The 142,008-nt window shown below is 50.7% G+C and overlaps 2 protein-coding genes across 5 annotated transcripts; one reads left to right on the forward strand and one right to left on the reverse strand.

Annotated features, from left to right (window-relative positions):
• The first annotated feature begins 23,011 nt into the window (after positions 1-23,011).
• On the forward strand, positions 23,012-39,693 carry CTPS1 (CTP synthase 1). The gene is made up of 19 exons (XM_066564985.1): positions 23,012-23,095; positions 23,561-23,737; positions 24,072-24,242; positions 24,869-24,969; positions 26,134-26,250; positions 26,880-26,963; positions 27,219-27,299; positions 29,330-29,481; positions 31,283-31,415; positions 32,847-32,935; positions 33,715-33,809; positions 34,329-34,391; positions 35,190-35,233; positions 36,281-36,377; positions 36,602-36,657; positions 36,742-36,838; positions 37,104-37,248; positions 38,205-38,295; positions 39,553-39,693. Exons 2-18 carry the CDS (start codon positions 23,572-23,574, stop codon positions 38,287-38,289), a joined length of 1,776 nt encoding a protein of 591 aa, XP_066421082.1. The 5' UTR covers positions 23,012-23,095; positions 23,561-23,571; the 3' UTR covers positions 38,290-38,295; positions 39,553-39,693.
• Positions 39,694-41,740: 2,047 nt separating this feature from the next.
• Positions 41,741-105,669, reverse strand: SCMH1 (Scm polycomb group protein homolog 1). 4 transcript variants are annotated; one of them, XM_066564980.1, is made up of 16 exons: positions 105,588-105,669; positions 91,160-91,266; positions 87,335-87,419; positions 84,684-84,752; positions 79,886-79,956; positions 77,559-77,793; positions 75,043-75,131; positions 74,271-74,514; positions 63,536-63,768; positions 62,852-62,978; positions 61,650-61,850; positions 60,874-61,059; positions 53,241-53,372; positions 46,073-46,276; positions 44,927-45,069; positions 41,741-43,902 (listed from the first exon to the last, which is right to left on the reverse strand). In XM_066564980.1, exons 3-16 carry the CDS (start codon positions 87,357-87,359, stop codon positions 43,777-43,779), a joined length of 2,085 nt encoding a protein of 694 aa, XP_066421077.1. In that variant the 5' UTR covers positions 87,360-87,419; positions 91,160-91,266; positions 105,588-105,669; the 3' UTR covers positions 41,741-43,776. The 4 variants fall into 4 exon arrangements, with proteins under 4 accessions (XP_066421077.1, XP_066421080.1, XP_066421078.1 ...); XM_066564983.1 differs by lacking the exon at positions 53,241-53,372; XM_066564981.1 differs by lacking the exon at positions 91,160-91,266 and having other exon boundaries at positions 105,588-105,650.
• Between the last annotated feature and the right edge of the window lie 36,339 nt (positions 105,670-142,008).

Below are 142,008 nucleotides of genomic sequence, written 5' to 3' on the forward strand. Positions count from 1 at the left end.
TCTCTTTAATTGGAGGTGAATTTAATTTCAGTAATGAGCCTGGCACATTCCAGTTCCTGATTAGATTTGCACAGTGATTAACCCAGCAGATACTCACTTGGCAAACTGCCCAGTCCATTCCAGTTGCAGTGGACTGAAACCACTTCTGCTGCTCCTCTCACACTGGGAAGGAAGGTCATCTGAAGGTCATTTTGGCAAAAGAGATGTGGCAGGGCTCAAAGCTGGTTTTCTAACATTCTCCTTGGGAAGGGCCTGTCCAGATCCTCCTGTTGGATCCCACCTGGACTGTGATCTACAGTGGGCAGTTTCTGGTGCTCCATGGGACAGAAGCAGGTCCTTGGAGAAGGTTCCCAAAGAGAAAGTTGGGTTTGCCTGAGCTCCTGGGGATGCTGAGCACCTCTCAGAAAGTGCTGCCAAGCTCTTCCAGATCTGTGTCCTTAGGGTGTGCAAGAAGATTCCTCTGGTTTTCTGTCCTCACTGAGAAGAGATGGAGCTGTGGGTACCTCCAAGGACATCCACACCCCTGTGCTGACCTGGGCTCCTGGCCTTGGAGCAGAGCTGGATGGAGAAAAGGGATGAGTTATCCAACGTGTTTTGCATGCAAAGAATCCCACCCCCAGGACTTCCAGGAAAATGTTCTTTACCTTCACTAATTGACTCCCAGAAGGAGAATAAACCAGAAGCTACTTTAAGATGTACAAGTCACCTGTCAGTTGATCAGAGCTTCCAAGTGATTTCCACATTCTCCTGAAGAGCTCCCACCACTGCCCCAGAGCAGGACAAGGTCAGTGCCCTCTCTGTGATCACTGCCCAGTCCCTCTTGGACAGCAGGTCCAGCTCAGAGCAGGTGGGACCAACTGAGAAGCACACACAAAACATCAAAGCATTTCCTCTGTTGTGATTTAATTTACTGGTTATCGGGTGTCTTCACTATGATTATTAGCAGAGCAGAGAGTGAAAATGGCCAAACCTACTAAATTTATGACAAAAATCCATAGTTGGCTGAGGAGAGATGCTGGGTGATGGCTCCACCCTCCCTCACACGTGGTTTATAATTTTATTTTGCTGACAAAAGACATTTTTTTCCTTCTTCCATGGACTGCCTGAAAGGGAAATAAGCCAGAATCAAGAGATTAGCATGTGTGGTTCATGTTTATAATTTGGCACTGATAGGATATTATAATATAGTCCAGATGCCTGGGAAGATGTTTAATGTAAGCCAGAATGATTGACATGTCTCCATACAGGATCTGAAGGCTGTCAGATCTGAGGTTATTGAGTGCCCCACTTACTGACAAATATATACACCAGCTAAGTAGGGCACAGAGCACCAGCTCATCCTGCTGAGCTCAGGCCCTTCTCCTGGAGCTGCTCTCAGAGGAGCTGTGAGGTGCTCATGGCATCTTCAGAGGACATTGGCAATTCCTAAAACCATTAACAGCCCCAAACCTACAACTTCCTGTTGTGCAGAGGAGGTTTGGAAAGGGCATGAGTCAGGTAAATTCAGGAACTCCCATTAACCCCTGACCTTGGGCTGCAGGAGCAGCACAAGTATAGTGGATATTTTTGCCCCTGACAAAGGGTAGAGAATGATGAGGACTCCATCTTATCAGAAGGCTAATTAATTACTTTATTATACTGTATTATTCTATACCATATTCCACTATATTACATTACATCTAAACTGAATCTGCCAAGCACTCAGCTCTGCACAGAACTGCCCTGAATCTCGTGACTTCTCATGATTTTCACCCAACAGTCCTGACTCACATACTCACACCTGGCCCTGACAGGCCAAGGGAACAGAATCACAGAATGATGAGGTTGGAAGAGACCTCTAAGATCATGGAGTCCAACCTATGCCCTAACACCTCACCCAGACTATAGCACCAAGTGCCATGTCCAGGCTTTCTTCAAACACATCCAGAGATGGTGATTCTGCCACCTCCCTGGGAAGGGCATTCCAGTGCATTCCAGTACAAAACACAATCACTTTGGGTAAAACATCTCCATATTGCATTCTGCTTTTGCACAAACACAGGCACAGCAAATGACATAAGAATTGTTTTTCCTTTCTCTGAGCTTCAGAGAATGTGAAACTCAGAAATATTCTTGGGAAGTTCTCTGGGAAGAGAAATGTGGCTACACACAAGGACTTTGCCTCTCTGGCAGAGGTGTTGGCACAGCAGCCAAGCTCCTTGGGAAGGGGCAGCAGGGGTGACAGCAGGCACAGTCACACCAGGCTGCCTCCATCTCCCCTGGCCTGCAGGCAGGTTGTGTTGGCCGGGCTCTGCTCACATTTGGGGAGGCCCCTGGAGTGCACTGTCTGTGATTTCTGCCGTGGGGAGCTGCTCCAGGTGGCTCAGGAGAGCAGTGGAGCTGGCACAGAGGGAGGGAGCTGCAGCACCCACTGACCCTTGAATGGCAGGGGGGACCAGGAGGGGACAGTGACACCTCAGCCACCTAGGAGCTTCTCAGGTGCACCAAGACTGTGATGCTGTGGGAATATTTCTGCACCAGGAGAATGTGCTGCACCTGGGCATCAAAACATCTCTGTAAGTGATGCCTTATGAGGCTATCTAGAACAGAGGCTAGACAGTGTTAAAGGAATAAAGTGTTTATTAAAAGGCATCCAAAGGATACACCTTGGGCAGTGCAAGAGCACTGGGCTACACCCAAGATGCACCACAGGTCACGAGTTTTCACGCTTTTATAAGTTTTGGTCCATTTACATATTGGGGTTAATTGCCCATAATGACAGCTTCAGGTTATGAATTCCCATTTTCCCAGTTTGCTCTCCTCAATTTGCTGTTTCCACTTTTTGGGCCTGAAGCTGCAATGGTGTCCTGAGCTGGAAAAGGATTGTGTTGTCTAACTAAACTTTGAGGAGAACTTGCTAACACTTCATATGAAGTTCAGAGTTACACACTAATGCAGCACAGAATCTGGAAAATATGAAAGCTAAAACTTAAGGAATCATTAGCATTCACTCACTTTTCTTTGCACAATAAAGGCCAAACTCTGGGAGTTGCATTGCTCTAGGGATGCTTTTGCCTGCATCAGCAAAGCTTTTCCAGGCCCATCTGAGCAGCTGCATAGGAGGAGCAGTGAAGAGCCAGGTTGGATCCTGCTCCCTTTGAACCCAACCAGATATTTGGACAAGAGACATCAAAACAGATTTGAGAGCCATGTCCGGAGGTTGATGAATTGACCAGGGCCTGGTGGTTTTAACAATTATTTCCAGGTTGACTTTGCTTTGCTGCAGCTCCCACTCAGTGGGTTTGCCTTGGGCAGCATCTTTGCTGTCAGTCTCTTGGGTTTGCAAGACACACAACAGCACCCTGTGCTTTGGATCCAACTTAATGGGCTCAGGCAGCATTAACTGGGAATGGCATCCTGGGGATAATGAACAGGTGTCAGCCCAGACTCAGGGTCTCGTGTTGAGGGAGGATTATTTTATTATAATTAATATTCTTATTTCTTATATTGTTAATTACTGGCAGAAGCTTTGGGGAACCTGCAGTAATGCCTCCATCCGTGCTCCAGATGATCCTGCAGGCTTGGAGAGGACTTGTCAGAGCTCATCAGGTTTTGCACATGACTGGCTACTACATAGCAACCAGAGGTGAGTGGAAATATTACAGACACATAGGGAAATCTTCTTTCAGACTAATCCCCATGAATCATTTTGTTTGCATTCATGACCTCTTTTATATATGAGTATTTGGTAGGAAAACACTTCCTTCTAAATAAGGACTCACGAAAAACAAACATGTCCTAATTACTCGTGCAAATATTCTCATTTGAGTATTTATGTAAATATACTTGCCCATGTGAGCTGGTATATCAAACTACTATGAATATGTATTTTCTTGAGAAAACACATAAGCTGAAAAAACCTTTTTGTCCAAATTCCCTAAAATCCACTTCTTCGGTATGACAGGACTTTTGTTGTTAGCATTCAATAATGACTGAATTTGGTATTGATAAAACGCAGGGTAAATTATGATTATGTGAGTTTATATCTGTTTAAATGATTGTGCAACTGCAAAGGATTAACAGGGACATGCCAGGAAAAGAACACAGTGCACTTTAGCCATAATTTGGTGCAGATTGTGCAGCTAGAAACCTCTTCTGAAGAAAGAATTCTTTTTCTTGTACAGGCCTGTTGGCATAGCTGAAGTGCACTGTACCATGCTGATCCCAGCCCAATGGCCCTGTCTGCCCTGGAAATGAGATTTTTGCCCTGGGTTAGCTTAAAGAGTTTCCTGACCCACTTCAGATGAAACTCTCCAGGTCCAGTGGGCTTCATTGAATCATTTAGGTTGGAAAAGACTGTTAAGATCACCAAGTTCAACCCTGTACTTAAGACTGCCAAGTCCCACAAAACCACATCCCTGGGTTACACATCTACACATATTTTCAGCCTCTCCAGGGATGCTGTCTCCACCTGTGCCAGGGCTTGACCACCTTTTCCATGGAGAAATTTTCCTTAATATACAATCTAAACATCCCCTGGTGCAACTTTGGGTCATTTCTTCTTATTTTATTATTTTTCATCGGTGAGACCAACCCCCACTTGGGTACAACCTCTTTTCAGGGAATTGTAGGGAGGGAGAAGGTTCCTCCTTCCATCTCTCTCTGTAGATGGATGCCACATCTGAAAATCTAAAGTCAGCTGGGATCTCCACAATGAGTCAGGAAAATAATAATATAATAGCCATTTTTTGACTTCAGAATGAGTTTTCCTGGAAAATTCTGGAAATTTTCCTATTGGAAAACAGTAGAAAATGGTAAACTAATTGTTGTTTCAGTAATTTAAAGAGTTAATGAATGTATGTTTGATCTGTAGCCTTTACTGGAGGAACACTGGTGGATACTCACCTCCTGCAGGTACAAATTTTCATGGGGGAATTTCATATGTTTTGGACTTTGAGTAATGTGATCCATGTTAGCCAGATGTGTTTTTTGCCTCCAAAGAGCTGAGTTTTGGGTCTGAGTCAATGCAGCTGAGACATCACCAGCCCTGTTCTCTCCCCTCTGTGGCAGACAGGAGAATTTGAGGCACGAGGCCAGCCCATGGACAGTGCATAGCCCTGCCTTGTCTGCCTGCAGGAGTCAGTCCAAGGGGAATTTGGAGCTGAGGGAAGAAGTTCATCAGCCTTGGAGGGTCAGGTTATCCTGCACAGCACATCCCTGCCATGGATGCAGCTGAGGCACACCAAGTCCCCTGACCACACAAGCTCTGTGGTGCTGTGGGAGCCCACAGGGCCAGCACTGCCCACTCTGCAGCCCCCATATGGGACACTTTGTCTCCTGCTACACTTGGCACTGACCATGGCCACAGCTGGCACTGACCTGTGCAAGGAGAGCCTGCTACAGGCTCAGACACGAGCCTGGCTAAGCCAAGCTCAGGCTGACACCAGCCTGGCTAAGCCAAGCTCCTCTCCCCCAGTTGCTCCCTCCCCCACGAGTCTCTGAGAGCTCTCCCTCCTCTCCCTGCTCGAGGAGTGCGTTCCTGCAGATTGCTTTGTGGTAATTAGCACATCGGTGGGGCTGGGAAGTGGAACAGGAGGAGAAGCTAACGAGGTCAGAAGACAGCATGTGGCATCCCCATGAGGAGAGGGAAGAGGATTCAAAACCTGCTGCAATCAAAGATGCACCTGCCTGGGATGAATCCCCGGGGCCAGGAGAGCAAAAGGAGAGGGAGAGAGGATTTCATTCTGCAACATAAGGCAGCAAGTCTTTCTCTCCCATTTGTTTCAGAGACTAATTAGGTCAATGTTGCCCTTGTAGATTCAGCCTGGAAACCTGAGGTCTGCCTGCTCTGCAGATTGCAGGTCCTGGCAGGCAGGAAGGGATGGGGTAGGAGCATTGGGGGGTGGATGGTGGGGATGGACAGAGAGCAGAGATCTCTGCAGCCAGGGCTGGAACTTGGGGTTTATTGCAAAGGGCCTGGGTGCAGGGCCCTGCTGGGAGCTGCCAGCCACAGCTCAGAGCAGGCCTGAGAGAAGAGAGGGGGAGAGAGGATGAGAGAGAGAGAGGGTGAGAGCATAAGAGGGTAAGAGAGCGAGGTTCCCATTCCAATACCATAAATCTTCTTCTGTGCTGAATATTCTGATTCTCACTAACCAATCTAGTCCAAGATACAAATCCTACAGCATTTCCATACAGCCTATAAGAATCATTACATTACCACACTGGGTTACATTTTAAACCCTAAAACTCCTCTTTGGGCCCCTTCTGCCAAGCTGGCAGGGTCTGCTCTGAGCCTTGGGCCTGTCTGCAAGCAGAGGGGATTGTTTGATCAAAAGGGGATCACCTTCAGCTGGCCATGCCATTGTTTTCCAGTTGTTCAGGAACTGAGGGATCTCAAAGCTTGCTTTCATTTCAGTCTCACTTATAGTTTCCATATTCTCAAAATCTTTTTGCCAGGCAATCATATTGATAAGGCTTTCCTGGTTCATCCTCCCAACAGATGGGCTGGACCACAGGATGGGGGCAGCTGATTCTGGGTGTGGATGGGACTCTTGGTCCCTTTGTGCTTGGTTGGTTTCAGATGCTTTCCACCCCCAATAACATCCCTGCTTCCTCAGCCTCACACAGGGAGATTTACTGAGAGGTAGAACAGATCTGGCTTCAAACCCACATTGCCATTCACAAGGGTACCTAAGGCTGCTGTTCCCACCTTGCTGCCAGCCCTGAGGGAGCTCACAGCCTGCTTTAGCCACAGCCTCGTTCACCTGCTCCCTGCTTCTTTCACACCACAGACATTCTGGGAAAGTTCTTAGGGATTCAGAAACCTGGATTTTGGGAGCATTTTGCTTCTGTGTTTGCTGTTGGTGGTGGAATGCTGAGCTGCACAGTACAACAGTGGGTCAAGGAATGCAGAAAAACCAGGACAGGCCAGAAAGGATCAGCATGGAAGAGAGAGCAAAAAGATCCATCACCTCTCACCACATTGATCCCAGGATCTCTGAAGAAAGAGAAAGATAAAATCAAGACGTTACATATCCTGAACATGTTTCATAATTTTATTTGACAGCAATATACAAATATAAACCCTAAATCCCTGGGTATGAGGGTAGGAAGCAGCTGCAGAGGGAAGAAAATAGGAAATTCTTTCTTACAGGGGTTATTATTGCCCAGAGGAGTTGCTGATGCCCCATCCCTGGAAGTGTCCAAGGCCAGGTTGGATGGGGCTTGGAGCAACTTGGTCCAGTGGAAGGTGTCCCTGTCCATGGCAGGGGAGGGGAACAGAGCTCCTCCACAACTGTTGCCCACTGCCAGGGCAGCTGAGGTGGGATTTCCAGGGATCATTTGTATCTCCAGGTAAACAGACACACATGGAGGGGCAAACCACAGTAGCTGTTGAAATGAAGCTGTCACCAAGCTCCTTGGAGCAGTGCCTGGCACAGGGAGCCTGAGGGAGGGGGAGACTCTTTCCCATCCCTGTTGGCTTCAAGCTCATGTGCTCGCATGGGGCCCATCTCATGTACACCCTCCTGCCCAGTCCAGGACTCAGGCTGAGCTCCAAGCCTCCCAACCAACCACCTCTCCATTTCACAAGCCCTGAAACCCCTCCAGGGCACAGACTCAGGACTCCAATACAGTTGTTTCAAATCCCATCCACTCAGCCATGCAGCTTTTCTTCTGGTGATGGTTTGTTTAGCCTGTCCCTAGCAAGTGACCCATGAGGAGCCTGGCAGTGTTTATGCTACTGCTGATTAGCAAACAGCCCTGGGACCCGCTGGGAAAATCCCAGCCAAGTCCTTGTCTGGCTGCTGACCCATGTAAACACCAAGAATTACTCCTGTGGCTGCAGTGCTGCAGGTCTGGGGTCAGGGGATTAAGCTCCAGGGAGCGAGTGCTGCTTTGCTGCTCAGTGACAGCATCTGCACAGAGGTTTGGTGCCTCACACTGACAGGCACCACCTTCCCTGCTCTGCCTAACTCAGCTCCCCCAGCTTGGGAGGCAAGCCCAGAGCACCCATCTGTTTGATCTGCTCTCCTCATGGGTCTGGGAAACCAGCAAGGGGTGCAAAGAAAACAAAAAGAGGTCAGAGAAGAAGCAGAGAGAGAAAACACACACAAAGGAATGAGGGTCTCTGGATGTCAGGTGTGGGACATCAGTGCTTTGGGCATTTCCCACCCTCAGTGGCTGTCCTGCAGCAGCTCTAGTCACTAGATCAGGGTGAGCATGGTGGGGTCACTGGGGCAGAGAGACAGAGCAAAAGCAGCACAAGCTGGTGTGATGGGCTCTGTGTGACAGTCCTGCTGTCCCCACACAGATGAGGCCACAAATGCTGACTCCACTCAGGGTTTCTGCTCAGGTCTCTTGAACTTCCTACAAGTTTCCAGCCATGCCTCTGGCTGTGCCTTCCATCCTTTGCATGCTTGGGAGCAATTATTCCAGCCAAGTGGCATTTGTGGTTATTCACAGAGCCCAGGCAAAAACTGGAGCTGCACATGTGAACTGACAGCTCTCAGAGGGGCTGCTGCACCAGGGACACAAAAAGAAACAGTCTCTGCTCCTCCTGTGCCTGCTCCAGTTATTCCACATGAGAGGCACAGGAGGAGGGAGAGCAGTTCCTCTGATGTTTGCCAGCAGAAGGGTGAATGGGCACGTGAAGGGCCAGGGTGACCCAAACTCTGTGGGTACAGACCAGGAGGAAAGGGACAGCAGGTAAAGCCATGGCCATGGCTGATGGTAGGGGTACCCTCTCCAGGATCCACTGGGTCTTTGTTGGATCCAGTGAGTCTGTGGTGTCCCTGCTGAGCTGCATCCCTTTGTCCTGAGGGTGGTGGTGTTTGGTGCCCCACCCAGACACAGTTTGGTAACACTGAACTTTAACCTGCCCAAGAGAGGTGATGGTGTGGTTTATGCTCATCTGGATTTCTGTGGTTACATCAAATGGGAGAAAGGAACACAAACCATGGGCTTATCATCTGAAATTCATGTTTGCTGGAGAAATTTCCTCACTTCCACATGATGGTAGCAGGAATTGCAGGGGGAGCCAGCTGCTGAGACACAGCTGCTCCTGGCATGGTGCCTCAGACAAAGAGGATGGATTACTGGGACCTGGGGGACATTAATAAAAGATAGTTGTCCTGAAAGAGTTTTGTCTATCTCCAGGCTCCATACAAAGAGAACTCTCCCTTCCTAGGCAGTGTGTCTGTAACAGGGCTGGGAACAGCACACCCTGTCCTGTGCACCAGCCCCAGGCCCTGCTCGTGGTGGCTCTGTGCTGCCCTGGGTCCTTTTCCTTCTCACTTGAACTTCCAACCTCTCCCCATATCCAGGGGATAATTAACAAGACATGTTTCCTTCATCTTCACTGTAAACTGATAACCCACCAGTGTCTCTTACAGTGGAAAGCCATCCTTCACCTGCCCCAAGGCCTTATCTGATACCTGCTGCTCACCTTGGCTCAGCACAGGACCTGCCAGCAGGACTATTCAAGGACATGGTTTCCTGGTTTTTGCTGATCTGGGTCACTCATAAATTTAAATTCGAGTTAAAAGCTGTCAGCTGTTTTGCCTGATAAATACGTGCACATGGGATTTGCTTCAGTTCAAGAGAAAGTAGCAATTTCTTTGACTAAAAGTTGCTTGGAAAAACTGTGGCTTACAGAAATTAGTCTTGCAACCCTCCCAGCTCGGAGACCTGCTTTCTGCCCTGGTATCGCATCGCTTTGTTATTCACCTCAGCACTCCGGAGTTAATTGCAGAGCTCACACTTTCTCTTGGCTCGTTCGCTTCCTGCTGTTTCATGATTCATTACTTGTAAATGAGTCCCTGCGGTTCCCACAAAGCTGATTCCCAGCCTCACAAAACCCTCAGATCTGTCCTTTGGCTGAGCTTTCCCTGCTCACGCCTGTGCCTGCTGCTGGGGAAACTGTCGCCGAGTTACAGGTACTAGCTGCCATTTGAAGAATAGCTTCATCTTCTTGAAAAAAAAAGGACTTTTTCTTTTTTTTGGAGGTCCCAAAGTTTCTGTTGACTTCGGGGCTGTGAAGTGAGCTCCCCGCTGGGCAACAGCTCCAGGGCAGAGCCTCGAGTCAGCTCCAGACAGAGAGATGGGAATAAGAAATAAAGAGTGCAATTGCACCTCACCATCATCCCTGTATCATTCCACTGGTGTCCAGTGGGGATCCTGGCCACAACTGCTCCCCCTAACCAAAACAGCACCAGTGCCCAGGCACAACCCAGTCCTGTCTCTGGGAAGAGGAATTTAAGCATCACCTCTGCACTAGAGCAGTGATTGCTGTCACCTGAGATGGACAGACAATAACCAACCCAGACCAGAAAAAAAGGGTTTTGTTGCAGATTGCAATAATCCCCCCAAATTTCAGGGTGTTTCTCCTGGAACAGATGAAGCACCTGCCCAGTGCATATGGTGAGTTCCTGTCACCCAGGGCAGCAGAGCAGGCTGGGATGGACAGGCATCCAAGAACTGGCTTCTTCTGGACCAGTCACCATGCTCTGAGTGGGAGAAGCCTCACAGGATTTGTGTGACTTATCCACAGCAGGACAGGCACAGCCTCCCCCATCTGCCCCAAAGTGAACTCCTCTCTTGGAGACCCCTGTGGGTGTGGGCAGGTCCCTGAACACTGCAGCTCCTGGTCTCTAGGGCTCAATCCATCCCTTGATCCAGTCCAGGACAACAGTGCAGGGTAGGAGTGACCTCAGTTTCCCAGCTGAGGGGTTAGGACTGCTCCTGACTAATCACCAGACACAGGTGAAGGTTAAGGATCAGTCAGAAGCTTGCAATGCAACCTGGCAGTCATTTGGGGCATCTTCCCTTTTCCTGAAGGGACATTTTAGAACAATCTGCCTAACAGAGGGGTATGCACAGCTTTGGCAGGGAGTGCCATGGATCATTGAATCCCTTCTCCTGGGCTGATGGTGGGTGATGCAGCCCTTAGCGCTCACAGCCATGTCCTGTTCATGGACAACTGTTTCCCCCTCTGTTATGAGTGTCAAGCAGCAGGCTGGCATGACAGGAATCTTCATCTCTGGACCCCTTCTCCTTTGTAGTCAGACAATGACAATGATTTCATTTTTGTTTCACTTTCTTCCTTGTCACCAACATTTCTTTTGTCCCTTTCTTTCTTTACAAATGTTAATTTCCGTCTTTGTCTCGGCCGTAGCTGTTTCAGTGCATTGTCTTCTGCCAACTGAAATGAAATCCTCCTCGATAGACAGATCTGAGAAAATTAACATCACGCTGCAATTTGGAACAAGCACAGCTGCAGCAGCTGCTCGGCTGAAGAGAAAGAGGCACAAGAACAACAGGAGTGAAAAGCACCTCCGACCTTTGTGGCCATACTCTGCCTGTGTTCATCAGAGTGGCATTCCTTTATGATTTGAAGCCAGTAAAAATGCCTAGGGACAATTTTGGGCAGGGTTTTACATTCCTGCTGAATTTGCATCAGCTGGGGCAAGAAGAGGACTGGGAACTCTGCGCCAGTCACCTGTTTATGCAAAGATAAGTCATGGAGCTCATCCTCTTGGAGTCCTTATCCAAATGTGTGCAGGATGGGGAAGTGACCACAAAGAGCTGGAATGGTTTTACTGAGGGCAAATTGGGGATTACAGAAAGGCTGGAGAGAGACTTTGGACAAGGGCCTGGAGGAACAGGATAAGGGGAAGTGGCTTCCCACTGCCAGAGGGCAGGTTTGGATGGGATAATGGAAAGGAATTGTTCCCTGGGAGGGTGGTGAGGACCTGGCACAGGCTGCCCAGAAAAGCAGTGGCTGCCCCATCCCTGGAAGTGTCCAAGACCAGGCTGGACAGGGCTTGGAGCAAGCTAGGACAGTGGAAGGTGTCCATGGAATGAGATAAACTTTAAGGTCCCTTTCAACCCAAGGTGCTCTGTGATTCTGTGATTCTATGAAAATGCAGAGCTGCCTCCTTGTCCCATGACATTCCCATTAGCTTATTCCCATTCACACCAATTTGAATAAGACCAGAATGGGCCCCAAAGGGTTAGAGATAATCACATCAAGTTTTGGTTTAAAATGTTATAGTTCAGGAACTCAAATTTAACAGAAGTGCTGCTATTACCAGATGCATTACATCCTACATTTCCAATGTGCACAAATGCACTGAACAGAGGTGGAAGTCTCTCTGGGTATTGTATGATTTTGAGAACAAAGGCTGAATATCTTCCTAGACCACCAAGACAAATGCCAGAATCAGAGCTAATGAACAGCACAACCAGCTGCAGCTGCAGAACCAGGACATGAAGGAAAAAAGACTTTTCAGCACTTCTGCTTCCAAAGTGAACTTTCTTCCTTGAGCTGAGCAAAACAGCACTCAAAGAAAGGCTGGCAAAAAGGATACTGATCCCTCAAGTTTCCAGCAGCCACCACTCCGGGGATTTTGGAGGAGGTTAATGGTATTTAGTTATTTACAGGACTGAGTCCAAACGAACTGGAAAGCTCCAACTCTGGGAAGCTGACTGATAATGTTGTGGTAACCAGCAGAATGCCTCAATTAATTCCTCAATTAAATCCTCAATTAACTTATCAGATGCAGGACAGGCTGAGCTGGACAAGGCAGTTGATGCCTCAGCAGAATCCTTTGCCAGGATTGAAGGAATGTGGAAATCATTCAGGATTAAAATTCCTCTGGCCCATCCAGTTGCCCCTGTGCAAGCACAGCAGGAGTGCAGCCCCAGGGTGATGGCAGGGACAAAAGCTTCCCTGATCTGCCCTCATGGCACATCCCCTCCTGCTGCTGGACTCTTGAGGACATGCTCAGCCTTATACTGAAGAGATCAAGAGGGAGACTGGGGTGGTGTTTGCAGGGTCCCAAGGACGAGGTGAGAGATGAGAATCTTGACTCCATGTTTCAGAAGGCTCATATTATATCATATTATATCATATTATAATGATATACTAAAACTATACCAAAGAAAAGAGAAAGGAGACATCAGAAGGCTAGAAAAGAAAGGAATGGAATGAATAATAAAATCTTGTGACTGAGCAGAGTCCCAAACAGCTGGACCTGTGATTGGTCATCAAGTAGAAACAATCCATATGGACCAATCAAAGATGCGCCTGTGGCATTCCACAGCAGCAGATAATTATTGTTTTTCTTTTCCTCTGAGGCTTCTCAGGAGAAAAAAACCTGGTAAAAGGATTTTGCAGAAAATATATCTGTGACAGGAGGCAACAAATAAAAATGGGAAATGCTTCCCTGTGGGGTGGGTATTGCTGATTTGACACTCCCAGGGTGATTTGACACTCCCAGGGCCGTTCACTGCTCCCTCTCTCAAACACAGGCAATGGATGGCACTTGTTATACCTGCAAACAACCCAGGTGTGCTTGTGCAGGGCTTCCCTCTCTCCCTGACCCAGCTCCTCCCACTCCTGACCGATGGAAATAAATCCTGTTGCCCCCCACGCTCAGCTCTGTCAGGGCTGTGTAATTTGCACTGCTCCTGCCTGATGTGGGAGCCCAGCGTGCAGGGACTGCCTCTCTCTTCGCACCTCCAGCCCCTTTGAGCTCTTCATGCTTTTGTGCCTTTCACAATGTTGGCCTCTTCTCGGCAAGGATTTGGGTTTACAACCTGCTCACACCTCCCAAGGTCCCGTCTGTGTGTGCAGGAATGTTCAAAAAAACGAGCTGGAAGCTGCAGCACAGCAGGAGAGAGCACTCAAGCCCTTTGACTTGAGGGTTTCTTCTGTAATGACTCTCTTTGTGCAAGGAAATGTTATAAATGGAGGCAGGAATTTGTAGCACAAGTGTGTGAGTATTTCTTTATTGTCAGTTAAGCAAATCCAGTATAAAAATTAGCAGTGAAGTGGCCTCTAAGTGAAAAACTCATCACATCTCCATCAGCCCAGCAGAAGTAGAGTGCAAATGGGTTTGTGTCAAGAATACAAATGGTTTTATTTCAGGAGTTTTGATTGAATTAAATAGAAGTTGAAATTATCCTGCAATTGAATTAACTGAATGTCACTGTATTTCTCACAGTTTTCATAAAGATTTTAAAGAGCACTCAGAGCAGGGTTTTGTGTCCTTAGGGTTGCATGAACAATGAGTGATTTGTCCTTTTCCATGAAGTGCCTTTTGAGACATCTCACACTGGTTGTGTGACACTCTCACTACCAATCAACAAAGCATGTATGCACTCAAAAAAGGGTTGAAATCCCTCAAGCTTTTGCCTCTTCAAAATTAGAAACTAAATGACACAGCTGGAGGAAGAGGCCATCTGCAGAATCAGGTTCAAAGTGCAGGACTCCAAGAAAATCAGGGAGTAAAAGACCTTTAGGACTGTTGTGAATCCCAGTGCATGTCCCTGCCCTGTGGAGCTGTTGTGTCCCTTCAGGGTGGATTCAGGGTGGTGACAGGCTGTTCTCAGGGGCTGTGCTGCTCAGTCATACCCTGTGTTGTGCTACACCTGCAGTGCACAGACCCAAATGTTTTACTCAGGGCTTTATGTTTTTGATCTGGTGGCTCAAAGCCCATCCAGCTCCAGAAACAACCACCCCAGTTCTGCTGGTACCCTGTTCCTGTCACCTGCTGCAGCCAGAGGCTGCTTGTTAGAGGCAAAGCTCTTTGTTGGGTTTCTTTGACTGTGGACAGTGACAAAACCCCCCCAGTGGATGCTGGGGTGCCCGTGGAACTGCCATCTCCCCGTGGCACAGCAGAGCTGCCCATGCTTGGGGCACAGCATGAGCTCAGCTGCACTGTGAGGTTTCCTTGCCAGCTTAGCTTCACCTCTGCAGGAGTCCATCTAGGAATCCCCCAGGGCATTCCTCCTCTCTCAGGGCTTTGTGTCAACCTGCATTTCCTTCATCCTCTCTCTGGAGCCTTTGTGTCTTTCCTCCTCTCACCCAGCTTGCCAGGAAGAGACTCACAGGAGTGACACTGTGGGACCTCATCTTTCTCAGCCAGCAATGCTGGCCTGGAAGCTCTTCTGCCTGCATGTTTGCTCCATACTTCTCCAACTCTCTGCTCATGCTGCTTTCCTCACCCCAGTTCCTCTGTTTGCTTAGCACTTTGTCAGTGGAGCTCCTTCTGCCTGTGCTGAGCTGTGCTTTGCTGCTCCCAGGCCAAGGCTGGGTCCCACAGCTCCCACACATCCCTGTGCTGGTGGCACACTCTCTCCTGCTGCTGGTCACATATGCTCTGCTCCTAAAATAGAAGGATTCCACCTTTTTTTTACAGACAAAAAGCCCCAAAAATGAGGGAAAGGGACACTGTGCATGAGAGTGATCTTGTCAGATTTGTGTTGCAGAGTGAAACATGGAGATCAGTTCTCACCCCTTAACACTCAGAAATCCTATGGGACCTCCAGCAAACACTGAGTGCCTTCATCCCTAGATAACAGAATTGCAGAGCCATGGAAGAGTTTGGATAGAAAGGGACCTGAAAGCTCATCCTGCTCCACCCCCTGCCACGGGCAGGGACACCTTCCACAGCCCCAGGGTGCTCCAAGCCCCATCCAACCTGGCCTTGGACACTTCCAGAGATGGGGCAGCCACAGCTTCTCTGGGTACCATGGGCCAGGGCCTCAGCACCCTCACAGGGAAGGATTTATTCCTGATATCTCATCTAACCCTTCCCTCTGTTGACTTAAAACCATTTCCCCTTTTCCTATCACTACCTGCCTGTATAAAAAAATCTTCCTCTCTCTTTTTTCAGAGACATCTACAAACCCATGGGAGAAGCTAACATTTTCTGAGAGCTTCCTGGCTGATCCTAGTCTCTAAAATCTACTTCTTGCACCCTGGTACCTGTTTGCAGCTCCAAACCTTCCTGTGTAGTATTGGGAAAAAGCAGCTCCCTTATGCCTTGAATAGAGCTGAGTCCCACACTGAGGTGAGACCATTCCCAGAAGAATGGGAAGACTCAGATGTTCTCTGCTTATGCAGAATTCACCTTTGCTACCAGGCAAACGTTGAGGTGAAAGCAGAGTTCAATCATTACAATGCAAATATTGTCAGTGCAGGTTTAAAGACAGAAAAATGAAGCATTTGAGCAGAACTTTAAATGAACTCTAGCTGGGCTGTTTTGTGTGGTCAGTGAGCTGATGGGACACACAGTAGTGGCAGGGAAACAGTATTTTAAAAAATTCCAGTCTTTGACACATCCACAAAAGCATCCTGGATTAGGGACAGGTACAATTTCACATCCCCAAAGCTCCTCTGGGATTCTGGTGCTCCCTCACAGTGGTTTGCTGTGACACACAGGTCTCCTATGCATGGTCCCACCTGATTTTCTAGCCATGGTGGCCTCTGTGTGTGATAATCTGGACTTGATCAGATGGTTCACAGTCCCTGTGTGGAGAGAGGGCTCAGCTCTGTCCTGGACTTTGTCATATGGTATCTGAAAATGTCCTTCATGGATCAAGGTTAAGATGTGCTGAGAGCCAAAAAGGTGCTGGGGGAACAATGGCCCTGGTGTGTGGGTGCACTTCTCTTCACAGAGAAAAGCAAGGCACAGCTTCCCAAGGATTTTCTGGGATTCACATTCTCTGAACCTCAGAGAAAGGAAAAACAATTTTTATCTCGTTTACTGCTCCTGTGTTTTAGAACAAGTAGAATACATTGTAAAAAATTGTCTACCTAAAAGAAATTAGTAATTAAATTCTAGTGTAAATGTTTTAATTCATTAACCAATTAAATCCATGTATGTGTGTCAGGACTGTCAGCTGACAGTCACAAAATTCTGTACAGTAAAGTTAAGTACTTAACAAATTCAGTGTAATATAGAATAGTATAGTATAATAAAGTAATTAATTAACCTTCTGATATCAGTGGAGTCAGATGCATCATTTCTCCCTTTCTCAGGGTTGCCCTGCTTTTACTATACTGGTGTATATTTTAATTCAAGGAAAAATGCTATAGAGAATCACCTTTATTCTTTTCCCTGATTTTTCTGTTGAGGATATGAACTCTGGGAGAGATGAGACCCCTCCCTGTGTGTCTGTGTATTGCCTCACCTCCTGCCCTGGGCCTGGCACACCTGGCTGGCATTAAACCTTGGCCACACTCTGTTTATGTGTGGTACGTGGCAAATAGTGAGGCCAAAACCTGTTTTGCCTCTTGGCACCTCAGTGCTTTGCTCAGTGTTCCTGCTCTGCAGAGCTCTTGAGGTTTCTGAACCTGACTCTCCCTGGGTGAGTGCATTGTTTTTCTAAGCACTGAGACCCTGTTCTGTGCCTGGCAGTGACATTCCTGCCCCCATGCAGGTCCCATCACAGCAATTCTGCCCATTTACCAAATGCCCAGACAAGCAATGTGTCCTGCACTTTATCACAACATCAAAACACGTCTGACTGACAAGGTCACAACCAGCAGGGATGGCTTGGGTTTGTTTGTGAACCTACAGGCACACCCTGACATCCCAGGGTGAGGTCACCTCAACAAATCTTCCTGCAGATCATTCACCCCATCCTTTCAGCTCTCTGGACCAAGCCTTTTCTTAAACACTTGGTTCATTACCACAACCATGACCAAAGAGCAGCTCTGTGAGATAATTTTATGATGGCTCCTTGTTGCTGCTAGAAAGACAGGGAACAATTAGTCTCCTTGGCCAATAAGAACAGAAGGTGTTACTTAACAGCAGATAAAATTTAAGACTTGAAAATACAAACTTAAGGCTTGAAAATACTTGAAAATACAAACTTAAGACTTGAAAATACTTGAAAATACAAACACAGCAGTCAGTGAATGAAGATTTGGGCACCAGAGAAAACCCACAGACAGTCAAGCTCACAGCATCAAAGAGGCAGGTGAAAATGGACCTATGGAAATATGACAGGCTAAAAACATTAAAGGCAGATGATTGAATGGAAAAGCCAACCAGCATGCTTCCTGTGGGTAGCAGATCTCTTTTCCCTACACCATTCTTTTTCTTGGATGACTCACTCCAGAGTCCTTGTCCCAGCTTTCCCTGGTCTCTACTAGAGGCACCCTACAGGCTGCAGGGCTCACAGACCTGTCACAGCACTGCAAATCGTTAGAAGCCTAAATCTCATGGTTCATGTACAAGGGCCAGGCAGCTCTCCTGAGAGCAGAGGTAATTAAATTTTGCTCAGTCATGCAGGTAGAGAGAAGCAGCTCTTGATAATCCTGCCTCTTGTCCTTGCATGTCTTTGTAACACACTCCGTGGCAGCTGGCTTGGCCTCTCCAGAATGCACGAGCTGGAAATGCACTCCTGCAGAGTGCTGGGGAAGCTGAGGACACTCCTTAGGCTTCACATGGTCTGTGGTTTCTGTCCTCAGAAAAAAGGTGTCATAGAATCACAGAATCACAGGATGGTTTGGGTAGGAAGGAACTTTAAAGGACATCTCGTTCCAAGCCTTTTGGGCAGGGACACTGGACCAGGTTATCTCCTGGCAAAACCACCACCAGCACAGTCCCCTCAGAGAAGGAAACTTCATTTGTTAAAGGAAAAGATCTCATTCTGTTTCTACAGCTTCTCCACTCATCAACTCTGCATGAATCTTTCTGCAGACATGGCCTGCAGCCTACACCCTCACCAGGCTGGCCAAACAGTGACAGCAGCTCAAGCAGCACCCATCAGCCCTTCAGCAGCAGCTGGCTCTGGCACATCTCCCTTTGCTGTGTGCAGGACACGCTGCTCTAACTGAATTGAGGGAACCAGGACAGTGCAGGATCAGCCCCCTGCTCTGGACAGTGCCATGAGTGGAGCTAAAGCCTCAACTCCCCAACTCCAGGTACAGAGGGCACAATCCCACCAGTCAGCAGCAGAGTCAGTAATGAAAACAGAGAGCTCTGACACCCAGTTCATTGTAGATAAAAAAGGTCAGAATCCTTGATTCCATCTTACACAGGAGAAACTGAGGCACAGAACTGTGACGTGACCTCTCAGGGCTGAGGATTGAGAGCTGGTTTCAGTTCAGCACTCTGTCCAAGGCCAGCACTGGCTCCATCACACAGACTTGAGAGCTTTAATTCCCATCACACACATCATCTGCACTGCAGAACTTTTCCTCCCCAACCCCCCCTCTTTGGTGGCATGCTGTCCCATTCTCATTCACAGTCCTCCAGCCAAAACATTCTCTTCCTGGCATGGATGAGCTCTGCAGCACATCAGACAGAGGGTTCACTCCTTGCCCCCTAGGAAAAAGGCAGCTCTTCTCCATGGAGAAAAGGAAGTGGAGAGGAAGAAGCCTGAAGGTGAAACCCCCTGCCTGAAAGAATCAAGACCTGTGGAAGGATCACAATTCTTCAGTTCCAGTGGGTTTGGGATGGCACCGCAGAGACTGACGCAGAGGGGTGCTCCCAAATGCCCCCCAACACGCAGGGCACGCGTGGTGCTCCAGGATCTGGTCCTGAGAGCAGCTCTGAGATCCCCATGGGTGCCACCACAGCCTGATGGCGTCCCTTTGTTACTGCACAAACTCTTTCAAACTCTTTTACTGGTGCATTCCACCATCTAGTGGAGATCTCGGAGAGGACAGAGTGCAGTGAGGTGAGAGGGCAAGAGACACAAAACCATAGGACAACTAAAAATGGAAACGACCTCCAAGATCATCAAGAGAAACCTCTGCCTGAATCCCACCCTGTTCACAAACCATATCATGAAGTGGCACGGTTACTCATTTTTTGAACACTTCCAAGGGATAGTGTCTCCACCACTGCCCTGGGCATCCTGTGCCAATGCCTGACCACTTTTTCAGTAAGAAATTTTCCCTAACATCCAACCTGAATCTCCTCTGGCACAACTTGAGGCCATTTTCCCCTTGTTCTGTCACTCATCCCCTCAGCTGCTCCTCATCAGATTTGTGCTTCAGAGCACTGTACAAGTAGTAACAGCTCTTGTTCCTACATCATTTTGTATCTTACTCAAGATCCTTTGGTTGCTCAGGGTAACAGATGTGTTTACTTTGCACTTAGATGAAAACTTGATCGAGTTCAGAGCACAAGTGTAGACTAGTGAAAGGATTTGAACACTTTACACAAACCCTGATTAATCCTGCAAATGGAGACCTCAAGGAGCCATACAGAAGGCTCACAGGGAGCATCCTGCTGTGTGGAAGAGGACGCTGGAGAGTGCTTGACACTTGTCAGTGACTCCACATCACCCCTGTGAAGTTTATATTAATAAATATAAAGGTGAAACCCAGTGATCAGCACTGGAAACCAGTGGAAATCAAGCACAGAGCAGCTTTCACAGTGTGTTCAAGCACTGGATCCTGGCTTTGAACCACGTGCTGATGGGAGTTGGTTAGGAGAACCTAAAAATGGAGATTTTTGCAGTCACCTCTAAAGAAGGAAGTCCAGCATCCTACCTGGTAGTACACACCAGCATTGTTAAGAAAGATCTTCCACCCTAAACCACTAAAGAAGCCTTTCAGAAGACATTTGGATCACAGCAGGAACTATTTCATCACCACTTCAACAGTCACAGAGTGTGAATATGGAGCAGGGCAGCTGAAAATCACCCTCATGCCTTGATTTTTAGCTGTCTGCACTATTCTGTACTTAAAAATCAGCCAAGATTTTGCAGCTTTTCACAGGTACTCAGAGACAGAAATGCCCAGGGCACTTCAGCAGCACATGAGATGCTCTACCTGGAGGTGTTCAAGACCAGGCTGGACAGAGCTTGGATCAACATGGGATAATGGAAGGTGTCCCTGCCCACAGCAGGGGGTGGAACAAATGGACCTTTAAGGTCTCTTCCCACGCAAACCATCCTGGGATTCTGTGATTCCAAGTGTCCTGTCTGTCCTTGGTTTAGGGTTCCAGAGTTCTCCTCTGCTGCTAACAAGGGATGGGGTCAGGGTGGATGGGGATGGTGACAGGGATGTCCTCACCCACACTGCTGCCACCTGGGGCATGTGCAGGGCATTTGGAGTAGGAATCAGTCAGAAGAGCATGAGCTGACACCCACTTAACATGATATGTTGATGATATATCAGACACCTGTGGTGATAAGCAGCACTGGTAACAGCAAAGACAAAGTGTTTCACTGGTAACAGCAAAGACAAAGTGTTTTCTCTGCAGTGCTGCCCAGTGGTGGGGTGGCAGCCAACCCACACTGCAGATCCCACAGGGGTCTGCATCTCCTGGATATTCTGTCAGGAACACTCCAGGGCAGGGCCATCTTTAGCCACTTCTTTCACAGGTCACAGAGGAAAGAGACACTCTCTGAAAATGGTATTTCAGTCTCAAAATCTTGTGCAACAGGTCATCCTGTCACCTTCATGTAAGAGGAGGCTGTGAATGTTCTGACTGGAATAACTGCAAGTATATATCATACATATTATATAATTTATTATTATTATTGTGATTAATACATGTAACATTACAATCAGCCTTTCCCTGTACAAATAGGCCCCTAAACTGCAAGGAAGTTCAAGTGTTTGAGGATTCCAGTCTATTCATTCCTTGCATAATCCCAGTAACACATTAACATTCCCCAGAGCTATGCCAGTCCTCCCAGCAATGTTTTCCAGTTAAACTGTTTTGCTGTGAATCAAATCCTGTTAAATAAACAGAGCAGATCCATTTCATCTCATTTCACATTTCTGAAAGGGAAATATTCAGTCTGTATTTTGCTGAGAGCTGAGAACAAGGCACTGCGAGGGCAAAACTTACTGAGGGCAAAATTAAGGGTGAAACACATGTACTCACATACACTTCCACCCACTTCTGCAAAAAGCAGATGTAATTTTGCATAACTTGAGATATTTGCGATCTGACTTTTCTGGGTCATTGTTATTCCACACCATTTAATGCTCACAATAGCTCCCAGTGAGTGCAGTTCTCTCCTGAGCACCACGGGATGTCCAACCCCTGAGGCCTTTAATGAGGCACTGAGAAAAGGATTTGTGTGTGCCGAAGTTAATGCTCACATCGAGGTTACACACATCTCCACAAGGATGGACTTCCCTTCAGCTACAAGACACTTGTCTGGTAGCTGAAGTGGAATGTCTTGTGCCCCACTCATGAAATGGGGAAAGCTGGGATGTCTAAAGGGAGAGCTCAGCCTCCCTGTGCCTTATCAGGATGTGCCACCAGGCAGTGACAGTGACAGCCCAAGCACACACAGCCCTTGCAGCTGTCACCCATCTCACTGCCACCAGAGCCATGGCCACTATTCTGCAGAAAAGGTGCTGGAAATGTTGTTTTTTTAATTTCCCACTCAGGAGCTATTGTAGGACAGCAGAAAACAGGAAGGGTCCTTTGTGGAGGAACAGATCAGCGTGGCCAGGTAATTCTGAAAGCAGATGCATCCTCCAAGGGGGCAGCAAGAACTGCATTCCTGTGCAGGGTCACCAAGTGCCAGCAGCGAGGGGACAGCCGCAGCCCATGGGAAGGCAAAGTGACATCTCTGCCCACAGAGCTATCAGCACGCAGGGGACATGTCCATGGGGAATTGTGCTGGCAGGACACACAGACACCAGAAAATGAGATCAACAGTGGCAGAATCCACCTCAGGCACAGCTGAGGGAGCTGGGAAGGGTCTGGAGCCCCAGGAGAGGCTGAGGGAGCTGGGCAGGGGCTCAGCCTGGAGCAAAGGAGGCTCAGGGGGCCCTTGTGGCTCTGTACAGCTCCTGCCAGGAGGGCACAGCCGGGGGGGCCGGGCTGTGCTCCAGGGAACAGGGACAGGAGCAGAGGGAACGGCCTCAGGCTGGGCCAGGGCAGGCTTAAGGTGGATTTTGGGAATTTCATCGCTGAAAGTTTGTCCTGGCCTAGACTGCTCAGGGCAGCGGTGGAGCCCCCACCCCTGGAAGCGTTCAAGAAAGCTGTGGATGTGGCACTTGCGGACATGATGAGGAGGTGTTCGTTCATAGGTTGGACTGGATGATAGTAAAGGTTTTTTCCACCCCAGTTAATTCCGCGATCCCACAGCCGCTCCCGCCCTCCATGAGGCGCTGAGGGGGCCGAGGCGGGACAGAGGGCGGGGCTATGCCGCTCCGGCCACGCCCCCGAGCTCAGGCTCTGGGCCCGTCCCCTCCCAGCCCCGCCCCGCGCATGCGCAGAGGCTCAGCAGGGCCTCATGCGGTTCCCAGCCGAGCCGGCCGGGAGCGGCGCCGCGCGCGCTCCGCACCTCCCGCCCGCTCCCCCCGCGCGCGCGCTGTCCGCGCGCCCGGCGGCCCCAGGTGAGAGCGGCGGGCGGGACCATCCGGGCAGCGCTGGGGGGGAGGCGGGTGGGCGGCAGAGCGGGACCACGCGGACCCCGCGGGCCTGGCGGCGGGGCCACGCGGGCGGCGGTGGCGGGAATTTATGGCGGGAGGAGCGGGCAGGGCACCGGCCCTTAGCGGAGAGTGGGACACGGCCCGGGGCTCGCTGTCAGCAGTGTCAGCGGGCAGGGCACCGGCCCTTAGCGGAGAGTGGGACACGGCCCGGGGCTCGCTGTCAGCAGTGTCAGCGGGCAGGGCACCGGCCCTTAGCGGAGGGTGGGACACGGCCCGGGGCTCGCTGTCAGCAGTGTCAGCGGGCAGGGCACCGGCCCTCAGCGGAGAGTGGGACGCGGCCCGGGGGTCGCTGTCAGCAATGTCAGCGCCCGGAGCGCGTTCCGCTGGCAGAGCCCGCGCTGAGGCGGTGCCGGTGTCTGTCGCGGCCAGGCGCGGGGCAGATGAAGTACATCCTGGTCACGGGCGGCGTGATCTCGGGCATCGGCAAGGGCATCATCGCCAGCAGCATCGGCACCATCCTCAAGTCCTGCGGGCTGCATGTCACCTCCATCAAGATCGACCCCTACATCAACATCGACGCCGGCACCTTCTCCCCGTACGAGCACGGTGGGTGCCCCGCGGGCTCGGTGTCGGGGGCTGCCGGGCGGCGCCGGGGCTGTCTTGGCTTGCCGTGAATCGTCTCTTTTGTAGGAGCCTTTGTGCCTGCTCCTGAGCCTGCCAGCACTGCGGCTGCTGTGCTCACAGCACAGATGTGCTCTGCCTGTTCCTGCTGCTGCCCGAAGGGGTTCGGTCCCCAGTGCGCTGCTCCTCCCGGTTATTAAGGCTTTTAGTTCTGTTCGCCGCTCCTGAACTTGCTGTGGCAATCGGGGAAGGAGTTTCCTTGTGTTGAATCGTTCCACGTGCCCGACACGTGTGCCCGTGCCTGTTTCTGTGCCCGCAGGGGAGGTGTTTGTGCTGGATGATGGAGGGGAAGTGGACCTGGACCTCGGGAACTACGAGCGCTTCCTCGATATCCGACTCACCAAAGACAACAACCTGACCACGGGGAAGATCTACCAGTATGTCATTAACAAGGAGAGGAAGGGAGATTATCTTGGCAAAACGGTCCAAGGTGATGCAAAACTTCTTTCCTGGTGCTTAGAAGTGCGTTCTGTATTTCAGCCCTGGCTGGATGTTTTTGCCTTTCATCTTCACTCGAGGCTCTGCACCATCTTGCTTGTGTTTGGACTGTGCTGGACTTGGGTCCAGCTGGCTAATGTACCCAGTGATAAATATGAATAGACTTCAGACCAATACACTTTGGGCTTGTTTGTTAGCTGGTTAAAATGGTAAATGCTTTTCTTAACTCATGCCATTAGAAAACCCAAAGTATTTGTGAGTATCAGATCAGTGCCTTTCCTTTTTAACCACTCTCCACAGCTGGTTGACATAAGGACCTTTACAGAGAGTTAAAAACAGTGTTACTTTCTCTATTTAGAGCAGAGAATGGTTTGTGCTTGAATCTTTCAGCTTAAAGGAAACGTTGCTTACATGTGTTTAAATTAAGGCAGGGTTCAATTTCCTGCCAAGGCCCTTGAAAATCACAGCCAAGAATAATCACTTCAAAAATGCACAGTTCTTTAAAGACAAAAATTCCTGCTCAAGCCCTGGCTAGCGATTGTCAGTAATTTGCTCTCTAATGAGTTAAGAGGGAGAAATGTGTGGGGGCTTTAACCTTTGCCTGGGTTTCTTTTCCAGTTGTTCCTCACATCACAGATGCCATACAGGAATGGGTAATGAGGCAGGCACGGATTCCTGTGGATGAAGATGGCATTGAACCCCAAGTTTGTGTGATTGAGGTTTGTAACTTTTTAAAAGTAGGTAGTTTTGTTTCTTGTATGCAGTAAACTGATCTATATGCATGTTTTTCTTTACAGAAATGTTCAACTTTGCATGTTATTGAATGGGTTAAAAATTGCCTTTGTTAATTTCACTTATTAATCTTTTGAGTTGCAGCTTGCAGCTGCCTCATGAGGGGCAGCCCCACAGGATGCCAGGGAACAGCTGGAGCTGTGTCAGGGGAGATTTAGGCTGGAGATCAGGGCAAGGTTCTTCCCCCAGAGTGTGCTGGGCACTGCCCAGGGAATGGGCACTGCCAGAGCTCCAGGAGTGTTGTCCAGGGTGGGATTGTTGGGGGGTCTGTGCAGGGTTTTAGACTGGACTCAGTGGGTCCCTTCCAGCTCAGGATATTCTATGAATTAAGCTACAGAATGAATTTTTCAGCTCTTGTAACTCAATATGCCAGTCTGAGTTAATTGTGCTGTACCCTCTTCTTTGGTGGATGGAGGGAGGGGAGGTGAATCCCCCTCTGGGTTCAGCTGTCTTTCCTCCTCCAAGTGACCAATTGAAGCACAGACATGCAGCAGGAAATGGCACGAGTTAGGGGTGGCACTTCCCAGGGTGCTTATGGAACATTCTGCTGCCAGGAGGAGACAGAGCAGGGTGAAGGCTCTGGCAGTGCTGAGCTGGCTGCTGGCACGTGCTAGCACAGGAGAGGGAGCTTGTCACAGAGCCCAGGTCAAGGTGACTTGGACTCTGCCTGCACCTTGGGTGCCAGTTTGTGTGCCAGGATCACAAGCCCAGATCTCAAGTACCAAGGAGGCACTGTCTGACAGCCTGGGAGGCTCCAGGTGTGGTCTTGCATCTGTTCCTGCATGTGCCCTCTCTATATAGTTCTAAAACTTAACAGAAATCTGCTTCTCAGTGCCACCTAATGTTCATAAATCATAATTTTCACATCTAAGTATTTTCCCTGACTATTCTAGAAAATAGAAGTCAAGCTGATGTCTCTGAGGTGCTGCCCATAGGGGAAGCTGTTTTTTTCTTGTGGCTTTTTGATATGTGGGGAAACGATGGCAGTAGAATAGCAGCTGGAGTAGATTGTTGTGTGGATTTCCATGTCTTTAGTGTACACCTGCAGCAGGTTTGGGCAGTATCTGTAACTCCCAGTGTGTGTTTGCCAGCTCGGGGGCACCGTGGGTGACATCGAGAGCATGCCTTTCATCGAGGCCTTCCGCCAGTTCCAGTTCAAGGCCAAAAGAGAGAATTTCTGCAACATTCATGTCAGCCTGGTTCCCCAGGTAAGGATCTGAAACATACTGGTGGGCAGAGGCCTCCTCAGTCCAAAATTTCCTAAATAGGTATTTCTGAAGTGCTTAAGTGCTGTTACTTCTGTATTTCTGTGTATGTATAAACTTCTGGCAGAAGTGCAGAGATTATATGCTTATGTATTTAAAAAGTCTTACAGGAATTGAAAAAGATCTTTTCAAATGGTGTAAATGTGTAATAAAGGTTTGGGAGTTGCAACAATGCAGCATGAGCATTCCTTGTGTCAGACTGAACTGGATTTGGCAGAGAAAATTGATAATTATGGAGTGCAGACCAGTGTTGGTTCTCTTCTCCCTTTTCCCCCTTCTGTCCAGGCCAGGTGATTTATAGAGAAAAATCAGAAATACAGAACATTAGGTATTTGGAGGGAGCAGTGGATAAACCTTAGGCTCTCTGTCCCTCTCCTTCCTGCACTCCAGTGGGCAGATTGGAGCTTGGGTCCCTGCTGTTGCTCTCAGTCCTGGGGATTAAAATGGGCTCCATGAGCTTCATGTCAATTGTCCAAGAACTGAATCAAAGTTTTGATGAGATGTCCTCATTAACCTGCTGACTCATTGCTGCTTATCACAACCTGATACACCCACTGCTCTTCTCTGGCCAGCCAAGCTCGACAGGGGAGCAGAAGACCAAACCCACCCAGAACAGTGTTCGTGAGCTCAGAGGTCTCGGGCTCTCTCCAGATCTGGTAAGGTTTGTGTAGCTTTCAAGTTTGTGGCTTTAAATGTAAAAATCTGGCATGTTGCAGCAGCAGTCTTGTCTAAGTAATGCTGAATTTGAGAGCTCTTGTATAGTTGTGATAAATAAGGAAAAGAAACTGAATTGTGGGGGTTTTTTTTCCTCAAATCAGAGACTGCACAAAGACAGCTCTTTTTGAGGTTTGTTTTATGAATGCCTGAGTGTTTCTGTTTGCATCACAACCCTGATGGTGCTGCTGTGTTAGATTGTTTGCAGGTGCTCCACTCCACTGGATACCTCAGTAAAAGAAAAGATTTCCATGTTCTGTCATGTTGAACCAGAACAGGTGAGGATTGCTGTCTGTGCTTCCTTGCAATAAATACTGGAGCTGCTTGTCAGATGCTGAGGGGGGTTTTGTCAAGTGCAGCAGTTCCAGCTCTGTGTTTTGGTAGCTGCATAATTCATTTGCTGCTTTGTCTTACCTCCCTTCCTGACACATGAACCTGTTGCTAAACCAATTCTTTTTGTGCCAGCACCCAGGTTTTCTTGTGAGGTGATTGGTGTAAGCTTAGAGAATTCTATGGAATCCAAGGTGATTTCTGAATCACTGTTTTGACCTTAATTATAGTTCCACATTCCTCCTGTGAACAAAGAATGAGATTTTTCCAGTATTTAGAGGTGAAAAGATTACCCAAAATTAGTTTTAAAGGCTATATTACTGTACTTCTGCTCTTTTCACAATATTATTCTGCTCAAGAATTCTTGAGGAGAGATTTCACAGAGGTTGAAATGGTGTTTGGGAGAAGCACTGCTTCACTTGAAGGTTGTGATATGCACAAATTCCATGCTTGCATGATTCTTTCTATACTGAGACTTGTAACACATTCTAAGGTGGACCTTGGAAAATAGTCAAAAGTGTAGGCTGAGTTTTAGCACTTTGCAATCCATGTGGAACTCGAAAAATGTTGTCTTTTTGTGAAAAACTGAGTATAACTTCACAATCCCATGTTCTGTCAAGTAATTTTTACTAATCTGCTCTATAGCAAGACCAAACTTGAGTCCTGCAATTTCAAGCACTGCACTGCTGGCACTAATGTTGATGTGTCATCAGTGAAATATCTACCTCTTGTTGGCCAGGAATTCAGAATAAGTTGGCTCTTGTCCCTTTCCAGGAAGTTTAATGCAGTTCTATGTAGTTGCTGCTCTGACTGCTGTTGCACTTGGATCGAGAAGTGAGCAGTAAAAGAGGAAAATGTGCAGCCAAGGAGGTTTGACTGGTGCAGAACTGAACTCTGCTCTCATTTGAGTCAGTAGAAATGAGGATTTAAAGAAGTTTTGCCAGTGTGTTTTGGATCCCTAAAGTACAGGTTCATTATTAATGGACAGGTGACATTTGTCCTGAGCCATCTTTTCCCATTTCAGTTAACTAGAACTGTAGATGCAGATTTTCCTCATTGACCTTAGAATTCTTTGCTCATAATTGTGCAATCCCAAATTGGACGAGGGGCACCCTGTAAAGTGTATTGCTGTCCTGGGGTGACAGCTTGCCCTGGGTTTCACTCAGACTGGGAGCCTGGTTAGGAAGCACAGTGGAGGGAAGGGGGAAGCTGTGCCTGTGGCAGTTTGACTGTAGCTTCACTTGTGGTTCTGTATCACAGGAGTCTCTCTGGAGTGTTCTTTGAACTTTGCTGAGTGCTGCTCACATGAAGTGCTGGACAGCTGACTCCTGCTGCTGGGTTACTGTGTTCCAGCCCTTCCCAAGGGGCTCCAGGGGCAGTAATGCCTTGGGAGTGCTGAAGAATGGCTTTTTCAAGTATAAGGAAACCAGTGTTAAACTACTGATATGTTATATTGTGACAGTGTTCACAGGGGCCTGAGGATGAGGGAAGAGATGAGGATCTGACTCCATGTTTCAGAAGGCTGATTTATTATTTTATGATATATATTATATTAAAACTATACTAAAAGAATAGAAGAAAGGATTTCATCAGAAGGCTGCCTAAGAATAGGAAAGGAAAGAATGATAACAAAGGCTTGTGTCTTGGACAGAGCCTGAGCCAGCTGACTGTGATTGGCCATTAATTAGAAACAACCACATGAGCCAATCCCAGATGCACCTGTTGCATTCCACAGCAGCAGATAACCATTGGTTACATTTTGTTCCTGAGGCCTCTCAGCTTCTCAGGGGGACAAATCCTAAGGAAAGGATTTTTCAGAAAATATCATGGCTACATTATATTATTCAAAATGTTATTGTCTGGAAGTTTAGGTGGTCATAGGGTTTTCTGCTAGAGGAACACTCAGAATATCTGAGTAAAAATGATTGTACAGGCACTGGATGGCTGTGTTTTAATGCTATCATTCTTTTATGAGCAGGTCATTTGTGTCCATGATGTCTCCTCCATCTACCGGGTTCCTCTGCTGCTGGAGGAGCAGGGAGTTGTGGACTACTTCAGGCACAGGCTGGACCTTCCCATCGAGAGGCAGCCCAGGAGGATGCTCATGAAGTGGAAGGAGATGGCTGACAGGTGAGCTGCACTGCTGGGCACACTGCAGCACACTGCAGCATTGCTTTCTGTTCTTGGTTCTTTGAGATGATGTGTAATTCCCTGTTCTTAAGTGTGTTCTTACATGCTCACGTTGTTTCTTTTTTCTTTTGCTCAGAGCCCCATCCAAACTTTGAATGTTTCCAGGGTGGGGAATCCACAGCTGCTGTGGGAGGTTCTTCCCAAAGCATTCATATTGAACTCACGAATTTTTATTAATGCTTTCAAATGGAAATGAAAATTATGTGTTATCTCAGGCTTGATGAAACCAAAAATCCTACAGCTACAACTTCTGTTCCTCCTGCTTGGTTTAGCTGAGCCTTAATGCAGTGATGATCCTGCAGTCCCCTTGGAGGTGAAGACAGAAACCCTGACTGGATCAGAATGTGGAACTGTTTATTCCAGCTGGGTTTCTTTTGCTTGCCAGAGCTGCTCTGAACTTCATTCATTCATCTGTTGCTAAAACAACTGCATGGGTTTCAGACAACCTGTGCCAGTGCCTCACCACTGTCACTGTACAAAACTTCATCCTTATATCTGCCTAAATCCCCCCTCTTTTAGATTAAAACCATCACCACTTGTCCAGGCACAACAGACCATACTAAAAAGTCTGTTCCCATGTTTCTCATAAATTCTCTTAATGGAAGGCTGCCATAAAATCTCCCTCTCCCTGGGGCTTTTTCTTCTTCAGGCTGAACCACCCCAATTCCCTCAGCCTTCTCTCCATAAAATCCTGTGAGATAAACTTAGTGAGATCCTTATCTTGTGTTGGAAGTTTACTGCCTGAGTCAACCCAGCTTGAAGTTATTAACAGCTGGACAGCTCTGCCCTCCCTTTTTATTAAAAAACAACTTCTCAGTAACATTACAAAGTGTTGAAATCCTTTTGTAGCTATATGGAGATGGCAGGAGTGTCAAAGAATATCTTTGAGAGTTCTTTCAGGTAAGTGGGACAAGTGTTTGGTACCTGTTCTGAGACTCCTTGGACACTGGGCTTTTTCTTGTGAGGCTCAGGCTCAATGTTCATGGGGAAATAGTGAATAGAGTCTTTTCAGAAAGGGCTTGAACGTCAGCTGAAGCCTTAAATATGTTTGTTCTTATAAGAAATTAATTTTCAAGATCTAGATGCTTTCCTTGATTTCTGTGCCTGACATAAGCCCTGTCAATAACATTTCCTTTGATGGTGAAAGCCCTTGGTCACCAGCTGGGCTGAGGGTATTTAGCAATTCTGGGAGAAACTTTAAACAAACTCTTGGCTGTGGCCAGGAATTCTGTGTGAATCCTGTGCTGCCAGGTGCTGGGGATTGAAAGTGGAGGCAGCACAGCCTTAGGGCTGCAGAAATGCAGAAATGCTTTCTGTGTTTGGGGCTGCTGGTAGGAGCTGAGCAGCAGCGTGGGAAGATGCTGTGCAGTACAAACATACACCAAGCTGTGCTTTGATCCTCTCCTAGGAGTTCACTGCAGCTTTTGGATCTAATACAGCTTCCTGAAGAGGCAGTTTGGATCTGCTCAGAATGGCTTTTCATCATCAGGAGAGATGAGTTAATTTATGTGTGGCTTTCTGCAACTGTTTTCCTCAGTCGTTGTTGTGGTTTTGATCTCGCTTTGATGTTTCTAAATCAAAATTATTGTAAAAGGTCACTCTTGCAAGGACGTCAGCTCTGTTGGACACACTTAGGAGAACAGGAAAAGTTTGTTTGTTCCTTGGAAAGCTGAACAGAATGGAAGATTCCATCCCTCCCCTGTTAGTGCTGGAATAACCTGTGTGCTCTGGTGTTCTGTAGGTACGACCGTCTGCTGGAAACGTGTTCCATTGCACTGGTGGGCAAATACACCAAATTTTCTGACTCCTATGCATCTGTCATCAAAGCCCTGGAGCACTCTGCCCTGGCCATCAACCACAAACTTGACATTAAGGTAGGGGTGGGTCTGTGTGTGGGGAAAGAACTCCACCCATGCTGCTTCCACCTACAGTGCTGCCCATCCTAATTCACATTGTCACAAATCTGAATTATCCTTGTATCCAAAGGATAATTTGATGCATAAAATTATCCTTGCATCAAAACAGCTGTTTTGATTATAACAGCACTAAAACAGCTGTTATCAGGCCTAAACCAGCTTCAGAGCAAAGCAGCCTCTCCTCCTGTGAGCTGGAGTGGGTGGAAATTGCTCAGTGCTGTGACAGTGGTTGATGGATTGGAGGGGGGCACTCTCTGCTCTCATTTCTCTCACACTTGTTGCAAGTGATTCTTTTTGTGGTTTTACCTTTTTTGTTGCTGTTAACCTTGTGCTACTCAGGTTTTATGATGCCCCTGCCTCAGGCTTTATTAAGGTTTTCATGCTGGTTTGGATGCACAGATGCTCAGGGGTCTTGGTCATAGCTGGATCCTCTGAAGAGGTGAAATATGAATTCTACCTGTTGCTAGAAATTTAATTTTCATTTCAATAGACTTTTAAATGCCCAGCAGTTCCATGATGTCAGTGAGTCATGGAAATAGGTGATTGCTTTTGAACAGTAGTGATCTAGGTCAGGGTTTCCTTTCAACTTCCAAAATCAGTAGAGGTGAAAATAAGCAAAACAAGACTGGTAAAGTGCAGACCCTGCATGTGCATCTGTGGGTATTCCCTGGCAAGGCTGTGTCTGAGTGGCTCAGGAGTGAAGTGAGCTCTGTGCAGGGACATCTTGTGCTGAAGAACTGAGTAGCTGTAGTTAGTTAAACAACTGATTGGTAGTTTTGCAACTTCCAAAAACCAAACGAAAAAAGAAGGACAAAATTGTTCTTTTAAAGGGTTAGCAGCCTGCCAGAACATCCAGAAGTTCAGAGGTACTGGAATGCTGTGGATGAGAAAATGGAAAAATTGCAGGGTTTTTTTCCATTGTCATAACACCCTTTAATTACAGCAGCCTGTGTTTCACCATAGCCTATTTCTTCTGCAATGCCTCTTGAAGGAGATGTTTATTTGATGAAAAAAGAATGGTTTTTTTCCTCTCTGTGTGGTGGTTTGTGTTTGCAGAGCCCCATGTTCCCACCTTGCTGTGCTGCATTCACACCTCACATTGAACATCACAGGCTGGGGCTCAGGGTCTTGGTGTAAGCAGGGCTGCAGAGAGGGGAGGACACAGAAATCACAGGTTCTGTTTGTGCACAAAGAGCAGGGGGATGAGGAAAGGAGTTTTGTTGGCTAACAGATGGGAAATCAGCCCAGAAAAAACTGAAGTATCCATTAGGAAACAAATCCAGAAGTGCCCAGGAGGAATTATGCTGTCTTAATTTAATGAGAATTCAGGGAGTCCTGTACACTCTGGTGGCAATATCTCATCATCTTTTTTTTTGGATTTCTTCCCAGTACATTGACTCTGCTGACTTGGAGCCAGACACTCTGCAGGAGGAGCCTGTCAGGTACCACGAGGCGTGGCAGAAGCTCTGTGGTGCTGAGTAAGTTCTGCTGTGACCCTTTTTGGAGAATGCCTGATAAACCTGTTTTCAGCACACTCTGACAAGGTCCCAAACACCTCTCAGGGGCATTTAGGTGGAGGTGTTAAATGGAGAATTGTTAAATAAGTGAGGGAGGTGGGGGAAATGGTCATGGTCATGAGGATATGCACACCTGCATGATCAGGTGGAAACAGAGGAAATCAGGAGGAAGGAAAGGTACTGGTGCAGCCAGACTGAGAATGGAAGGTGTGAATGGAGTACCAAGTTCTTCAGAAATAGTATGAGAGGGGGAAAAGCATTAGTGTGCAGAGGAGTGCCAAGAATTAGCACAAAACCAAGAACAAGTGGAGCCTGTTACCCCTCAGGGCAGCAGGATTGGAATGAGAAGAAAGAACTTCCTGCAGAGTTTGGTGTTAGGACAACCTGACACTGTAGCCAGGGGTTTGCTCAGCATGGGCCTGGCTGGGTGATGTGTTTGCAAACATGTTTGGGGCAGGGTGTGTGAGTCCCACAGCATGAACCATTCCAGCATGGTAACCTGTGAGATACTTGGGATCTCTCTTTTTGGGAGGCTAAAATTGGCATTTATGAAATATTTCCCCCTCTTTATGTGACAGCTCATGTGAAAACTGCTGCAGCCAGGCCTTGCCACGTGGCTATTTCAGAGCCCTTTTCAGAGGAGAGATCTTGCAAGGCCAAGATTTTATGGGAGGGAGGTGATTTGTGGGTGTGTGGTTTGGGGCAGCCATGCTGAATGGAATCTTTTCATCCCCATGCAGTGGAGTTCTGGTTCCTGGTGGATTTGGTGTTCGAGGGACAGAAGGCAAAATTCAAGCTATTTCCTGGGCAAGGAAACAGAAAAAACCCTTTTTAGGTGAGAAGCATGTTTCATCCATAAGAAGAAATAAAGCAAAGGAAAGGAAGTTGAAGGTGTCTGTGCTGGTCTGCAGCAGGAGCTGCCCTGGTTTTCACTGCTGTGTGGGATGAGCAGTTTTGCAGGCAGTGATTTGTGCTCAGCTGAGCAGGGAGTGCAGCCTCAGCCCTGCTTAGCTCTGAAGTGGTCAGAGTTGGCTGACAGGGAGTCAGCAATGAGGGGATTGCAGTCTGGGGATGTTTCACATCAGCCTGTGGTGATCTTGGCACCAGGAAATCCAAGACTGCATTTCAGTGAAGTGTCTGTGGCGAGAGACTCAGCTGGAGTATGAGCAGAGGGGATGGGAAAGGGAGGGAAGTGAAGCTTGTCAGGACTACAGAGCCCTAAATCCCAGTCCAAGATCTGCCTCATGCAGGTTTTCCTCTGACTCAGGATACTCTGGGAGGGTGTGTGTGCTTTGCAGCATGGGCTCAGAGGTCCTTGTCCTGAGCTGATCATGTCCTGCCTGTCCTTCCACAGGAGTCTGTCTGGGAATGCAGCTGGCAGTGGTGGAGTTTGCTCGCAGTGTCCTTGGTTGGAGAGGTAATGGCACAAAACCCTTCCTGCCTTTGGTAATTTCTTGGGTTGCTTGAGTAATGTGATCTATATAGAGTAATATCTAAAAAATTGTGATTTTTTTTTTAGATACCTGTGATTTTAAGTTTTTCATAGGTCAGTTTAATTTTTTACCTAGACCTGTAAAAACCCCTATCTCTTTTGCTAATTTAAAGTAAAAAGAGCAATTTCCTTACCCTATTTAAATAAAAATCAATAGAGTAAGAGAAGCTTATAATGACAGAAAGCTTCCTATTGCTCAACATGAGATTCTTAACTCCTGAATGAAACACCATGGCAGATTCCCACTGCAGCCAGTGGCAATGAAGCTCAAAAAGCAACTCAGCCAGCCAGCAGCTGCAGCTCCTTCAGTGAGTGGAGTTACCTCCTGAGCCCTCTGCTGGGATTGAGCAGGTTCCTGTTGATACAACTCCCATCAGAGTGCTAAATTGAATTCTCAGCCTGACTCTTTGATTCTCTCCAGTAATGAGGGGGAGGAAAAGGAGTTCCTCAAACCATTGTGCTCCTTTCTCCCTCCCTGCCTTTATTTCTGTATTTGAAGCTGTGTTTTTCCTGAATGAGGATGGGTTGTCCTCTGCCTGCAGCCTTTGAAATTGGTACTGAACAGTGCTGACAGCCCTGTTCCTGCTGCCTGGGGTGTTCTGTGCCTGAGGGGGGGCTCAGCACAGCTGGGGATGAGGAGAAGCTGTCCCTGGGGCAGCTCCTGGAGGTGATGCCATGCTTTGAGCCACTCTGTGCTCCTGACTGCAGAATCTTACATTGCAGATGCCAACTCAACAGAGTTTGACCCCAAAACTTCTCATCCAGTGGTGAGTTTATGGTGATTTACTTGTGATAGCCTTACCTGACTTTCCTGCCCATCCCTGGGCATGATTGCCAGAGCAGCTGTGGCTGCCCCTGGAGCCCTGGCAGTGCCCAAGGCCAGGCTGGACATTGGGGCTGGCAGCACCTGGCACAGTGGGAGGTGGCCCTGGGCTGCAATGAGCTGGCATTGAAGATCCCTTCCCACCCAAACCACTCTGGCATTCCCATTCCTCAATCCAGGATGGAAACCAGCACCAAAAACCATTGCAGCAAATGGAGAAAGGAAAGGAAAGAATGATTTCCTGGATGGTTCCAGGTGCCCCCAGTGCCATTTGCCACAGGGGTTTGTAGCCTGGCAAGGCCTGGTTCGAGAGGTTTGGGCTCTGCCAGGGTGCCCAGAGCAGCTGTGGCTGCCCCTGGAGCCCTGGCAGTGCCCAAGGCCAGGCTGGGCATTGGGGCTGGCAGCACCTGGCACAGTGGGAGGGGTCCCTGCCATGGCAGGGGTGGCACTGGGTGGGATTTAAGGTCCCTTCCAATTTGAAGTGTTGTATGATAGCTCCAGACAGACCTGAATTCCTGGGTACCATTGTGGAAGGCTCTGTGTTTCTAGTCCAGAGTCCACCATAATGATTGGCTTCTGCTGTAATTTAAAATGCTACTCAAAGTGAGGAAGTTATCAAAAACCAGCTTATGATGATTTATCAAAGAGTGAGCAAGTCTGATTTAATTTTTTTCCCCCATAAATTTGCTTATTTGTTTGACATGCAGTTCAGTAAACATCACAGTATTGGTGTGTGCAATCTGTGTAAACTCTGAGGCCATTTCCTCTGTGAAAGTTCCCTGAATATCCACAAACCTCCCATAGGTACTGAACAACTCAGCCAGCTAACCTAGTTCTGTTGGTCTGCCTTGTCAGGACAGTGTTCCTTGGGCTGGTTTCCTTGGTTTTTTGCATGAATGTTGATGGGATTTTTTTTCCTTTTATGTGTCAGAGTTTGCCTGTCATTGTTACTCCTCCCTGATTCCCACCTCCCTCTGAATTCTTTCCACAGGTCATAGACATGCCAGAACATAATCCTGGGCAAATGGGTGGGACAATGAGGCTTGGCAAGAGGAGGACACTCTTCCAAACCAAGAATTCAATCATGAGTAAGGCCTTTCTTGTCTCTTCTGGAAATGTTTCCTGGGGAAAGTGAGGCCTGGGGATGTTGCAGCATCCCTGAATGGCAGCTGTTCACAGACTGTTCTGGTGGGGAATGGGGATCAGGGAATTTAATTCCCTCCAGAAGTGGCAGATTCTGAAGGATGCTGATCAAGTGAATGTGTTAAAAGCTGTGATCACTGCTCTAAGGAACATTTCAATTCTGCTGCAGGGAAGCTCTATGGAGATCATGATTTCTTGGAAGAGAGACACAGACACAGATTTGAGGTAAAAATGCTCATGCAGGTATTGAGCTTTCCTGTGTAATCCAGACACAAGAGATCATGGCTTGCCTTGCTTCTGGTTTTCTAGGTCAATCCAGAACTGAAGAAGTGTTTTGAAGAGCAAGGTCTGAAGTTTGTGGGGCAGGATGAGGAGGGAGAGCGGATGGAAGTGGTTGAGCTGGAAGGTGAGTCCTTAAGTTTGTGGGTGTGGGATGGACAGGGGAAAGTGTTTGGAGGGTAATGGAGCAGCTTTTCATGTGGGACCCATTCAGACTGTCTTGACTGCATCCATAAAATGATGGTAAAAATAAAATCCCATGTCCCTCTCCATTTATGGACAAAAATGGAAATGATACTTCCCCATCATCAGGGCTTCAGCATAATGAGGATTTCACCTGCAGCTCAGCACCAGCTTGAGAGACTTGACATGAATGTTTTGTTTGTTTTCAGACCATCCTTTCTTCGTTGGTGTTCAGTATCACCCCGAGTTCCTCTCCAGGCCCATCAAGCCATCACCCCCATACTTTGGGCTCCTCCTGGCATCTGCAGGGAGACTCACCCACTACCTGCAGAAGGGCTGCAGGCTCTCCCCCAGGTGGGTTTCAGACAGAGCCCAGTCAGAGCTGTCACAGGACGCTGCTGCTTCCTGCAGGATAGCCCAGAGCATCCTCTTGGCACAGAGCTCCTGGGGATAACTTGGTATTGCACCCCTCTTCTTTCCACTCTTCTTTTGAAAGCTCACATCTGTGTGTTGAGGCTGATTGTGGGGCCACAGAGCTGTCCTGCAGAGAGGATCTGCAGCCTTGTGCTGTCAGTCAGCCTTTGGGGAAGCTGAGGTTGGGCCTGCTCTTTTACATGATTGAGACCTCATGGGCTTTCCCCTCCATTCCTCAGACAAGTCCCATGTACAGGCTGGTCCATGAGAAACTTGTTCCTGTTGCTGGTTTAAAGAACAGGCCCTGGTGGTTGCAGCCTCTTAATTTTGTTTTTTTCTGCTGACTTCAGTTTGCAAAGCAAGTGGTGTTTTGGGTGGATTTAATGGTGCAGTTACTTGGTGCTGCTGTTCCCCAGTGCCTGCAATTCCCTTTGGCTCTTGGGACTGTGCAGCAAATAACAACCATTTGGTACTGACCTGTTCTCCTCCTCACACTGAGGGGTTGCTGACAGGCACTAAACAAAAACCAGACCAAATGCAGAGGAGAATTAGCAGTGGCTGCATCAAACCCAGGCAAATGCAATGCCAAAAATAAAGTGTTGGCTTTGTGGGCTGAGCTGCAGAGCAGCTGCACCACAGGATTCCTGTGTTGGTTCAACATCACAGTGCTCAGGTGTGGTCCAGAGGAGTTTTGTGTGTGAGGCACTCTCATTTCAGTGCCTCCAAGGGTGGAGAGATATTTTAACTCTCTGCTTTTGCACATTTGACTTTGAAATGGCTCCTTGCAGCAGAGGAGCTGAAGTTTTCCCTGTGCTGCAGCATCCCACATTAATGAATGAATTAATCTGTCCTTAAAGCACTTGTGCTCCCTAACCCCAAATCCTTTACTCCTGCAGGGACACCTACAGTGACCGGAGTGGCAGCAGCTCTCCTGACCTGGAGATAACAGAGCTGAAGTTCCCTTCAGCAAACCACGACTGATTCCTGGTAATGTTTCATGATCTCTGCCTCTTCCTTTGGGAAAAAAAAAAATTCTTGGCCAATCTTTGCTTCTGGCAACTGATTCCTCACATTGTTTGGTAGAAAGCTGGGGCACCATGAGATGGGCTGGGGCTCACACATCTGTTCCAGCTGTGCTGAGGGCTGGGTGCTGCCTCTGTCTGTGTAACAGCTGGGGATGGGTGTCCCCTTAGCAAAGTGACACAATAAAATACAAATACAGAGGAATTTGGGGTTAGATTTGGATGAAAGCACCAGTGGAGCACACACTGCTGGGAATGGGGGCAGAGCTGCACGAGGGGTTCCTGGGTTTAGGAAATTCAGTATTTTGCAGTCCCTCACCATAGTAAAAGAACATCTTGGAAGTATCCATTGTGTCCATCTCCTGGGACAGCAGATCCTGTCAGACCTAGGACTCAAGCTCTGCTCTGTAAAGGCTGCAGGTGTTACAGGGATGTGAAAACTGGATGTAAACAGTCCTGGGAAGGAGAAGATACTAAAACCTGGCACTCAGACTGTACCAGCAAAACAGAGTTTACATTTGCATCCTCCCTCTGTTCAGTGGGTGATCATGGATGTGACACCTGGCCCTGCTCTGGCTGGTTTGTGAGGGGGTTTTGCAGGAGCTGAGCAGCATCTGCACACCCCTGTGGGTGTGTGGGCTCCACTGCTGAGTGGCAGGGCATGGAGAGCTCCAGCCCTTCCCTCCTCCCCTTCCAGAGTGCCTGCAGGGGGACAGCAGGGTCAGCCCCAGTCTGGCACAGGAGTGCTCCCCATCCCTGGGCACAGCACTGGGACCAGATGGGACTGCTGGGTGTTGGGCTGCTCCACAGCACCAAGAGCTGAAGAATTCCCCCTGTAAATGTTGATCCTAAAGATACTCTGAGCCTTGGTCTCACTGACAGTATCCCCTGTGTTCCCTAATGTGGCAGCTCTGGTGGCTTGGAGGCTGTCCCCGCATGGGGAGAGTGGCAGTCCCTGGGATTGGTGTCACCCAGCTCTCTTAGGGCTGCATGCAGCACAGTGCAAATGCTGCTTTGGTGCTGCCTGTGGGCAGGGCTCAGTGCTGGCTGAGCTGCGCTCACTCCCTGTGCTCTGTGTGGAAGGAGCCATGGCCAGGGGGGCAGTTCAGTGCCTTTGGGGGTGCCCCAGTGGAGCTGAGACAGCCCTGAGCTGGGCACAGGGCTCTGGCCAGGGCCCCTGTGTCAGACCTGTCAGTGATTCCTGCTCCTTTTCTCTCTCCAGGTGTGTCCTTGCTGCAGAGAGGAGTCTCCATTAGGTTTTCCAGGTGTTCTTACAGCAGCAGCTTCAACACCCTCAGCTTTGGGCTTTCCTAACTTACGGGTTTATAATTTTTGCTCTGAGATCCTGTCCCTTATTTCCTCAGCTCTTCTGTCCTTCCTTTATTCTCTCTATAGATCTTGGTTATTTGTGGAGGGGAGTTCAGAGAGGCCCCTCCAGACTCCCTTCAGTTGCTTGGAGGCCGGCTTGGAGGCCAAGGCGAGCTGGGTGTGGGATTTGCTGTGCTGAGGGGAATCCCATGGCACCAGCCCTTCCCAGTGCAGGCAGTGCTTGGCACCAGGGTGCCTTGGACACTGACAGTGCAGCTGCTCTCTCCAGTCCTTCTGCTCCCTCCTCAGTCTTTACTTACTGGTGAAATTATGGATGGCACAAGATTTTGGGAGCTGGCTTAGTGTCTGAGCTGGGCTGTGCTGCACAGAGGGCTCTGGGCAGCTTCATGCAGCCTTTTTGGTTTGTCTGGCTTTTTTTTCAGGGGATGATTTTTGTTTTGTTGGGTTTTTTTTCTTTTTTTTTTTTTTCAGTAGCATTTGCAAACCTTTGGCACTGGTGCTCTTGGTGCATTCATTGTCACAATGAATTTGTAACCAGGAAGATCTTCCTGGAATAGTGTTAGTTACTGTGGAATATGCTCAGCTCTGGCTGAGGTGTCACTGCAGGGATGTGATCAACTGGGATCAGGCTGGGGGCCAGGAGAACAAAGCTGCAGGGAAACCCTGACCTGAGGGGTCCCTGTGAGCCCTCCCTGTGCTCCTGGGGCTGGGAAACTTCGACCCCTTGCATCAAGGGGGAGGTGAGCACAGAGTGAACCCCTGAACCACTTCACTGCTGCCTTGAACTGTGTCCCTGGCCTGGGACACAGCAGCTCCTGGTGCTTTTTCATGGATTTGAAGTGGAGCCTTTTTGTTGCCTTTTTGTCCTCGCTGGAGTCACGTCCTGGGCTCCTGCAGTGGGTGCCCTTCTTCTCCAAGGGCTGTTCCTGAGGGAGGAGCTCACCAGCCCTGCCTTGGTGTTGCTGTCCAGCTCTGTGGGGCTGAGCTGCCTCCATTCCCTGCCCTGTGTGGCCCTTGATTGAGGAGAAAGGAACAAAGAAAAAGGAAGGAAAGTGTCTCCCTTGTCTGATGTTGCACACTCGGACTTCAGCAGCTCCGTGGAGTTTGGGAGAGCTGCACGGTCAGACCTGGCTGAGCCACAAAACCAAACCCTGTCCTGTCCCTCCCCAGTGATCTCCTCCCAGCCCCCCTTGCTTTTTTAGTCCTCATTTGTTTTAAATATTCCCTGTAAAGCTGCTGTGAGCCTGGAGAGCTTGGAGCACTCCTCGTGTGCCAGTTCCAGCTGTGGGGCAGGAATTCTCGAGTTGCAGTTGCTCTGCTGCTGCCCACTCCTGCCCTGGCCTGGCCATCCTGGGGCAGGCTGAGATCCTCCCTCAGCTGCAGCACAACTGTGGTTTTTTTTTTTTCTCCTGAAATGTTTGTTTTGGCCAAAACTCTGCAACTGACTGGGTCATTAAATGCTCATTTGTAACAAACTGAGTGAGGAGCCCTGAGCCTGCTCTGTTCTGCCTGCTCGGAGGGAGGGAAGGAAAGGACTGAAGCACAAAACTTCCCAATCTTGAATTAATCCCCTCTAAGCTAGCAAAAACTTGTGGGTTTAGATGTGGAGCTGCAAAGTGAAGTTACTGAGCTTCCTTCCAGCCCTGGAGAAACCTGGGGAGCGTGGGCTGAGCCTGCAGGCTCTGCAGGGCAGGAAAAGGTTTCCAGTGGCTTTGAGCTGCCCCAGGAGGGTTTGTCCACCCTGTCCTCCACAGCCAGGAGCGTTTCTTGCCTGCTGCAGGAGAAGCAGGGCTGTGCACAGGCCAGAGCTGTGTCCATGGGGTGATGTGGGGCTGTCCCCAGAGCAGCCTCAGCCCTGGCTCTGGCTTCGGGAACAAGGCTGGGACAAGTGCTGGGAGCACCCTCAGCCAAGGGCACCCCGTGGTTCAGGGAGGCCAGGCTGTGCTTCCCTGGCCTCCCCATCACCCCCAGCCCCACCCTGGCCCCGCTCTCCCTCCTTGCCTGGGGCAGCCGGGGCTCAGTCCTGGGGCTCAGTCCCAGGGCTCAGTCCCACGCTGCCATCAGTGCACAAACCACGGGGAGGAGCTTGGTATCCTTTTATTTATAAACAAATCAACGTAAAAGAAGTGCAGAGGAAAGCACAGGCTGGCCCTGGGGCCAGGTCACAGCGAGGGCCCCGTGAGCAGCACAGGCTGCTACAGGACAAAAGCCATTTTGCCTTTTTATTACTTTGGGGTTTGGGGTATTTTTTCTTTTTTTTTTTTTTTGCAACTTTGCCCCTTAGGGGTAAACCTGACTCAGTGCAAGAGCCTGGAGGGTTGGTCACCATAGGGGCCCATCCTGCTGCTGGCCAGGCCCTCGAGGCTGCAGGGGAGGCTGGGAGCTGTGGCTCCGATGCAGAGGCTGAGCTGGGACAGGAGAGGGAAGTGCTTGGAGTGGAGATTCTGTCCCAGCCCTTTGGTCACTGCAGGGGGAGCGTGCTGAGGTGTGTGTGGGCACACGGGGCTGTGCTGGCACCATCAGCCCTGTCCCAGCTCAGGCCACGCTGGTGCCTGTGATGCTCCAGGGTCTGGGCAGCCCCGGGTGGCAGCTGCTGTCCAGGGGACACTGCGGTGGCACAGCTGGTGGCTCCACTCTGACACTCCTCATGCAGCTGCAGAAACCTGTCTGGGACCATGGGAAGCACTCAAGTGCCATCAAAAATAAATACATTAAACTGCCTGAGACCAGTAGGTGCCTCGGGAAGGGCAAAGCCCTCACAGCCCTCACAAAGCCCTCACAGGAAGAGCAGTGCCAGGACAGGTCACCATCCTGGGATGCTCTGGCCAGACCCAAAACCCTCACACACGCTGAGCTGGGACAGACCAAAACTAGAGGAGCAGGAGTGCCCCTGGGAAGACAAACCTTAGCAGCTCTGGCTAAAAAACCACCAAGAGCTGTGAGTTCAACACAGGTAGAAAAATCATCTCATCGTTTGAAACAGACAACTCCTTAGTAAAAAAAAAAAAAATCCAAATTAAAACAAAAATTAAAAAAGGCGAGAAGGATCAGCTGAGTCCTGCAGCATCCAGGCAGCCTCCAACACCAGCCCAGGCCCATCCGTGCCAGGGGCATGCCAGGCCCAGCCCTGCTCAGCTCTCCCAGCTCTCTCCATGCTCCCACATGGCATCTCTCCAGTCTGGAATAAATATGAAAGCCTCCACCCCCCCAGCCCAGTGTGCCCAGCTGGAGCCAGGTCAGGAGCTGGGGGCAGGCAGAGATGGGTGGATGGGCTCCCCCAGTTTGGAGACAGGGCTGGCTGGCCAAGGCTCTGAGCTCACTGCGGTGCCACGGGGCTGAGGGCAGGCTGGGGGCACTGAGCCCCTTGAGGCTGGCCAGGCTCAGTGCCCAGGGGCTGCCCCCCAGGCCCAGGGAGGAGCTGAGGCAAACACCGGGGCCCCAGGGGCCCTGCTGGAGCTGCTCCATCCAGGGAAGCAGGACTGAGCTCATGGAGAGGCGCTGGCTGGGAAGCAGGGGAGACACCTCGGCTTCCAATGGCCCCAACCTGAGTCTGGTGAGAGCCCGGCTGTGCCAATGGCCCCAGCCCGAGCCTGGTGCAGGGCCCGGCTGTGCCAATGCCCCCAGCCCGAGTCTGGTGAGAGCCCGGCTGTGCCAATGGCCCCAGCCTGAGTCTGGTGAGAGCCCGGCTGTGCCAATGCCCCCAGCTCGAGTCTGGTGCAGGGCCCGGCTGTGCCAATGCCCCCAGCCCGAGTCTGGTGAGAGCCCGGCTGTGCCAATGCCCCCAGCTCGAGTCTGGTGAGAGCCCGGCTGTGCCAATGCCCCCAGCTCGAGTCTGGTGAGAGCCCGGCTGTGCCAATGCCCCCAGCCCGAGCCTGGTGCAGGGCCCGGCTGTGCCAATGCCCCCAGCCCGAGTCTGGTGCAGGGCCTGGCTGTGCCGGGCTCCTCCTGAGCGCTGTCGGGGGCGGGCGGGGCCCCGAGGGCCCGGCCGGCGTCGGGAGTGTCCGTCTGTCTGTCTGTCTGCTGCGGCGGAAGGGGTGTGTGCATGCGAACCTGTGGCAGGTGAGCGCGGGTGGGGCGGCCGGGAGCGCGGGTGGGATCCATCCTGCCAGGAGTCCTCTCAGAACTTGCCTTGCTTTAGCTTGTCGATGTGGTAGGTGAGCTTCAGGGCTGGCCCCAGCTTCAGCCCCATGTATTTCATCATCATGTCACTGCGCAGCAGCAGCAGGGCTTTCCCGTCGATCTCCTGCAAGGATCAACCACAGAGCTCGTGATGGCACCTGGGAGCCCCAGCCCTGCCTGAGCCAGGCTCAAAATGCAACAGCAGGGCTGGGTGAGAGAGCCCTGCTCAGCAGCATCCCAGTATGGACATCCCAGCATGGACTCCCCAGCACGGACATCCCAGTATGGACATCCCAGTGAGGACATCCCAGCATGGAGACTCTAGTATGGAGATCCCAGTATGGACACCCAAGTATGGACATCTCAGCAGGGACATCCCAGTAGGGACATCCCAATAAGGACGTCCCAGTGTGGATACTCCAGCAGGGACATCCCAGCATGGAGACCCCACTATGGAGACTCCAGTATGGAGACCCCCAGTATGGACATCCCAGCATCGACAGCACAGATAGCCCCACATCCACTCTGAAAAGTCTGCATTGTGGGCTCTGTGGGATCAGTTATTGGATTAAAAGGGAAAATAATCCAGGTGTCAGTTCTTAATTGGATAGTTTAGTCTTAAAAGACCTTGGAACAAGAGATTGTGGCCATTTTGTGCCTTCTAATGAAAAGCTGCTGAACTCACAGCAGTGAGACTGTTTTACTGATCAGAAATAATAAACACCTGAGTCCCAACATGAACTGCTGCCTCAAGTGCCTTCAATGCAGACCCAGAGAAACCCACAACTGGTAATCCCCACACATCTGGCCTGAAGTGCTGCTGTGTTCTGAGTCTCGTGGATTTTGTTGGTGTGATTTGCCCCTTCCAGATGTAGCACACCCCTAAACACACCCAGAGCTCTGCACATGAACCCCAAACACACAGAGAGCTCTGTAAATGAACCCCAAACACACAGAGAGCTCTGTAAATGAACCCCAAGCACACCCAGAGCTCTGCACATGAACCCAAGCACACCCAGCTCTGCACATGAACCCAAGCACACCCAGAGCTCTGTAAATGAACCCCAAGCACACCCAGCTCTGCACATGAACCCAAGCACACCCAGCTCGGCACATGAACCCAAGCACACCCAGCTCTGCACACTCACGTGCTTTCGGAAGAGGTCGGCGTGGGGGCCCAGCTGCGGGTCTGCCTCGCGGATGAACTGCATCACCTCCTCCACCGTCCAGGCCGAGGGGTCGCGGCTGCTGAGCCGGGAGCTGTCCCGGGAGCCCGGGTACCTGTCCGAGCCTGGGGAAGCCACAGCTCCGTTACTGGGGCTCCCTGGCACCGCCCCAGCCACTGGCCCTCAGCCCACCACCACTCAGCTCCTCTCCACAGCAGGGCAGAGACACAGCAAGGGCCAGGCCCAGACTCCTGTGGCACAGCTCTGGCACCCAAACCTTACTCCCCCTCTTTAGGTCTGACTTTTCAGGGCAGCCTTCTATACTGAGCTCTTGTCCCCTCTCTCAAGCCCCACTCCCCTTGTTTGGCCCCAGCTCCCACTCCTCCCTGTCCATGGGCAGACACTTCCCACCTCAGCAGAACATCCCCTGCCATTCCCAGGTGTCTCCACAAGCACGGCTCCTCCTCCCCTCCCAACACCTTTAGCACATCTAACACAGCAAAGCTGGTTTATGTTTCCATTGGCTGCATCTTCTGATGGACTGAACCCACAGGTGACCTCCCAGCCTGAGCTGGCACAAGTCCTGCTCCCAGCGTGCCCAGCCCCTTGTCTCAGCTCTGCCTGAAAATGTGTGGGGGAGGCAGCAGCAGCCTGAGCTTTTCAGAGGCTTTTACTGATGCCATGCACCTAAAATGACATTATTTGTGACCCCACATGCTGCAATGAGCAGTTCAGCTCTCCTGCCCCCATTCCCCCATACAGAGAGGTGCTATTCCTGCATCTGCCCATCCTCCCCGCCCCACCAGGCAACTTTTGACTCCCCAGCCATTCCCAATCCATCCTTGTGGACTCAGACACCCATTTATCACTTGGACACAGTTCAGCTCCTGCCTGTTCCTTTCTCCCCACCGACCTCCAGGTCCACCCAGTCACCAGGCAAAGCAGAAACGTCACCTGTCCACATCACCTGTCCACACTGCCACCTGCCAGGTGCCATCACACCTAACAGACTCAGCTGGCTGTGCAGAGCCCAGCCTCTGGCACTTGGTGCACTCAGAGAGGTGTGACTGGAGTTAGCCCAGCCCTTCACTGCCCCATGTACAGCTCAGGGCTGTTCTGAGCTCTTACCCCCAGAGCTCAGCCTGCGCAGGGCAGAGCTGCTGCCCTGGCTGAGGCTGCAGGGCTGCTGCAGGTGCCTGTATCCTGGCAGGCGAAAGTCTCTGGAGCTCCTGCTGTGGCTGGATGAACTGACAGAGTTCAAGGCAGAGTCCATGGGGTCCAGGCGAGGCTCTAAGGGCCCTGGGAGGCCATCTCCCAGGACAAAGGTTTCACCTGGAATGCACCAAGCTGCAGTTAGTGCACCCACCCGAACGCCACGGCCACGCTCCCGTGTGGGGCAGAGCCACAGCAGCATGGCTGGGTCCAAGCCCTGGCTGGGCTCAGGGATCAAACCAGGCCCTGCCACAGCCCTGGCATTCACCAGCTGCCAATGGTGTCACCATCTGCCAGTGCCAGTCCAACCAGTGTAGTGACAATGGTCCCAAACTGGAGCAGCAGCTCCTTTCTTCAGCTACTCTGCTCGTGCCACCACCAGCACTGAGGCCTGCCTGCCCTGGGCCCCTCTGTGGCCAAGGGGCACCTCTGGATGCCAAAGGACACAGGACTCACAGACAGCCCTGAAGAGAAGGGGAGGAGATGCTCCCTGAGGGGCCACACCCTGCACCTCACCAAGGGCTTGGCATTGGGTGGCAGACACATGCAGAGCAGGAGGGAGCTGTGCCATCAGGGCCAGGCAATGCTCCCACACCCTGCTGCTCCTCTGGCCCCAAAAGCAATGATGAGCTGCCCCAAAAGCAATGATGAGCTGCCCCAAAAGCTGGTGATGAGCTGCTCATCCCTCCTGGGCTCCTGCTGGGCTCTTTTCCAGCCTAACCATATCAGACGCCAATTCCCTGTACTGGAACACGCACAGGAGGGCCTGGGCCTCTAAAACCTCCCCAGGCAGGATGTCAGAGCAATGGTGGCTTCCTCATCTTCTCCAGAAATGCCCTGAATTTGCAGCTGCCATGGTACTATTGGGCTGGAGGGGCTGGGGAGGCTGTCCAGGGTGACAGGCTGCACTGGCTGAGGCAGCTAGATCTGTCTGTGCTCTTACACTGTGCCAGCTCCACTGCGGGGCCACCTTTGCAGGTTTTACTGTGGCACAGCTGAGTCTCAGCCCAGGTGGTTCTTGTGCCTCATGAGCCACCCTCAAGTGCTCTTTATGATGAACCACCTGCCAAAGAGGGCAGCAGCTCCACAGTGAGGGGCATTGCCTGAGCACTGCCAGCACACATGGCTGGGAGCTGCAGCTCCTCCACCACAACCTGAGGGGTCCTGAGGGCAGCTCACAGCCCTGAGCTGCTGCCACTCCAGCACCCTGGCAGCTGACAAGGCTGAGGAAGCCTGAGCACTTGCCAGGCCCTGGGATTCTTCCCTGGCACTTCCCAGACTCCAGGAGCAGCAGGTGAAAGCCAGCACAGCACTGCTGTGCTGAGCTGGGGGTCATGGTGAGGGTGCAGGATTTGCAGCCTGAGAGACCCAGAAGCTGCTGAGATTTTCCCCAGTTCCCTGCTGAGGTGATGCTGATGCTCCAGTGAAGGGAAGTGCAGCTTGCCAGAGCCTGAAGTGGTTCCCAAGTGCTGCAGATATTGGGTCCCACTGACTGGGGCAGCATCTCCTGGCTGGCTCCCCCTCACTTGCTCTGGTTTCTGTGAACTGTGGCACTGTTGTGACAGCTGGGATCTTCTGCTCCTGCTGCCTGTGTTTGAGCAGAGATCCAGAGGCCAGCTCAGCTGGTCCAGCCCTGACCTGCCCGGGCTTCACACTGTAAGGACATGAAATGGGAACACCCTTGTGTGGCTGCTGGCCAGTCCTGTGTGGGGCTATCACTGGGAAATTGCTGCTCTCACCCCAGCCCTGTGTGGGGCTATCACTGGGAAATTGCTGCTCTCACCCCAGCCCTGTGTGGGGCTATCACTGGGAAATTGCTGCTCCCACCCCAGCCCTGTGTGGGGCTATCACTGGGAAATTGCTGCTCCCACCCCAGCCCTGTGTGGGGCTATCACTGGGAAATTGCTGCTCTCACCCCAGCCCTGTGTGGGGCTATCACTGGGAAATTGCTGCTCCCACCCCAGCCCTGTGTGGGGCTATCACTGGGAAATTGCTGCTCCCACCCCAGCCCTGTGTGGGGCTATCACTGGGAAATTGCTGCTCCCACCCCAGGGCTTTGCCACTCTGCACTTGAGGCACTGCTGCCTTTGCTTGCTTTTAGGTCTCTGGGATGTGCAGAAACAGCAGCACAGCCTTAAAATCTCCTGTACAACCTGCTGGTGTGAACTGTTACCCCTGTGACCTGTGCTGGCCCTCTTGTCACTCTCCCCCATGCACAGGTGTGTTCTCACCTGCTCTGCATGCATAAAAAATGGTTTGCTGACTCATGGCTATTCCTGAATAACTCCAAACCCCTCCTGCACTGCCACCATTGCATTTCAGCCCCAGACTGGATGCAAAGCAGAGCTGGCTGCCCTGGTCTGGCCTGGGTGGAGATCCCTGCCCAGCCACAGCCACTTGTGGGTGTCACTTACACCAGTGGGGTTCCACTGCAGCTGCTTCAAACTACATTTGGTCTCCTCCTTGTGAAAAATGCATGTATTTTATGATTGGCTTTTCACAAATATTCAAATGAATATTAGATGTGTTGTGTTAGAAAGTGATGCTGTATTAATTCTCTTAAGTAGTGTGTTAAATATAGTTTTAGGTTATAAAAAATGTTAAAATAGAAATTATGCTATGTAGGATACTTTTTTAAAAGAAAGGACTAACAGCAAGATAGCAGCCACAGGACACCTGAATCTTTCAGAGGAGAAGAATTTATTGCCCCTCTTATCAGCAGAAACAAACTTCTTCCTGCCTCGAGGGCACTGTTAGGATACAGAGGAAGAAGCTGACACTGCCCAGACAGAATCCTGTGTTTGAATGGAATTTATGCATCATGTCTGAGGTGTATGAATATGCAACAGGTTATTGTTTTTAAGGGTTAATCCTTTGTTAACGTGGGTCCTTTTTCGGGCTTGTGCTGCCCAGAAAAGGTACCTGGACTGTCTGTAACTCTTTGTCTCTATTGTCTCATATTGTCCTAATTCAAATTGTCCTAATTATTATTACTCTAATTGTATTACTATTTTTATAACCATTTTATTACTATTAAGCTTTTAAAATTTTAAAAACAAGTGATTGACGTTTTTCACACTCCTCAACAGGACAGTTCTGTTTGAACCCCAAAACACTTCCCATGAAACATCTGGGGAAGGGTTCAGGAAACTGCCAGGGAAGGACAGGGCAGGAGAGGGTCAGTGAGCACAGCCCTCTGAGCTGTCACAGGACAGTGGCTGTGGGCATGGCAACAGGTCCAAGCTGTGCATCTCAGCACCTTCTGGGGTGACAGAGAGCTGCAGCTGGCCAGGAGGTCCTGGGACACTCACCCAGATGTGCTGGGTGACACAAACACGTGTCTGAGTGCTCCCAAAAACCCCAGAGCTCTCAGCAGGGATTGGTGGCAGCAGGAGTTTCAGGCCCAGTCTGGGAGAGCACATGCACAGGTTCTGTCAGTGCAAGGCTGAGGATCCAGAACTCACCCTCAGAAATGACTTCACTCAACAATGAACAGTGTCATGACAGGAATGTGCTGTGATGCATTCTGCAAACACAAATATGTGATCCTGTTCTCACAGCTGCTGATCACAGCCGAGGGCCACCTGGGGGCACGATGTGCTTCTGCCCAGGAGCTAAAACTGAAGGCACACAGTGATCCCCAGGTTCCCTAACCCTGCACAGGGCAGAGCCTGCCTGGGCTGGAACTCTGCAGCAGAACTGGGGGCTTTGTGGCTGGCTCAGTGCAAGAGGGAGTGAGGGTTTTCCTAAAAACACAAGTACACAGGGAACTGCTCAGTGAGTGATACCTGCAGGGAAGGGAGAAGGACATGAGGCAAGAGGGGAATGATTGCTGCCCCTGGGAATCATCTGTAGATGAGATACTCAGGCAACACCCAGGATCCTTCACCTTTGACAAACAGAGTGTGAGGAGGAGGTGGCTGATCCTTAGGCAGAGTTCCTTACACACACTGTTAGGTTTAACTAAAGGCTGGCAGTTGGCACATTGCAGGGAAACATGCCACAATTAGTGGTGGAGAGGCAGGGAGCAGATAATTAAAGTTTAATTAAACAAATAGTGCTATAGACTCAACAGTGTCACTTTACTGCTAAAACATGGGAGTTTGGCCACAAGCACAAATGTGATTTGCACTACTCCTGAACACCCACTGCTTCCAGCAAGTGATGGGCTGGGAAGGCAGTCCCCCACTGTGCTGGGACTGCAGTGTTTCAGCAAAAAGCCACACAAACTCCACTGGATGCAAGAGGAAAAACAATGTAATATGTGAGATCCCTTCCTCGTGTCTCTGCTTCTTGCCAAATGCAGAGTGAATGGAGATGTCCCACTGCTGCTCACAGCCTTCCACATGGCAAACAGGGATGTGCTCAGGAGCTGCTGTCTGAGACAGAGTTCATTCCCATGAGAATATGTGCCTTGCTCAAGAAATACTCAATATCTGAGTATTTCAGGTGCATATTCTTAAAATATATCCTCTGAAATGCAAATATTCCTGTCTGAACCTCAATTTCACGGTGGAGGAGAATGTATTCATTACAGCTTTTAGCTGTGGGATAAGAATGAATTTCTAGATGGAATTTGAACCTCATTGCTCCCTGCTTGGATGAAGAACAGAAGCAGACCAAGCTGCTGCAGGAAGGATCACCCCTCACATGCAGACACACTTCCTGCCCACTTGTCTGTGTTCTTCTGGAAGAGGCTGGAGAATTCTGGCATCCAGATGGCACAACCCACTCAAAGGCCAAGGGATAACTGAATAGACTTTGAAGCAGACAAAGAATCAATCTTGTAGGAACCTAGTGAAGGCTCCTCCTTGGAATTACCCATCATGGAAGCTTTCTCTCTTCACTGACAATACAGAGTGGGCAACATTCACCACCCAACCAAGGCATGTGAACCTTTGGAGCAATCTTCAAGAACAGGCTGAGCACTGCATGTCCCACCTGCTGGGGGAGGAGGAGGGGCTGGGCTGTGCCAACAGTTACCAAAGGCAGTGGCTGATGCATCAGAGAGGAATCAAGGAGACCAGCACCCATTTGGAGGTGAGGAACAGGAGGGGGCTCTGGGGACAGTTTCTGACCTGTCAAGATGCTGGAATAGATGAGGCAGTGCCACACACCAGCTCTGTGACAAATGTACAGTTTCAATCACTGCAGGTAATGAGGCCACTAGAAACTGTCCACCAGAGAAGCATGGAAGGGTTTGGGTTGGGAAGGACCTTAAAGCCCATCCAGTCCCACTCCCTGCCATGGCAGGGTCACCTCCCACTGTCCCAGGTTGCTCCAGGCCCCAATGTCCACCTGGCATTGGAAACTTCCAGAGATGGGGCAGCCACAGCTGCTCTGGGCAAGTTCAGTGTTAGAGGCAGGGTCAGAGATCCTGCAGGGCACAGGACACAGTGATGGACACAGACAAAAATCACCCACAGTGGTGCCAGGCTGGCACTCACACCCAGCAAAACCAGGGAAATGGGGATTCTAAAGGGACAGCAACAGAGCATGAAGCCACTGAACTGAGAGCCTGCCCAGGAGTCTCCAGCAATTTTTCAGGGATTTCAGTCACAAAGAATTGTGACTAACATGTAGGCAGATTTCACCATCCATTAATTAAAAGCCCCAGTAAGATTAAATCATCAGTCTGCATTATGAGGGTTTGCAGTTCAGTACAAAGTGGGAGTGTATTTATTGAAGATTCCTCAGTTCAAGGAGTCCTCCAGCTACCTGGATCTTCTGGAAATCTCCCACCTATGCATGCAAGAGTCACCTATGGATCCCACAGCTAAAATAACTGAGTTCATGATAAATGAACTGGGCAAACTTTGCCTCTTCCTGGGAAGATGAATTCTGCTGCTGACTTGCATCCCAGCTGTGAAGGGTTTTAAGTGTGCCTATGCTTAGTAAGGAATAAAGAGGTAATTCCTGCTTCTGCAGCAGTGGCATCCTGAGGAAGGAGCAGCAGTGTGGGATGGGAATGCAGTGGCTGAGCTGAGGGAGCCAGTGACACCCCCCAGCTGTTTCAGTGAGCAACAAGATGAGATCCTGGCAAAGGGCAGCAAGTTCCTGGGGTACAGCTGCACATCAGCATCTGTACAACAGGCTGCAGCAAACCCTCAGGGAAAAATCCACAAATCAGATTGAGGCAGCTGGGCAGTTTGAGCACTGTTAATGCCATGCACAGCGAGGGAAGCTAAACCAGATTATACAGTGTGAGATGATGCCTGTCAGGTTTAGGAGGAATTCCTGCTGCATTCCACATGCCTGACACATCTGTGGGGAACCTGGCCCACCACACAGCAGCTCATCTGTCAGGACCCAGGACATCCCTCTGGCTGTCCAGGACAGCCAGGACCCTGCCAGGGGGCTCAGAGACCCTGCACAGAGCCCAAAACACCTGTGGGTTTGATTATGACCCATGGAGCAAATTACCAACCTTAGATGAAGATCTGCAAGCCACAATAGTTTAGGTAGAATGATAGTGAAGTTATCATGGGGTGGAAAAGTAGATTTTAGGGTTTCTGGTATGGGGGTTCAGGGGGCAAGATGGAGGAATCTGGGTGTGTCCAGCCTTTCTCCTTCTTCTTCTTGGCCTCCATCTTCTGCTGTGATGGTGGCACTTTGGGATTGGTTTAGAGTAGAAGCTCACTGTCTAATATAGGTGATGGGTATTGGGAAGTAATTGTAAATATTGTACAGGTAGTTTTTAGTATAAAGACATAACCCTGCCCTGGGGCAGGCAGAGTGCCTGGAACTGTCCTGCTGGATGGACCTCGGCAGGGCGGGAGAAAATTTTTTACAGATAATCAACAATAAACAACCTTGAGACTGAGAAATGAAGAGCCCTGACTCCTTCTTCCAGTGCTGGGCTGGGAAAAGAGACTTTGGAACTCTTCTTGGGGACACTGTGAGCAGCTAAAGACCCCGACACTCATCCACTCCCCTCTGGAACACCAAGCACAACCCACGCCAGGGACAAGCCAAGCAGCTCCCTGCAGCCACAGCTGGGCTTGGCAGGGCAGATGTGAGCCTGCAGCAGCCAGGACAGGGCTCTGGGAACAGGCAGCTTTGGGAAGAGACACGCTGTGCTCACCTTCCAAAGGGTGACGGTCATTCTTTGGTAACTTGGGGGAGAGAGGAGCACTGTATGGAGGGGGATCTTGGGAAAAGCGCTTTGTACCCCGGCCTGGTCCCTGCAGAGAGCCGTCTAAGGAACTGCTTCTGTCTAGGAAAAGAGAACAAGCCCTCTTTAGTCACACTTCTGACTGTGGTTAGTTTTTCTTTAAGTGCTGCAAACACTCTGAATCAGAGTTCAGGATGGGCAGGTCTCAGCATCATATCAGATCTGGTGCTCTGCCTGAGTTTTCCCTGAATTCTGAGTTCTGCTTTTCCACTCTGCCCAGCAGAGCCCAACTCTTGGCACTGACCTCTCATGGAGGCTGGAAACTCTGTGTGAGAGCTGATCCATGCCCAGAGCTGGGTGCTTCCCCTCTCACTCAGGTTTTGCTCTCTCTCATGATGACAGGGTACTGAAACATGGGTGTAGCCATGATATTTTATGAAAAATCCTTTTGCTAAGATTTTTCTCCTGAGAAACTGAGAGGCCTCAGAAACAAAATGTAACCAATGGTTATCTGCTGCTGTGGAATGCAACAGGTAGATCTTTGATTGGTCTCATGTGGTTGTTTCTAATTAATGGCCAATCACAGTCAGCTGGCTTGGACTCTCTGAGAGTCACAAGCTTTTGTTATCATTGCTTGCTAGCCTTCTGATGAAATCCTTTCTTCTATTCTTTTAGTATAGTTTTAATATAATATATATCATAAAATAATAAATCAAGCCTTCTGAAACGTGGAGTCAGATCCTCATCTCTTCCCTCATCCTCAGACCCCTGTGAGCACCACAACAGATGGGGATTTCTTTAGGAGTGGAGACATCCTGGGAAATGCAGTCTTGCCAGAGTCCCCCGAGCCCTGTGTGCATTGCCAGGCTGGGCACCCTCCACCTGCTCAAGCTGCAATCCAGCACATCTGGCAGGGCTCAACAGAGCAGACTTTGCAGGTTTTACCAGAGAAAAAGAGTGGTGAGAAAACTAACAAAGAATCTTAGCCATGTTTTGCCATATTTCACCCAAACAGCACCTGTAATTGATTTAATTCCATTTCTCCTCATGGCTCATCCCACACAATTCCTGCTGATCCCACTGTCACCTTTCAGATGCACATAGCCCTTGGACAACTAGCAAACAAGCCTTGGATGATTTGCAACTCCTCTGTGTTGCTGGATTAAACCCTACTCCCATTTTCAATCTCCCCCCTCCATGGAGCCCCCAGGCACTGTCCCTGCTCCTCTCCAAACCCATCATCCCAAGGAGGGGACCCTGCACATCCTGCCCAGCAGACAGGACACTGCCATGGCACTGTCCCTGCTCCTCTCCAAAGCCATCATCCCAAGGAAGGGACTCTGCACATCCTGCAGAGCAGACAGGACACTGCCATGGCACTGTCCCTGCACTGTCCCTGCTCCTCTCCAAACCCATCCCAAGGAGGGGACTCTGCACATCCTGCAGAGCAGACAGGACACTGCCATGGCACTGCCCCTGCTCCTCTCCAAACCCATCATCCCAAGGAAGGGACTCTGCACATCCTGTCCAGCAGACAGGACACTGCCATGGCACTGCCCCTGCACTGTCACTGCTCCTCTCCAAACCCATCATCCCAAGGAAGGGACTCTGCACACCCTGCCCAGCAGACAGGACACTGCCATGGCACTGCCCCTGCTCCTCTCCAAACTCATCATCCCAAGGAAGGGACCCTGCACATCCTGCAGAGCAGACAGGACACTGCCATGGCACTGTCCCTGCACTGTCCCTGCTCCTCTCCAAAGCCATCATCCCAAGGAGGGGACTCTGCACATCCTGCCCAGCAGACAGGACACTGCCATGGCACTGTCCCTGCACTGTCCCTGCTCCTCTCCAAACCCATCATCCCAAGGAAGGGACTCTGCACATCCTGCCCAGCAGACAGGACACTGCCATGGCACTGCCCCTGCTCCTCTCCAAACCCATCATCCCAAGGAAGGGACTCTGCACATCCTGTCCAGCAGACAGGACACTGCCATGGCACTGCCCCTGCACTGTCACTGCTCCTCTCCAAACCCATCATCCCAAGGAAGGGACTCTGCACACCCTGCCCAGCAGACAGGACACTGCCATGGCACTGCCCCTGCTCCTCTCCAAACTCATCATCCCAAGGAAGGGACCCTGCACATCCTGCAGAGCAGACAGGACACTGCCATGGCACTGTCCCTGCACTGTCCCTGCTCCTCTCCAAAGCCATCATCCCAAGGAGGGGACTCTGCACATCCTGCCCAGCAGACAGGACACTGCCATGGCACTGTCCCTGCACTGTCCCTGCTCCTCTCCAAACCCATCATCCCAAGGAAGGGACTCTGCACATCCTGCCCAGCAGACAGGACACTGCCATGGCACTGTCCCTGCTCCTCTCCAAAGCCATCATCCCAAGGAAGGGACTCTGCACATCCTGCCCAGCAGACAGGACAGTGCCATGGGCTGGGACAGCTCTGCACACACGGGGTCAGTGGTGGATGGACAAGGAATGGAAGCAATGACACTGATGGGGACAGCAGCCAGGTGAGTGACACAGGGGTGGCAGAGCCTGTCCCAGCTCAGGTGAGCCCTCCTGCTGCCCCACACAGGCGCCAGCTGGGCCCTCCAGCCACCCTGAGAGCTCTGGGGTGGGCACAGAGGGGTGAAATGCTCTGCACAGATGCCAGGAGCCACCAGCAGCCCAGAGCAGCCCTGAGAGCTGGCACAGGGCAGCAGCAGGGGCAGGAGTGGTGACAGGTACGGCGGGGAATGACACCAGGGAGATGCACAATGCCCAACAAAGGGAGGTACAGGTGGGGCAAGCACCAGATGGGCACAGCTGAGGTGATTAAAGAGAAACACAAAGGTGGAGAAGGTACCTGTTCAATCAATATCCTTCAGGGAAATGAAAGAGCCGCTTGCACTGAGGCCCTGGGACTCCATATCACCCAAAATCACTGTGACATTGCCAGAAAAACAAATTCCCCCTCACTGCCCAGAGGGGAACACGTGCTCTTGGTAATGTCTCTGGACAGCCCTGTGTCAAACTGCACAACATTCTTCACCCAACAGCCACAGAACCACAACACAAAGTGATGCTTTACAAAGGTTTTTTCATCAGGTTTTGGTTTGGCCTTTTGGTTTTTTTTAAAGTGGTTGATGTTAAAAGTAATGCAAACACAACAGGTCAGGTTATAGAAGTTAATTCTAGGAATCAGAAGTGAGGTTGGTGTAAATTAATGAGAGGATAAACCAAAACCAGAATTTTGTTTTTAAAGGACAAGTTTGAAGAAAATAAAGAAATGGAGTAACAGACAGAGCTGTACTCAGATTATCATGAATAAAAGGAAAATGTCTTCAGTCCAAAAATGACATAAACCTCATGAATGTGATCATCAAAAAGGAAATAATCTGAGAGGGAAGGACCCCAAATCTCAGTGGATAAATGCTCACTTTGAGATGGATGCTGAGAACAAGCAGATCATTTCCTTGGATAAAAGGAGGCTGTGCACCTCAGGATGGGGAGTGCAGGGATGAAGGGAGGTTTTTAACTCATTCTGTGTTTTGAGACAGTGCAAAGGCAAAGATGGGCCTGTGTTTCAGCTACAGAGGAACAGAGTGAGGGGACACTGTGCAGAAAGGTGAGGATTGAGAGAAAAGGAAAAAGGGTTGTGTCCAAGTGACAGGACAGCTGGGAGGGATATTTCACCTCCCCTGCCTTGGGGGGAAGAGCAGCTCAGCTGCTGTGCCTGGATGGTGCTGTGGCCACCCCAGGGCCATCAGCATGGACACCTTTACGAGCAGTGACAGCCACCCACCTCATCTTGTCAGCCCACTCCTAATTAGGGCTTCTCATTTAGGACAATGCACCTTGCACTGAGTGCACTGGCACCTCCTCCCTGGCTGCAGAGCACACCCACACCTGGCTCAGGTGGACATCTGTGACATCCACCTGCACTCAGTGCACTTGTATGCTGAAAGATGGTAGATTTAGACTGGATTTATGGAAAAAAAGTCTTCCCTGAGGGTGGGCAGGCCCTGGCACAGGTGCCCAGAGCAGCTGGGGCTGCCCCTGGATCCTTGGCAGTGCCCAAGGCCAGGCTGGATGGGGCTTGGAGCCACCTGGGACAGTGGAAGGTGTCCCTGCCATGGCAGGGAGTGGAATGAGATGAGCTTTAAGGTCTCTTCCAACCCAGACCGTTCTGGGATTCACTTCCAGCTGCAGCCATGCTGAGCACTTGGGGCCAAGGCTCTAAGGATAAAAGAAACAGGACAGAAACTAAAATATCCACCACTGACTAGGTCAGACAACTGAATGTCCTCAAACTGGAGACTTAGGGGTGCAGAGGAAGCCAAGAATGCCAGTGCACCTGAAATTCTGGGTCTGCTGCAGTAAATTCTAACAGAATTCAGCACTGTGTTACTGGGAGTCACTTGAAATGTGCTGCCAATATTTGACAAAATAGGTGGAAAAAAGGATTTTTACAATAAAATGCTCATGTCTGACCTCAGCAGCACCATGGCAGGAAATACACAGGGCACATTCTATGGCAGGTGTTCATCAGAGGAGGCCAACCCAACAGCCTCCCTGTGATGGGAAATCCTGATCTGTGCCATGAGGGAAGAGACATCAACCTCATACACTGGAATTCAGCAAGATGTTACACTGAGAGCCAGCTGAGACAGAACATGAATTACCAGGAGCCTTGTTCTATGCACAGAAATCTGATTTGGGAGGTAAAGCTGTTGGCAGCAACTCAGAAGGAACATGAGACTGGGAGTGAATCTGCCTGAGGATCACCCTTGAGCCCAGGGTAATTTAATAACTGCAATAACTTTGGCAGAAATTTTAGAGATTTACCAATGAAATCTGCTGATGTCTTCCCAAGTCAGGTCAGACAAAGCAGCATTTAAAATCAGGAAGGAAAGATATATACATATATATATATATATATATAACCAAGAACCAGCAAGGAGGAAAATCCAGCAGCTAAATCCAGATGTGCACTTGCAGCACTGTCCCTTATGACCTGCAGGTGACACCAGTGATGAGAAGAATGGTGTATGTGACCAGGACAGGCTGATCACTACCTGCTGCAAGGACACAGTGACTCAAAGTGACTGCAGAGACGTTTCCTGTGACCATGGTGGTGTCAGTGCTGTGGCACCAGGTCCCCATGAGCTCCTCCCCAGAGTGCTGGGGGGCACTCTGGCCACCCCATGACATTTAAGTCAAACCAACACTTTCTGAGGAGAGCAAAAGCAGAGAATATGAACCCCTCTGAGGGCTACAACTGCTCTGCAACTACTTCCAGAAGAAAGAGAACCAAGTTAAGCCAAAAGACAATATTAAGACCAGGAGACACAGACACCAAGTTGCCCAAGAATAAATTGGGGCTGGAAATTACAACATAGTTTCTAAAATCTCAGCATAAAAACCTGGAGCAGTCTCCAGTGGAAAAGCAAAATCCACAACTCCAGAGTTAATCCAAGAAGCTCCACGTGCTGTGGTGCTGGAGCAGCAGGAACCTCTGTGGCCCAGAAGGTCCCTCCTGTCCTGTGCTTTCAGACAGCCCCAGGTCCCATCATGTCCATGGTGCTGTGGACAGCAATCAGCTCCCTGCAAAGGGCAGTTCCTGATGCACAACTCAGTCTGCTCCTCCTTATTTCCATTTATTCAGCCAGAATGGCAGCACACTGCTGAGCTAAGGGACACTGCAGACCTGCCCTCTGCCCCAGGCACACACCCCAACTCTCCATGGCACCCACAGGGTGCTCCTGCAAAGCCACTTTGGCCTGGGAACTCAGACCAGCTCCCAGTCCCAACCAGTGGCTGTCTGCTGGAAGAACCAGCCCCATACAACACATTCCTGTCCTGGAGAGGAAACAAAGCAAGCAGGACATGCAGGGCTCAAGGTGAGACCACAGCAGCCCTGACATCTGGTGTGATTGAAGGATGTACAACTCCACCCTCATTCCTCCATGACCAGCTCAAAGTTCCCAAAATCACCAGCACTGTTTCCCTGCCCTCACCAGAAGCACTACAGATTAGGTTATCACCTTCTTGCAGCTGCCTGAGAAAGGTTACATGAGCAGATGCCCAAGAAGCTCACGGATCAGGATGAACTGCAGGACTAGGTGCTGTCACACCTCTGACTGTGGTTAGTTTTTCTTTAAGTGCTGCAAACACTCTGAATCAGAGTTCAGGATGGGCAGGTCTCAGCATCATATCAGATCTGGCGCTCTGCCTGAGTTTCCCTGAATTCTGATTTCTGCTTTTCCACTCTGCCCAGCAGAGCCCAGCTCTTGGCACTGACCTCTCATGGAGGCTGGAAACTCTGTGTGAGAGCTGATCCATGCCCAGAGCTGGGTGCTTCCCCTCTCACTCAGGTTTTGCTCTCTCTCCTGATGACAGGGTACTGAAACATGGGGATTGCTTCTATTGAGGGTTCCTCAGGGGAAAGCCCCCAGTCCCCAGTAGCTAGTCATGCTGCTCCTGTCCTTGCATATCCTACAGCTCCTCTGCTCCTGGCCCTGCTGGCTCCAGCCAGGAGGAAGCAGAGGATGGGAAGATCCTTTTGCTCTCTAGACTCTGCCTAAGGTGCTTTGTGAGGTGCAATGAGTGGAAGCACTGTGGCATTTGGCTGTGGCTCCTACACCTCATGCTTAGCAACTTCTCTTTAAACAGTTCTTCCTAAGTGCCCATCCTTTTACATTCATACAACTTTTGCTTTTCTTGCCAGAACCATAATTATGCAAAGGATTAACTTTGGAAAGACCTCAAACAACACAACAGCTATTTGCTGACTAGAGGGGGAAGAAATCAAGACAGGAGAGGAAATCAGCACTTGTCAGGCACCAAAGAGAGTGCAGACAGCTTTGATCCTCTCCACAACTGACACTCCTGGAGCAGGAGCTCCCCCAGAACCCCCAGACAGCCTGAGGGGCAGCCATCACCCCAGGCCTGCTGCCACTGCCCAGCACTGTGTGGGAACTGCTGGGCTTGTTTTCCACTGCTTCTACTTCAGAGCAGTTTTGCAGCCTGCCAATCTGCACTGTGGCATGAGCTGTCTTGCTGGGGTGAGCTGGAGCTGCTTCAATGCTATGCCAAGGAAAACAAAACCACCTCTGCCTCAGATTGAGCATGAGCATCACCCCTGAACAGAAACCCCACGTTGTTACTAGGGCTGGATGCCCTGGCTGCTGCCAGCAGATCCACGGCCAGTGTGGAAACCACTCTGCTTCAATTCATTTCTAATTCCAGTTTACTTGCTGCATGTTATCACTCTCCCTTTTCCTGCAGTCTTTCACCTGAATTCCTAGCTGTATGAAGTCACCACAATCAGATCACAGGAAGTGGGAAGGACTGGAGGATGAGGAGGGGAGGAGGGAAGACAAGGAGACAGCACGGATGAGCGGAAACCTCCAGCAGAGATGGGAACCAAACTGACAGGCAGAAAATGCAACCGGAACCCTACACAACAAGAGCCCTGTGGGCACGTACAGGACACTGGGTGTGATGTAATGAACCCTGGGAGAGGGCTCTGGAACAGGAGCCTGCCTTCTGAGATAGAGCTCAAACCTGAGTCCCTACAGTGCCACCCCCCCCAGCTCCTACCTGGTAGATACCTGTCGTGGTCGTACTGGTGAGAGCGCTGCATGTGGCTGTTCTGAGTGAAAGGCTGGTTCCCAAAGAGGTTGTCACTGCGCAGATTGTGGCACAGCTTCTCCAGGAAGCGGAGGACGTAGGTGATACTGTTAACTGCTGGCAGGTTCAGAGTGTGCTGTTCCCGATCAAACACAGCTGGAGACAGAAACAAACAGAGCCCAACACGTGAACCCCCCGCCAGGGCGGGAGGCTACGCCCAGGGCCGCACAGGCAGCTCCTGGATCTCAGCATCCTGGGCTCTCAGAGCCAACAAAGCCTTCCTCTGCCAGGGCAGGCCAGGACCAGCCTGCTGCACCCAGCACGGGGCCGGGGGAGCCACGTCCGAGGGAACGGAAAAGATTCCAGGAGGGGCCTGCAGATCCAGCTAGGCACGGGCTTAAAGGAGAAATAAAACCCGGGCTATTTCTTGTCTTTCCATGAGGAGCTGTGGCATCCCCCCTGCTGTGGCTCTTCCCAGGGCTGGCAGGATTGCTGCCCAGGCTGGTGCCAGCGCTGAGCACTGCCTGCTCCAGCAGCTGTGCCCGCGGGCCATGGGAACTGCTCCGCTCTGAGTCAGCCGCCAGCTGTTGCTTCACTGACACACATGTGTGGCAAGAAAGAGAAGACAGAACTCTTGTGTCTGCCCCTGGCCTGTGGCTGCAGCGAGCTTCAGGACAGACATCTTCCAACGAGAGAATTCTTGCAACAACCTCTCTGGAGGCCAAGTGCTGCGGGCCCGTTCTCACCTGAGATGACCTCTCCCCCGTGGCCTTGTTTTAAGAAGGAGAAGACTGTTTTCTGATGGTAAGCACAATCAATGCAGGCCTGTACTGCTTGCTGCAGGACAACAGAAGCTCGAGCTGGTCCAAAATGGTCTGGCAGCTGCTGAATTTTCTTCTTGTCTAGGTGGGGCCCAGTGCTGCCGTTCTTGTTCAAGTAAATGCAAACTGCCAAGATGAGAAATGTGTTTGCTGTTAACCCACTCAAGAAAGCAAGAAACAGATGCCTAAAATCCAACCTGAGAGATGCTGAGATATTAAGACTGTCCAATCACTGACAAAGTGGAATCCACCACGACTGCCTGACTGCATCCTCGCAGTGGAGCCGCTTCTAGAGGGGAAGGAATCCCCTCCAAAATCTTCCTGCCTCATGCTCACCTTCCAAACTGCTGCTGTTTCTCCCATGCTCTCCCCTGCAGCCAGGCTGTAAAGTGGTTTCCATGCCAGCCAGGTAAGGTGGCTGTGATGTTCAGAGGGGAAGAAGGAATGCAGCCCCCACTTTCTAGAGGTTCCCACAGTGTTTCCTTTTTAGGGAAACTGGCTTCTTTAGGTTCCTCTGAAAACTGGCCAATTACATTCTGGGGAAACAGAGGGCTCAGCCCATATCCAGTGCTTGACTCAACATGTCAAAAACAGCTTTGCATTAGACTTTCCTGACCAGATTCATCCTCAGCTGTAGCAGTGCATAGACTCTTCACTGCTGCTCCTCCTCCTCCCCTATTCCCTCCTGTCCCTGTGTGCCTTGATATCCCGGCTGGAGCTGGGCAGATCAGTCCTTCAGCACCTCCTCTGCCCCTTGTGCAGTTCCAGCAGCTGTGCCTTGCATGGTGTGGGACTCACAAGGGGTGCTGCACACCTGACTGCCCCAGGGCACAACGGACCACAAATGTATCTGGAGAGCTGTGGAGTCACCAGCATGCAGGGGAAAGTGGTCCTTGCACTCAACAGGTGGGCTTGCAATCTTCCTACTTCATTATTTCCAATAGAAAGATAAATGAACAGCTGCTCTGGACTCATGTGCCTCTCTCAGGCCAGCCCTTCTGGAGTGGTAAGGATTGCTGCTTTACAGGCTTAGGCAGAAATGGGACTCTCTCAGGGTGTTGCTGCCTGCCTGCTGCAGCTCCTAACTGTGCAATCCTGTCAAGAATGTGGTCCAAGACCCTCCTTACCTGTGGGAGCCTGCATGGCAGAGCTGGGGATTGTAGCAGCGTCCTGGGGCACAGTGCTTGTGTCTGGCTCTGGGGTACTGGTTGTTGGAGAGGTGGGTGCTGGGTTCAGCAATGTCCTAGGTTTCCTCTGCAGAAAAAGAGGAGATATTTCTCCTTTTACCCCTGCTCTCCTTTACCACCCATGATCACTACACTCTCTCCTCTGCATCCAACAGACAAGGCACTGTGGAACATGACACATTTCTGATGGTGATGACGGGGTGTCTCAAGAACCTAGTAATCAATATGTGTGTATTTTACAAACCACAACCCTAAAAAATAACAAGCCTGGGATCTGCCACCTCTGTTTGACTCAGACTAGCCACACACAAAGGACAGGAGAGCTTACTCTACCCTTTGGCCATCCTGTCATGCTCCCAGCATCTGCCATGCTACTCCACAGCCAATGCACTTCCAAAGACACAGATTCTTGATGGAAATGATCTTTAGGACACAGACATTCTCTACAGCTCTGGGGCTGGGCTCTGAGGACGCTCCCAGCCCACACACCCCTCTGCTCTCCTACTTGCTGCAGTCACACAGCCAGAGGCTGAGCCAGACGTGCACAAACACACGCATGCACCAACCCATGGCAGGACCTGCAGCACCTGCTGTTCACCCGCCTGCATCAGCATCAGCTTTTACCTTACTGCCAGGCTTGGGGCCTCTCTTTCTGGGGAATTTCAAAGGCTCCACTGACTTGGAGGGTGTAGGCATGGGGTGGTGGATTAGTGTTTTGGTCGTTCGACCACGCTTCTTCCCTGTTTTGCGACGCCTTTGCCCTTGTTGATGCCCCAAACCAGTCTTTGTGCTACTGTGCATGCTAGGTTTCTCCGAGTTTACTTCGGAGGCAGGTAAAGGGCTCTTTGGAATCACAACTGAAATAAAAAGAGAAAAAGCAAATGTAATTAAATCAGGTGAGAATCAAAACAAGAGCAGCCTCCATCTTTATACACATGGAAAAACTTGGAGAACTCCCAGACCCCTGGGTGGGGGGGGACTGCTCTCCATGCCAGAGTCAAAACCAAACACATGGATCCCCAGCTCAGAACTCGAGCTGGGGGACACTGGGGCTTAACCTGGATGGGCTGAACTCCAGAAGGATCATGCTTGCAGCCATGCCTTCCTTCCTGAAAATAACTGGCACCTGCATCTCTTCCTTCTGCAAGCAGTGACCTGCCAATGGCCACGGAAAAGGCTCTGAGAGCATTCCTAGGGAGGGATCAGCCAAGACCTGTCTGACAGTCACAGAACCAGTGCTGCAAACACTGGAAATCCCCTCTCTCAAGGCTGATGTCAAATCTGTTCCTAAATTGCCAGCAAACTGCAGTGGAAGGGACCAGCTCCATCCTCCCTGCCTGCAGGGATTATTGCTCCTGGTCCTGAGCAATAGCTCATCTCTGCTGGACCAGCTGCCCTGCCCCTCCACAAACTACCAGGGGCAGGTGTGTTCCTTCTTATCTTATTCTTTCCATCACAAAATCAGGTTTCTGCTAGACTTGCCCACACATCCCCTAAATTTGTTCAATCATCTTTCCCAAGCATGCTAAAGGCCAGAGATATGCTGGCCCAGCCTAGCAGACCAGTATTTCCTTCTGTTTTAAATTTCTGCTAAAAAGAAACAAACCAAAATCCTGCTGCATTATGAAAACTGCAGAGTGGTCTTTAGGATGTCTTGTTTCTCATATCTGGAAACCTCAACATAGGGGCAAGGAATTAGGAAAAAACACAGGCAAACTTTTGAAATCAGAGGCTTTGTAGTTAAGGAAAAAAGTCTTAGCCAAGGAAACAAAGTACAATTAAAGACTGATACCAGGATGGCACAACTGTGGGCATATCCAGAGATTTTTAAGGTTTCTGTAATGAGGTTTTAGGAGCAGTTACTGTGAGCAGGGATTTATTCCCCTGGCACAATGAAGTTGTGGCTGCCCCTGGATCCCTGGCAGTGTCCAAGGCCAGGTTGGACAGGGCTTGGAGCACCCTGGGAAAGTGGAAGGTGTCCCTGCCATGGCAGGGGGTTGGAATGAGATGAGATTTAAGGTCCCTTCCAACCCAAATCACAGAGTGCATCCAGGATCCAGCCCCATTCTGCTTGCCATGTGGGCATGTTTAGTTTTAATTTTATTTCCTTGCTTTCGTGCATTAGCATTCTGTATTAGAAGCTGAGAAGAGCTACACAGTCATCAGGATCTATCTGACTTCCTGAATAAAGACTTTTTTGTGTCAGGCAGACACAGGGAATGTGGGAGAAACAGGGCTTTACTACTTTTTGTCTGAGCTGTTAGTGTTAAAAGCAAGATTATTTTGCTGTTAATAAAATGAGTGTGATAGCTCAGGTGCTCCTTAGAGCTGATGGTACTCCAGAAGTGTCACCTGCTCCAGGTGACACCTGGCACTGAGCTGCAGGGAGGAATGGCACAGGTAAGGCAGGCGCTGATCATGGAATCCTGGGCCCTCTGGCTTCAGGTGTGCAGTGACTGATCTCAGCAGAGAAATGTTTGTATCAAACCATTTATTAGAATCCCACAAGCTGTGGCTGCCCCTGAATCCTTGGCAGTGCCCAAGGACAGGGCTTGGAGCAAGCTGGGACAGTGGGAGGTGTCCCTGCCATGGCAGGGGTGGAATGGGATGGGATTTAAGGTCCCCTTCCAACCTACACCAATCCATGATTCTAAAACTCTCCATACTTCAAAGAAACTTAAATATCAAAAGGATGTGGAAGCCAGGGCAGGGAGCATTTCATTTGAGATCTGCACAACACTCAGTGTCTAAACCAAGCTGTGCCACAATGAGGTTTCTCTAATGGGGAGGAAAAATTGAGAATTCTACAGACAAGCTGTGAGGCAAACATGTTTTCTCAGTTTTACTAGTAACAAACCCAGAGAAATGGTGCATTTGGGAAGCTGGCATGCAGCAGGCAGAGCAGCTGGACTGCACCCTTTGCTCCCAGGCTGGGACCACACCACTGAGAACTCACTGCCAGGAAAAAGGAGACTGCTGTCAGATGAACTCCTGGTGCAAGCTTTCACTGTGTAATCTTATGTTAGTAAGTGATTATAATAAGTGATTTCATCTTTTGGTGAAATAAATGCAAGAAAAATCTGTTGCCCACTTCAGCTGTAAAGACAATACACATAACAGTAATTTGCCAGGCTTGAAGAATTGGCTTTGGGATTTGGACAATAAAAGCCCATAACTGGGTGCATGCAGATCCCCTGATGGGACACCTCATGTCATTCAGCCACCCAGAGGAGCTCCCACTGTGCCTGTGCCCCTGGCAGCACATCCCTGGTCCCTCTGCAGCCACAGCTCCTGCAGGGATGGAGGAGCTGCCACAGCAAGGGAGGCTGTTCACTGAAAGAGGCTAAATTACATCTAAATGTGCAGCCAGCTCAGGCCAGAGAGACACAGACTGTGACCTAGATTGGTGCTGTGTGCCCAGCAGTGCTGCTGAGCACAGCCCTGGGCACAGCCCTGGACAGGCACTGATGTTTTCCCTGGGGCTGATTCCATCAGACTGATGCAATGCACAGACATTTTTCTGACCTGCAGTGATTTAATGAAATGAGGTCTTATCCTCCCACGATTCAGCAGACTTGCCTGGCTTTTTTCTTGGATTTGAACCAGAATCTGAGCAAACACCAGGCTGTGCTAATACATTTCTCCTGCCCTAGCAGATGCACTGAGCAGAGTCCTCCCACCAGCTGAAGCTGCACATCAGTGGTGCAGCCCCCAAAGCACAGGGTTACAGCTGGCCACACTCTGCCTCACCCCCAAGGCACCACTTCCAGTGACTGGATGCTCCCTAAAGGAGCCTGTAGCTTCTTTTCAGGTACCTGTTATTTTCCTGCAGGACTTCAGCCCCTCCTGTCATGCAGATGTGGTCCAGAAACACAGGATTGCTATGCAGGGATCAGTGCCCAGCACTCAGCCCAGCACCCACAGAGCTCCAGAGGTGGAAACAGCTGTGCCCAGCAAGCAGGATTATCTCACGGCTCTGAGCACTGCCAAAGTCTCCTTTAACTGCCAAAAGCTTCAATTTACTGCATCTTATTCTTACTATTATTACATCTTAATTATTAAGGATCTAGAGCTATCAAAGAGTGTCCAAAGAGGGGCCACGAAGATGCTGAAGGGTCAGGAGGGGCCGCAGCAGGAGCAGCTGAGGGCTCTTGGTGTGTGCAGCTGGAGCAGGGCACAGTGAGGGCAGAGCTCAGGGATCTGCAGCTCCTCCCGAGGGGCAGCTCCCATCCCTGCTCTGGGCCAGGGACAGCAGCCAGGGCACGGCTGGAGCTGGGCCAGGGCAGCTCAATGCTTTGTGTAGGCTGAGCTAGAGCAGAGACTGGATGGAGTTAAAGAATAAAGCAGGGATTTATTAAAAGGCCTCAAAGGATCCACCTTGGGCAGCACAAGAGCCCAGCCAGGGCTGCACCCAAGATGAACCAAAACGGTCCCAAAATGAACCCAAGATGAACCAAAATGGTCCCAAAATGCACGGCCAGGCACGGGGTCTCTCCCTGGGATCAGTTCTGCCCCATTTGCATCTTGCAGTTCATTGTCCCATTCCAGCTTTAGCCCCTGCAGTCCCACCCTGCTTGTTTTTCTCTCTCCAGCCCACGGTATTTGTGCTCCTGGGCTGAGATTTGGATCATTTGTCCTTGGTGCCCAGCTGGAGCAGGAATTGTTTTGTCTCCCTGCTCTGTGCACAGAGCTCAGCATCCCATAATGTGAACCCAGACCCACACACTAAAGCAGCACAGAACCTGGAAAATAGAAAAACTAAACCTGAGGCATCAGGCTCAGGCTGGAGCTCAGGGCAAGGCTCTTCCCCCAGAGGGTGCTGGGCACTGCCCAGGCTGCCCAGGGAATGGGCACGGCCCCGAGGCTGCCAGAGCTCCAGGGATGCCCAGGCTGGGCTTGCTGGGGGCTCTGGGCAGGGCTTGGGGCTGGACTGGATGATCCTGTGGGTCCTTCCAGCTCAGGATATTCTGTCATTCTATGATTCAGCTGGTGACAGGGCCAGCCCAACAACGAGCAGCTGCCAGAGACATCCTCACTTTCTTTTTCCTTGTGCAAACCACTAAGAGGAGCCATATTTTCAGAAAATCAAGTGGAGCCTCTCTTACTCAAAAAATCAACTCTTCCTGAGTAAAGCAGCATCTCTGTGCCACAGCTTTGTTGCTCACCTGAGCTCTGAGCAATCTAACCATCCAAAGCTGGCCTTGCTTTGCAGGAGTTGAGCCATGCAACCCTGAGCTCCTTTCTGACCTGAATCTGAACTCATGGCTATTTCAGCTCATTAAGGGGACAAAAACTAATCACTGGGAATTTTCTGCTGGCTGAACTGTCTTGTTTTGGGTCACACAGGCATCCAGGACAATGGCAGACATGGAGGAGGAGGAGGAGGCTGGCTGGCATTGGATCCATTTGGCACAGTGAGAAACATCACCCTGAAAATGCAGCTCAAACACAGCTGAGCTCAGAGCCAAAGAGAAGCTGGGCACCACTGATGATGTTATTCACCACTGAAAGATTAGTTTAAACAAGAGTTTTGAGCTTTCTGCAGAAACAAAGAGACTTGACAGAGAATTCCTGATTTCAGGCTCTACTTCCTAATGCCAAAATATTCCATCAGCTGATACAAGGCACCTGCAGCTGCCCACCACACTGGGACTCAAACTATTGATTACAGGAGACTCTGCACAGTTGCCATCCACACTCTGAGGGTTAGTCAATGATTGGAAGCAACATTTGTCACCCATCAGCTTATTTGAGACTTGTCACAGCTTGAAGAAGACAAAATTATGTCCTTGGGACAAGAATTACAAAGTCAAAACATACAAAAATATGGAACAGAAAAGCTTGAAGTTGCAGAAAGGTTTCCTGCCTTTCTCTCTTGTATTTACAAGGTTCATTTACCAAGAGCAGCAGGAGCACAAATCCCAAATTCCCATTTTCTGTGCCAAGGGCTCTGTACTCTCAGATGCAGCTGTAGTTCATGTGCTTCTACCTGGAGATGTCCACAACGGCCCCTGCAGCGTCCTGAAGTGCAGGGGGAGATTTCTGAGCACACCACTCATGCCCACTCTGACAGGTGTCCTGCAGGCCACTCTCCTGTGCTTCTTTGGTGCTCACTGCCCCTTGTCCATCTTCAGCACTTCCCAGGCAGAAGCAGCACTCAAAGAGGTTAAACAGACCCATTTAAGATAAACAAATTTGCCAGAGAGCAGAAATCTTGTTGAGATCTGGCTGAATCTTCCCTGCGTGAGGCATTTCAATCCCAGACATGCTGAAGGTTGGAGCTGGACAGGAACTGGAGCTCGTTGCCTGTCCCAGAGTAAAATGTGAAAGCTTCAAAGCCCTGTGATTCTTCCCAAAGCAGAGACCATCATCACTGGCCACCATGAGCACAACTGGGACAGAAATAGAGGCCCTGGGAAGGCTCCAGGCTTGGACTGTCCTGAGCTCTCAGCAGACATGGCAGACACAACACAGAACCAAGGGTGGGAGACACAGGCTCCCTGCAAAGACAGGGATTAAGAACAAGACTCCAAATCCTGGAATTTAAAGGGTGACCAAGCTCCTGCCACCAAGGCTGGAATATGGTGACAAGCAGAAACAAGGTGTGTGGTGTTGCCTCCTGCCAAGGCTCAGTAACACCCTGAGACATTGAAACTCTCTTTTGGGCCAGGAAGCACAGTGGAAAAGGGAAGGAAACATCCTAAACAAAACCCAGATTCTCTGGGATATGAAATATTTCAAAATAAAACATGAGGAAAAGTCGAGAGGAAGGTGTAGACACTGAGAGTAAGGACAGGCTGGAGACCAGAGGAAACTGCTTCTGCCAGGTCAGTTCCTTTTCTCAGAGGCTCCTGTCAGGACATCACTCAGTACCCTCAGGTCTCTGATATGCCATGGTTCCCATCTGGTGTTTGCTGAGCCACAGGCACTGTCAGCACCCCAGAGCCTCTTGCAGTGCTGGGTTCCCTTACCAAGCTCCCAAACCTCCAAATCCCACATGTGTACTCCAGGACACCATCCAAGCTGAGCCAGGGTCACTGCTGAGAGCCTGGGCTCTGTGCTCGAAATAGCTCAAAAGATTTTCTTGGGATCTTCCAAGAGCAGCCTCAGAGGCAGCACATGCAGGCTCCAGGGCTGTGTGTTACCCTCATGGATAAACACCTGAACTGCTCTGTGTACCCTCCTTCCTCCTCCTGTTGGTGCATAAGCTCGACCTGTGTGGTCCCCAAACCAGCCATGCCAGTGCAAAGCAATGTCACCCAGCTTAATGTGTGAGCTCCAGATCCCAGCTCAGTCCTAAAGAGACAGTAATTCATTAATATTTTCCCATCTCCTCCAAGCAGGAATGCACAGGAGCTCACCCGAGCTGTTACCCTGCCAACTACTCCTGATGAGGCTCCTCTTCCCACCACTATGTTCTCACGCTGAAGAAGGAAGAGAAACCAAGCAATGTCCAAAATAAAATAATAAAATACACATTACCTTTGCCCCTGGGCAGGAAACCTAGCAGCTGATCATCATCTTCCTTTGAGGAGACAAAGCAGTTAAACAACAAATCACATGGCAGCAGTGGTGGTGGGAAATGAAGAACTCCATGAGCTTTCTGTCCAGGATCAGCATCTTGTAACCCTCTGGAGTCACTGCAGCAGCCCCAGCAGGCAGCTCTGGTCCCAGGGTAACACAGAGCTGTGAGCCCAGGGCGGATGGAGCTCCCCTTCAGCCTATGCCCTTGGTAACTGCTAAAACTACTCACATGTGCCTGCTCTGCAAGCAGAGGGAGCAGGGTCTGAGGGCACACACAGACCTGTGCAGGCACTGAGCAGTGCCCCCAGTGCCCTGGCATGGTGGCAGAGGATGAGCTCTGTGTTAGCTCTGCCCTGCCTGCCTGGGCTTGGGGCTCTCTGCCAGCTGGGCTGCTGCCAAGGCAGCAATTCCAGTCCTCCAAATTCCAGAGCTGGAGCAGCTTCCAGCTCTGCCTGCCAACCTTAACCCTTTCACTGCTGCCCCTCTCCCACAGCACAGTCACCCCTCTCTCTGTCCCAGAGCATCCAGAAGGGTGGAACAGGGGGCAGCAAACCCATCAGGAGTCCAGAGCAACTTGGCATCAGCCAGGATGGAGGAATAGCACAGGCACCTTCTGAGATGCAATGAGGGCTTTACCTGTGTCCCTGCTTCCCTGTGCTCAAGGGGACAGTATTCCCCTGCCCTCCCAGTCCCACATGAAACATGGGAGCAGCTTAAGGAACACTGGTGTCTGTATGTGTGTGTGGGCAAGAACCTTTCAGGCTGCTTTGATTGTGGCTGTCCTGTGCTGGGCCAGGAGCTGGCCTTGATGATCCTTGTGGATCCCTTCCAGCCCAGGATGTTCTCTGACTCTAAACCCTCTGAGCAGAGCTCCCAGCCAGCACTCAGCTGAACAGAAAGTCCACTTCCCCTTATATTCCTAAAAGGTATGTACAGATGTGTATTTAAGGTACAGATATGTATTTAAGGGTAAAAAAGTACACGTATAAGAGGCATGAAAAGACACGTAAGGTGCTGTACACCACATATGAAGAGTGGAGTAGGGATTCCTGGCCAATGGACATCCCTGGGAGCACCCCACTGGTGTGGGTGGTGTGCTGAGGAAAGTTTGCTGCACACACACAGAACTCCCCTCCTCTGGGACAGCCACTGGGACCTGCCTCCCCCAGCAGCTGCCAGGCTGAGCTGGAGAAGCTGTGGGTGCACAGGATGAACTCTCCCACATTCTGCCTTGCTCTGTAGCCCAGCAGAGCCAACATCCATCCCTGGCCCGTGGCCAGCGTGGAGAGAGGACCAGGACCCACCACAGGCACTCCCAGAGCTCCATTTCCCCCGTGTGGTGCTGTTGGCTTGGATCCCCCAGCCCCAAGGTGTGCAGCATCCAGACAGGAGCACCAGGAGATGCCCAGGAGCCCACAGCCACTGCACAGCCAGCAGGCAGCAGTGCAATTACCAAGCACAGGCATGCAGGCTGCTCCTCCTTGCTGTTTGACCTCCCTTTCCTTCTTTAACACACACACATGGCCTAATGAAAGCTCCATGGAGTGGCTGGCTGGGCTCCAGCTCCACCAGCTCCAGCTAAGCTAACACTGCTGGGAGGACTGGGAGGCCCTGGAGATGGAGAAGGACCATGGAGAAGCCCTGCACTCCTCCACTTCTGCTGGCAGCCAGCAGCAGAGACAGATTAGAGCTGACTGGAGTTACCAGCATTAAATAAACATGCCTGCCCTCTTTGAAGTTGTGCTTCCCTTGAACATGAGCTCATTCCACGAGGCCTCTTTTTGCTCAGCCCCAGGAAGCCACGGGGTTACTCATTCTCCATGGAGTTAACTCTTCACAGGACTCCCCGCCTTCCACACAGTCAGCCCAGTAAATGAGCACAGACCAGTTTACCACAGCAGCAGCTGACTGCCTGCATGTCTCTCCAGTCCTCTTTGAGAGGAATTCCCACCAGGAAAGGGAAACTGCCTGACTCCACCACATGGTCCTGCAGGCTGGCACATGGAGAAGGTTTAGTGCAGCTCAAGGAAAAGGCAATTCCTTTGTGGTGATGCATCCTCCCACCCTGCCAAGAGCAGCACTCTCAGGTCTGGGAGGACTTTGCTCAACCCTCCACCACAGCAGGGCTGAGGAAACACAGGAGGAATTTCATTAGAGAAAGCTCCCAGTACTCTGTTCTTTTGGTTTAATCCCACAAAGTGCAAGTCAGAAATTCTTGGTCAGGAGAGGGAGCAGACAGTCACAGAGGGAGAAGCAAAAGCACAAAGACAAGGCTGATCTCAACTCCCTGGCATTTTTACATGGCTCATGCAACCCTTGCCAACCCCTGCTCTTGTCCCAGGAGTTGAAAAAAAAGGAGAAAGAGAGTAGAAATCTGCCTGAGGGTGAGGGCTGCCTCTGCCTGTGCATGGAGAGATGTGACTTTTTGGGGGTCACTATTTTTGTACACGAGCAGGAAGTGCAGAGTGACTGCACATGGAGCCAATGGGAAAGGGAGAAGCCATCCCAGCCACTTGCCAAGGGATGGCACAATGGGATCTTGTTTCTGGATAACTGACTGGGCTCTGCTCACTCACAGCTTCAGCCCTGGCAGGAGGAGGCTGGGGAGGATCAGAGCTGCCTGTGCTGGGGCTGAGGGTCAGACAGGTTCCCACTTCTCCTGAGGGGGCTTCCACTGTTCTCCTGAAACCTTCCACCCCCTGATTACTGGCAGGAAAGCTCCCACCAAACACAAACATGTCTTGAGCCACTCATGCAGTACCTGAGAGGCACCCTGGAGATGCCTGGTGAGAGCACCAGGGCACCACTGGAGGACTCAGCCACTGCCCAAGAGGGCCCCAGTGCTCTGCAGAGCCTGCAGGGCAGCAGCAGCTGGGACACAACAACCAGCAAGAAGAGAGGGAGAGGCTGGGAACAGCAAGGCAAAATGTAGAAATCCAAGATAAAGAGGAATCATCGTCAGCCAAGGGGTGCTCACAGCTTGGCTTGCACACAGATCACCTCAGGCAATCCACTGAGGCCAGCCCTGCAGCCCTGAGCACAGACCTGGCCCATGCCAGGGACACAGGGCAGCACCAGCCTGACAGGGCAGCATGAGCTGACCCAGGACTTCCAAGAGGAACAGTCCTGTCAGAGAAATGCCTTTCCTAAGCAACCCTTCAGCTCTGGCAGAGAGGCTGTTCTCCTGCCCCTCATTTCATTGACCAGCCATGTGCAGGGCTGGCCAGCCAGTAAATGCCAGAGGGATGTGCTTGGGGACAGTGACAGCCCTCCTGAGCCCAAACACAACTGTGATGTGAGAGAGCTTGAGACAGGTCTTGAGAATCAAACCAGCCATTGCTCAGCCACTTGCAAGGCATCAAATTCCCCAGCACTGCTCCTACCCAACAATCACAGCCCTACGAACAAGGCAGGCACAACCTGCTCCACACCTGCTTTGTTCACAGCAAAGGCACACCAAGAAAACTGCCCCAAGTACAAAGAGGCGCAGTCCTGCAGCTTCACACTTCTCATTATTCCCCCTGAGAAAAACTGCACAGGAAAATGTGGTTCAAAGGCGCAGGAAAAACTTCAAGGGAATTCCTGGAGAGGAGCAGACCTCAGCAAAGTTGTACAGCACCATCCCTCCCCAGAGCCATCATCCTGCCCAGCTTTATGGACAGCCAGGCTGTTCCAGTGCTATGGGTCTGATCACCTGTACCTTTACCACGCACGAAGCTGCACAAAAACCAGACAGAGCACCCAGGTGTCCTTGCTGCCAGTCTCTGCCTGCTTTGCTGCTCTTTGAGAGCTGAGTGGAGGAGCCAAGACAGCTAAAAAACAACGTGGGCCTTACCTTTTGTACCAGGGGGCTGCAGATTATCTCCAGTCAGCGAACACCAGCCTACGGGAAAGATGTCCCGGGAATCATATCGGCACCAGTAATCGAAGGCACCTCTCCAGCCATCAAATGTTATCAGGACCTCAGAACCTCTCACCTCCCCAATGGTGGCCGGGCAGATGAAGTGAGGGTTCTTCCTGTCCACTGCCTCCAGCTTCATACCTGTCTTGAAGAAGTTTTGGGAAGGAGATGGTGGTTCCTACAAGAAGAAGTGGAATATATGCTCAAAGGGGATATGGCAGTGCCTCCCCACACCAGGGCTGTGCCCTCACCAGCAAACTCAACTCCACAAGGAGCTGAAGGGAATTAGTGGGTTGGATTTGAACCCCAAGAGGTGTGCACACACTGGCTGGGCTACACAGCCACTGCCCTTTAATCAAGAGGCAGCAAAGTCCACAGCTCACTGCTGGACGGAACCCAGGGAGTGGGACATTGCACAGAGATGCTGATGTTCCCACCTTGCATTCCCGACTTTGAGCAGCACCTGCAGCTCCAGTGAAAAACCAGCTCCCGCCTCAAGCCTGAGCCCTGAAGCCCAAACACTTCCTTGGCAGACCTCTGGCTACATCCTGACACTGCTATGACACAGCTGGAGAGGACACAGGTCTGTCCTGGAGCAGCCCTGAGCTGTGCAGTGTCACCTCCTATGGGACCAGCACATCTCTCATGAGACAGCAGCTCTGAGTCTGGTGCTCTGCCAGAAGGCTCTGCACAAACAGGGAAATACCTTGTGAAAAATCCGGACAGGAGCCATCTCTGCTCCATTCAGGGTCTTCAGAAGGAACATGGGCCAGGAGGAGGCATTGAGCCGGAAGCCTGAGGGGAGGGAAGAGGAGATGGACACTGTTAGACTGTGGGGGTTGGTGGATCTGGCAGCACATGCCTGCTCTGATGGGAACTCACACAATGGTGATCCCATACCACCCTCCTCCCATGCTGGAGTCAGGTGGGATTTTAGCCAGATATTCTGAATGTAAAGCATTTGTGTTATTGAAAAGAAACATCTGGAAACAGCTGTCTGACTGCAATATTCACTTATCACAACAATCCCATTGACCATCCAGACAGAGCACTTTGTGCAGCCTCAGTGCTGCCAGCTCCTGCTGCAGGGGAGACATGAATCAGCAAATGCACACTCAGGCTATGGAATTTCTTCCTCAACAGGGAATCACAGCTTCTGGGTGGCCTCCTCTACCTGTAGTGTGAGCTGCAGGCAAGCTAATCTGAAGAAATAGAGGCTGTGATTTGCCTGGAACACATTATAGGGAAGGATGGCAGGTTTGGGCTTGACACCTGCTGGGAAAAAAGTGGAGAAATAACAAGAGGGGGCTCATGGGAAGAAAAAAGCAATTTCACATACTCTGAGGTATGTGACACTGACTATGACTATACAACCACCAGAAGGCTCTGGATATCACAGATATCTTTGTTAAACGTGCATCCTCCTGCACAGGCAACTTCTGCTGCTCAGCTGTGTTAGGTCTGTGGTTGGAGGGGTTTTGAAGATAATCCTGGCACTGGACCTGGACCAAGAACATGGCAAAACTTTGCCAAGGTTGCAGTGCTCAGCACAGGTCACCCTGCCAGCCCTGAGCTCTGTCAGATCAGCTTGGAAACCAACCCAAGTAGCCACAACTGCAGGGGATGGGAGAGCTCAGCTCCCACAGTGGCAAAGAAAACATTTTATGTGAATCACAGAATATCCTGGGCTGGAGGGGACCACAAGGATCAGCCAGTCCAACTCCTGGCCCTGCCCAGACCCCCCAACAGCCCCAGCCTGGCCATCCCTGCAGCGCTGCCCAAATTTCTCCCCCATCCTTCATCTCCCCCATCCCTCCCTCTCACAGAATCATGGAATGTGCTGAGCTGGAAGGGACCCACAGGGATGATCAATGCCAAAGCCAAGCCCTGCCCAGAGCCCCCAGCAAGCCCAGCCTGGGCATCCCTGGAGCTCTGGCAGCCTCGGGGCCGTGCCCATTCCCTGGGCAGCCTGGGCAGTGCCCAGCACCCTCTGGGGGAAGAGCCTTGCCCTGAGCTCCAGCCTGAGCTGCCCTGGCCCAGCTCCAGCCGTGCCCTGGCTGCTGTCCCTGGAATTATCTGTGTAAAGAAAGAGCAGCAGCAGATGTGTGCACATGGAAAATACTACAGGAAAGAGAAAACTCTTATGGGGTTTTCTAGGCCCTTGAACTCTGCATGCAGAAGGACAACTGCAGCACTAGCTCAGTTACCTGTCTTCATGCTGGGTGCAAAATCATCCAGTTCCACTCCCCAGCTATGGGCAGGGACACCTTCCCTGATCCCACTATGCCAGAGCCTCACCACGCTCACAGGGAAGAATTTTATCCTAACATCCCAGCTGACCGTGGCCTCTCCCCTGGCACAAGGTTAAGCAGGTGGCACAGAGCAGAGCTGGGCACACGGGGCAGCCCTCCCGGACCTGCTCCCGAGCACAGCCAGGGCTGCTCCACCTGCGCCTCGTGCCCTCTGCTGGCCACACCAGGCACAGGAGGGGCCCAGCGGCCCACAGGGCTTTGGAAGAGATGGGCAGCACAATCACTGAACGGTTTGGGTTGCAAGGTCTCAGATGACCAATGACAGCAACCTGTGTTGAGGCTGTGAGCAGTCACAAGAATTTATTATCATTCCTTCCTTTCCTTGCTAGCCTTCTGATGAAATCCCTTCTTCTATTCTTTTTGTATAGTTTTAATATATAATTTTCTTTTAATATAATATATATCATAAAATAATAAATCAGCCTTCTGCAAGATGGAGTCAAGATTCTCATCTCTTCTGCCCATCTATGTCACCAGCTGATTAGTAGGAAGGACATGATTCCAACTCCTTCTCAGCCAATGAATAGGATAAATAGGTTGTTGGCAATGATTAGGATGAGTATGGCGATTAGGAAGAATAGTAGGTAGGTGAAAAATTTTGTAATGTAGGGATCTGAGGCCATATATCATGTGGCAAATTGTAGGATAGATCATGATACAAACAGTGCAATGGGGAAGAAGGTAAGGGAGTAGAAGTCTATTTTCAGGCTGATGGGGATTTTGAAGTTTATAATAAATTTTCATTCTCAGAAGGTGGTGATGCTTTCTGTTCCAGAGAGGATGCCCCCTCATCCTGGGGCCCCTGCAAACACCACCTCATTTGATGAGCCCCGAGTGAGGAACATTCCCACACCCCAAACTTTCCCCACCATCAACGTGACCCTTGCTGGACAGCTGAACTCCAGCTCACCCAGTGGAGGCTGCAGCATGCCTCCATTCTTCTCACAGTTGCCAATGGGCTGGATCTCAGCAGAGTCCACCAGCCTCCAGAAGTCGTTCTTGTTGTCGCTGCCGTCGAGGCGCAGGCGCAGGCGGGCGCCCGTCAGCCCCACCACGGTGGCGATGCACGTGGACGTGGTGTTCCGGGGGTCCTGGGCCTCCAGCTTCATACTGATCTTGAACTCGTTTGCAGGTGGAGTGTAGGACTGTAAAGAGTGGAACAGGGGCTGTGGTGTTATGTTTGAGTTCAATGGTTTGCTCTGTCTCACCCCTGGAAAATGTAGGGTTTGTTCCAAGCCTATGATCCTCCCCTGCAGTATCATGGATCTGTAATCCCATTGGCCCAAGGCTTATTCTGCATCCACTTTGAATCTCCCTGTTAAGCTGTGGGATGTAGACCAGGCTCTCTCTTGGCCCTTCTCTCCCCCTTCTCCCTCAGAAACCATGCTGCTCCCAGGGGTGGGACCCCCAATAAACCCTCATCTAATTAGCACCCTCAGAAGCCATGTGGAGTCTCTGAAGCAGGGTAGGAATTTTCCAGGGTAGAAATCCATTTTGATTTAGGTGAAATGTACATTTTTGAGTTGAGTCTGTGGTTAGAAAACATAGCTATGTAGCCTGACTGCAAAAGCCTAGGCTCAGAGAAACTGCTTCAGTGAAGGACAGAGATAATGGGGTGTAGACAGAGGGTGATAGAGAGACAGAGAGACTGCTGTGAGAGCAGCTCAACCTGACCTAAGAATTCTTTCTGATAAAGAAGAACTAGCGGCAAATGTCACGGGAAATTAGTAAAAATGGATATGAACCTATTGTGAAATTGTATGCATATGTATTTGAGAGGGGGTAAAAAGGGACCTGAAGTTCCCAGAAGTACCCATGTCATTTTAGGAGAACAATTCCCACATGTGTCCAGTGCTGTAACAAACACACGGGCTTTACAACTTTCCCAAAAGTTGTGGAGTTTTGATTATCTCTGCAACACATCTCCTTGCCTGCCTGCTGCCACCAGCGAGCACACAGCTTAGGGGGCCCCCTGGGGACCCTCCAAACCAACAGCAACAAGGGCCCAGTCAGTCCAGGTTTGCCAATACATGCATGCACCAGCTCGGGCACAAAGCCTCCAGCAGTAGGAGCACCCAGACGGGGTCTGCTGAAGGCTGACAGCCCCTCCAGGCACAGCAGAGGCACCACTGAGAACTCAGCAAGCCCAGGCACGTCTGTAACAGACCCCCATCCTTCCATCCTGTATCATCCAGGCAACTAAAGCCTGTTCTCTTGGAATCACAGAGTCATTAATGCTGCAAAACACCTCTAAGATCATCAGCTTCAGCTGTTCCCACAGTGCTGCCAAGCCCACCTCTAACCCATACCCCTAGGCATCACATGCTGTTGAACACTTCCAGGGATGGGGACTCCACTAGTGCCCTGGACAGACATTTCCTTGGCCTGATCACCCTTCCAGTGATGAAATTTTCCTGATATACAACCTGGCCCTCCCCTGGCACAAGTTGAAGCTGTTTCCTCTTATCCTGTATCTTGTTTCCTGGGAGCAGAGCCTGACCCCACCTGGCTCCATCCTCCTGGCAGGAGCTGTGCAGAGGCAGAAGGTCCCCCCTGAGCCTCCTTTTCTCCGGGCTGAGCCCCTGCCCAGCTCCCTCAGCCCCTCCTGGGGCTCCAGCTCCTTCCCCAGCTCCATTCCCTTCTCTGCACATGCTCCAGCCCCCTTGTTGTGAGGGGCCCAAAACTGATGTCAGGATCTGAGGTGCAGCCCCAGCAGTGCCCAGTGTAGGGGATTAACCCTCTCCTGGGAAGATCACCCAGCCAACCCCAGACCCACACATTCACTCTCCCCTCTGCCCAGACCCAGGTGTCCCACAATGATTCACTCCTGCACCCCCTGTTCTCAGCACAGCCACCTCTGGGTTCAATACCTGCCGCCCAGGGGCTGCTATTCTGTCAACAATTCACAACAACTGGGTGAATTCTGCTGAAAATCTCCTGATTGAGCAGGATCCACCAAAAGCTGGATGCCAGCCTACTCAGGACACTTTCTCCAAGGGGCTGTGCTTGGCAGAGTTAATAGCACACTTGTGTTCCCAACATGCACATCTGAGAGGAAAATCTTCTGTGCTACTCTAAATGCATATTTTTAATCTTTGCTTCAGCACTTGGATTTCTGTTAAGTCTCCAATATCCTTAAGTATCTTCCTTTCCAAGCCAGGGGTCTATCCCAGGCACAGAACTCCAGGGCTTCCACTGGACCATAGCCCTTGACCTTTCCTGTTTTTACCCTCTTACCTGCTTGAAACAATGGGCAGGAGCTGGGATGGCACATGTCTCTTTCAGGTACTTCTCCCAGGTGAAGTGACCTGAGAAGTAAAAACAAAAGGATTCAAATAAGAAAGGATGAGCAAAATTTTCAGTAAAAGAACTGGCCAGACTCCTGTGCTGGCAGTTCTGCACTTCTCACAGAGGAGGTGCTCACAGGCAACGTGTTTTCAGCAAGAACCTCTGATGTTTGTGAGCACAGAAGATTTACAACTGCAACTGACAGGCAGAACAAAGCCCAGCTCTGCCTTCGGCATCCTCCTGCCTCGGTGCTGCTGAGAAGGGGCTGCACAGAGCCAGGGTAACAACCTGCAACTTAATGGAAAACACCCAGCACAGATGGGAATCTGCTGAGTCCTCCAGACAACTGCCCCTTCAAAACCATTCATTAAACACATCACTCAGTCTGGGGATTGCAAACAGTCACTGTGGGCTGTGAGCAGCACAGCTTGGGGGCTGGAATGAGATTATCTTTAAGGTCATTTCCAACCCAAACCATTCTGTGATCCCATGATTGGAAATCGTGGATTTAAAACTGGAATCTGCTTTTTGGTGACTGGACCCCTGGTCCAGCACAGACACAGCCCACCCCATGGGCCAGGGAGCAGCCCAGCAGTAAGTGGACAGGACAACAATTAACTTCCTCAAGTGCCATGAAGTCCACAGGGTGGGAGCAGGGATCCTCCAAACAGGGATTTACTGAGCTCAATACCTCACACCCAACCTCAATCCCCCTTCCACCAAGTGCTGCTGCCAGGGGAAGTGCATTTCATCCCTTCCTGCACCTTCCTCCTGTACAGCAGGAAGGGTAAAAGCAATAAGCCACCCAGGGAAACCTGTTATTAAATGAGGAATTAAAAGCTCCTGTGATCTGAGCAAATCATGACTTTTGCCATTTAAACTGAGCAGCTGGGAGAGGAACCTTGCAGCATGACATTCACTTGTATTCATCCAAACAGCTCCCGGGAGACCACTGTTTTCAAGGCATTTCAAGAGCAATGGTGGCAGCACAATTAAAGTCAGCCACTGCTTCCCCGACTCAGGCAAGTTCTTAATCAGTCTATTTTCAAAACAAAAGCTACATTAAGAGCCATTTTAGCTACTGCAGCACACACCACACCTCTGAAAATTGAGGCAGTAAGGTCAGCACACATTGCTTCAGTGCTGCCTCATGCACAGAGGAGCCTTCATAATCTACAAGCTTCAAATAAATACAAGGAATGCTGCTTTCTCACCACCTCCCATGCAGATGACTAGTACACTGTTAAAAATGGGGAAAATGAACAGAAAAAATACAGTTTCATTGCCACACTGGCTGAATATTACTGTTTGCAGACTGACAGCACTCTCCACGCCACAGAGGACTCAGCTCCATCCACTGGCACATATTTTCATTTCAGCCACAGTCTCACACTGGGTGAATGAAGAAATTCAGTGAGTTACTGCAATGATGCTCTCACAAAACCAAAATTCTTCTGCTTTAGTTGAAGATATGATTTTATACTTGGTTCTGTCAATGAAACTCTTTGTATCAATAATGTGGAGTAAACACCCAGGCAAAGCAAAGCCGGGCACATCCCACCCCTTAACTCATCTCAGACTGGGGTGGCCCTTCAGAGGTCATTGTCCCCAGAGCACAGAGGACACCCAGGTGACAGTACTGGGTGAGCAGTGCCAGTGTCAGCCCAGGCCCTGAGCCAGCAGCCTGAACAGGATCAGCTGTGCTTGACAATTTTATTAAAAAAAAAAAAAACCAAACAAACTCCCCTCAGCTGGTTTCAATCCATCACTATTAAAAGTTGTCATGGTTTTAATCTTCCCACTTTCCATTCCCTCCACACCAAGCTAGGCCATCCTGCTCCCTGCAGCAGTTCACCCCACAGCCCAGATCCATGCTGCACAACCCCAGTGGGAGCAGAGAATTTCTGACACAGCTGCAGGCCTCTAAAAATAGTGTTTGGACATGGAACTTATTTGAGATTAATTCTAAAGCCTGCTGGGATTCAACCACTGTATGAAGACACACACAGCATTAGAACTGCAGCTTCTCTAGGACCTGAGGAACAGCATGAAGCTGGGCCAGGGCAGCTCAGGCTGGAGCTCAGGGCAAGGCTCTTCCCCCAGAGGGTGCTGGGCACTGCCCAGGCTGCCCAGGGAATGGGCACGGCCCCGAGGCTGCCAGAGCTCCAGGGATGCCCAGGCTGGGCTTGCTGGGGCCTCTGGGCAGGGCTTGGCTTTGGCATTGATCATCCCTGTGGGTCCCTTCCAGCTCAGCACATTCCATGATTCTGTGAGAGGGAGGGATGGGGGAGATGAAGGATGGGGGAGAAATTTGGGCAGCGCTGCAGGGATGGCCAGGCTGGGGCTGTTGGGGGCTCTGGGCAGGGCCAGGGGCTGCATTGGATGATCCTGTGGGTCCCTTCCAGCCCAGGGTGGGGTTGTTGGGGCTCTGGGCAGGGCCAGGGGCTGCATTGGATGATCCTGTGGGTCCCTTCCAGCCCAGAGTGTTCTGTGATTCTCTCATTCCTATCAATAATGGTTCTGGTGATTTATTTTGCAAAGAAAAGCAGGAGCAGCAGAAAGACTTCTAAGAAAAGACAGAGCTGATACAGCAGTGTTCAGTACCAGCCATTTCCTTACACACAGGTGGCAGGGCAAGCACAGGTAGGACCTGCACTTCTTTTTCAAGATTACCTTCAAACCAAGGTAAAAACTGCAGACTGCAGGTGGAAGTTGCCATTACAGCCTTAGCATGAGAGGAAACCCTGCACTTCAGGCCCTTGTCCCACGTCCCTCTCTGCCTCTCTCCAGCACACGGGATCTTCTTCACAGAAAGAAATGAGAGAAAGACCCTTAAATGAGAAACACCCTGTTTTTGCAACTCCATCTGTGAGCCAAGGATTGGGAAGGAGCTTTTGCAACTCCATCTGTGAGCCAAGGATTGGGAACCCGTGTGAGTCCCTGTGACTTGGCTGTGGAAATGCCACTGGGGTGACTGTCTGTCACTTGTGCTTGCCTTGGGAAAACTCCTTGTCGTGTGCTCGTGCCAAAGGCAGATATTACTTCCAGGCAGAGAGTCACATTTGGGCTCTGATGTCTTAACCTTCAAAAATATTCACTCCAAACAAAACACTCCACAAACCCAAGGGGTCAAACTGCAGTAGTTGTGAACAATGCAGCTCTGCACCCTCATGTTTTGATTTTCTTTATGTTGCATTTAACATTGATCCTTTGCCCAGAATTTAAATGAAGATGGAGTTTCTGTTTATATCTTTAACTGAAGTCTGCTTTGGGCTCCATTAGCATTTTGGCTCCCGAGGGGTCATCAATCCAACTGAAACAATACATGTGTGTTTCAGGTCACATCTGTGAAGGAGAACGTGCCCTAGCCAGATCAAGGCATCCCATTAAAGTCTGCAGCCCATATGTGTGGCTGCTAAGGAGCACCAAGGCAGCACATGAAAGCAGCTCTGTATGAAAAGGAGCAGAGCATGGTCTGGGCTGGCAGATCCCAGGTGGCAGTGGCTGTCCCTGATGTCTGAGCATGGCCTCCTGAGGGTCAGCTCTCCCACAGGCTGTCCCACCCTATAGGAGTGTGCCTTTTGCTGACAGAGTGACAAAACTCTCCTCTGTCCCCTCAAAAAGGAAAGAAGCCCACAAGTTTCTCTCCTCCATTAGGTAAAAAAAGACACCTGGGAGACTTCACCTCAAACTTAAGGAGAGCAAACTGGACAGAAGCCAAAAAGTCCCACCTGGGCAATTTACTAGAAAAATAAGTGAACAAAGAAAATAATCACTTTTGTAAGGTGTGTTACCAGGAGCAAGGACCTCCTGCACCTACCTCAGTTTTTCTCTGTTTGTTATTTTGCCTTTTATTAAACCTTTTTGTTTCTAACACTGCGACAGAAGCCATCCTGCTGATTTTTATGCCTCCAAAGGTAGCTGAGCTATCCTGAATATGAGAGTTATGAGACCTGGCTCGAGGAGGCTCCTATACCACAACCCTGCCCCATCCCAGGCACTTTGCTCAGCCATCAATCCAGCTGCACATGCTCCACTGGTAACATGAGCCCCATTGCTCTGTCCTGCTCAGTAAAATGTGACAATGTGCGAGTCAAAACTAACAGTTCTGAAATATCAGGGTGCTGTCTGCTCTGTCCTGCTCTCCTCAGAGGTGTCCCAATGCAGCTTTGACCTGGATTACAGGGTGCTCTGTGCCAGATGCTGCAGTTTTAGCCTCTCACTGTGCAGAATCACAGAATGGTTTGGGTTGGAAGGGACATTAAAGCCCATTCCTTTCCACCTTCCACTGTCCCAGGGTGCTCCAAACCCTGTCCAACCTGGCCTTGGACACTTCTAGGGATGGGACAGCCACAGCTTCTCTGGGCACCCCGTGCCAGGGCCTGCCCAGCCTAACAAGAATTTATTCTCAATATCCCATCTAACCCTGCTCTCTGACAGTATGATGCTGTTCCCATTGTCCTATCACTTCAGACCCTTGTCCAAAGTCCCTCTTCAGCTCTCCTGGAGCCCCTTGAGGCACTGGAAGGGGCTCTATGGTCTCCTCAGACCTTTCTCCTCTCCAGACCCAAACCCTCCAAGGATGTGCCCAAGCTTTGGGCAGTGATGAGCTGCTCAGAGTTCCTTGCAGATGATCACCAATATTCACTGCTGCACCATGCACTTGTCAAAAAAAAATCTTCAGAAATCACAAAAGGGAGAAGGGAGGGCAAAAAAAAAGAGGGGAGGAAGAAGGGAGCTCTCTTACCTTGGTACTGGGAGGGAGACTCTGAGGGGCGGCTGTACTTGTGCTTTTTACCATCTTTCCAGTCTATGGCTGAGACAAGAAACAGAGCATTTGTGTCAGGGAAAGGAGGCAGACAATGCACCCTTCTGCACTATCTGTGTTCCAGGCACTTCAGAGCAGAGCAGTGACCTCCCTGTCATGACCCCAGTGACGTGGATGATCTGCCTCTATCTCTGGGTGTGCTCCCTTCCTCTCCACAGCTCATGCAGGCACCTGACAGGAGGTATCCACATCTGCACCTCAGTCCCTGTTTAGTTCCACCAGCCACTGTTCTCCTTCAGTGACAAGCAATAACAAAGAACAGCAAACTCCATCACTTTAGCTGTGAGAAGAAGGGCTTGAGAGGAACAAACATAACAGCCACTAAAAATGGCTCATGTGGATCTTTGGTGCAGAATGGCTCCTTGTGTATCAACTCCAGGTTATTCCACACAAGCAACCTCAGCCCTTTGTGGTGACTTCTCTGAAAATCTGCACAAGTGCCCTCTCCACACAAAACACCAGGTTTCCTTGTGTCCCTTGCAGCTCAGAAGAGAGCACAACAGCAAAGCAGCACCAGCTGTGCAGAGCAGCTCACCTGAGCTGTCTTTGCTCATGATAGCTTTGGGTCTCAGAGCTCCAAAAAATTGAAGATCTCAAGACAGCTCTGGAAAATGATAGAGCAAAAAGTGGGGAATGCTCATCCTGGCCTCCAGCTCTGTGCCATGGCAGAGTTCACCCTGAGCCAGCTCCTCAACCTGCTGCTGCCAGGCTGGCACCCTGGGATTGCTGCTGCATTCCAGCTCCTTTATTTTACAGACCATTTTTAGGGCTGTTGTAGACAGCAGCTTAGTGCCCTGTGAAATGTGCCTTGCCCCCATGAAAAATAGCTCCTTGTGAAAGCAAAAGGTTTGAAATCTGAGCAGTAGCTGGAAGAGGCAGGCTAAGAGCTGCTTCTAAAGTGGCCTGGGGTGTCTTGATGTGTCTGGAATTGCTTTGGGACAATTATTTTTACAATCTTCTCTTCTTGACATGTTCTTTTCAGCACAATGGACAGGACAGCATGTAGGTTTTATTGCTCTGGAAAGTGATAGAGCAAGAAGTGGGGGATGCCCACCCTGCCTCCAACAGCCTCCAGCCCAACAGAGGGATGCCAGATCAGCATCCCTTAAATGAACACAAGGGACATATGGAGTGTGGCCACAGCATCCCTAGACATGGGCCAGACAAAGAGCCTCCTTGGAGAGACATAAATGAATGAAAAGCATTGAAGGACACCCTTCCTAATAAATGCATTACCACGAGGCACAGTATTGTGCCATGTCCCTAAGAAAGCAAGAATAAAGGACATAAAGTATTTAAGGCAGAAGCAAAAGAGCCCCCTGGGTGGGTAAGGCTCCCCTCAGTGCTGCAGGACAGCTCTGACAGCATCCATGCACTCAAAGGAGCTTCTCACCATACTCTGCAGGTGAAGGTACATTTTGTTCTTAACCTTTAACATGCAAAAATCCTCATTAAGCAGGATACAAAAGCAGCAGAAAGAGAGCGAAACAAGAATTTCCGCAGACAAATAAAGAAACAGAGCAAGTTCAATGCATTATTAAAAAAGCAGGTAAGTAGGACAGAAACCCACATGTGCACAGTGCAGGTGCTGCCTCTGCAACCCCCAGCCTGGCATTCTGAGCCCAGGTCACAGAGGCAGGCTGGCTGGAGGCTCCAGGAGCACAGAGAACAAGCTGTGAGTGAGGCTGAACCCAGCCAGCCTGGCCTGGGCCACGCTGCTGACTAATCAACCAGCCTCCTTTATTGCCAAGCCCTCCAGCTGCCTCCCAGCAGGGTCTCCCCATTCCCTGCTTTCCTTCATTTATTTTCACTTCATTAAAGGACAAGCAGTGTTAGGAAGAGGATAATGCCTCTGTAAGATGAACCACGACAGAAGCAAAGGAGACATTTAAAAAAAATAAAGGGAGCAGAGAAATCGAGCATAGAAATCTCCTGCAATAAACCTTGGGAGTGTGGAGCAGATGTGAACAAAGAGCTGTGGAGGATGCTCCATCCTCTCCCTTCTCCCTTCCCCCCTCCTCCCTGATGAGATCACTCCAGTCAGATGCACATGCATGGCACAGCACTAAAGGAAATCAATATTTCTGTTAAGCACAAGAAGCCAGAGCAGCTCAGCTGCAGGCAGCCTGCTTGGCTTCACCCTTTTTGTTGGGGATGCAGGACCCAGGAAGCACGTGCTGTGTGAGGGGCCAAGGGACTGGGTGGCAGGGGAACCTCCTGACAGATTTCCTCTCCACAAGGCAGGCTGGTTTCTGGTTTCATGCCTCATTAGAGGGGGAGTCTGTGCCAGCTCAGGCAGTTTGCCTCATGCTGGGAGCTCTGCCAGATGGTGCCCTGGGTTCTGCAGGGCACCCTCCATGAGCTGCAGGGATGCCCCTAAAAAGGACTCTCCTCTCCCTGTCACAGAGGGGATTGATGAACTGCTCTCTGCACATGGATTGAGAAACACAACTCAGTTTTTGGGCTTCCAGCCACATCCCTTCAGCTCCCACCCCACTGGCAGCCCCCTGAGGCACTCAGGCCATGCCAGCTCACTGCAGGCCCCTTGGCTGTGCCAAATCACTGCTCACCTTTCTGAGGGCCTGGTTTCCGCATTCTACCACCTGCTGCTGTCCTTATCCTGGGACTGGGCTGCTCTTACAGAACTGAAGATGTCTAGGACAAAAGAAATAAAGATGAGAAAATTCCCCATTCTGGAGCACACAGTCATCTGCAGCATTAACTCATCACACAGTGGAGGGAAAAACACATTCTGTCACCTGGGGTAGCACAGAACACACAAAACTCATTTTACCCCCTGAAACTACAAGACTTTCTCCAATTTGTGGACAACACCAAATTCATGGCAGCAGGAGCAGCATGAATAAGCACAAGGAGCACATGGCTGTCTCTGTGCTAACCCTACAGTAGGTCCAGAGCGTGTGTGTGGAAGGAGGGGCTGCCCCCACTCACTAACAAAGGGAGGCAGAGCTGGAATTTATGAAAGAAAACACATGGAAACATAACATTAACTCTGGCAAAGCACACAGCAATCCCCAGCTTGCCACTTACAATTCAAATTGCTCACAGCAGTTCTGGGGAATAAGGATGAGAAATTGGACAATGACCCAGGAAATACTTTTGCTGTTAGTACTGCCATGAGTGTCCAAGTTGTGCTGCATTTTTTGTTTTCCTGGTTGCAGAAAAACTGACTGGACTGTGCCCAACAAGCAAAAGCATTTGCACTATTGTTATAAAGAAATATTCCTGAAAAATCAGAGCTCCTGGGAGATGTGTGGTGGTCATGTAGAGGGACCCAGTGCTCCAGCACAAGCACTCCCACAGGGCAGGGCCTGCCACACCCAGAAAGCCCTGCCAAGCCCTGCCACAAAACATCCAAATGAATGGCTGAGCCACAGACCAGCCCTTGGGAAAGCCACGAATAGCATGTTTGACACTCCACTAACTAATGAAAGATTAATTGTATCAATATAATTCCATTTTGTTCACAGTGGGGCAGTCAGGAGAAGGAGGAAGCTGTCTCAGGACGCAGCGCTGAGTAGCTGCTTAAAGGTTATTTACAGATCCAACTTGGCAAGAATTTGGGGTTTTGAAAACCAGGCTTTTTCGAAATGTAAGAGAAACAGAGTTTAATTTTCTGTAACAGCTCTACTAACTACAGCCTCTTTACATGCAACACTGAGCAATACTCTGAGAAGAAAAATACTGCAGGAATATTAAATACTAAAGGAAAAAAAAATCCTGGTTGTTTTTTTTTAATCCAAATCAAAAGGTGCACAGTAGTCACTTATTGCCTCTCTCCTAAATAGTGTGTGTGTCTGTACACACTTGTGAAAGGAGTAAGGTTGGTTTCCCTTTCAATAGCAGAGGGTAACCTACATGTGAAAGGTTATTTACAACTTTTAAAGCTTCTTTTCATAATTTTCATTAAAGACTAGCAGTCCTGGCAGGAAAAGTCCCCTAGACATAAAAACCCAGGCTGAAAGGTGTTTATATATAAAGGCACCAGACAAGCATTCGCCATCTCTGGCTCTGCCCCTCTGCTGTCTGTGGGACTTTCTCAAGTACCCACACACATAAATCTCATGGCACAGGAGTTCCTGTGCCCCTCTGAGGGCTTCTGAAAAGCTTCTTCAGCCTGAGCACCTCAGAGCCCTGCTGGCAGGGATGTGTGAATCCTTCCCTTCCAAAGTATTGGAAGAAAAAACATTGTGACTGCGTTTGAGCTAATCAGACAGGGTTTGTGAAAGGTTATGGCCCAATAACCCTAATGAGGCTCAGGAGGACCTTGTCACCCTCCACAACTCCCTGACAGGAGGGGCAGACACGTGAGGGTCAGTCTCCTCTTCAAGGGAACAAGGGACAGTTCAAGAGGAAACAGCCTCAAGATGTGCCAGGGGAGGTTCAGGTTGGACATCAGGAAGAATTTCTTCACAGAAAGGGGTGTCAAGCATGGGAATGGGCTGCCCAGGGAGGTGGTGGTGTGCTGAGGAAGTGTCTGGATGTCTGGATGTGGCACTAGTGCTCTGGTGTGGTGGACATGGTGGTGCTCAGTCTTGATGATCTTGGAGGTATTTTCCAACCTTAATGATTCTGTAATTCTGTGATCCTGATAAAGCACAGAGCTGACTGCTGGTATCCCTCAGCCAACACTGCAGCAGGCTCTCAGCAAGATCTCATGTCATGGAAGAGAATCAAATGTTGTAAATGTCCAATTTAAATAAATAAATAAACAAATGGTGACTCTTCCCCAAAGGAGGAGACTTAAGTTGCATGGGGAGTCCCACTTTGCTGAGAGCCACATGAATGCCAGCTCAAGGACACTGCACTCTAAAATATGCTTCCAAGAAACTGCCCAAATGTGACAGCCCCAGCCTGACCCCTGCCAGCCTCCATGAGCCTCTGACACAGCTCTGCACCACCCAGATCCCCCCTACATCTCACAGCACAGGGCAGAAACATGTGGGTTAATCCTGCAAAATCATAACTCAAGGAAAAAAAAAAGCAAAATAATTTTGAGTGCTCAGAGTCATGTAATGCCTAGAGAAGAGGCAGAGCCAAACTCCATGATGCACAGCTTCAGCCTGCCTGCCCCAGAGGGCGGCTGGACCTACAGCCAGATGGGAGCCACCAGCCTTACAGCATCCCAGGGACAGTTCCTGCCCTAGGATGCAAGGATGCCCTTCTTCAGCCATGGAGACAGGCACTGTACAATCACAGCTGGGAGGGATCCCCAAGGATCACCAAACCCAGCTCCTGGCCTGTCACAGACACCCCAACAATCCCACCACCCTGGGGGTGTCTGAGAGCATTGTCCAAATGCTCCTGGAGTGCTGGCAGGCTTAGAGTCATGACCATTTCCTGGGGAAAGAACCTTTTCCTTACATCCAGCCTGACCCTCCCCTGCCACAGCTCCAGCCACTCCCTTGGGTCCTGTCCCTGGTCACAGGGAGCACAGACAGGAGCTGCCCCTGGGCTTTACTAACACAGGGCTTGGGAATTGATCGTTTCCACTGACTGTAATTTATGGTTGCCCAGAGGAGCTGTAAAATCTCCACCCTTGGAGATACTCCAAACATCAGCAGCTCCCTCCCCTGCCAGCCTGATCTCACCTTGTAGCTGACTCTGACTTCAAAGTCAGCCCATCTCTGCATGCAGCATTGGACCAGACAACCTCTGAAAGCTCCTTCCAGCCTGAAACACCCAGGGACTTCATCTCACTGGATGGCAAGAGGAATCACTCTACAGGTTTTGACAAGGCTGAAATGCCCCAGTGAGGAGAATTCAGTGTAGAGAGAAGTCAAAGGCAGAACAGACAAGTCCACAGGCACCTGTGGACAGGAGCACCATGGTACCAATGGATGCAACCTTTACTCCATTCAGGGACTGAAGATTGAAAAAATGTGAAAGTAATAAATAGCAGAAAGTACAGACTGGTACCCAAGGGGCAACACCAGGCTACCCACAGAGACAGATCTTCCAGAATCACCTCAGGCACAAACACACCCCTGATGAAGACCTCCTGGCTGGATCCATGGCACAAAGGACACAATCTTATTTTGCATCAAATAAAAAGCCTTTGAGATTTCCACAGCCCAGCACACGCTGCAATGCTCCATCTCCAGAGCCTGACACTTGCACAGAGCTGCACACCGGAGTTCAAACTCCCCTTGTTTTCAAAAGCTGTGTTTCTCCTGCTTGTGGAGATCAAGATAATCTCCCAAGCATGAACTACAGCATTACAGAGTGCTGGTTTCCAGAATTCATAACCTGAAAGGACAGATCAATGTGCAAATTCATTCCAGCAGGATGCTACCTTAAAAAGACCAACTAATTTGCTGCCTTTAGTAGCAGATGAAGTTCCTCTCCCAGAGTTTCAAACAACTTTCACTCACCGAGATATCAAAAGTGCCAAGGGCTCCACTGAACTGTCATGGGCTCTAGTTCCCCATCACTCCTACAAGACAGCAGAGTCAGTACAAACACTGCGGCATAGCAAAACCTGAAAGCACAGAGACAAAATGAAAAAGTTTGCATTTAATTGCAGAAAGGCTAAGTTACCAGCTGCATTATTCATGTTCATATTTAATTCATTTAAAACATCCAAATTTAAATTTAAAGACAGCTGTAACAAACATTCCCACTTGCACTCACAAAGCAGCACAGAACTTGACACAATTTAAGTTCAGCTTGCAGTGAGTACACGGGACTGCGGCTGTTAAACACCTTTGATATGAGTAAGATCACATCAACTGAGCTGATAGAAACTAGTTCAGCTTTTGTAAAATGAAACTATCACACAAAGGAGGATTGAAAAGACTAGACCTGATTAGTAATGAAAAGGAGAGAGACCACAGGAGAGGCATATAAAATAATGAGTAGCATGAAGAGAGAGAACTGGGGACTCCAAATTATCCCTTCCCAGTGCAGCAGAACAAACCTACAAAAGTCAAAAACCCCCAAGTATATAGCAGGGAGAAGGAGCAGTTCATTGGAAATTAATAGACATGCAACTTCCTTATGGAGGAAGTTATCAAGGGAAGTAAAGGAGTAACCTTAGAAGTGACAGACATTGAAAAGCAAAGCAGCATTTGTAAGGGTATCAAAGTATGAGACCCATGGGCCATCAGTACCCAGGCCCCAAGAGCTGAAGGCTGGGTGCCCAGCCAAACCCTGCCCACCCCATCACTGCCTCTGAGGCACGGAAAAGCTGAGCCCCTGCCCTCCTGCCAGGCTGCAGACCCCAGCTCACGGCCAGGGGCAGGACACCAGCTCAGGACATGGTTTGCTCACAGCCTGGGGAGCCCTGTGCTGGCTTACACTGAGATTCACACCTCTGATGCATTTTCCTTTTCCTCAGGCAGGCAGGCAGAGCATCCCAGGGCATCCCCAGCTCCTCCAGCACTGCACAGCCTGCAGCAACACTGTGGAAATGCACCTTAATCTAATTAAGTTCTCCCCCCACTGCTCTTGCCAACAGGCTTTTCCAAAAGCTCATCCCTAAGGGTAGTCAGATTCAATTTACCTGTGCCAGATTGGAAGGCAACTGCAGGGTTACAGGGAAGCCTACTCTGCAATATTCTTCCACAAAATGTGGCAACTGCAATATCAGTAAAACAAAAATGAGAAAATTTGGATGGAAGATGCTGTCCCATCTTTCCAGCCCTCATGAGATGCATGTAATCCCTTTATCTCCAAAGCCTCTGCTCCTTCAGAGTGCATAATTATCAAAGGAGTTAGAGCTGAGGCTCTTAATGTCTCTTCTAGGCACTTCTTTGTTCCACTCAAGGCACCAGTCACAACTGAATTATTTCCTGGGGTTGTTTGGACTTCCTATTATACAAGGGTGATTCTGGTGAACCTTGGGATGGAATCCAAGTCGGATCTCAGCACTCCCATGTTTGATTGAAAGGGAACCTGAAGGTTTGCTGACAGCGTGCCAAGCTTCAAACCTTGCTGGACAATGCCACTGCCAGCAGGCCAGAGGCTTTCAGAGACAAGAGGAAGAAAACCACCAGCAGTGAAGCTGGAAAATGGTTTTATTAGGTCAGATACATACCCACAGATTAGGACTGGGGGAAAAAAAAAAGGAAACTTTGCATATTGACAGAGGACTGTGAGAATGACGCTTCTTGGAAATCCCATGGGGCTGCCACAAGAGAATCCTGACAGTTTCTCATGATGCAAAGTGGCTGCAGGCATTGATTTGTTCCCCACAAAAGCACAGGTCTGGAGCACCACAACCACTGCAGCCACTAAAAATCCCTTCCATGTAACCTCTGCTTCAGCTGAGGTTTTCTTCACAGTGATGTTTCCATCAAACACCATCAATGCTTCCAGCAGTAAAGAGCTGTCCCTTACAAATTCCCTCAGGAAATGTGAGGGCAGCCCTGTAAGCTCCTGCCTGTCACGGGTGATGGCAGTGCTGCCATTCCAGCCTCCCTGCTGCAATGCTTCAGCTCCATTCTGGAAGCCCCTGTGTGACTACACAGGCACATCCAGTGGCATCCCAACCCAAGCAGAAAATCAGGCACATGATGAGCAGAATTACAGAATATCCTGAGCTGGGAGGGATTCATAAGGATTAATTCACGTGAAATACAGAATATCCTGAGCTGGGAGGGATCCATAAGGATCATCAATTCCAACTCCTGACCACACAGGACACCCCAACAATCCCACCCTGTCCCTGAGAGCATTTTCCAGATTGAGCTTTGGCAGCCTTGGAACCATGACCATTCCCTGGAAGCCTGTTCAGTGCCCCACAACCCTCTAGGGGAAGAACCTTTCCCAAACTCAGCCTGCTTGCTCACTTAACACCTTTTTTGCCATTTTTAATTTCTATGGTGCAGAAAGAAAAGCACTTTCAGCCTACATGAGAAATCAGAAGAATGTCAGCACACGATCTGACTCCTCCTTTAGTTTTCACACCAGCCTCGGCTCCTCTGATTTCTGCCTGACCTGTGGACACCAGAACTTTTGCTGGTCTAAAGCACAGTTCTTGCTCTCTCAAGGCATGCTTTGATGAGCCAGCTGACTGACCCCTTTCCTGGGCAGAAGCCAAAGACCAGCTCCCAGCACTGAGCATCAGCCTCCTCAGAGCCAGACATGCAGGCAAGGATCCTAAACCAAAATGCCAAATGGATGTTTATGTGGGACCTGGAGTAAACCCTCAGGAGTGATCAGCTTCCCAGTTTGAAAAGGTGAGTCAGAATTTATCTTAAACAATGATTTTAGCTCCTTCCACCTCCCTGCTACCATCCTCCTGAGCAAGACTGGAGTTTTATTTCTCCTGGTTAGTGCAAAGTCACATTTTTGGCAGCTCCAAACAAAGGCTGATAAAGATACAGCATCTCTGGAAGCACCTCCCCTCATCAGATCAGGAGAGCCCTTACATTCACACCAGGGAATATTTCTAAGTAACACTGTACAATGAATGCTGGTATTTCCATCTGCAGTACTGATCCCCTTGTGTGATCTGAAATACCTGACTGGCTGTAAACCATTATTCCTCTTTCTACCAGAAGGATTTTCTGTTATTTCCAACATCTCTCATTCTCTGGAATTAATTTTATCCTTCTATCATGTAAGAAGTGGACTGATGAACTCCAGACCTCATGACAGGCTCCTCACAAACACATTCTTGTGTTAACACACTGAGGTGTCTCGAAGATGTGATCACAAGGAACACACTTCCCTCAGCCCCTGAGCCAAGTCTCACGGGATTACATATTTTAAAAGACAAAAACATGTGAAAAAACTTGGATATACCATGTTTCTACAATGAAAATATTGATTTTATGACTTCCTTTTGAACACCTTCAGGTTGGTGGGGAGAGAAAATAAGTCAGCCCCCAGGAAATGGCAGCTGGACCACCAGACACTGCTGAGTCAGGCTCAAGAGATCACCCTCAGGGTGAGTACAAAAACCACAGACCAGTGAGAGGAACCACCACTGTGAGCAAAGCTACAATGGTTACCACTGCTCATGACTGTGGAAGAAATGAAATGAAACCTTGCAGGATTTCAGTAATGATTTCTTTCCTAGGCAAAAATAAACCCAAAAAACCAACCCACACACACACACAAAAAACCAACCATAACCAAAACCAAAAAACAAAACTAAAATAAACCCAACAAAACCAGCATGGGCCTTGGATCAAACCAAAAACATCCTGACATGTATCACTGTGAGCAGATCTTGCTCTCCACAAAGACTGAAGAGGCTGCAGTAAAGACAACATATTTGGCACACTCCAGGAACAGGATACCAGGCTGAGAGAAATGGAGAGATGAAAGGGCTTCAAATAAAAGACAAATAAGATAATCTGACTCGAGTCTGCTAAAGGAAGCCCCTTAACAGGATGAATTTTCTCAGTACAGACATGTTTACTGATGAGCTGGGAGTTTCAGCTCCGTGGCTGCCATTTCTGTAGTGAGGGGGGTGAGCACTCCAGCCCTGCAAATCCTCCTTGGAAAGATGGGGCTCGACTGCTGTAAGAAGTCCACACACTGCTGAAAAATCAGAGCTGCTTTTAAGACTGGCATTGGTTTCCAACCCACTCAAATAGAAAGAAACCAGTGCAAAACCTAATGCAGGGAACATGGAGTCATGGAGTGGTTTGGGTCAGATGGGAGCTCAAAGATCCTTTTGTTTCAACCCCCTCGACATGGGCAGGGATTCACAGCCCTCACAGCATCCTGTGCTGCTCCTCCCCAGACAGGACCATGTCCAAGGCTTGGAGCCAGTGCCTGGGCTGCCTCCCACTGGAGTGGCCCACCTTGAACTCGTGCTGATGTGGCACAGGCCTTATCTAATCACACAAATCCCCTGGGGGTAAGGAAGCTTCACTGTGCTCCAGAATTATTTCAGCAAGTCCTTCATGGCTGGTCCTACTGCTGAAGTCACTTTGAGGTTCTCCCTCTGAGCTGAGCAATGCCCATGTCCCACATCCCAGTGAGAAACATGCCATCAACATCACTGCTCTCCATGACTGCTCTGGAGGAGTTCTGGGAAAAGCTGCAGATCTCTGTTTCTTGGTGTTAAGCAGAGACATTTCTGACTGTACCTCCACAGAGCTCTCCCAAATGCACTGTAACAAAACCCAACACAGAGATCTGCTTTTTGGGCAGGTAAGGTGCCTGTTACATAGAGAAAAGCAAAGCACTGATGGACTTCAGTGCCAGTTGGGAAGAACATGCCAAAGCAAGGAACTGAATCTGTGTGCCCAAGGCTGCTGTTTCTAACACTGGACCATCTGTGTTACAGCTATTTTGTGTCAGCAGGACTCCCATAGCTAAAAGTTAAAGTCTCCAGACTTTAGAAGAGGAATGGCCTGGGTGTTAGACTGGCACAGCAGTGTACCCAATCCACTGAGGACAACTAGAAGGAGAGAAGATTTATCACACATGGGGCTCTGGCATATTCTGCCCATTCCCTGACACCCTGGGAATGGGAACCAGCCCACAGGCCAGGTTTGCAGGTACCTGAGTTTCCTCTCATGGCAATCCCAGAACATGGAGAGGTGCAGGACATGGCACACCCCACACTCCTGCGCTGGGTTATGCCCCCTTGCCTGGGGACAAGCTGGAGGGTGAAGCTGGTGCTGCAGGGCACCCTGAGGGTGCACCAGCCCGTGCAGGCATAGTGGGAAGGCCAAACTGATGCAGGCAGTACAGAAAGTTTTGCAGCAATGTGGCTATTTCAGCCTGCACTGAGCCACATGCCAAAGCTAAGAGCTATTACTGAAAGCAGATGGCTTACAGGAGACCTTGAAATGGGATTCTGCCCAGGGCACTTACAGAGTCACCCCTCACAAAAGCACACACAATAGGATGCTTCAAGGTCTTTAAATAAGAATTTAAACAGGAGTACATTAAAAACCAGTGCATGGTTTCCATATCACCCCCAGACAGGCTAGTACAGCCCCCCTTGCACAGCCAGCTGTGGCTGCTTTCCCAGACAGCAGTTACAGGGGTGATGGATGTGGCCCCAGAAAGGGCTCCAGTGTGAAAACTCTTCATGGTTGACACCCAGTAGATATATGTATGTATAACATGTTTAATCAACCTTATCCTTAATTCTCTACTGGACTCTATTAAAAAATGAACTCTTTATGGCATGGAAGATATGGAAGGACAATGTATTCCTATGGAAGGGGAAACAGGAGGCAATCCAGAAGGAAAGGACTGGCTTCCAGTTGTGTCTCTATTGGAAATGTCAAGACAGACTGTGCAGTGATGCTGCAAGCAGGATGTGAGAATTCCTCAAAGAAAATTTTGCATTAACTATTTCTAGTAATGTAAGTTTGATAAAGTTTCAGCAGAACATCCTCAGGAGACCATGAGCAGGGAAAGGCAGCTTGAGGGGGAATAAAAAACCAAAGGGATGGTAATTAGGGGACACAACAGAAATGTAAATGAGGAAAACTCTGCAAAGAGAGGGGAAGGAGATGACCCAATCCCTTAAAGTAAGTACCCTGTATCTCACAAGCACGAGGGAGGAGGGTGATCCCCAGGGAGAGACACACGGGGCAAGAGTTTCCACTGAAATGGCAGGGAGGGAGATGAGAGCTCAGGGAGCAGAGCAGAACAAACCAGCCCTGAAGAAAAGGTGAGGGACAAAATCACCACCCTCTAATGAGCTAAATACTGAGACATGGGGGATGATGATGGTTACATACACTTACAATTACATTTTCCTTCTCCTTTCCTTCTATAACCAACCTTAAAAATTAAATGGAATGCTTAGCAATATCCCCTGGGAAAATACAGGGATGAAACTCATCCTCGAACCTCACATGGCATCAAAGCAATCGCTGAGGATGTTACTGGAATGCCTGAAGTGCTCTCTTTCCTCATCCAGCACAAAGGAATGACCTTCCAAGGAGTTAAGCATTTCTTACCTTCCTGAGGTCCAGCACCAACACAAACATCTCCCTACTGACAAAGAGGAGGAGGGAGGGGGGCACAACTCCAGTCACACTCAAGGCTGAATCCTTCACAGATCCACATACAAATCCCTGTCCCTGACTCAACATCCACACAGCCAACCTTCCCAAACCTTCCAAACGCAACTCCCTCTGCCCTCCCTCAGAGGAGATCCCTTTAATGTGTGTGTGTGTGTGTATATACAAAAATCTACCCTTAGAGTGACACAACCCAGGGTCTCCCTGGCAGGAAGCACAGCCAGACTCCCCTCCAACCCTTCCAGCAGCTGATTCTTCTTATGCAAACAAAGGACAGATGAGGAATAGTTCCTACTGATCTGCCCCATCTGCTAAAGAAATGAAAAAGATAAAATCTCCAAACCCTCAGGGTATGGAGCAGAGCCACAAAACCTGGATTTACCCTTTTGGAGCGGAAGAGGAGTCAGTCTCTGCTGCTTGGAGCACTGAGACAGAGATAATCCAGCCCTGAGAGAGGATGTCTGGGGAGGGAAGGATGTGAAAGGATCATTCCAGCCCAATCAAGGCAAAGGGCTGCCCAGGAGAAGAGCTCCTCAAACTCACTGTACCCCAAGGGAATGGTGTGCCAGGGCAGGAAACAAGTATCATTGTTTTATTTTCTCACCCATGTAGAGAGATATTAATTCATCTATTTCTGAGGAAAAAGAAAGGAAATTGTTACACTGCAACATGTTAAGAGAAACCAGCAGAGCCAGGCTCACTGAGGATGGGTATTAATTACTGCTTGCTATTTTTAATCTGTGTATAACTCTGGTCTTATCTGTGACTTAAGATAAAATCCCAGTATTCAAAACCATGTATCTACTCAAAGAGAAATATCATCTACCGGGTACAATGTCTGGATACAGAAAAAGTATAACATGCCCATCAAAATTACACTCAATTTTAATAACAAAAGAAAGAACAATCTAGATGTAGACAGAAATATTAGCTCAGGAGAATTACTCCCAGAGAGGAAAAATCACTAGCCAGTTCCTGCAGGAAACCCTGAACAGATTGCTGTTAATTATGTAAAGAAAAAGTTCTTAGGCTGCTTTACATTCCTGAAGGGCCAAGAGTTTGGACAACTAAAAAATATCCTGTGAGGCCCTTCACTGTTTTCTGTGCAACACACAGTAGATGCCAATAAAAAACCCAAATCATAACCACAAGCAACCAAAAGTCCATCCTGCATCTCTGCAAGTATGTTCAGTGTCTGCCAAGGAGCTAATGAAAACAAGGCACTCTTACAGACTGTATCTGCTCGACATTCAAGTACCTGCTGGACATTTTGTACAGCTTATAAAGCCATAAAATATCACAGGGCATTTACAGATTTTCCAGCTGACAACAATATGAAATAAGTGAGCAGCCCCAGAACACACTGAGTCCTCTGGTCAGGCACAAGATAATGCTGAACAGATACCACTACACACACACACATATATATATATAACTGGAGACTCTGCCAGCAGTGTGCAAGACATGACCAAAGCTCATGGTGATGGAAAGGGAGTCAAGATTCAAACCCCCCCCCATAACGCTGGAACAACAGTGGCACTGCCCAGATCTCCAGTGCAGGGCTTGGATAATGCCCAAGGCAAACAAGTTCCTCCTGCCCTCTCCAGGCACAGCAATTCAAGTGAGCTGCTACCTCCTGCCATGCTGGAGGAGATGTGGCACTGCACAGCCAGGTAAAACCCTCCAGTGTGGGGCTGTGGCAATCACAAATGACCTCAGGAGTCAAGTGACAAGCCAGGTCAGCCAGCTGCCACGCTTTACCCCACTTGTGGGAAGAGTTAAGGGCTCCAGGTGAGCCCTTAGGTGGTGGAACTGATACCTGCTGCCCATCACTGGCCAATATCCTCTGCACATAACAAGCAGGACAGCATTTTTCTTCTCTTGGTAGCTCGCCAGAAGAGAAGGTGAAATATCAAAATGATAGGGTTAAAGTATAGCAATACCAGCCTGAAATCAAGCAAAGCTCCTTAATCTCAGAATAGTCAGGCACTGGAGTGAATTGCTGAGGAAGGAGGAACCACCATCACAGGAAATCTTAGAACACCCTAGAGAAACCTCCAGGAAACATTATGTATGGGTGATCCTTCAAGGTCACTTCTAGAAACACTGAAACCACAAGACTTTCTGCATAGGTACCTCCCTGATCACACAGCCACTGCACAATTTTAATGGCCTGCAGCACCTAAGATTTGCTGTAAAAAGACAAAAAAAAAAAAACAAAACCCAACCACAGTCAGCGTGCAGAGAGCAGCAGTCTCTGGGCTGTGTGAACAGCCACTCGACTTATTTTTAGAAAGTAGAATTGGTACAACTTCCTCCTCAGTCCACATCAGACTCCATCAGCTCTTCTGCTTGCTCTCTACTCCACTTAACTAATGGGTACAGAGCAGAAATTTCTCCTACCTTATGCATTGCAGCTGGGCAGGAAAGGCACGAGTGGGGAGCGAGGGGCCCTGCAGCAGTGAGTGCAGGGAGGCAGCACTGCTGGGAGATGCCCAGGACTCTGCAGAGCTCCCCCAGGGCATTCAGCCTGAGCTCAGGTAGCCACCCTCACCTTGAGCCATCACCTCTGCAGTCCAGCTGGTACCAGGGACATTCAAGTGCACTGTGGGGACATTTTGTGCCACCCAGAGCCAGAGCCCAGGTTCCTGCCCCAAAGTCCCTCCCCCCTGAGAAGAGCTATGGAGTAACCATCCACTACTGATTGTCTATGAAGAAGACAACTCCAGAAGTTAATTAATTCCTTCTAACTACCATAGGAGTGGCTAGAAGTGAAACACAAGTCCAGCATAACTCAGCAGAAATCCTGGCTTTTACTAAGGAGCCAAAATACTAGCTGTAGACAGGTGAGAATCCGGTGATTATATGTGAGTGTCTTCTGAAAAATCTCTGAATATTTAAGATAGATATACACATGTAAGGTTGTCAATGATAATGAGCCATGCTAAAGTTGCTGCTCATCCGTGTCCCCCACGGTGTGTGCAGCCCAGCCTGGCCCCTGGCCTGGCCTGGCTTGGCTTGGCTTGGCTTCCCCACAGCTGCAGGGACACAGGGAGGGTAGCAGGCCCTGGCAGCAGCCCAGGGAGGCTCCCCCAGCCAGGAGGGAGCGAGGGGGAGCAGGGAACACAGGCTGCCCTGCTGCTCACCGCAGACACAGCTGGACACGCATCCATCCCACCACCGAGGGCTCAGCATGGGGGGGAGGAGGAGGCAGGGGCTGCTCCAAACGGGAAAGGGAGGGAGGCCAGGAGCAGGGACACCCTGCAGCAGTGGCACAGGGGAGGCCAGAGCAGATGGAAGCTCGTCAGGCACTGGCAGCAGGTGTTCCAGCATGAGGTGACTGCAAGCAGCAGCCGATGGGACCGTGGCTCACTCAGTGGAGCACAGATGGGCTTCACCCTGTGCAGCCTCTGCCAACACTGGACTCAAACATTGTAAGTGTCCCCCATCTCCCCCCAAGCACAAACCCCATTTTTCCTGGCAGGATCTTTTCCTGTGGTCAAACATCAGCAGCACCCTGAGGAATCAGAAGGGTGCACCTACTCCTCTCCACCCCCAAGCAAACTGCAGCAGATGTCACTCCAGAAATGGGTGAACCAAACTTGTTCCCCTGCCACAATATCTACAAGAAAGGATCTGGATCGGTATCCAGTGAAACCTGGAAGGGCCAGGAGAGAGGAAGAATTGCAGGAAACTCAATGGGCAAAGATTGAACTTCACAGATTTCCACTACCATCTACTCCTACAGTTTCTGTTGCTGAAAACAAACCCCAGCCACAGGGAGATTTCTGGGCTGTTCCCACTGTGGCAGCCTGGAAAATGTACAAGCTAATTGGAGCTGGGTTACTCCAAGCACACTGGCTGGGAGGAGGCACCTCCAGCAGGAGTTTCTTTTCCTACTGGTGATAACACCATTCAATTTCTAATACAAACAGAAAAAAACTTCTGAGCAAGAAATGGAGAGCGGCAGAAGCACAAGCTTGTGCCAGGGAAAAACAGTCCTGCCTGAATTCCCACGTCAGCTCCCTTGTGCTGGCAATGACCACACTGACTGTGCTCTGTTTCCTCATCTCCAGTGACATATTACCAACCAGGCTGTGGAGCTGCAGGGGCCACTTCCCTCTGCTGATCAAGGCAGCTCTGAGGAAGCCAAGTGCTTTAGATTCATTCCCCAGACATCACCTGTCCATCTGGCCTGTTGGACGAGGCTGCCACGCAAACAGCAGAGGCAGCAAAACAGACATTCATCTCTTCCTTCAGTTCTCAGCCAAATTCTTGATTTTTTTGCTCAGGATGAGTCTGCATAAAAGTGTGAGATTCAGTCCAGTGAGAGCAGAGGCACACACAAACTCTGCTTAAATCCCTGCTAGAGAGGCAGAAACATTTGGTAGTGAAGACTGCAAACTTTGTATCACAGTGTCTAAATCTGCTAGAGGTGGTGTGTGTAAGAAACCTCAGTAAAAGAGCTAAGTATTACTCTGTTTTTTAAGGGAATTGAATGAAAATAGAGATCTCTGGGAATTAAGTGTTTTCAGCAGCAGCCAGGCTGCAGTGATGTCCCTGTACTGATCTCTCCTTCTGCTCACAATTGAAACCACCTCTGAAATGTCCTGCTAAGGGAAAATGCCACCCAGGACAGAGCACAGCTTTACAAAGAGGAGGAGGTGCTGATCTCTGGTGCTCAGGTGTCCCCACCACTCTGACACCACTAGTTCAAGTCACTGGATTTGTTCACTCCAAGCCCAGTGAGAGCTGGTGATACACAGGGAAGATCTCTTGTGCTTCCTGCTGCTCTCAGACTTGCACTATCGGGTTAAACACAGTGAAAATGTTTTATAACAGCTTCCACTGGTAGATATTTAAGCTGGGTAAGAAAGGGATTTTTTACAACTGTATTAAAGCCAGAAAAAGCATTTCCTTTAGGATTAGGCTGTGCTATCTTGTAAATGAAGTGGGATGAAACATTTATGTCCCAGCTTGGAGTGCAGGTGCTACACCCGGATGTAGTGCTGGGGTGAAGGAGGAGTCAGAGCCACAGCTCTGTTACACTGAGAGTTCAATTGTGGAGATAATTTTTACCTTGGCATGTCTCTGAATTATATATATGCAGGAGATTAACCACCTCACAGGAGAAGCTGGCAGCCAAAGTTGCTGCTCTGTCCTCAATGCATCTTCCCTCACTTGTCAGGGACCTCTCCTTGCCAGGAAACTTCTCAAACATAAATGGATGCATAAAATACTCAAAATGTTTTTCTCTCATTGCAAAAACTGAATTGCAGTAGCAGGCAAGGAAAAGAAGAAAAGACAGGGTGGAAGATGCAAACATTACAGCTCAAACAAGAGCCCCAGACACACCAAGGTTTAACTCAGCGCAGCTCTGAGCTCATGTTGCTATCATGCTACTCCAGATTTGCAAACAGGAGCTCACCAAGCACGCCAAGTCCTGCCACAAACACACAGTTAACAGCACAAACAGGCAAACATATGATCTGCATTCCTTGTCACGTAACAGTGCTGAGATGTACCAAAAAGGGGTCGTTTGGGCCCAGCTTATTACAACTGCTGGGCAGAGTCCTGTTCTGACTGACCACGGCACTTTAGGTGAAGTGTGAATGGGAGCAGAACCCAAGTCAGAGACAGAGGTCAGCTAGGCTGACATGCCCATGTGAGAAGAAGGGAGAAACTGATCTTGCTCAGCTCAGGGAGAGGGAAAAGAAGTCTTCAAACTTTTCTAACTGAGCTGCAGACACGTAGGAAGTGGAGTGATGTGTGGAGTAGGGTGCTCTCCATGAGCTCTGGACATCAGAAAAAGAACAGGTTTAAAGTGCAAGACAAAGACTTAGATTAAACACCCCAAAAAATATCTGTAATGATGGGGAGGCCTAAGTGTTGGCATACACCACCTGCACAGGACATGGAATTGCCAGCATGAAGAGCTTAAAAGAACTATTACTCAGGAAGAGTTTAGAAGCCCACCTGACCTTACCCAAGATTGGGAAACAACCAGGACATCTCTGGAGGTACCCGATGTCTGAGTCTACCAAACAAAGTTTCAGACATTCCTTTAAATCAGACGTAGGGCAGGGACAGAGCACTCCTGTCTAGACTGAAGCACAGCTACTTGATGAATAAGATCATCATTTAACACCTTAACAGGATCTTTTACTTATAGACACTATATTGTCTGGCAAAATTCATCAGATTTCCACAGAAGTGCCCCAAGAAAAGCAGTTAATCAAGATGCAGAATTGTCACTTGCTAAGATGTAAATACCAAACCAGGACCAAGACTCAGCATATCTCTTACAAACAGAACACACTCAAACTTTAAATTAAATGAATACTTTAAATAGCACAGAAATACCTGCATTTCCCTCGTGCCCATTGGAAGGGACTCCCTGATTTCCATCTGCATTTTCATACCATCTACTGGGCAGATCCTGAACTACCCACCAGCCCATGCAGGGCTGCATACCACGGCAGCTTGTCCCAAGCTGAGACCCCCATGAGCCGAGTTTTGTTCCCCATATTAACCCCAAACCACATGCCGGTGCCTGAGATGAAGCACAAGGAATGACACCACCATCCCATGCTCCCAATATTCCCAGCAAACACATATGGACAGCACAGCCTGGCCAGCAGAAGCTGAGAGTAAGAGAGGAAGGCGACAGGAGGAGGCCCAGCCCGCAGCGAACCGAGGTGGGAGAACATTTTCCCCCAATATTACTGGCTGCGAACTGCAGCGACCACATGGCTGTTCCCAGCCACTCAGTGCACGCTGTTTACTATAAACAACAACAGTAAACACAAACTCAGCCAAAAAATCAAAGCCGGAGACCCCAGAGCTGGGTCTCCACATCCCGCGTTCCCCATGGAAATAGTTTCAGCTGCTGAACCTAAACCACCCGAGGCCCAAGGGAGCCAAGCTGCTCAGTGCATCCCAAACTCAGGCTGCCTGCTCAGATTTACCAGCTCTACCTTCAGTCATCCACACTCCAAAGTGCTGCCACAGTTTTACACCGGAGCTTCAAAGAGCTTGCGGATTAAACCTGCGCGACAGGAGCCAGCCGTCACCGGGGTTATTTTTAAACATCTCACTGTGCACGAAACGCTCAAATCTTGTCTCGCTCCCAGCTCTATCCCAGCGCTCGGCTCGGGGCGGCTGCGAAGGAGGCGCAGCTTCTCCCCAGGCACGGTGGTGATGGGATTTCTCCGGCTGCTCCCCGGGGTCACCCCTGCCACCTCCAGCAGCAGGACCTGCTCGGAGCACCGGGCACCACCTCCACACACACACTGGGGTGACAGCACGGTGTCACCGAGCCCTGAAGGGCTCGTGGGGGAGGAAGGGCACAAACCCCTGCGGGCAGAGCTCCAGACAGGGCCACCTCCTGCAGCTCGGTCCCGCTTTCCCTATCCGGCCAGGAGCGCCCGGCCGGTACCGAAACGCGCCGGGGAGGGGGCGGCTCCGGCCGGCCCCAGAACCGCTCCGAGGCCTCGGGGCGAGGCGGTACCGCGGCTGCCCGAGGCCCTGCCCGGGGACAACCGGCACAACAACAAAGCCCTGGAAGAGGCTTCCCCGGGAGGCACAGCCCGGCCGGGCAGCCGCGGGGCCGGGGAGCCCCGGGGCGCTGCCCGGCCGCCGGGAGGGCCGGTCCCGGACGGGCACCAGCAGGTGCGGGCGGTGACAGCCTCCCTCGGCCCGGGCACCGCGCGGAAGCGGCGGCCGGGCCGCGCTGACAGGAGGGATGAGATCCGGGCCGGGCTGCGGGCCCGACCCCCGCCCGAGCCCCGCCGCGCTTCTCCGGCCGGGCCGGACCGAGCCCGGCCGAGCCGCCCGCCCTGGGCCGCCCGCTCACCTGCGCGGCCGCCGAGCGCTGGCGCTGCTCAGTCCCTCGCCGCCGCCGCCGCCGCCATGTTCGCGCTGCGCAGGGAGGCGGGGAGGGAACGGGAGGGAACGGGAAGGAGCGAAGGGGGAGCGGTGGGGGATCGGGGAGGAGGGACCGGCGGCCCGGCCCGGCCCGGCCCGGCCCCGCGCCGTCCCCGCCGCCGGGACGGCTCCGGCCAGCGCTGGCGCTTCGGCAGCTGATCGGCCGAGGCTCGGCTGGGTCGGTGCGGCTCCACTCGGCTCGGCTCGGTTGGGTTCGGCTGCGTTCGGCTCGGCTCGGCTTGTCTCGGCACAGCTCCTCTCTGGTTCGGCACAGCTCGGGCTCTGGCAAGGCTCGGCTCCGCTCGGTCTCGGCTGGGTTCGGCCCGTCCCGGCTCGACTCCAGTCGGCTCGGCTTGGCTCGGCTCGGCCCGGCTCAACCCGCTCGGCTTGACTCGGCTCCGCTCGGCCGGCTCGGCTGTTCGGCCCGACCTGGCCCGGCTCGGCTCCGCTCGGTCTCGGCTGGGTTCGGCTCGGCTCGGCTGGACTCAGCCGGCTCGGCTTGGCCCGGCTCCGCTCGCTCTCGGCTGGGTTCGGCCCGTCCCGGCTCGACTCCAGTCGGCCCGGCCTGGCTCGGCTCGGCTCCGCTCGGCCCGGCCCTCACAAACCCCTCCACCGTCGCTGCGCCCCGCGGGCTGCCCCGGCCATGCCCGCTCGGGGCCGTCCTCAGGCAGGGACAGACCCCGGTCCCCACCCGCACTCTGGGCACGGGGCAGACCCGCGGTGTCCTCACCGTGCCTGGGGAGGAACCCCTGTGCCCTCAAGGGACCCCCAGGCACAGGGCAGACCCCTACCATGATCTTCAGCCTGGGGACAGCCCTCTCCAGCCCTCCGCAGGACCCCTGGGACAGGACAGAGCCCACCATGAGCCCCAGCCTGGGGACAGACCCCCTGTGCCATCCCTGGACCCTTGGGACAGCACAGACCCCACTGTGAGCCCCGGCCTGGGGACAGACCCCCTGTGCCATCCCTGGACCCTTTGGGCATGGGGACAGACCCCACTGTGAGCCCCGGCCTGGGGACAGACCCCACTGTGAGCCCCGGCCTGGGGACAGACCCCCTGTGCCATCCCTGGACCCTTGGGACAGCACAGACTTGCTCTTCCCGTGAGCCTCAGCCTTGGGACAGACCTCCCCTGCCCACCCAGGACACATGGGCACAGGGCAGACGCCTACCATGATCTCCAGACCCAGGAGTGGGTGCCCCAGTGCCCAGCCAGGACCCTCTGGGCAGAGCAGAGCCCCACTGTCACCTGCTGGACCCCACCAGAGACCCCCTTGGTACTGCAGAGTGAGGTCCATCCTTGCCTGGCTCCCCACTGGAGGCAGCCAGGACTGACTGGGGTGGATCCATGCACCATGCAGATGCTGGGGACAGGCAATCCCCAGATATTCCCTTTCCTCCCAGCCTGGGCAGGACCTGTCCCTGCAGTGCCACCCCAGCCAGACACACCACAGATGTGTAGATGTGTTTGGGGACTCAGTGTCCCAAAATTCCCCCAGACTAAGACCCCTGTGACTCCCTAAAGGAGCCCTAAAGCTAAAAGGATCCCTTGTGCCTCTGTTGTACCTCATTACCCCCACGTACCACCTCCAGGTTCCATCTGGGGAGAAACCTGTGTGAGCTGACCCCATAAGCATCCTTGGTGCTGTCCCCTGACCAGAGATGGACCTCACTGGGGACCTTCTCTGTCCTGTAGAGCCACCAAAGCCTACACATGGTACCCCAAAACCATGCTCTGCCACCCCTTATCTTGGGAACTCCCAGTTAACAAGAGGAAAGAGCCTCAAGCTGTGCCAGGGGAGGTTTAGATTGGATATTGAGAAAAATTTCTCCATGGAAAGGGTTGTTCCAGCCCTGGCACAGGCTGCCCAGGGCAGTGGTGGGGTTGCTGGAGGGGTTTAAAACACATAGATGTGACACTTGGGGACATGGGTTAGTGGTGGCCTTGGCAGTGCCAGGGTAACTGGTGGATTTGGTCTTAGAGGGCTTTTCCAACCCAAGCAATCGGTGATTCTTGTGGTCTGGAGGTTCAGTTCACATCTGTTCAGATCCTCAAGTGAGTGGTCAGTGAGCCTCTGGGGGTAGGTAGACCTGGGTCTCAGGACTCAGGTATTTCAGTGGGACAGTGGATACACCACAGAATCTCGGAATGGTTTGGGTTGGAAGAGGAAAAAATGCCCCAGTGCCACCTCTGCCATTGCAGGGACACCTTCCACTGTCCCAGGTTGCTCCAAACCCTGTCCAGCCTGGCCTTGGATATTTCCAGGGGGTTGCCCTCTCTGGGCACCCTGTGTCAGGGCCTCACCACCCTCACAAGGAAGAGTTTTTCCTAATATATTTTCCTATATATTTTCCTACATACCTTTGGAGTGACACAGACATGTGTGACAAGTCTTCTCAGCGAGAAAGCACCTGAACAATTTCCAAAGCACGCCTAATGTAGGAGTCTCCCCTGAATGATTTATTGTTCTGGGAGATTCCATGGAGGCTTGAGTGCTTTAGGTCAAAAGAAGATCAGAAGAAAAACACCCCTGGTGTGGATAGGGCTTGATGGAGTCTGTTTCTGGAAAGTTCTGTGATATGTGTGGCTTCCTGCAGAGAGTGGTTTGTTATCTGTGACAGAGAGAAGGCCAAGCTGTGATTTATCTGCTCACTGCCCGCTGCCAAGCCTGGTGCCAGCCAGGGAGGCACAGGGTGGGCAAAGGCTCCAGGGTGGGACCTTCCCACCAGTCCCCAGCCTGTCAGGAAGGGCTGGGACCACCTCAGCCCATTCCTGTGTTCCTCCCTTTTCCTCTGGGGAAGTGAATGGCATTGCTCTGATGGGCTGAGGGCTGCAGTGCTCCCCAGGGACAGAGCTGCACCGAGGGCCAGGGACACCCTGTAGGTGCTCACGCTGTCCTAGTTCAGATGTTGGACTTGATTCAGTCTGTGCAAGGCTGAATGTTCCACCCAAGGCCAAAGGAGCTTCTGCCTGATCACCAGCTACCTTCTGGGGTCCCCCAATTTGTTCACCCCCTTCTCAAGGAGAGAAAAGAGGGATCAGTACTCTCAGAGCAAAATAAACTTGTATTTGCCTGTCTGTCACCACAAAAAAAAAAAATAAATAAAAGCATATACTTCATCAAACAGGGTGGGATTTCTAATATATATATATATATTTATATATATATATATATATTATATATATATATATAAAAAATAATAGTGTGTGAGGGGAAACTCTTTGAAACTGTTCCAGAGCTGCTGTTTGGAGGTTTCTCATGTCTTCTTCTGAATGGTGACACTGACCACTGCTGAGGGCTAGCACTGGCCTGAAAAATCTCTTGTTCTGAAATACATTGAGGGATGGACAGTTTGAAATGTTGGTGAGGACTTCTGTTTTAAGATGTGGAGTACTTGGTTGAGGTAGGACATTGGAAATGTGTTTGCTTCAGGCTTGCACCTGAGCATCTTCTCTATTAATTCATAAGTATTACCAATGCTTCTCATGGGTGTCATCTACTCTGGTATTCCCTCATGTCCACAGAAATCAGGATTTAATGAATGGAATAAATGCACAAGAGCTCAGAGCTGCAGGATGGGGACAGGAGTGAAATTTCTCCATTGGCTTTAATTTGGAATGAGCAGTGGGATTTACATATGACATCCATATGAGCACCACAGGAATTCAGTTTGATTAATACTACAATGGAAACGAGCTGCAGAAATGGTTTGCCATTTATTCTGAAGCGTTGCCAGAAAAGCTCAGCACATTTGCAGCCTGGTTTGGGCCAGCTCCTGGGGATGAGCAGCCAGGAGGAAACCCCTCAGAGGGGCACTGGTGGACAGGGTGTTGGACACACTGGAGCAGCACTGCAGGAGGAGAGGGTGCAGTGGGATATGAGGCAATGTGACTGGGAAGAAAACCTCCTGCTGTCTTCCCTTCTCCCCTCCCTCTTCCTCCCTCATTAGTGCCTTGCAGTGGTCTGGCACCGAATGTCCTCCTAAGCTGGTTCCCACTATTTGCAGTGCTGCCATTAATGAACTTTGTTTTCTGCCACAAATTGATCCTCAGTCTAGCATGGATGAAAATATAGAGCATGTTCTGCTTGAAAGAAAAAGCCCAATGTCCCCTGGTCCGTGACCTTTTTATCCTGAATCTGATACTTCATAAAAAGGTGAATAAGAGGGCACAGGGATGGATGTAGAGGAGGAAGATCTAAAGGAACATGTGTACCCAGTATTCCTGCTTCTCTCATAGATATATTCTTTGACCTGACATCTTTATTGGAGAGGGGAGATGGGAATCTTCTCCCCATGCCTCCAAAAGGCAGAGGAAAAGGTTATTTACTGAGATTAAAGCCCCAACAATCAGCAGATCACTTTGCAGGGCCTGCCATAAGTTTCCTTTCCCAAAGCAATCTCATATTGAGACCAGCTGTTGAATTTGCCCAAAAGAGTCCATTTCTGTTCTGAAGACTTCATGGTCTGGAAAATCACCTTTGTGAATACCAGAATGATCTCTTGGTAGTGGGAAATCTCTTGGCCTCGTGTCCCAGACACTTGCAGGCAGCTCTGCCTTTCCCTGTCCAATTGCACAGAGAGCCTCTGACAAAGGCTGCCCACTGCCAGCCCCTCTGAGCCCCCAGTATCCTCCTGAGGAAACAAACCACATTTTCTCATCACAACACTATTTATTTCTTCCATTTCTCATGGCTCTTTGCAACTATTTCTATCTTTTCCACATGCCAGGTGGATGCCAAGCCTGGGTCCAAAGTGCCAGGGTGTCACTGTGCCATGTCCAGGGCTTGCACCCCCTGTCCTGGTTAAATGTACCCATTCTGTCAGTATATACCCCCAAATTTAAGCTAAAAGCTCTCTGTTACAGAGGCACTCCTTGCAGTTCAGCTCTGCTTTGCTCACCCTGAATTTCTTCCCAGAGTTGCTGCTTTCTTGATCCTACCCCACCTTTGCTGTTTAACACCTCACCAAGCTTAGGTACATATTTATAATCCTTCTGTTATTCTAATATGAAATTATTATCTAATTATTACTTAATATCAATATACAACCTGTAATTATCTGATTTCAGGCTGTCACAATAGCTCAGTTCTAACTCAGCTGTTGTCTGGTATTTCCAAAGCCTGCTATACACCTCTGTCAACACTTCAAGGATGATAGTGTTTGGGTTATCTGGCTGTAGGTGTAAAATATCACTTTATTTTTAGGTATGTTGTTTAAATTTCTTGGCTAATAGCAGTCTTGCAAGTCCTTCATCAGCTTTATGAAAAGAGATCTGGTTTCTCTGCAAAAGCAGAATTTAGGAAGTTATTGAACACTTGATTTGTTGCCGCTGTTAATAAATTTCCTGTGTCTATTAATAGACTCATATGGGTTTGAATTCCCTTTGTTCCCAGCGCCTTCTAAACATTTCCTACTGGTGCTCTTTGATCCTTCCAGCCACGAATCCTTCTCCTAATAGCTCATTCCTTCTGTTCCTACCCTTCACAAATTACTGCACGTCTTAATCCCAGCCGACCCCTCATCCTCCCGCAGGGATTCGCGGCTCCAGAGCCCTCTTTGATCCCCATATCAGAAAGAGAAGCCATTCCCAGGCCACCACAAGCTGCTCTGCTGGGTCATTAGCAGGGGGCTGCAGGGAAGGGGCACTCACTGCTCCATGCCTTGCTGGGAAACTTCCCAAGGGATGTGGGACAGTGTAAACCACCTCCCCAAATCCTGTCCCCTGACACTCTGCAAGGCTGAGCTGGGTGAAAATTTTTATCAGTTTTTGACCTTTCCATTCCCACCCAAACTTTGAAACTCTTTGAGGTATTTAATTTAATTTAATTTAATTTAATTTAATTTAATTTAATTTAATTTAATTTTATTTTATTTTATTTTATTTTATTTTATTTACGAATTCTCATGTTCAATCGCCCTCATGCACTTTCTCCCTTCTTTCCTTTTTGCCATTTTCCCCAACACAGCACCTGCTCAGCTTCTTGAATTACTGTAAAAATTTTCAAGCAAGGGATTTTTCAGAATCATAATAAACTGTTGGACAAAGGAAGCAGCTCAAGGTATTGATTCAATTTGAGTCATCTTTTCTCAAACCTCCCATTGAATTTCTGGCATTGCTTAGATTCAGGGTCATCTTGTACTCACTGATCAATATAAAATGTTATTATTTATGTTGCTATTTGTTTGCCCTTACTGCTCTTTGACACATACATATCAATTTGGGATCATCAATTTACTATTTCTTCCCCTCCTTTTCCAGTGAAATAGGATGGACTCCAGCTGTTTCTCTCCTTTCAATGATGTGACCATTTTGAGTATCTGCAACAAAGTTTCACTGGGAAGTCTCTATCTTCATTTAATTTTTCTGGATAATTTTTCTCCCTAATACATACAGCTGATAGTTTGCAGTTCCTTCCTTGCCTGCTGGCTGGCTCACTCTCCAGAGGTGATATTCAGAACAGAATACCCCTTTAGAATGCAAAATCATATTAATTATTTTAGCTTATTGGAGGAATACATAATCAACAAATGAGGATGTAGAGTCCACCTGTGACTGAAGGTTGGATGTGTCTTTCTGTGACAGGACAAGGGAGAATGGCTCCCAATGCCAGAGGGCAGGGCTGGATGGGATCTTGGGAATTGGGAATTGTTCCCTGGCAGGGTGGGCAGGGCCTGGCACAGGTGCCCAGAGCAGCTGTGGCTGCCCCTGGAGCCCTGGCAGTGCCCAAGGCCAGGCTGGACATTGGGGCTGGCAGCACCTGGCACAGTGGGAGGTGGCCCTGGGCTGCAATGAGCTGGCATTGAAGATCCCTTCCCACCCAAACCACTCTGGCATTCCCATTCCTCAATCCAGGATGGAAACCAGCACCAAAAACCATTGCAGCAAATGGAGAAAAGAAAGGAAAGAATGATTTCCTGGATGGTTCCAGGTGCCCCCAGTGCCATTTGCCACAGGGGTTTGTAGCCTGGCAAGGCCTGGTTGGAGAGGTTTGGGCTCTGCCAGGGTGCCCAGAGCAGCTGTGGCTGCCCCTGGAGCCCTGGCAGTGCCCAAGGCCAGGCTGGAGCCCCTGGGACAGTGGAAATTGTCCCTGCCATGGCAGGGGGTGGAACCAGAGGGTGTTTAAGGTCTCTTCTAACCCAACTGATCTGTGGTTCTGTGGTTCTATGAAATATTGCTACAGCTCAGCTGGTTTTCCTTGGAAAATCTGGCATGTTGAACTAAGGAGGGTGCAAGCCCTGGGACATCCAACGTTTTCAGGTTGATGCCGTGGAAATCTAAACCTGGGATACACAAAGGTGTCAGCTGGGAAGTTTGAGTTGTGAACCAAGAGGTTTAGCAAGCCTTGAAAACTTGGAAAATCCGAAGAATGTGGGGATTTACAAAATTATGATGGTTTGAGAAAGGAAACCATGAACCCAGATCTGGTGTTAGGAGGGATAATTGAGTTCCTGCAGCTACACACTGGCAAAAAGAATGGCTTTTAGTATGAAAAGTGGCTCTGGCTGGACAGACTCATGGTGAAAACATCCATGCTGGTCCAGGCCATGTCCCAGCAGTTCTGAGCAGCCCCCTGGCAGCACTGAGGGGTAGGGAGGCTGGACACAAATCCCTGAGGAACCAGCACCAGCAAGGACATCATTAATGCTGTAAACTGGGCATGTCAAATGTCAGCTGTGCCCAGCTTTGTGACAGAGCCTCTGACCAATGCCTGAGATGAAGGAGAGGTGCTGCCCCTACTGGGACTGGAAATTAGAAAGACAGAGCTGTGAAGTAATTTTAGTAAAGATGATAACAATTGTAAAATTGACTGTAAGGTTTGCAGGTGACAAAAATCCTGAGCAGGGCAGGTTATGGCTGCCAAACCCTCAGGACAATTAAACAGCCCCAGTGCAGCTGCTGTATTTGAAGAGCCATCCACAAATCCACCCCTGAGAGCCTGGAAAATGCATTCTCCAAGATGAGAGACTCAGTCTCACAAAGCATCACTCAGGGCAGCTTCAGAGTCATTCTGTGTATCTGCCTGACACTGGGTTTATAAAAAGGGGAATAGCAAAGAGTCAGGAGTGACCTAAATCCTTCACACGGCGTTGGAACAGCTATTCCAGGAACAACACAGCAGCTCTGCTGTCAGCCTCTGACAGGGCCTGCAGAAGCACAAAGAGGGCTGGAAGAAAAGCTACAAAAGTCTTCTGGGGGCTAGAAAACCTCCTTGACTTGAGGTCAAAGAGCTCTTCATGCTTGGCACAGGAAGCTGAAGGATCTTTGCCATGGATGTGTGCCCTGCTGGTGTGCAAGTAGCTGCAAGATGCAATGAGATGGAGGGGCTGAAATGAAAATGGGGGTGATGCAGAGAGGGGAGAGATGTCAGTGCCAGGGGTGGCCTGGCCAGGGCCAGGGATGTTGAGCATCTCACTCTGAGGCTCTACCCCTTCACATTGATGCTGAAAAGAGAAATTCCTGCCCCAGAGCAGGGATTGCATTTAAATAGCACATACTGAGCTTCTGTTTGCATCTGCAGAAACATTTGTGTTGGGGAAGATGAAACAGGAAAGCCTTATCAATATGATTGCCTGGCAAAAGATTTTGAGAATATGGAAACTCTAAGTGAGATTGAAATGAAAGCAAGCTTTGAGATCCCTCAGTTGCTGAACAACTGGAAAACAATGGCATGGCCAGCTGAAGGTGATCCCCTTTTGATCAAACAATCCCCTCTGCTTGCAGACAGGCCCAAGGCTCAGAGCAGACCCTGCCAGCTTGGCAGAAGGGGCCCAAAGAGGAGTTTGTAGGGTTTAAAATGTAACCCAGTGTGGTAATGGAATGATTCTTATAGGCTGTATGGAAATGCTGTAGGATTTGTATTTTGGACTAGATTGGTGAGTGAGAATTAGAATATTCAACACAGAAGATTTATGGTGTTGTAATGGGAACCTCACTCTCTCATCCTCTTTACCACACTCTTGCCTGCTTTCTCTTTCCCTCTCTTTCCCTCTTTGGGCCTGCTCTGAGCTGTGGCTGGCAGCTCCCAGCAGGGCCCTGCACCCAGGCCCTTTGCAATAAACCCCAAGTTCCAGCCCTGGCTGCAGAGATCTCTGCTCTCCATCCATCTCCACTGTCCTACCCCTCAACGCTCCTAAAACTTGTCCTGCCTTTCTGGGCTTTCCTTTCTCCAGATTATTTCAGGCCTGTTCCACCTGGAGGTGGAGTGTGATGGACCATGCTTTCACCTCTCCACTGGCCCTGAATTGTCTATTATATCTTTTAATGGAGCATGAACATTGGGAGGAACCTGCTCCTCAGGCTGACAGAGACCTGAGGGTTTCCATCTCCCTCAAAGCAATGTGATTTACCATGTTCATCTTGGGGGGGTCATGGTGGATCCCACCCCTTCAGAGGCCCTGCTGGTCCCTTTCTTCTGGCAGCTGAGTTTTACACGATTGAAATATTCAGCTTCTCTACGCTCTTTGGGTTCAGACTTGTGCCACATAAAAGTTGCAGTAAGTGGTTACTAACAGTTACTTTTGGCTTTCTTTTTGCAGTCTTTCTGTGTTTTTTATAGAAATAGCCATACAGCCCATTCATATCTTCCAAATGAAGTAGAATTATTTCCCATTTGCATGTGATGAGCCTCTCTCAGGCCAAGAGACATCAGCCATTTTCTCTGGGGGGGTAAATCTTGTACCCAGTGATGGTGGGAAAGCAGGGCCAGCCCTCATTCCATCTCCCTCAAAGCATGTGGTTTACCATGTTCATCTTAGGGGGGTCATGGTGGATCCCACCCCTTCAGTGGCCCTGCTGGTCCCTTGTTGTATTGTGTTCTTATATGTTTCAGTTGCATTAAGTTTTTCTTCTGGCAGCTGAGTTTTACAGGATTGAAATACTCAGCTTCCCTACAGTCTTTGGGCTCAGCAGAGAGCATTTGGGTGAGACTTGTGACTCATAAAAGTTGCAGTAAGTGGTTTCTAACACTTAATTTGGCTTTAATTTTTGCAGTCCTTCTGTGTTTTTGTTTTTTTAACAGAAATAGCCATGCAGCCCATTCATATCTTCCAAATGAAATAGAATTATTTCCCATTTGCATGTGATGAGCCTCTCTCAGGTCAAGAGACATCAGCCATTTTCTCTGGGGGGGTAAATCCTGCACCCAGTGATGGTGGGAAAGCAGGGCCAGCCCTTGCTCATTCCTGTGGGGCTGGAAGTGCTTGGATTCCCCTGCAGGCTCCTTGCTCCAGCAGCACCACAGGGATGCTCCACCAAGCTTGCTCACTCCTTGGATCAACAGCTGGAACCATTTCCACCTTGTCTTTGCCTTTTCCTCATCACCACTTGCAGCAGACCCTTGACTGCATGCTCAGCTTGAAGCCTGTTGCAATAGGACATGAAATAAAATGACACAGACACTGGAACCCCAAGGTAAGAAGAAGATGAAGAATGGAAGTTTAATTTCTGACTCCAACATTTATAGATTTTCAAAAGTAACAGTGGATTGGAGGATGACAGTGCCACCTCTCCAATGACACTGGACAAACCAACAGTGCATCAAATTTCTCCTCCTCCAGAAAAGACTGTAAACCAATAATTATTTACATAAAAGTGCGTGAGAAACTCCATTACAAGAATGTAAACTTCAGAAGGCTTAGAAGAACTTAGAAGAACAGGGCAACAGAAGCCAGTTGGAAAATGATTTTGGTGAATTCATTTATGAGTTGTTCATTAGGATTATTCACGGGTGGCCAGGCTCTGTGGGGACACAGCTCCCACACACTGGGGCCATGGGCAGATCCTGGGCTTGGAGCATTTTCCAGGGCATCCTGTGTTTTCCTGCAGATGTGTCCTGGGTTATTCATTGCCCATCAATGCAGATAAAAACACAGAGGCTGTGCTGGAGAAAGGGGGGGGTTCCTGTGCAATCCTGCTGGGAAATGGCTCCCGGGGCTATTTCAGGACATGAACTCAGAGGGGCTGTTCAGGATGGAAGTGGAGCTGTTTGCCTGCACAAGTGCTTTTCCTAAGGAACTCTCTGCTCTCCTCGGGACGCTGCCAGCATGCTGAGGACTTACATGAGGAGTTTTTTAATTTCCAGGGCTTTGCCTCTGCCCAAAGCCCTGCCTGCAGTGGGCTGAGCTGTGCAGGGATTTTGAAGGGAAGTGGGGTTGTCCTGTTCCCTACACTTTGGCCTGTGGCACTGCCAGGGCTGCTACTAAAACACATCCCCAGATGCCACATCCACACATTTTTTGAACACTGACTCCACCAGTGCCCTGGGCAGCCTGTCCTAATGCCCAGCCACCCTTTCACTCTTTTCCCTATTATCCAATTTAAACCTCCCCTAGCACAACTTGAGCAGTGTCCTCAGAAGGCTCAGAACGGGCCCTGATTATTTTTTAAGAGCAGCTCCCTTGTTCCACTCAAATTAAAATTGCAGTATCCTGCTGCTTCCAGGAGCATAAAATCCACTGGATGCACACACAGTTGAGTGACATCATCTGATCTGATTCATGTTTTAAAATCTATAGACTTCAAACTTGATGCACTTATTAGCAGGCAGATTTACAGGTGGAGTGCCATGCACCCCTCTACCAATTTCAGGAGGGGTTAAGTGCTGCTGCATGACACAAAAGGTGTTTCAGGGCATGTCTGAAGCCACCCCCTGGTTATTTAGGGGATCTCTGTGTGTTTGGGGTCTTGCCCTGATTGACTTTGAGCCCCTGAGAGAGGCTGTGCCAGACTCCTCTCTCCATGGGAACTTGCTTTTCTGAGACAGGAGGGACCTGGGGATGCTAATTTGCCTCTCCCAGAACATTAATTGAATTGCAGATATAAATTGATATTAGGGTAGTCTGGAAATAAGATATAAAAAGATTTCCTGGCATGGTGCTGCAGATTTTTCTCTATTAACATTTTGCAGAGAACAAAACATGGCTCACAAATACCTGCTATTAGTTTCAGTGTTTATTACAGTGTCACCAACTGTGCCAGAGACACGAGATCTGCAGGATGCTGAATATGGAGCCTGTGCTGGCCTATGGGAGGGAGGAGAATGGGCATTGCCAGTGCCTTGAGTTCCTGCTCCTGCTTGCCAAAAATTAGGGAAATGAGCAGGAGGTGAGGGATGCTCGTGATTGAAGGAAACAAAAACTCTCCTGGTCCTCCCCTGGTCCTGTTTGACCCAAATTTTGTGGTGGAGAAGACGCTGGAGTAGAGTTCATACAGTGGCTGAAAATAAAAAAAAAATGCTCTTTTTTAAAGAGCTCTGCCTCCTCCTTAAGGAGCAGCTCTTATTTTAGGGGCAAAATAGTGCTGAGCTGAGCTTGTGTGTACTCATGGCATGGTGGAGTGTGTCCAGCAGTGATTTCCCACTGATAATTCAGAAGAATTTGATGTGGCTGTGCAGGAAGGGCAGAATGGGACAAGCTCCAGGAGGGGCTCAGAGATCAGACACTTTCCAAGGCACTGTCTGGGAGCAGCTGTGGCAGGGAAGAGAAGCACTGTGAGCAGTGTGGAGCTAAAAACCTGGGGGAATTTTGGTAAGGCAGTGGCAACAAGCCCATAAAAAAAGAAATTCCTAGACAGAGTGATCTGCTGATGTGTAAGTTCAGTCAGGATATGGGAAAAATGGAAGAGACAAAATAGGGCAAAATATGGGGCAAATCCAGTGGGACTTGTGGGTGTGAAAGGGGGAAAGGCAAAACATGGGGCAACTCCAGTGGGACTTGTAGGTGTGAAAGGGGGAATAAACACATGATGCTCATGGAAAAGAGAGAGAACAGATAGGAGATGAAAGCCTCACAGGTGCCATGGGCCTCCATCTGCTCCCACAGGTAGCAGACACTCTGAGCAGCCTGGAAGCACAGCTGCTCAGAGGGATGTTCCCCTGCCACAGAGCCTTCAGTTAAATGAGGGGGAAAAATGCCTGGAGAAGCTTGTCTTTTACCTTTCCAATTTGACAAAATTGGCAGTGAAGAAAAGGCAGTTTTGGGGTCTTGCTTTCATCCTTTCCACAATACAGTGTTTCATTGGATGGTGAAAGGGGGAGAAAATGCTTAAAAGAGAAAAGGGAAACAAAAATTCCAACCTATTCCAGCTTATTTTTTGGAACTGAAGGATTGTGATATCAGGATTTTAAACTGAAGTGCTGCTTTCCCTTCTGGGCTGCCCAGGAGGGGTGGGTGAGGCTGAGGCTGATTCTTGAAAGGCCTTGGGCCTGACCATATTAGAGAAAAGGAAAAGAGGATGGGTAGGAGAGCTTGGTCTGAGATGGGATACAGATGCTTATTAGGAAATTGTTTGACTATTTTTAGTGTCCAAGGGGGGAAACTGAGGCAGCAACTGAACCAGGCTCTCCATATGCACTCCAGGCTCTGTGTGGTGCTGTTATTTTCTTCCTGATGCACCTTTTTATTGCAGAAAAGCCTGTTGGGGACATCCAGGACAGACAGACACAAGGCAAAACCTCCAGTTCCTCTCTGTGGCTGAGCTGACAGTTCTGGCCCTACAATCCCCACAGCTGTGGGGTGGGTGGTGTCACTTTTAACACAAGTGGTTCATTTATTGCAATCCCTCACCTGGAAGGCAGAGAAGAGGTCCAGGGCTGGAATTTTTGTTTCCCTTTTCTCTTCTAAGCATTTTCTCCCCCTTTCACCACCCTGTGAAACACTGTATTGTGGAAAGGATGAAAGCAAGACCCCAAAACAGCCTTTTCTTCACTGCCAATTTTGTCAAATAGGAAATATGCTATTGCAGCTCTTCCAAGCCTTGAGCACTTGGCCCCTGTGTGCCTTCCAGGAGGATGGGCAGGCTGGAACAGAAGGACTCAGGTGTCCCACGGGGTTTGGCCATGTGGTCCCACCTGGTCAGCTCATGTCCAGGTGCTGAGCTGAGCTTGTGTGTGCTTGTGGCATGGTGGAGTGTGCCCAGCAGTGATTTCCCACTGATAACCCACAAGAATGTGATGTGGAAGGGCAGAATGGAACAGAAGGACTCAGGTGTCCGAAGGGGCTTTGGCTGTGTGGTCCCACCTGGTCAGCTCATGTCCCCCATGGTGCTCTGTGCTCCCTGAGAGGAGGGGGTGAGGCTGTGTCAGCCCAAACCCAGCTCTTCCCACCCCACAAGGCTCCAGCAAGCAATGGCAGCAGCAGCCTGCACAGGGAGTAAGTGCAGGCTGCTGAGGGAGAAAAATACAGCCCATAATAACAGCAAACATCCAACTCCTGTGTTGGGGAAGATGAAACTGGAAAGCCTTATCAATATGATTGCCTGGCAAAAGATTTTGAGAATATGGAAACCCTAAGTGAGATTGAAATGAAAGCAAGCTCTGAGATCCCTCAGTTCCTGAACAACTGGAAAACAATGGCATGGCCAGCTGAAGGTGATCCCCTTTTGATCAAACAATCCCCTCTGCTTGCAGACAGGCCCAAGGCTCAGAGCAGACCCTGCCAGCTTGGCAGAAGGGGCCCAAAGAGGAGTTTGTAGGGTTTAAAATGTACCACAGGATGGTAATGGAATGATTCTTATAGGCTGTATGGAAATGCTGCAGGATTTGTATCTTGTACTAGATTGGTTAGTGAGAATCAGAATATTCAGCACAGAAGAAGATTTATGGTATTGTAATGGGAACCTCGCTCTCCTAGCTTTCATCTCTTAGCTCTTGCCTTTTACTCTCTTACCCCATTTATTCTCTTACCCCTTTTACTTTCTTACCCTTTTACTCTCTCACCCTCTCATCCTCTCTCCCCCTCTCTTCTCTCAGGCCTGCTCTGAGCTGTGCCTGGCAGCTCCCAGCAGGGCCCTGCACCCAGGCCCTTTGCAATGAACCCCAAGTTCCAGCCCTGGCTGCAGAGATCTCTGCTCTCTGTCCATCCTGACCGTCCTGCCCCCTGATTCTCCTACACTCCTGCCTCTTTAGAGAGGCCATAAATCCTGACAGACCTTCTCCAGGTGACTCCTGCTTGGTGTAAGGGGAGGGCTGAGCTCTGGCTGCCCAGTCCAGCACATTCAGGAGGTGAAATATCTCCAAATTGCACAGCTGATCATGGCACGGATTAGCAGCAACTGCTGTTGGGGAGTGTGGCTCAGGCATGGCTCAGATGGTCTTCCCTCTCCTCATTACAGGCATCCTTGCAGCAGCTGAAGCCACCAGAAGCATGGGCAGGGATTCAGGCTGTTGGAGGTGGAAAGAGACACAGTTCCCAAGAATTGATGAAAAAAAAGCTCAAAAAAATAGCTTACAATGTGTGTTGTTTCAAAACCCAGTTGGAAGCAAAGGGATGGTTGTGCACCATGCCAGCGTTGTCCTTCACTGCTCAGCATGACTTTCCTGCTGGAAGACTTTAAATCTGATCACCTGGCCCCAGGGTTTGAGGGGGTTTCACTTCCCAGGGGGCCCTGAGGTGTTCAGGGCAGACAGAATTGTCTTTGGAGCAGAGGGAAAGGGCTGGAGAAAGGCTGAACCCTCTGAGGAGTGGGGCTCAGCTCTCCTCAGTGCACACAGGGCTCCTGCCTGTGCCCTGGGACACTCTGCTCACTGAAGGGGTTTGGGGTTTTGAACAAACTGGGGACAGGGATGGCCCAGGGCAGCTGAGTTATAGCAGCTGGGAGGGCTTGAGCCACAAGTTCCCAGCCCAAATCCCACCAATCTCCTGTGTGCTTCTGAAAGGTTTCTCTGAAGGAGAGCAGCAGAACCAGGGCTGGTTTGAGCCTAGGAGAGGAAGTGACAGTGACACCAGCACTGCCAGACCTGCTGGCTCAGGCTCCAACTTCACCTGCAAGAACTGCCCAGAGGTACCTGTGCACCCTGCCAGAGCCTCTGCTCCCAAAGGAGCACAGCACAACCTCAGGTTAATCACTTGTGCTACGTCTGCAGGGTCTGGGCTGTGACTGGTACCATCCTGGTGAGGATTTGTGAGCCACCAGAAGGTTAAGACACAGCAGAGACCACTTAGAGCCTTTTTTGTAGGTGTTCATACCTGTCTGAAACACCCACAGCTCCTCACATGCTGTCTGTGCTGTTTTGGGAAAAACCAAGGGAAAATGACCACGATACTCCTGAGGATATTGAAGAGACAGATATTATTTCCCCATTGTTTATTAACAATGTTTATTAACAACTCGTGCCTTCAGAAAGCTCAGCTCTGCAGCCGTAGGAGCCCACAGGAGGTGCTGGCTCCCCATCAAAGATGTGCTGACAGGGACATTGGAGTGGTGGCCTTGGGGCCAGCCAGGGGAAGGGGATGACCAGTGCCCAGGGTTGTGGAAGGTGTGGGCAGTGCCAGCAGTGCAGAGCCTCAGGAGATGCTGTACAGCAGAGCTGGAGTCACCTGGATGGGGAGGAGCTTCCAGGATTCTTGGGGAAGATGAACCAGGAAAGCCTCATAAATAGGATTGCCTGGCAAAAGATTTTGAGAATATGGAAACTCTAAGTGAGATTGAAATGAAAGCAAGCTCTGAGATCCCTCAGTTGCTGAACAACTGGAAAACAATGGCATGGCCAGCTGAAGGTGATCCCCTTTTGATCAAACAATCCCCTCTGCTTGCAGACAGGCCCAAGGCTCAGAGCAGACCCTGCCAGCTTGGCAGAAGGAGCCCAAAGAGGAGTTTTTAGGGTTTAAAATGTAACCCAGTGTGGTAATGGAATGATTCTTATAGGCTGTATGGAAATGCTGTAGGATTTGTGTCTTGTACTAGATTGCTTAGTGAGAATTAGAATATTCAGCACAGAAGAAGATTGATGGTATTTTAACAGGAACCTCGCTCTGTTAACCCCTTTTACTCTCTTACCCTTTTACTCTCTTCCCCTCTCACCCTCTCTCCCCCTCTCTTCTCTCAGGCCTGCTCTGAGCTGTGGCTGGCAGCTCCCAGCAGGGCCCTGCACCCAGGCCCTTTGCAATGAACCCCAAGTTCCAGCCCTGGCTGCAGAGATCTCTGCTCTCTGTCCATCCCCACCATCCTACCCCCCATGCTCCTGCACAGGATAACTTTGGAATTACAGCCTGGAGAATTATGATTTCCTGATGGGCAAGGGAGCTCCTTCCCTACATGGATTTCCTGAAATATGAGAGCGACTAAGAGTGGTGGGGGCTCTCCAGCCCCTGCCAAGCCTGCTGAGGCTCCTGGCAGTGGCCTGCAGGATGCTGTCCTGCCTCCCAGCTCCACCCTGCTGGTGCTGGGAGCTGGGGCTCCTCCACTGCCTGCCACTTGCCAGGCTGGCAGATGGGCACCGGTGCCTTCCAGGCTCGCTGAGTGCCCAGCAGCTTGCCAGGCAGGTTGCTGCAGAGTGGGGATTGCCAGCCTGCTCCACAGCGTGCCAGATGGACCACGGGGCTGGCAGGGATCCCCTGCTCCCTGCTGGCTCCCTGCAGGCTCTCAGCATCCCCAGGCTGGCCTGCTCCCCAGGGCTCCTGGCCCAGCTCTGTGGTAATGCTGTGGAGTGAGCTCAGCACCTGCAAGCATCAGCACCTGCAGGTGCTGCCTGGCCAGGTGTGGTGCAGCAGGAAAGCTGTGAGCTGGAGGAACCCCAAACTAAATCCCATTTTCTCGGGGTCTCTGCTGGTCAGAGATCCATACAGGTCTCTTTTCCAAGCCCAGCAGTGGAATAAGGAGTCAGGATTGTTCTGTTCTCATTCTCAAGGTTGTTTATTGTTTCTCATCTGTAACATTCTTTCTCTGACCTGCTGTCTGGCAGATCAGGTTGAGGCACACTGGTGTTATCTTTTATACTAAAAACTACGTGTACATTATCTACCATAACTTCCCAATACCTATCACCTATGTTAGACAGTGAGCTTCTACCTTAAACCAATCCAAAAGTGTCAACATCACCCAGAAGATGGAGGCCAAGAAGAAGAAAGAAGAAGGACAAGGCACGCCCAAATTCCTCCATCTTGGGACCCTGAGCCCCCATTCTAAAAACCCCAAAAATGTATTTTTTCACCCTGTGACAAACTATTATTCTACTTAAACTCTCTTGACTTGTAATTCTTGATATAAAGGTGGTAATTTGCTTCATGGGTCAGAATCAAACCCACAGGTGTGTCTTGGGCTCTGTGCCAAGGTCTCTGAGCCCCAGGCAGGGGCTGGAGCCATCCAGGACAGCCAGAGGGATGTCCTGGGTTCTGACACCATCTCTGGCAGCGCAGCACTTTGGGGTTTGCTGCTGCAGCCACTGGGGTGCCAGCGGGGCAGGGACACTGGTGTCCCCGTAATAGTACAGGGATAAAATCTTTATAAAATCATGGTATATTCAGGGGAGTTAGAAAGAAAGTCAGGCTTAATAGACCCTGGGAAAATGCTAAGGGTAGGCCCTGGGAAATGTTAGACCTTGTGTTTGCCAGATCATGTGAAACAGTATATGATAAATGATATAATGGTTAGATGTGATGATTGTTTAGTAATTAGAAATAATTATTGTTTAATTGTAAGAAGAATCACGAGAAACTATGTTCAAGTGTTTGAGGGGGATCACAAGAAACCCATGCTTGGATGAAATCAATGTATACAATAGAACAATGTCAGTTTATTAATTAATATGTAAGTGATATAATGATAGAGTATAAAACATGTTCAACCTGAACCTATGGCTGAGTCAGATTTGGGTCTGTGTACCCCTGACACTCAGAGATATAATATAATATAATGTAATGTAATGTAATATAATACAATATAATACAATACAATATAACACAATTAATATAAAATAACATGTGATATATAATATAATACATATAATTAGTATAATATAATATAATATAATATAATATAATATAATATAATATAATATAATATAATACATAATCATTCCATGATTATGTGTTCCTGAGTGCTAACACCCTTACCCACTGTCAGGCTGGGAGGCAGCTCAGGCCTCCTGGAGAGCTTCTGGAAGGATCTGGGCCTTATGGGGCTGTGTAAGGTGCTGAGCAGGGTGTGCTGGCTCCTCCAGAGCTCAGGGAGGATCCCCTCAGTGCCCTGCTGAGGGGTCACCCTGTGGGTGCTCACTCTGTGCCATCCCTCCTCTGCCTCTGATGGCTCAGCCAGCGTGGCCTGGGGGGCATTCAGCCCTGCTGAGGGGTCACCCTGTGGGTGCTCACTCTGTGCCATCCCTCCTCTGGCTCTGATGGCACAGCCAGCACATCCTGGGGGCTGCTGGGGGGGATTCTCAGGGCTTTCTTCACACTCTCCTCGCCCCCAGCAGTCTGCCAGGCACTTCCATCCAGGAACATAAGTGAGTTATTGAAAGCCTTGCTGGCAGAAACATCGGGATCTAATTTCAGCGTGTGAGTGAAAATATTATTCTCCAGTGTGAGGGGAGAAGTGATGAAAGAACAAGAGGCTTTTTGAGATGAGTCGGGAACACCAAGTTACACCAGGACAGAAACTGAGCAAAGAGATTTCCCAAACCCCAAACTTCCTGCAGAAAGGATTTGGTTGTGATTAAACCATTGTTAGGAGCTTCCCTTTGCTCCAGGGCGTGATTTCTGCTCCTGGGGAAATGCAGAGGAGTCTGGCCAAGGCTGTAGCAGGAGCTGCAGGGTAATTGCTGGTTTAGGCCTGGGGCAGTCACTGGGAGCTGGCCTGGGCTGCTGTGGGGTCAGCAGGAGGAGGATGCCCTGTGCCACGGGGCTGCTGGAGCATGGTCAGGGCACAGCTTGGGTTAGTGGCTCCATCAGAGCCTCAGGAGTGGGACTTGCACAGCCCCTGCCCTCATCTGCTCTGGTGCCACCCTGACACGGCAGAGGCTGTCCTGCTTTTGTCTGGGGTAGAGCTAATTTTCATCCCAGTAGCTGGTACAGTTCTGGGTTTTGGAATGAGAATAATGGTGATGAAGAGATGTTTTAGCTGCTGTTGAGTGCTTCCTCTAAATGAAGAACTTTTCAGTACCCAATTCGCTGCCAGTGATGGCCAGGGGAGCTGATCCAAACAGGTCAGAGGATATTCCACACCACAGAAATATTGGCCAGAGGATATTCCACACCACAGAAATATTCCACAGGACAGAAACCGGGGGGAGTCACCTGGGGGCTGTTGGTGGAAGCTGGGGGCCAGGCAGGGCAGTGGGTGGTGAACAATTCCATTGGGCATCACTTGTTTCTCTCAGGTTTTATTCCTCTCTCTCCTCTTGTTATCTCCCTTTCCATTTTCATTACTGTTATTATTATTATTACTATTATTATGATGTGTTGCTTCATTTCAGTTATTAACCTGTTCTTACCTCACCCCATGGGCGGTTCCTTCATTGCAGGCTGGGCTTGAATCCCATCAGAGGGACGGGACCAGCAACCAGGGAGCACAGGAGGAGCTGCTGCTGTCTCCAGCTGCTGGTCCCTGTGAACACCAGGACAGTGGTGGAGTGTTGGGACAATGCTGGAGGATCCCCTCTGGGCAGGGGACAGCTGTGCTGGCCATGGAGATGTCACTGGCTTGTACCCTGGTGCATGGAAGCACCAGCCCAGCCTGGGAGGATGACATGGGATGCCCAGGGGGTGTCTACAGCATGACAAGAACAAGGATTAGCTCAGTGCCCCTTGCTGCTGGAGGAAGGTGATTTTTGGCAGCAGGAAAAACACAGCACTGCCTTGGCAGTGACTGGAGGAACCCTGGGGCTGGTTCCTGGCTGCCACCAGGACTATCCAAAGGCTGTACATGCATGGGTGTTCCCAAAACAAGCAGGAACAGCTGAGGAGGACTGATGTCCTGAGGATCAGGGCTTTCCCCCCAAACTGAAGAGGCAAAAGTGCCCAGAGAAGCTGTAGCTGGCCCTGGATCTCTGGAAGTGCCCAAGGGCAGGTTGGACAGGGCTTGGAGCAGCCTGGGACAGTGTGAGGTGTCCCTGCCATGGCAGGGGGTGGCACTGGAAGAGCTTTGCGGTCCCTGCCAAGCCAAACCAAGCCCATTTCTGCTGCGGAGCCTGCGTGGCACTGGGGTTCACGGTGGGAAGGGCAGCCGTGCCCCCAGCCCCGGGGGCAGCCTCGCACCGCGCCCAGAGGAGCCGCGCGTGCCCCGGGCCCCTCCGGGCCCTCGCTGTCCCCGCGGGGCCACGGACGGAGCCAGTCCCGTTCCCATGGCAACCGCGGGGCCGCGGGTCCCCACCAGGGGGCAGTGCCCGCGCGCGGATCGGGGCTGGCCGGGAGGGGCCGCGACGGGACAGGGGACAGGGGACAGGGGACAGGGACACTGGGACAAGGGATGGGGACAGGGGATAGGGACAGGGACACCGGACAGGGGACAGGGACAGGGGATAGGGATAGGGGATAGGGGATAGGGGATAGGGACAGGGGACAGGGGATAGGGACAGGGACACCAGACAGGGGACAGGGGACAGGGGATAGGGGATAGGGGATAGGGGATAGGGGATAGGGGATAGGGACAGGGGATAGGGACAGGGACACCGGACAGGGGACAGGGACAGGGGATAGGGACAGGGACAGGGGATAGGGGATAGGGGATAGGGACAGGGGATGGGGACAGGTGATAGGGGATAGGTGATAGGGGATAGGTGATAGGGACAGGTGATAGGGACAGGGACAGGGGATAGGGGATAGGGGACAGGGACAGGGGACAGGGGACAGGGGATAGGGGACAGGGGATAGGGGATAGGGACAGGGACAGGGCATAAGGACAGGGGCACTGGGACAGGGGATAGGGACACCGGGACACCAGGACAGGGACAGGGGATAAGGACAGGGGGGCAGAAGTACCGGGACAGGGCATAGGGACAGGGGATAGGGACAGGGGAAGGGGACAGGGACAGGAACAGGGGATGGGGACAGGGGACTGGGACAGGGACAGGGGATGGGGGCAGGGACGGGGGATGGGGGCAGGGACACTAGGACAGGGGATAGGGACAGGGGCACTGGGACAGGGGTGCTGGGACAGGGGGTGTCACTGTGACCAGTCCAGACAGGGGCACTGGGACAGGGGATGGGGACAGGGGGTGTCCCTGCAGCCAACCCGGGACAGAGGGACCGGCCCCACAAGGAGCCCGGCCCTACAGCCACTCTGGCACGGACCCCGAGGTCAGCCCAGCACAGGGTGACCCTGCCCTGTGCACTCAGGGACAGGGATTCAGGCCCCGTGCCCTGGGGATGGGGAACTGTCCCTGCTCATCCTCAGGGCACCCAGAGCCATCCCCATGGTGACCCCACCAGGACACGAAGCTGCTGGGGGTGACTGACCCCGGTTCAGCCAGCTGCAGGCCCTGCTGGTGTCACCTCCAGGGCTGAGTGCCACATTCACCCACCCTCTGTGCCATGGGCTCCTTGGATCTCCCTTGGGCTCTTCCTGCTGCTCTGAGCCCCACTGCCTCCCCTGGACCTTCCCTGGAGCCCCTGATATCCAAGGTTATCAAACTGTTCTTTCAAGTGATACCAAAGCAGGCCAGAGTCTGGGCAGAGCCATGGAATTTTTCAGGTTGGGAGAGACCTTTAAGATTGAGATCAGCTGTTCTCCAGCAGTGCCATGTCCCATCACTAACCCAGGTTCGCTGCCACATCCAGACTTCTCAAATTCCTCCAGGGACGGGGACTCCACCACTGCCCTGGGCAGCTCTGCCTGAGCTTGAGCATCCTCTCAGTGAAGGAATTTTCTGTAATATTCAGTCTCACCCTCACCCAGTAGAACTGGAGGCCGTTCCCTCTGCTCCTGTCCCTGTTCCCCCCGGCTGTGCCCTCCTGGCAGGAGCTGTGCAGAGCCACAAGGGCCCCCTGAGCCTCCTTTGCTCCAGGCTCAGCCCCTGCCCAGCTCCCTCAGCCTCTCCTGGGGCTCCAGACCCTTCCCAGCTCCACTCCCTGCCCTGGACATGTTCCAGACCCTCAATGTCCTTCCTGTCATGATGAGCCCAGACTGATCCCAGGACTAGAGAGACCCCAGCACTGCCAGTACAGGGTCCCTGCCCTGGTCCTGCTGTCACACCGTGGCTGGCACAGGCCAGGTGTCACTGGCTTCTTGGCCACCTGGGCACACTTGGGCTCATGTTCACCCACTCCCAGCACCAGATCTCAGCTCTCAGCTCTCTCTCATTCAATTTTCTGCCAGGCAGCTTCGCCCCAAGCCTGCTGGGGGCTCCTGGTCCCGGTGGTCACAAACAGGATGGTGCCTCAAGGGCTGCCCAGGGAGCAGCTCAGGCCATCCCCAGCGAGCCAGGCCATGCTGGGGAGGGGCTGATTCCTCCCATGGAGGGACAAGACCCCTGCTCAGTTCCCTGAATGCATCTCTGGCTCCATCCTGCCTCAGCACCGGAGCCAGCTGAACCGGTGCCAGCAGCACATCACCACCATCAGTAACATCGCTAAGACAAGCCTCTATTTGCATATTTTATAGCATTAAACATGCACTGCAGCCCACAGAACACACCACAGGGGCTTTGTGTCCCCTCAACAGCCTCTCCTCAGCCTGCTGAGGACACCAGCTGGCTCTCCCCATGGGTGACCATCCTTTCTCAAGGAAAACATCAGCAGGATCCCCCATCCCAGCTCCTGCACCAGAGGATGGTGACTGGGAAGGTCCCCTGCTCTCAGAGAAAAGCTGTTTTGCTCTGACAGCAAAGTGACCAGGAGCTTTCCCTGACTTCAGTCCTGTACCTTTATAGTTGCTTGCTCATAATTTCAGCTCCCCACTGTGGGAACCCAGAACATCCCTCTGGCTGTCCAGGATGGCCAAGACCCCTGCCAGGGGGCTCAGAGACCCTGGCACAGAGCCCAAATCACCTGTGGGTTTGATTATGACCCATGGAGCAAATTACCAACCTTAGATGAAGATCTGCAAGCCACAACAGTTTAGGTAGAATAATAGTGAAGTTATCATGGGGTGGAAAAGTAGATTTTGGGGTTTTTGGTATGGGGGTTCAGGGGGCAAGATGGAGGAATTTGGGTGTGTCCAGCCTTTCTCCTTCTTCTTCTTGGCCTCCATCTTCTGCTGTGATGGTGGCACTTTTGGATTGGTTTAGAGTAGAAGCTCACTGTCTAACATAGGTGATAGGTATTGGAAAGTAATTGTAAACATTGTATATGTAGTTTTTAGTATAAAGACATAACCCTGCCCTGGGGCTGTCAGAGTGCCTGGAACTGTCCTGCTGGATGGACCTCGGCTATTTTTTATAGCTAAGAAACAATAAACAACCTTGAGACCGAGAAATGAAGAATTCCGACTCATTCTCCAAGTGCCCAGGCTGGGAAAAGAGACTTTTAACAATCTCAGCAACCCAGAAAGGCCCCAAGACCCCACCTGCTTTGCCTGGCCTGGCTGTGCTTCTCCAGCCCCATCATCTCCAGAGCCTCACTGGGACGGCTGCACCACTGGGGTGTGCAGAGAAGCTGGGGCATCTCTGCAGCCCCTGGTGGCCTTTGCCCAGAGGGAACCTGCATGGACATCCCCTGCCTGCATGGGGGGAGTGAGGATTGGTGATTTCACCACATCTGGGTGGGTTTGAAAGAGTCACAGGGAAAGTGTGTGTGGGTTTCAGCCCTCATTTGGATGCAGCTCGGTGCCACAGCGCTCCCAGGCTGAGAAGGAGTTTTCCCTGGTCTCTTGCATGGCTCTGTAGCCTCAGGCACACAAGCACAACTAGAAACATCTGTCCTTCTTTCATGCAATCAGTTTCAATCACTAATAATTATCTCTCCTCTTCCCTTTTCCTCCTCTGCTGGCTGCTGTCCTAGTGCAGCGTGGCACTGCTGGGGACCAGGTACCCACCTGCTCCGTGCCAGGGCTCCTGGGGCATGGGCACACCCAGCTCTGCTGCTTTTGCTGGCCAGATCTGGCCAGGGCTTAGCCTTGCTTGCTAAAAAAAAAAAAAAACAATTTTTGCCCCCCTAAAACCCCCATTTTTACCCCCAATAAACCCCCATTTTCACTTTAAAAACCCCCATTTTAACCCCAAAAAAACCATTTTCACCCCAAAACCTCCCCATTTTTACCCCCAACCCCCCCATTTTTACCCTAAAAAACCCCCAATTTTTACCAAAAAAACCTCCATTTTCACCCCCAAACCCCGCCCATTTTAACCCCCCAAAACTCAAGGTTTACCCACAAAAAACCTCATTTTTACCCCCCCACTAAACCCATTTTTACCACCAAAAACCCCAAACCATGCATCCTTGGGGATTTTGTTGAAAACCCAGCCCTTGGGCACAGGTGATGGATAAAAGCAGTTTCCCATGAGTGCAGACTGACAAGGCAAAGACACTGAGGTTCCTTACCCTTTTACAAAGAGATTTCCGGGCATTCTCTGGGATTTGGGTGCCTTGGAACCCTCATTTATCTTCTCCCCCTGGAGCAGGCAGGAAGGTGAGGATGGTTTCTTGACACTGCAAGAAAACACAACCCCCAAAACATTGTTCTTGTGGCAGGAGGGTTTGGGACGAGCACTCAGCTGCAGGTATCACCTCCGTGGAGGCATCACCCTTGTGTTTGTGGGCAGATTTTGGTGTCAGCTGTGTGGGGAAGCTCTGCAGCCTCAGCCTGGGAGCTGGGGGTCAGGTTAGAGCTGGATTTACAGTCAGTTTATCAAGTTAGCTCTGGGCTTGTTTTAAACATTGGCAAATGGTGAGCTCCTGGCTCTGAGTACCTGTGAAGATGAGACATATATATATTTACACATCTGTTATTAACCTAAAAATATAACCAAGTGGCAGATCACCTGTCTTGGTTTTCCACAGAAATGCAGGGCTTGGAGTCCTTGCAGGGAATAGAAAAGGGCTGATCCACCCTGAACGTTTCCAGAGCTGCCTCATGCCCAGGTGGTTGGTGCCAGTGCAGGAACGACCCTGAGGGATGGGCAGTGAGGGGAGACACCCTGAGGGTGCCCCATTCACCATCCTCCCGTGCAGGAGCTGGGATGGGGGATCCTGCTGATGTTTTTCTTGAGAAAGGATGGTCACCCATGGGGAGAGCCAGCTGGTGTCCTCAGCAGGCTGAGGAGAGGCTGAGCACTGCCCACAGCTCAGCTCTGTCCCCAGAGAGGACAGGCAGGGTGGGTGTCATGGCAGGGAACCTTCCAGAGCAGGTTCCCTGTTGTGGACAGGGATTTTCCCTCACATTCAACCCAAACCTCTCCTGGCCCAGCCTGAGGCCGTTCCCTCTGCTCCTGTCCCTGTTCCCTGGAGCACAGCCCGGCCCCCCCGGCTGTGCCCTCCTGGCAGGGGCTGTGCAGAGCCACAAGGGCCCCTGAGCCTCCTTTGCTCCAGGCTCAGCCCCTGCCCAGCTCCCTCAGGGATTCTCCAGCCCCTTCCCAGCTCCGTTCCCTTTTCTGGACTCATTCCAGCCCCTCCAGGTCCTTCTTATCCTGAGGGGCCCAAAACTGGCCCCAGGACTGGGGGTGCCCCTTCAGTGCCAGCACAGGGGACAGTCCCTGCCCTGGTCCTGCTGTCCCACCGTGGCTGCTGCAGGACAGATGCCACTGGCCCCCCTTATCTAGGGAGGAGTTTTATGGACAACAACGAGACTTGAAAAGGAGTCAGAGCTTAATTCAGTGACTCTGCTTTGGTCATTAAACCAGCACATCCTGTCCCTGACAGCCTTGGCCTGGTGGGGAGAAGCTCCCCAGGTGCTGTGAGCTCTGTGGGGGCACTGATACCCGGGCAGTGGTACCTGGGCAGTGGTACCTGGGCACTGATACCCGGGCAGTGGTACCTGGGCAGTGGTACCTGGGCACTGATACCTGGGCAGTGGTACCCGGGCACTGATACCCGGGCAGTGATACCTGGGCACTGATACCCGGGCAGTGGTACCTGGGCAGTGGTACCTGGGCAGTGGTACCTGGGCACTGATACCTGGGCACTGATACCTGGGCACTGGTACCCGGGCAGTGATACCTGGGCACTGATACCCGGGCAGTGGTACCTGGGCAGTGGTACCTGGGCAGTGATACCTGGGCACTGATACCCGGGCAGTGGTACCTGGGCAGTGGTACCTGGGCAGTGGTACCTGGGCAGTGATACCTGGGCACTGATACCCGGGCAGTGGTACCTGGGCAGTGGTACCCGGGCACTGATACCCGGGCAGTGATACCTGGGCACTGATACCCGGGCAGTGGTACCTGGGCAGTGGTACCTGGGCACTGATACCCGGGCAGTGGTACCTGGGCAGTGGTACCTGGGCACTGATACCTGGGCACTGATACCCAGGCACTGAGCTCAGGGACTGCTGCTGCTCCTCCAGCACCGTGGCTGTGGTGTGGCACCCTGTGCTCCCATCAGCTCACACACATCACCAGGATCTCTGCAGCTGTGGCACCAACTGGGGAGCTGCTCTGTCAGCTGGAAACTCAGCAGAGCATGAACTGCAGAGGGGGCTGAACGTGAGAGCTGTGCAGGGACCTCGGGGTTGTTCACATGCTCTGGGTTTTTATAGCTGGGATTTTGCACTCACATCCTGAGGGAAGGCCCTGACTCACACAGCATCCCTGCCCTCCCCACCAGGATGAGCTGCTGGCCCTGCTGCTGCCATGGGGACAGTGAGCATTGATGCTCTGGGTGTCCCTCAGCTCTTCAAACACCTTCAGGGCACAGCAGTCTTGAGGAGAACAATGGAGGGACCTACTGAACCCTCAGAGCAAGACCTGCTCCAAACCTACTCATCCTTGTCCCTGTAAGAACCCTTGTGCAATGCAGCCCCTCCTGCTCAGAGCCAAGCTGTGCCAAACTGGGTTCATTCCACCCATCTGTGGTGGTGTTCACAGGAGTCTGAGGATGAGGGAAGAGACGAGAATGTTGACTCCACGTTTCAGAAGGCTTGATTTATTATTTTATGATATATATTATATTAAAACTATACTAAAAGAATAGAAGAAAGGATTTCATCAGAAGGCTGGCTAAGAATAGAAAAGGAATATATAACAAAGGCCTATGACTCACCAGACAGTCTGGACAGCTGGGCTGTGATTGGCCATTAATTAGAAACAACCACATGAGCCAATCCCAGATGCACCTGTTGCATTCCACAGCAGCAGATAACCATTGGTTACATTTTGTTCCTGAGGCCTCTCAGCTTCTCAGGAGGAACAATCCTAAGGAAAGGATTTTCCATAAAAGATGTCTGTGACACCCATCAGCACCCCAACATGGTGCACGCAGTGTGAGCATCTCCTGCTCCTGCAGCCTCTCCTGCTCAGAGCCAAGCTGTGCCAGACTGGGGTTCATTTCCCCCATCAGCCCCCAGCGTGGTGCATGCAGTGGGAGCCGAGCTCGTGGAGAGCAAAAGGCATCCGTGAAGTTCCAGTGGTCCATTTCATCTTACACACTGTCCTGGCCCTCCCAGAGACCCTGCCTTGCCCCTGCACTGGGCTGAAATATCTCTGATTTTAGGAGACCACGATGAGATGAATCCCATCCCAACGCTGAGAATGTCCAGATGGAGAATTAGCGTAGAATATCAGATGCTCCTCACGTCTTTCCAGAGAAACCTTTGAGTCATTTGCTCTGAGGCTGTGTGGGTGGGTGGGTATTTGTGCTCGTGCACGTGGGCTTGCACCTGGCTACTTGTGCAGACAGATCCCTCCTGTGCCCGTGAGAGCACCCTGGGCAGTCCCTGAGCTCTGCCCTGCACACTGGGCTGGCAGTGCCCTCAGGGAGGGTTTTGGAGCCCCCCATGCACACGCTGAGCTGTGCCCTGCACACTGGGGCCTGGCAGTGCCCTCAGGGAGGGTTTTGGAGCCCCCTATGCACATGCTGAGCTGTGCCCTGCACACTGGGGCCTGGCAGTGCCCTCAGGGAGGGTTTTGGAGCCCCCCATGCAGAGGGATCTCCTGCAGGCAGCAGCAGGCGAGGGGAGGCTCCGGCGTGGCCAGCACAGCTCGGTGCTCTCACAGCAGCACTGGCTGAGCAGAGCAGGCTGGCAGAGACAAGATAACATGCCATGGGGAGCAAAGCTGCTTGGATCACCTCTAAAATGCCTTATGCCATCAGACACTTATCACCTCCAATCCCTGCCTTGTCCCAGGTCACGTACCACAAGCTCTCTATTACTAATATCATTAAGATCCCTTTGCTGGCTTCTAAATAATAAGCATAGGCGGGGACACTGTGATTAATGGAGGGCTGATGGATGAAACCCCCTGTCACCATTTAATACCTGTAACAATAGATTCATTAACTAGGATTAGTTTCAGACATAAGCTTTCTATACCCATGGCTATTACTCACTCAGTTCATTAACAGGACAGCATTAGTTCTGGTACCTTTGAGCTGCAACACATCCTGCATACCAATGATGCCCCAGTGCCGTAACTTTCAGGAAATCTGAAGACTGTTTATAAAAAACTGGAATCTCTTAATTCCAACCTGTCAGCCAAGGCGTTTCTGCTCTCATTTTCTGCACGCTTCAGTTCTGAAGGTGAAGGATGGAGGTGATGCCAGAACACAGCTCCCCACTGCCCCAGATCCTGCCCTCAGCAGAGGCCAGGGGCTGTCCAGGGCCACTTATTTTAGGTGTTTAAAAAATAAACACTCTGAGCTCACCCAGTGAGCTCTGTGCCACCAGGCTTACTGTCATTTCCCAGGAATTAGCTCCAGAGAGTTTGACACCGTGGTTATTTCCCTGTGCCACCAAATGTGCTTCAAGGGACAGGCTGGCCAGCTGGCAGTGGGCTGCTGCATCCTCAGGATTCGTCCCCACGCAGCATCCTCCCAGGTTTGGCCAATCTGTGTGAAGGGGAAAACACTTTTATTCCCTGTCTGGTGTGTTTGTAAGCTTATTTCTGTCCGTGGCCCCTGGAGATGGGTGGTTGGACACTGCTGGGTGGGGATGTGAAGGATGCAGGTGCTGGTGGATCTCTGGTGTCAGGAGAAATGTGTAACCAGGTGTCTGCAAAGGTAAGGGGGGGAGGTCAAAAGGGGGGAATGTTTGCTGTCCCCATGGATTGTCCCACAGGGAAATGCTCCAGCTGTAGTTGCCAGATGTTTGCTTAGCTCAGGATTTTGCTGTGGTGGAGCAGTGGGTGAACAGGACTTCTTGTCTCATCCTGCTTAGCAAGAGAGCAGATCTTCAGGGACCCACGCCTGGTTGCATTTTCCAGAGGCTCTCCCTGCCTCCTGCTGTTGGGATCACAGGGACAGTGCTCAAGAGGGGGATGATTTCTGCCCTGCTCTTCAGTGGGTGGTAGCTCAGGTTGGGTGGGACATCCTGCAAATCCCTGTGATCCCTTGAGTGGCCACAGTGTTGAGATGGACTTACAGTGGAATGGCAAAATAAATATTTTCCAGTGTGTCCAGATGAGTCCAAGGCAGGGAAAGCAATGCCCTGGCACTTCCCAGGGAGCAAGGACAGGGCACCAGCTGCTCCCTCCTAAGGAGGAGCAGCAGGAAGCTCCCATTGCCTGGAGATCAGCTGAGCTCACACGAGCACTGGCTGCAGTCATGATATTCCCCTTGTTGGAACACCCATGGAAAAATGTGAGTGTATCCAAAAATAATTGAGAGTTGAACTCAGTCTGCAGGATTTTTGTCTACTGTGGGAAGTGCCTTCTCAGTTTATCGTAATAAGTGTGATAAGTTCATTGTTACAGAAAATGCACAATATGTTTGGCCCAAAAAACAAAATAAGGCTTTGGAGGATGCAAAAGGAAAGGAGAGTTCTTGCATTTTGATACATTTAAATCTCAGCCTCCTCCCCATTAATATGCAGTGACAAGCCGGGGGGTAGGAGCTGCGATTCTGCACATATGGAAAGATAGGAGAGATAACTCATTTCCTCCAGGAGCAAAAACAAGGGCTGGAAGAAACCACTTTGGGGTTGAGAGAGAGGAACTGGGGCAGGAGAGGGAAGGAGAAGAGGCGGTTTCATTTCATAGACAATGATGTAGATGGCATGAACAGAATGTGAGCCCTGGCAGGAGGGTGCAGGGGTGTCCCCTGGAGCAGCCAGCTGTGGGGATACTCCTGCTCCACCTGTGAGTGACAGGGAGTGCTCAGATCCTGGACAATGCCTTGATTTCAATGCCATGTGCTGACATCCCAGCTTGGGCACAGCAGCCAGGCAAGCACCACGTCCCTGGTCTGAACCTGCTGTGAGATTTCAGCACAGCTCAGTGATGCTCCTGCTCCCTCTGGCTTGGGGTAAATGAGCCCCTGCTCCATCCCATGCGAGGCAACTCCTCAGAGAAGCAAGGGATTTTTCTGTATGGAAGATTTCAATAAAAATGGAGAGGAAGGATGGGAAAGGATGGAGGGAAATACATTTTTTTTTTTTCACTGCAGATTTCAGCTTTTAATCAAAACCCAGGAACAGCCTTCAACAATTTTGGCTCCTTCTGATGAAAGACTTTTAATGAAAACTGAAACCGTCCATAGGGAATAGGAGCTTAAAAAAGTAAACAATGAAGTCAATCAACCATCCAACCAAATATGAGCCACAAACAAATCTAATAAAGCAGAGGGAAGAAGTGGTGTGAGAGCAATGGGAAGGGTGTTGGGATCCACAGCCACTGGAGAGAGGCGTGGCTGAGTCATGGTCAGGTTTGTATTGAATTCACAGGCAACCCCCAACAAGGGGAGAGAAAAGGACGAGGACTCTATCTTATCAGAAGTCTAATTAATTATTTTATTATACTATGTTATTCTATATATTATATAGAATAATATAGTATAATAAAGTATATATATATATATATATATGTATATATGTATATATGTATATATATATATTCCATTCATTCTAAACTGAATCTGCCAAGCACCCAGCCCTGCTCACCCTGCACAGAATCCCGTGACTGTCCCCCAACAGTCCTGACACACACACACACACCTGGCCCTGACAGGCCAAGGGAACCAAACCCCATCACTGTGGGTGAACAATCTCCACATTGCATTCTGCTTTGGCACAAACACAGAACAGCAAAGGAGATGAGAATATTCTTGGGGAGAATTGTGCCTTGCTTTTCTCTATGAGGAGAAATGTGGGGCTGCACACTTGGCCCTGACAGGCCAAGGAGCCCAAACCCCATCACTGTGGGTGAACAATCTCCATGTTGCATTCTGCTTTGGCACAAACACAGGCACAACAAAGGATAAGAATTGTTTTTCCTTTCTCTGAGGTTCAGAGAATGTGAAACCCAGAAATATTCTTGGGAAGCATTGTGCCTTGCTTTTCTCTGTGAAGAGAAATGTGGGGTTACAGGTCTGGGACATGTGGGATTGCACTGTGGGATGTGGATGCCCGCCTGGGGCTGAAGGGTTTGCTCCGATCCCATCACCATCCCCCCTATGGGGGACACTGTGGGGCACAGCTCAGGGACAGGGGCTGTGCTGGCTCACGGTGGCTGCAGGGCAGCAGTGTGGGATGCCTGCACACCCTGTCCCCTGCACCCCTGCGGGATGCACAGGGAGATTTCATCACCCCTGTGCTCCTGGTGCACACACAGCCCTGCATGTCCACATGCACTGGAGGGGGGTGCAGCTCAGCTGGTTTCACCACTGCAGGGGTCGATGGCACAGCCAGTGAGTGGAGGCCACCATCCCCTTGGAGAACAGGGATAGAATCATGGAATCACAGAGTTGTTAGGGTTGGAAAAATCTCTAAGATCTTTGAGTCCAACAGTGCCCTCAGCACTGCCCAGGCCACCATTAACCCATGTCCCCAAGTGCCACATCCATATGGCTTTTAAACACTTCCAGATGATTCCACCAGATCCATGGGCATCCTGTTCCAAGCCTGATCACCCTTTCAGTGAAGAAATTTTCCCAAATCCACCCTGAGCCTGCCCTGGCCCAGCCTGAGGCCGTTCCCTCTGCTCCTGTCCCTGTTCCCTGGAGCACAGCCCGGCCCCCCCGGCTGTGCCCTCCTGGCAGGAGCTGTGCAGAGCCACAAGGGCCCCCTGAGCCTCCTTTGCTCCAGGCTGAGCCCCTGCCCAGCTCCCTCAGCCCCTCCTGGGGCTCCAGACCCTTCCCAGTTCTATTCCCTGCTCTGGACACTCTCCAGCCCCTCCAGGTCCTTCTCATCCTGAGGGATCCAAAACTGATCTGAGGACTGGGGGTGCCCCATCAGTGCCAGCACAGGGGGATGGGCACTGCCCTGGTCCTGCTGTCCCACCGTGGCTGGCACAGGCCAGGGGCCATTGCCCACGTGGGCACACCTGGGCACACCTGGGCTCATGTTCACTCACTGCCAAACAGGACCTGCAGGTCTTTTCCCACTGAGCATCTTTCCAGCCACTCTGCCCCCAGTCCAGAGCAGTGCCTGGGGCTCTTGTGGCCCAGGTTCAGAACCTGGCACATCAACCTGTTCAACATCACAGACTTGGTCCACCAAGGCCCATGGAGACAGTGAAGGAACCTCTCCCATCCTACCCCAGCAGTGCCCAGCACACACACTCCATGGGATGAACTGAACCCTTGTTTTTGAGGCTTTGCCTGAAAAATTCTCAGTCTCGAGTCCTGCCTGGCTCAAACACAGGCTCAGTTGGAAATGACAGAGGAAGAAAAGCCCTGACCCTGGTCCCAGTCCAAGAAGAGCTGAGGCAGGTCAGAAAGCAGGTCCCACCCTGGTAAGTGGCAGGTACCCTGTGTTTATGGTAATAACAATAATTTACCCTTCACTATCACCTTCCAGCTGAAGAGCATAAAGCCCTTTGCAGGCATTAATTATCATTAGCCTAATGACATGGTTGATGAAACGGAGGCTGTGAAAGCTGGAGTGATCCACCCAAGGTCCCCAGGCCCCTGCGGTGGCAGAGCCAGGAGTCACAGGCAGGCAGGGCTGCAGGGCAGGCTCTGGGCTCGGGGTGGGCACGGGGAGCTTTGCCTTGTCTTGGGGCAGCTGGAGGTCAGCTGGATGGCTCTGTGTGTGTCCCACAATTCTGGGACATCCCTGCTGGCTGGGAGTGCTCCGGGGTGGTGCAGGCAGGGCAGTGTGGGCTGCTCCTTGTGTTGGGGTGACAGTGCTGGGGCAGTTTGAGGTCAGCTGGATGGCTCTGTGTGTGTCTCACATTCCTGGGACACCCCTGCTGGCTGGGAGTGCTCCAGAATGGCTGCAGGCAGGGCAGGCAGGGCAGGCAGTACAGGCAGGGCAGGCAGTACAGGCAGGGCAGGTAGGGCAGGCAGTGCAGGCAGGGCAGGCAGGGCAGTGGGAGATGCTCCTAGGGCTGGAGGAGCCCCACAGTGTTGGGATCACAGTGCTGGGGCAGTTTGAGGTCAGCTGGATGGCTCTGTGTGTGCCCCACATTCCAGGGACATCCCTGCTGGCTGGGAGTGCTCCAGGGTGGTTGCAGGCAATGCAGGCAGGGCAGACAGGGCAGGCAGGGCAGGCAGGGCAGGCAGGGCAGTGGGAGATGCTCCCAGGGCTGGAGGAGCCCCACAGTGTTGGGGTGACAGCGCTGGGACCCTGCTGGCTGTGCCCACAACCACAGCACAGACAGCTGAGGAGCTGGGGAGATTTTCTGGGCACTGCAGAGGTGTGGGCAGAGCTGCTGGAGCCCCCCTGGCTGCAGAGGCAGCAGGGCTGGGGCAGAGCATCCACCCTGGCACGCAGAGCCCAGCTGGGCACAGGGCTGGCAGCCAGGGCCGGGGCACAGGAGCCTGTTAACAGCGGGCAGAAATTTTCTTTGAAGGTGTGGAATGATTTATGGGTTATCACCGGCTGTGACAGGGTCAGCTGCCAGGCCTGGGTGATTTGGGGTTGGGGGCTCCGGGAGGATAAAGGGGACAAATTGGGGCCCGGAGGAATGTGAGCTGGCAGAGCAGGGCAGGGGAGGTGCCGCCTTCTCCTCCATTCCCAGACACAACCTGCTCTCATTATCCGGAGCCACCACAGGCGCTAGCGCACACAAATATATTCTAATTTATTAGAGCTGGCAAAGATCTCTTTGCAGAGAGCGAACGTTTTATTTTTGAGGCTCAGTGGTTCAAGTGTTTGAAAGGGCAGCATTCTCTGTGCCTCCAATGTGGGGCTAATGATAATCTAAATTAGTTATTGGAAATAATTACCAAGGCTTTATTGTGCCAAACATAGCAGAGCCCTGGAGAGCAGTCGCGCTCAGACACGGCCATGCAGCTAAAAGCTTTGATGCTTCATTAATATTCAAGGGGAGTCTTTGGCTGTTTTCCCTCCTCCCCTCGCTCTGCCGCAGCTCTCTGAATGAACCCGAGGCCTCCGGTGACACCAGCGAGGGGCCTGCCGATTGAAATTAGCCCTGGTACCATATCAAAGTTCACTGCTCTCCTAATCTCCAATGGAAAAGGTGGCTCGGGGAAGACGCTATCGCTCGGCGCTCGGTGCCGAGACAGCTCCTCCTGGCTCCAGGCGCCTGGTTCCAGCCCGAGATAATGCTGGAGAGGAGCATCTCCAAGGTTGTCCTACACAGCTGGGTTTTATGATATAATGGACCAAACCGGCTGCATAATTAATCAGCCTATATTTTTTCCCCCTAGTAAATCTTCCTGTGATGGGCAAACAGAAGCCCTGGAGCTGTGTTTGCCTGCCAGATCCGTGGTGGTGCGTGTGTGTCTTTTTCTTTCTCTTCTCCCCATCTCTCTCTTTTGGAATAAGTGCTGTGATTTGAAAGTGACTCCAGCCCTGCTCACGAGGACGGGGGGCTCTCAGGGCTGCTGTTATTTTTTGCCTGCGAAGCAGCTGCGCTCTCCTTTCCAAAAACCCTTTGGGCTCCGAGCAGGACGGCAGGATGTATTTTTGGATGCGGGCTTGGCCTGGCAGGGCTCCAGGGAGAATTTCCTCTCCTTGCTCGGGATTCTGCACTAATCAACCATTCAGTTCCGGCGCCTGCGGGCAGGGCTGGGAGCAGAGGTAGCGTCCATCTCGGAGATGATCTCCATGCTCAGCACATCCCCGCAGAGCCCTGCGGGCCCGACCTGCCGCCAGCAGGAGCAGTGGCAGGATTCCTCTGCGAGCCTTGGGTGCAAAGAGCAAATCCTTCTGGCTGGCAAGACAGGGGACAGCTGCTGCGCCTGTTTTCCAGGCAAGCAGCACAGCAAATTGGGACAATCCAGGAATTTCACCCCCCTCTTATGATCCCGGTTGTGCAATGGCTAAAACCACCACGAGCCCCATGTGTTTTTGAGCAAACCTGCCACGCTCCAAGGCTGCTGTGCCACGCTGGGGATGGCCCTGGAGGCTGCCCCGGCTCTGTGGGGGCGGCGGGCACGAGGGGAGCTCCGGTGGCACGGCAGGATGCGGGTATGGTGAGTCATTCCTGCTTCCATCCCACGCCGTCTCGGTGCGTGAGTTATGGGACTTCTCCTCTGCTGAGCAGGCACAAATCATCGGGGCCTGTCAGGAGTCAGGATGAAGTGGGCTGGCTGGAGAGTCCACACTAGTCCTTTAACAAGATTGATGCTTTGCTGCTTCCCAGGTCTGAGTTCAAGAATCTATATTTTATTCCTTCCCTCCTCTCCCTTCTCCCTGCCCCATT

The sequence above is a fragment of the Molothrus aeneus genome, chromosome 23, assembly GCF_037042795.1.
Source record: "Molothrus aeneus isolate 106 chromosome 23, BPBGC_Maene_1.0, whole genome shotgun sequence".
Classification (NCBI taxonomy): domain Eukaryota; kingdom Metazoa; phylum Chordata; class Aves; order Passeriformes; family Icteridae; genus Molothrus; species Molothrus aeneus.

Excerpts from the sequence above, each read along its gene's own strand:
- CTPS1 (XM_066564985.1), top strand. The coding sequence starts at position 23,572 with ATGAAGTACATCCTGGTCACGGGCGGCGTGATCTCGGGCATCGGCAAG. Across the intron at positions 24,970-26,133 it reads CCCAAGTTTGTGTGATTGAG|CTCGGGGGCACCGTGGGTGA; the intron begins GTTTGTAACTTT and ends TGTGTTTGCCAG. Across the intron at positions 31,416-32,846 it reads ACCACAAACTTGACATTAAG|TACATTGACTCTGCTGACTT; the intron begins GTAGGGGTGGGT and ends ATTTCTTCCCAG.
- SCMH1 (XM_066564980.1), bottom strand. The coding sequence starts at position 87,359 with ATGCGGAAACCAGGCCCTCAGAAAG. Across the intron at positions 77,794-79,885 it reads CTGCCCATTGTTTCAAGCAG|TCCTACACTCCACCTGCAAA; the intron begins GTAAGAGGGTAA and ends CACTCTTTACAG. Across the intron at positions 43,903-44,926 it reads CCGACCTCTTCCGAAAGCAC|GAGATCGACGGGAAAGCCCT; the intron begins GTGAGTGTGCAG and ends TGATCCTTGCAG.